Source organism: Salvelinus fontinalis, chromosome 9, assembly GCF_029448725.1.
Source record: "Salvelinus fontinalis isolate EN_2023a chromosome 9, ASM2944872v1, whole genome shotgun sequence".
Taxonomy (NCBI): domain Eukaryota; kingdom Metazoa; phylum Chordata; class Actinopteri; order Salmoniformes; family Salmonidae; genus Salvelinus; species Salvelinus fontinalis.
In genome coordinates this window covers 50176071-50296581 of record NC_074673.1, presented here as the reverse complement: position 1 = coordinate 50296581, position 120511 = coordinate 50176071, and the positions used below count along the sequence as shown (strand labels likewise).

At 43.3% G+C, this 120511-nt stretch overlaps 5 protein-coding genes and 1 non-coding gene across 8 annotated transcripts; 4 read left to right on the top strand and 2 right to left on the bottom strand.

The window, feature by feature from the left end:
* Nucleotides 1-6184: 6184 nt before the first annotated feature.
* Nucleotides 6185-19669, bottom strand: LOC129862782 (tripartite motif-containing protein 16-like). Its single transcript, XM_055934744.1, has 6 exons — nucleotides 19033-19669; nucleotides 12048-12143; nucleotides 11632-11865; nucleotides 9640-9799; nucleotides 8427-8474; nucleotides 6185-7362 (listed from the first exon to the last, which is right to left on the bottom strand). Exons 1-6 carry the CDS (start codon nucleotides 19627-19629, stop codon nucleotides 6839-6841), a joined length of 1659 nt encoding a protein of 552 aa, XP_055790719.1. The 5' UTR covers nucleotides 19630-19669; the 3' UTR covers nucleotides 6185-6838.
* A 7068-nt stretch (nucleotides 19670-26737) lies between these two features.
* On the bottom strand, nucleotides 26738-38806 carry LOC129862783 (nucleobindin-2-like). Of its 3 annotated transcripts, none has more exons than XM_055934748.1 (13): nucleotides 38703-38806; nucleotides 34913-35050; nucleotides 34489-34596; nucleotides 34106-34238; nucleotides 33379-33476; nucleotides 32018-32203; nucleotides 29243-29333; nucleotides 29025-29083; nucleotides 28813-28905; nucleotides 28597-28686; nucleotides 28273-28443; nucleotides 27869-27929; nucleotides 26738-27660 (listed from the first exon to the last, which is right to left on the bottom strand). In XM_055934748.1, the coding sequence occupies exons 2-13, from the start codon at nucleotides 35048-35050 to the stop codon at nucleotides 27551-27553; spliced, it is 1338 nt and encodes a 445-aa protein (XP_055790723.1). In that variant the 5' UTR covers nucleotides 38703-38806; the 3' UTR covers nucleotides 26738-27550. The 3 variants fall into 3 exon arrangements, with proteins under 3 accessions (XP_055790723.1, XP_055790720.1, XP_055790722.1); XM_055934745.1 differs by lacking the exon at nucleotides 38703-38806 and adding an exon at nucleotides 38558-38692; XM_055934747.1 differs by lacking the exon at nucleotides 38703-38806 and adding an exon at nucleotides 36344-37464.
* Nucleotides 38807-42752: 3946 nt separating this feature from the next.
* Nucleotides 42753-105552, top strand: pik3c2a (phosphatidylinositol-4-phosphate 3-kinase, catalytic subunit type 2 alpha). Its single transcript, XM_055934743.1, has 34 exons — nucleotides 42753-42829; nucleotides 52139-52227; nucleotides 61747-63002; nucleotides 71079-71179; nucleotides 71881-72041; nucleotides 75761-75881; nucleotides 78929-79040; nucleotides 79633-79712; nucleotides 79851-79914; nucleotides 80206-80352; nucleotides 84717-84741; nucleotides 84908-85157; nucleotides 86406-86528; nucleotides 87063-87230; nucleotides 87423-87531; nucleotides 87939-88081; nucleotides 89310-89498; nucleotides 89848-89941; nucleotides 90051-90145; nucleotides 94872-95052; nucleotides 95527-95631; nucleotides 96567-96659; nucleotides 98731-98860; nucleotides 98988-99124; nucleotides 99571-99740; nucleotides 100188-100344; nucleotides 100891-101000; nucleotides 101535-101742; nucleotides 101960-102084; nucleotides 102420-102537; nucleotides 102881-102962; nucleotides 103322-103431; nucleotides 103660-103785; nucleotides 103969-105552. Exons 3-34 carry the CDS (start codon nucleotides 61836-61838, stop codon nucleotides 104149-104151), a joined length of 5184 nt encoding a protein of 1727 aa, XP_055790718.1. The 5' UTR covers nucleotides 42753-42829; nucleotides 52139-52227; nucleotides 61747-61835; the 3' UTR covers nucleotides 104152-105552.
* Nucleotides 105553-106734: 1182 nt separating this feature from the next.
* LOC129862779 (40S ribosomal protein S13) lies at nucleotides 106735-115071 on the top strand. Its single transcript, XM_055934742.1, has 6 exons — nucleotides 106735-106795; nucleotides 111062-111110; nucleotides 113380-113458; nucleotides 113718-113887; nucleotides 114365-114465; nucleotides 114995-115071. Exons 1-6 carry the CDS (start codon nucleotides 106773-106775, stop codon nucleotides 115026-115028), a joined length of 456 nt encoding a protein of 151 aa, XP_055790717.1. The 5' UTR covers nucleotides 106735-106772; the 3' UTR covers nucleotides 115029-115071.
* Nucleotides 114613-114740, top strand: LOC129863050 (small nucleolar RNA SNORA19). The gene has a single exon (XR_008760915.1). It is a non-coding gene; the product is annotated as a small nucleolar RNA SNORA19 (small nucleolar RNA).
* A 309-nt stretch (nucleotides 115072-115380) lies between the features above and the next one.
* Nucleotides 115381-119577, top strand: LOC129862778 (protein phosphatase 1 regulatory subunit 15B-like). The gene is made up of 3 exons (XM_055934741.1): nucleotides 115381-115799; nucleotides 116288-117492; nucleotides 118955-119577. Exons 1-3 carry the CDS (start codon nucleotides 115619-115621, stop codon nucleotides 119192-119194), a joined length of 1626 nt encoding a protein of 541 aa, XP_055790716.1. The 5' UTR covers nucleotides 115381-115618; the 3' UTR covers nucleotides 119195-119577.
* The last annotated feature ends 934 nt before the right edge of the window (nucleotides 119578-120511 follow it).

The window sequence follows — 120511 nt, the reverse complement described above, 5'->3', positions numbered from 1 at the left end:
GGTCGAAGGAATTGTCCATAGAGCTTCGAGACAGGATTGTGTCGAGGCACAGATCAGGTACTGGGGCATGTAAACATCTTATGCCGTTTACTGTTGTTTTTCACGGTCTGTGCAGGCTCAGTTTCCTATATCATCACTGTTGTGATGTTTTCATCTGATTGTCAAACAAATCACTTCAAGAAGCAGGCTACCTGTGCAGTTCAATACAGAATTTATTTAGCTGATATGCTGTATTAGACCGTATAGTTTACTGGCTTAGGCTACTTTTACCCCTAATTTAGAAACTCTTCTGAATAAAATTTTAAACATTTGGTTTGGCCATATTATAATTTCCGACATATGGCAGGGCATTTTTTTTTTGTCAACTATCGTTAGATGCCTGCATCTTCTCTTCTGTCATAACTTGTTGCTCCAGAAGACTAAATAAAGTAGTGCTAACCAGAATGTCTTACATTGATAGAATGAATGCATTAGTAATCTAGTTAACACCGGTAAAGTTGTCTGTTTAGTTTAGGGACCGGGGAGAAAATGCAATAATTTAAAAACAGTGGAAACCGTGTATAAGGAAATGAAAAGCTGAGAAATCTATGAAACACATTTCTGATAAGACTTCAGTTCGACTTGGGTGCATATTTTATGTGGTTAAAATACTGCCTGCTTTCATAACAGTGTCAAAGATAACAATTACAGTGGGGCAAAAAAGTTTAGTCAGCCACCAATTGTGCAAGTTCTCCCACTTAAAAAGATGAGAGAGGCCTGTAATTTTCATCATAGGTACACTTCAACTATGACAGACAAAATGAGAAGAAAAAAATCCAGAAAATCACATTGTAGGATTTTTAATGAATTTATTTGAAAATTATGGTGGAAAATACGTATTTGGTCAATAACAAAAGTTTATCTCAATACTTTGTTATATACCCTTTGTTGGCAATGACAGAGGTCAAACGTTTTCTGTAAGTCTTCACAAGGTTTTCACACACTGTTGCTGGTATTTTGGCCCATTCCTCCATGCAGATCTCCTCTAGAGCAGTGATGTTTTGGGGCTGTTGCTGGGCAACACGGACTTTCAACTCCCTCCAAAGATTTTCTATGGGGTTGAAATCTGGAGACTGGCTAGGCCACTCCAGGACCTTGAAATGCTTCTTACGAAGCCACTTCGTTGCCCGGGCGGTGTGTTTGGGATCATTGTCATGCTGAAAGACCCAGCCACGTTTCATCTTCAATGCCCTTGCTGATGGAAGGAGGTTTTCACTCAAAATTTCACGATACATGGCCCCATTCATTCTTTCCTTTACACGGATCAGTCGTCCTGGTCCCTTTGTAGAAAAACAGCCCCAAAGCATGATGTTTCCACCCCCATGCTTCACAGTAGGTATGGTGTTCTTTGGATGCAACTCAGCATTCTTTGTCCTCCAAACACGACGAGTTGAGTTTTTACCAAAAAGTTCTTTTTTGGTTTCATCTGACCATATGACATTCTCCCAATCTTCTTCTGGATCATCCAAATGCTCTCTAGCAAACTTCAGACGGGCCTGGACATGTACTGGCTTAAGCAGGGGGACACGTCTGGCACTGCAGGATTTGAGTCCCTGGCGGCGTAATGTGTTACTGATGGTAGGCTTTGTTACTTTGGTCCCAGCTCTCTGCAGGTCATTCACTAAGTCCCCCCGTGTGGTTCTGGGATTTTTGCTCACCGTTCTTGTGATCATTTTGACCCCACGGGGTGAGATCTTGCGTGGAGCCCCAGATCGAGGGAGATTATCAGTGGTCTTGTATGTCTTCCATTTCCTGATAATTGCTCCCACAGTTGATTTCTTCAAACCAAGCTGCTTACCTATTGCAGATTCAGTCTTCCCAGCCTGGTGCAGGTCTACAATTTTGTTTCTGGTGTCCTTTGACAGCTCTTTGGTCTTGGCCATAGTGGAGTTTGGAGTGTGACTGTTTGAGGTTGTGGACAGGTGTCTTTTATACTGATAATAAGTTCAAACAGGTGCCATTAATACAGGTAACGCGTGGAGGACAGAGGAGCCTCTTAAAGAAGAAGTTACAGGTCTGTGAGAGCCAGAAATCTTGCCTTTTTGTAGGTGACCAAATACTTATTTTCCACCATAATTTGCAAATAAATTCATTAAAAATCCTACAATGTGATTTTCTGGATTTTTTTATCTCATTTCGTCTGTCATAGTTGAAGTGTACCTATGATGAAAATTACAGGCCTCTCTCATCTTTTTAAGTGGGAGAACTTGCACAATTGGTGGCTGACTAAATACTTTTTTGCCCCACTGTACATGCACATTAGCTTTTTCTCAAGAGTTGCTGAAAGAAAGAAATCATATTTCTCCACTCCTGTTCCAGAGATAAAATTAACATTTGTTGTATAATTTTACTCCAAGAAATGCATAATTCTGCAGGAGTTAATATTATATTTGGCTACATGTGAGAGGTTATAGGCCTACAGTCAGTGTCCATATGTCAGTTACTATTCCATTTAACCCATATGAACTTAAATTAGGAATATTCTGTTTATTCATGAGTGGGATATCAAAGGTGCATGTAAACAGCGTATACCGAATAAGACCTTAAGCGGGATATGATCTACTATCCGGAATACTGTGTGCATGTAAACGTGGTCACTGAGTACCACTCTTCATATTTTCAAGCATGGTGGTGGCTGCATCATGTTATGGGTTTGCTTGTCATCGGCAAGGACTAGGGAGTTTTTTGGGGGATAAAAATAAACGGAATAGAGCTGAGCACAGTCAAAATCCTAGAGGAAAACCTGGCTCAGTCTGCTTTCCAACACTGGGAGACAAATTCACCTTTCAGCAGGACAATAACCTAAAACACAAGGCCAAATATACACTGGAGTTGCTTACCACGAATGTTCCTGAGTGGCAAAATCTATGGCAAGACTTGAAATGGCTGTCTAGGAATGATCAACAACCAACTTAACAGAGCTTGAAGAATTCTTTTAATAATAAATGGGAAAATATTGTACAATCCAGGTGTGGAAAGCTCTTAGAGACTTACCCAGAAAGACTCAACACTATAATCACTGCCAAAGGTGATTCTATGTATTGACTTAGTGTTTTATTTTCCATTATTAAAAATAAAGTTAGAATTTAGAGTGTCGTTGACAAAAAAATGAATCTATTTTAATCTCACTTTGTAACAACAAAATGTGTAAAAAGTCAAGGGGTGTGAAGGCACTGAAGGTGTCACTGACTCTTATTGTTATTAAGGAATTGTGCATGGATGCATGATATAGGCATGTGAAGTAACATCACTTTTCATGGGGGGCTGGCTGGAAAAAAAACTTTTCATAGGGCCCTCCCTGCACACTTCGGAAGCTTCAACACAGATCATTATTGGTTTACACAAGCCAGGTCCACACACAAGTGCACCACACCCATATTCAGTGCCTGGTGTAAGTATTCACTATCTTAAAGTAATTAGGTTGTGTTACACATTTCACAAATTTAAACAACCTTCGCCACACGTTTTGTCTTTTCTTTATTAACGCCATAATAGCATCAACTTAAACAGCTATTAAGAAATGTTTCACCAATGTGTCCAACAACTAGAAGTATCCCAAATAGTGTGTTTTCAAGATGAAGGATAGGGACTATAGCCTGGGACAGGTTGAAGATGTCCGAGAAGACGCCCGCCAGCTAGTCAGCACACACTCTGAGGACGAGGCCAGGTGTGCCATCTGAGCCGGGTGCTTTGTTAGTATTAACAATTTTGAGCGTTTTCGTCAGGTCAGCCTCGGAGAGGGAAAGCACCTGGTCTTCTGAAGCAGCGGCAGTCTTCCTGGATGGCTTTTGCTCAATTAAGGTGTTAACGAGCTAGCTAACTATTTATTTGCCTAAACACTTATATTTGTAGGTGAATACTTTGCTGTCTATTCATTAATACCAATATGTCAATACGCTAGTGTCAGTGTTCAGTAGCATGTTAGCTAGCACAACAGCTAAGGTAGCCACAATATAAGCTGACTTGACATTAAAGCAAAACTTCATTTTTTATATATATTTTTGTCTTCGAAAAAACAGTTTCTGCTTTGTCATTATAGTGTATTGTGTGTAGATTTAATCCATTTTAGAATAAGGCTGTAACGTAACAAAATGTGTAAAAAGTCAAGGGGTCTGAATACTTCCCGAAAGCCTGTATGCAGCCGTTTTCTTTAACGATTAGTTAAGTTAAAGTTAAGAGACAAAAGTAGTCTGTATAGCAATCCTGCTGGGCACAGACGTGAATTCAACGTCTATGCCACGTTGGTTCAACGTAATTTCATTGAAACAACTTTGAGTCAACCAGTGTGTGCCCAGTTGGATGATAGTCAGGTCAACCACCTCTTAATCTTCTACTAAAACCTGTGTATTGCCTCGTTCACGTCATGTCGGGGACTCGGAAATACGACATCCCTACTGGGAAAAAGGAGGAAACTCAGGTATGATCTCTGGAGCCCGATCTTTCCTACGTGCTAAACTCTGACGTCATGCACCACTGAAAATGGCAGCAAACGTGGCCGCGATTTCGTCAGTCAATGGTGAGAAGGGTTCTTGTGTTCCTCCGATCACTCCAACGTAACGTGAACGCGGCATAACATATCCCCAGTGAAGGCAGGGGCCTATCTCATATCTTCAATAACTCTATGGAAGGAAGTGAACATTTCCCATGTTAAGCATATGGAATGAATTGTACATTTTATGACTTTTAATACCGTTTTATACACTTTCTTGACATGTACTGTAATTATTTTGTGCACTACAATTCTGACAATGGAAAATACTAAGTGATTAATCAGAGAAGAAATAACTTAGTAAAACTGTTACATTAATCATTGTAATACACAAACAAGAGAAAGGAGAGTATAGAGGAGACTTTGTATTGTTGACATTTAGGATAAAGAAGTTGAAAGCAAGGGTTATTTGATGTCAGATAGGAAGATAACTGTTCAAAAATAATTGTCTCCATCACCTTTCTCCTGTTTCTCATCGTTCTATCGTCACCCCATGTGTAGTGGGGAAATGACTACACTAAAAGAATAGAGGCCAAAGAAACCATATTGAGGTTGTCTGCAGGGCCAGCCCTAGCCTTTTGGGGGCCCTACGCGAGATTTGGTTAAGGCCCCCTCCCCAACTTGCGGGCAAAACATTTTAGTGGAGAGAAAAATTGGTCAAAGACTCCAGCCACCGAAGTCATAGACTGATCTCTCTGCTACCGCACAGTGCACCAAGTCTGGAACCAACAGGACCCTGAACAGCTTCTACCCCCAAGCCATAAGACTGCTAAACAAGACTGCTAAATAGCTAATCAAATGGCTACTCGGACTACCTGCTTTGTCCCTTTTTTGCACTAACTCAATGCACACACACACTGGACTCTACTCACACATTCTTACACTGACACAAAGTATGTGTGGATAGCTGGGCTGGGTGGTCCAGAGGGTGATTAGACTTCCCGTGCGGAAGTTGGAGAATTTAGCATTTTTCAAACACCTGAAACATGCCTTTCCTTTGTTTCTAGAGCCATAGTCCTTATGCTTAATTCCATGTAAAAATATATATATATATATATGTCTGCATATCTAAACATACCTCGTCGGGGGCGACCTCTTATGCCTGGAGCTGGCCCTAGTGAGTAAGAGAGTGAGATCAGGTAAAGTTCTGGAGATGAAGAAATACAGGTACTGTATGTGGAACTTTAGTTAGACCCGTATGGCGTATCAATACCATTTAGAATCTGCCCGAGTTCAATGAGAGGATGTCTAAACACAAATGGGGAATGTCAGCCATGAAGTATTCCATTGACAGTAATCTGAAATATACACTGTATTCCCAATGTAGTGCACTACTATTGACCTGGTCAGAAGTGGGTGTCATTTGGGACAGAGCCATTAACTCTCCTGTGTATGTAAATCTTTCTCATCCTCATATGTCTTCTTTAACGTTATCTCCTCCCCTCCTCTCACCACACCACAAACCAGCTTCAACACAATCCATTTAAAAGTAAAATACATACCTCGGAATACTATTACTATAGTGTTTGTTAATGTCATCTGTTAATGTCAGACATAAACATCCAAACAACTGTAAAGTACCGGTGAAACGCAGTATTTAACGTTTTAGGAACTTGCTTATCCTATTCGAAAAGAAATTTGACATCCAAATCATGACCTTGTTTTTGTTGTATTTATTTCCCATCACCAGAAATATTTTTTAATCACTGAACAATAGAAGGCCTAACTTAATCTATTCCTAACTCGGGATAGTTGATTTAAAAGACGATACATCTACAACGATATTAGCGCAATATACTGAGTGGCAAGTCAAGATATTTGCAGTTCTTTTTATTGTTTGGTCAGTAGCACCACCTGTTGGACAGGTTTAATGTTGCGCCTGAGAATTATGGGTGCATAAAATATGCCAAATTTAGGGCTGGTTTCCCGGACAGCTCCATTGAACATGCTTTTAAGTCTAGTACTAGGCTTAATCTGTGTCCGAGAAACCATCCAAAATAGTTTAGTTAGCAAGTAAGCGAAACTACCTGTCCCATGCCACTGAGGAAAATTGCATAGAGAGTGATAACCAATAGAAAACATCAATGGTTCTCAATGCAAACCAATATACATCAAAAACATACACCATGGGGAAGGTACAAGATTAAAACATTGCATTTTATAGAATATAAATACATTACATTTTTATTAACTACATCTCTGAAGATCTAATCAGTCCGATGAAGTAACTGCAAAAAACAAAATAAGCCAAATGAAGCATCACCATCTGGGGACTGTCACCACCAGCATGACTAGTATCTATGTGAGCCCCTACCACAGTTTACACAGCTCAGCAGTATCATTAGCTCCATAGAGACGAAACCCAGGATAGAGGGGCTGAGGAAATGTGTTGTGGACTCTGTGGAGGAGGTTCATTGTGTCAGAGACGCTGTAGAAGGACAGAGTACCTGCCTTGTGATCCAGGTACACTCCCACTCTGGAGGACCAAGGGCCCGGTACATTAGTCACAACATTATTGTGTATGAAACGATAACCACCCGTAGAGCACCCTAAACTCCAGGACTTGTCATTGGATCCGAATGCATGACCTGCCCTCGTTCTGCTGATGTCTTTATATGAGACTGCTGTATGAACCCAGTGCCCACTCCACTCCACCTCCCAGTAACAGCATCCAGACAGACCCTCTCTACACAGAACCTGGTAGTAGTTGGTGAATCTGTCTGGATGGTTAGGATATGGTTGGGCTTGATCTGTAAAGATGACCTTTCTCTTCCCTTCAGTCAGAAAGAGTTCTTCACATGCTGTGTTTGGGTCCAGTGTGAGCTGACAGGAATCTGGGAGAAGAGCAGAGCAGCGACCAGCAGAGTTTAGAACAACAAGTTGTCAAATAATGTATCAACACTGTATTTTTTTTTGCTGGCAGCACAGTAGCCAGTAGGTTACTGTAGATTACAGGAAAATGATTTTTTGGTGCTACAAAAATACAGTATGGGTTGGTACTGCATTATAGTAAATGATTGGCTGCACAGTAGCCAGTAGGTTGCTGTATTCTGTGGCTGTACCATTTCCCACCATGCACCATAATTTACAGTATGCTGCAGTAAATGAACAGCAAAACAGGTAATACAGTACTTTATTGTAAAATTACAGCAATTGCTAACAGTGTAGCTGAATGTCATTGAGCCCTCATAATGCATTGCTTTTAAAGTACTGTAACAAAGAATTCCAGTAGCTAACTAAGCTTTTTAGCTGTACATTTTCACCAATTTGTTACAGTGTACCCTGTCTTTGATTATAGCAGAGTAGAGATCAAAGGAGCAAGACAATGAATCAGATAGCTGCAGTACCCAGTCTTTGACTATATCTACTATTGCTATAGTATGTATTCCTATCTCAGGGTTTGTGAGGAGAGTCCGTAAAAAGAGAATTAGTGATAGAGATAGCATCAGCTGAGATTACACCAATCGTATTAAAACAGTTCCTACATTAATATTGAGGTCTATTTAACTTGACCAGTTCTGCACACACACACACCCTCTTCTGCGCTAAACTATGCCATTGGCTTTTCTTTGCTGCTTAATATTGCTGCCGCGGTAACATCGCTTCTACCCGCTATACATTGTCTGTTTTCTGCTAGCCTCAACACCACCCCAGCCTCCACCTGTTTGGTTCTGCTATTTGTTCCTGTCAGGGGGATTGGTATATATCTCGCTCACTGCCTGTTGTTGATTGATAATGGTAATAACGGTACTCATTGATATGGCATTGAGGCATCCCCTGAAGTAGCATTGCCTAATGCCAAGACCAAATGTATTGTCATCTATTTTCTAATAAATGGTAAAACGAATATGTGGGTTTCCTGTCTAAACTGTTAGTTATTTTTAATAAAGATACTCACATTGTAAGAACTGTTCTCTGGTCTTGGGCTCTGTAGGCAAAACATCCACTACAGACAAACAAACACATTCACAGTGAGAGGGCATGTTATCGTCATACCATATTGCACATGTACAGTGCATTGTTATGTTACAGTGCATTATTACATTACAGCCTTAGTCTAAAGTGAATTTAATTGTTGTTTCACCCTCAATCTAAACACAATATCCCATAATGACAAAGCAAAAACAGATTTTAAAAAAATGTATAAATAAATCAAATATTATATTTATCTAAGTATTCAGACCATTTACTCAAGACTTTGTTAAAGCACATTTGGCAGCGATTACAACCTCGAGTCTTCTTAGGTATGACGCTACAAGCTTGGGACTTTCTCCCATTCTTCTCTGCAGATCCTCTCAACCTCTGTCAGGTTTAATGGGGAGCGTCGATACACAGCTATTTTCAGGTCTCTCCAGAGATGTTCGATCGGGTTCAAGTCCGGGTTCTGGCTAGGTCACTCAAGGACATTCAGAGACTTGTCCCGAAGCCACTCCTGCATTGTCTTGGCTGTGTGCTTAGGGTCGTTGTCCTGTTGGAAGGTGAACCTTAGACCTTCTCCTGAACGCTCTGGAGCAGGACCTTCAATGCTGCAGAATTTTCCCCAGATCTTTGCCTCGACGCTATCCTGTCTCGGAGCTCTATGGACAATTCCTTCGACCTCATGGCTTGGTTTTTGCTCTGACATGCACTGTCAACTGTGGGACCTTATATAGACAGGTGTGTGCCTTTCCAAATCATGTCCAATCAATTGAATTTATCAGAAGTGGACTCCAATCAAATCGCTTTGTCGTTATGTGGTATTGTGTGTAGATTGATGAGGATTTTTTTTATTTACCCATGTATCTCAAGGATGATTCATGGAAACAGTATGCACCTGAGGTCAATTTCCTGTCTCATAGCAAAGGGTCTGAATATTTATGTAAATAAGGTATTTCTGTTTTTTATAATAAATTAACAAAAATTTGTAAACACCTGTTTTCACTTTGTTGTTATGTGGTATTGTGTGTAGATTGATGAGGATTTTTTTTATTTAACCCATTTTAGAATAAGGCTGTAACGTAACAAAATGTGGAAAAAGTCGAGGGGTCTGAATACTTTCCGAATGCACTGTATATGAATTGTAGGGATCTTTCAGTGATCTAAAGTTGATGTTCTTATTATTTTCAACACACCTGTAGTCGAGATCTTTGTCCATTCTCCTTTAAGGAAGTATTCTAGTTTCTCTCTCAGCTCAGACACTGTCTTACTCACATATCCAAAGAACTGAAGAGGACGGACAGTGATGCTGGGAAAGTCTGAAGATACACTGGGACTGGAAAGAGACTGATAACTCTGGACGGACAGACAGACAAATAATAGAGAGTTTCATCCATTCAACACTGATGTGTCACATGTACAGTTGAAGTCGGAAGTTTACATACACTTAGGTTGGAGTCATAAAAAATAGTTTTTCAACCACTCCACAAAATTCTTGTTAACAAACTATACTTTTGGCAAGTCGGTTAGAACATCTACTTTGTGCATGACACAAGTAATTTTTCCAACAATTGTTTACAGACAGATTATTTCACTTATTATTCACTGTATCACAATTCCAGTGGGTCAGAAGTTTACATACACTAAGTTGACTGTGCCTTTAAACAGCTTGGAAAATTCCAGAAAATGATGTCATGGCTTTAGAAGCTTCTGAAATGCTAATTGACAACATTTGAGTAAATTGGAGGTGTACCTGTGGATGTATTTCAAGGACTCCCTTCAAACTCGGTGCGTCTTTGCTTGACATCATGGGAAAATCAAAAGAAATCAGACAAGACCTCAGAAAAACAATTGTAGACCTCCACAAGTCTGGTTCATCCTTGGGAGCAATTTCCAAATACCTGAAGGGACCACGTTCATCTGTACAAACAATAGTACGCAAGTATAAACACCATGGGACCACGCAGCCGTCATACCACTCAGGAAGGAGACGCTTTCTGTCTCTTAGAGATTAACGTACTTTGGTGCGAAAAGTCCAAATCAATCCCATAACAACAGCAAAGGACCTTGTGAAGATGCTGGAGGAAACAGGTACAAAAGTATCTATATCCACAGTAAAACGAGTCCTATATCAACATAACCTGAAAGGCCGCTCAGCAAGGAAGAAGCCCTGCTCCAAAACCGCCATAAAAAGCCTGACTATGGTTTGCAACTGCACATGGGGACAACGATCGTACTTTTTGGAGAAATGTCCTCTGGTCTGATGAAACAAAAATAGAACTGTTTGGCCATAATGACCATCGTTATGTTTGGAGGAAAAAGGGGGAGGCTTGCAAGCCGAAGAACACCATCCCAACCGTGGAGCACAGGGATGGCAGCATCATGTTGTGGGGGTGCTTTGCTGCAGGAGGGACTGGTGCACTTCACAAAATAGATGGCATCATGAGGATGGAAAATTGTGGATATATTGAAGAAACATCTCAAGACATCAGTCAGGAAGTTAAAGCTTGGTCGCAAGGGTCTTCCAAATGGACAATGACCCCAAGCATACTTCCAAAGTTGTGGCAAAATGGCTTCAGGACAAAAAGTCAAGGTATTGGAGTGGCCATCACAAAGCCCTGACCTCAATCCTATAGAAAATGTGTGGGCGAGCAAGGAGGCCTACAAACCTGACTCAGCTACACCAGCTATGTCAGGAGGAATGAGCCAAAATTCACCCAACTTATTGGTATTGGAGTGGCCATCACAAAGCCCTGACCTCAATCCTGTAGAAAATGTGTGGGCGAGCAAGGAGGCCTACAAACCGGACTCAGCTACACCAGCTATGTCAGGAGGAATGAGCCAAAATTCACCCAACTTATTGTGGGAAGCTCTTGGAAGGCTATCCAAGACATTTGAGCCAAGTTAAACAATTTAAAAGGCAATGCTACCAAATACTAATTGAATGTATGTAAACTTCTGACCCACTGGGAATATGATGAAAGAAATAAAAGCTGAAATAAATCATTCTCTCAACTATTATTCTGACATTTCACATTCTTAAAATAAAGTGGTGATCCTAACTGACCTAAGACAGGGAATTTTTACTCAGATTAAATGTCAGGAATTGTGAAAAACTGAATTTAAAGGTATTTGGCTAAGGTATATGTAAACTTCTGACTTCAACTGTATCAAGGCAATATAGTTACCTGCAGGAAATGGATGTGGTCCTCTGTGTGTGAGAGCTGGTCCAGCTCAGCATTTCTCTTCCTCAGTTCAGCTATCTCCTGCTTCAGTTGCTCCAGAAGTCCTTCAGCCTGACTCACTTGAGCCTTCTCTTGGGCTTTGATCAGCTCCTTCACTTCAGAGCACCTTCTCTCAATGGAGCGGATCAGCTGAGTAAAGATCTTCTCAGTGTCCTCCACTGCTGCCTGTGCAGAGTGCTTTTAGGACAGACAGAGAGACAGAGAGAGAAGAGAAGGCTTCATGTTAAACAGTCTATTCTCTCTTTAACTAGGAGCCCAGACAACCTGTTCCCCACAGTGGGGATCAGTGAGTTTGGAGAGGGGTCTCTCTCTCTCTCTGAGAGAAGTGAAAAGGTGCATCTCTGGTCAATAATAATCACCTTGAGAGACTCCACAGCCTGTTGGAGCTCCTTCAACTCCTTCTCTCTCTTCTGGACTCTCTGCTGGACCTTCTGCTGACTCATCCCCAGTTGCTTCTGTGGAAAGTCACTATTCAATGAGTTATCAAGCTTTAGGTGTCCAGTAGTTCCACTAACACAGTAATGAGACATAGGTCTATAGAGAGTAAGGTCTAAAATAATGAGGAAATACCTTTGCAATATGATAATTGATATGTTGCTATGTAAACCTACATGTATCAAGTAGTTTACACTGAACTTTGGAGTCATGAAAGGGCATATTCCGAATGATGATGGTGTTTGACTTGAGAAAATGGTGATACATTTGAAGCCTCTAGGTTAAAGTAATTGTGTGCCACATCATACATTTCATAGTATATGGTCATTTCCATATAAATGACCCATGAGCACCAGCATGTGAAGTTCATAGGAGCATATCAAATTGGGTGTCAAATGAAGAGTAAGAGTCTATATTTTTGGGAAATGAAGGCATAGATACATTTTTCAACCATTTTCCATCTTAAAAATTAGGCATATGTTTCCATCCACAGTTTTAATGCGAGTAAAGTCATGCTATATACAAAAATGTATCACAACAGCTTTGAAGGAAACAGGAAGTTTCCGTACAATTTAAAATAAATGCCGACAGATCATTTCTTTGTGAGACATGGTGGGAGGGATCTTTTTAAAATGTATTATGCTAGACATTGTGGAAATGCCTTTACGGCGCAAATATTGATATAACAACCATCCAATCGAAGTAAATGTGGGAGTCACGCGATGGCATGGTGTGTGGTCCTCCAACTACGACTCGGGAAACCATGAAGTTTATTAGGCTACAGATGAAATTAATTATTATGAATTTCACAGGGTGGTGAAAGTGCACAGTGACCTTTCCAATAAATATTGAGGGTCTTATTCTAGTGACATGATGATTAATGCTTGACCGCAGTTTAACAAATAAAAAAATTCTCGCTCTTATCCATAATAATCTCATCATGTAAACTAACCTACCCGCACAGCCTACCCACCTGCCAAGACCAGAGTAGGCACATTTGCTATTTAACGCAACAGGTTTTGTGACAAACCTTTAGATTTTTATTCGGTACATGAAAATGTAAGCAAAAAAATTATATTTTGTGTGCACTACGTCATCACACACTGATTCGTATGTCAACATGTCAGTTTGGTGGATGTGCATATTTTCTTTATGCATATTTTTTCATATTTGCATGAAAATCTGTCGCCAATTGGATCGAAACCTAGCAACTAATGGCTCTGATTTCTGGTCAAACAGGTGGAAAAGGAGGTTTAGACAACATCTACCAGAAAAAGTCTTAAAATGTATTTGTAACGGCGATCCTCCTCCTCTCCATCTTCGGAAAAGGAGGAGTATTGAGGGAACCAAGGCGCAGCGAAGTTTGAACACATAATGATTTATTAAATAAACAAAATAGACAAAGACGAAAACGAACTATACTGGATATAACTAACAAAATAACAAAACGATGTAGACAGACCTGAACAAACGAACTTACATATACACGAAGCACGCTGACACAGGAACAGACTACATAAACAGGAACAGACTACATAAACCGAAACAGTCCCGTGTGGTACGAAATAACATACAGACACGGAAGACAATCACCCACAAACAAACAGTGAGAACGCCCTACCTAAATATGACTCTTAATTAGAGGAAAACGCAAACCACCTGCCTCTAATCAAGAGCCATACCAGGCAACCCAAAACCAACATAGAAACAGATAACATAGACTGCCCACCCAAAACTAACGCCCTGACCAATTACACATACAAAAACAACATAAAACTGGTCAGGACCGTTACAGTATTAGAAATACATAAAAACTAAATAATGTTTAAGTACAGACCCCTGCCAATTAATATCAACACTTATATGTAGTTTTGGATAAAATATTTTCCTTCTGTAAGTTTAAGAAACATGTGACATCCCCAGGTGGTAAATTAAATAATAGACCAATAAGAAAGAGTTCCAAACATCTCTGCCAATAACAGCTAGTTTTCAGTTTTCCCCTCCCCACTCAGACCACTCCCAGACAGTCCAAACTAAATTCTTGCTTGAGAAATGTATCTTCGCTAAGAAGCTATTTGTTTCTTTTAGACCATTTTAATTGAAAACAATCATGATTTGGTATTGAAATAAAATAAAAATGTCTGCATTGAACCTTTAAGATATTTTCAAATTTCACTCATGAGGGAGGATAATGAAAGTTCACAGAAGTAACAAGTACAGGTAGACCTACTAATTATTTAGTGTTTTCATTGATAATTTAAAAAATTATCATTATTAAGTCATTAAAACTCGTAATTCTGTTACCAAATTAGGAACGTCCATATCTGAACCAATCATAGAAGTCTATGTTTTATACGTTTGTACAGCACAGTAAAGAAAAGTTTTTTTATAGTTCAGTACAGCACACTAGAGTACAGTATAATGTACTGCATTGTACTGAGCTCTACTGTGATGTACTGTGCTGTACTGTGATGTCCAAAATTGTGAAACAAAGACGTCTACAATAGGTTCAGATTGTGTCCAGCGTCATCCAGGTTAGGGGAGGGTTTGGCTGGGGGGACTTTACTTGGCTCATCGCACTCTAGCGACTCCTTGTGGTGGGCCGGGAACCTGCAGGCTGACCTCAGTCGTCAGGTGTGTTTCCTCAGACACATTGGTGCGGCTGGCTTCCGGGTTAAGCAGGCGGGTGTTAAGAAGCGGGGTTTGGCGGGTCATGTTTGGGAGGACGCATGACTCGAACCTTCGCCTCGCATGCGCGTTGGGGAGTTGCAAGATTAAAATTGGGTAGAAAAAGGGAGGTAAAAAAAAATCTAAATAAAAAGAATAATAGCCAGTGTGTAGAATAAAATCCATATATGTAAAGGATTATATTGCATATTTCTAACGTTCTGTACCTATTCAGGATACATCACCATGAAAAGAATGACTTTCATATCCATAATTATGCATTTCTGTGTAGTACAGATCAGGGACACATGATGTTATTCCGTCATAACTGACTCCCCCATTCTTTCTGCAGACATCTTTGAATCTTAATTCAGAGTAGATATTTAAGAGTTTTTGGAAAATGCGGTCGCATAAAAAACTGAGGGAGATTTGACCGTAATTCTGTTGCCAAACTTTGCATCTGCACAGTTCTTCCAGTAAATGGGATATTGTGAATTTTTCTGTGTAGATTGTTTACAAGTAGTCCTTGTGCATAGTCGTATGGTTTGCTAAGCTTTGAAATCAATGTTTTTTGTTTGGCATACATTTTAAAGTGAAAAATCAGGGTCTCATCTGAATTCCGTTGATATGAAATTGCCCATGTGCTCCAAACTGCAAAAAAAAAGCTATTCCAATTCCAAAGTGCTTAAAGAGCGACTGCCCCAAAAAGCTACTTCTTGTTTTGAAAAGGGCCTATATGGCATCGATACGACTAAGAAACATTTATTTCAGTATCAAAATTGACTACAAAGTGTAAATAGGATAATTTTGGTAGTAAAGTCTGGTATGACTATGTCATGATATGTCACAGAATGAAGGGTACTGTAACAGTTTTCTGTAGGTTGGGTTTATTTGAATCCTGCTCACAGCTGGCAGCATTCAAGTAATCATCAATTCAAAACACAGCTGCACAAGATTCACTCTTAATGCCCATGCCAAAGATTGCTAATTATATTGACAAGATATTAGAGTGACCGCTCTAACAATGGAAATACAAGTCCTCAAAGAAGGAAGGTAGGCAGGAGGAGGCGAGATCAGGTGGGACCATTCTAGCTGATGAGCGGGCCAACGAGCGAGTGGCGCAGTGGTCTAAGGCACTGCATCTCAGTGCAAGAGGTGTCACTACAGTCCCTGGTTCGAATCCAGGCTGTATCACATCCGGCCGTGATTGGGAGTCCCATAGGTCAGCGTATAATTGGCCCAGCGTATTCCGGGTTTGGTCGTCATTGTAAATAAGAATTTGTTCTTAACTGACTTGTCTAGTTAAATAAAGGTTAAAATACACGTGTGAACAGCACACCATAGAGATAGATAGAGGACTCATCTTTGTATCTGTGGCAATATAACGACTTTGACAGCATGGGCAGCACCATTAACCATCTTCATTTTAAAGTAGTCCATTTTCTGTTCATTGGCTGATTGCTCCCAACTCATAGGAATCCCCACCCAGTTGACTACTTTAAAATAGTAGAAGCCCTCAATGGCTTATATCCAATATCTATTTATCCCTATGACAATATAAAGTAGTTTTGGGTAATTTGTCAAAATGCCACATATCAGTGCATTCGTAACAACCTAGCCATTTTTGAAACTTCAATTCGATCAAATAAGCCTCACGTTGCCTAATATATTGATAAAAGTCACCTTGTCCGAGAGAGAGATTTACATGGTTATCAAAACGTCACACCAGGGTAAGCCTACACGAAACACAACCCTTATTTTAAGTGTTTTTAAAATACCCATATGGGAAAAATGAATGGTGGAAAAACGATTGGAACCATTTCGCTGTTTGACCCTTAGATTTTAGGAGTATGACACCTCTGTGGGGCTCTATTAGTGGAAACCAAGACTGTTCTCAGGGCAAGACCAGTGGTTTTGACTATGAGAAGTTACTTTTCATAGCAGGTTAGGAGAAATTACACAGCAAGTTAGGATAATTAACATGGCAGGTTAGGCTAATTAGGTTAGGGTTTGCTAAAATTATCCCTGAGTGTACAAAACATTAGGAACACCTTCAATGCTTCCCACGGTTGTGTCAAGTTGGCTGGTAGTGGATCTCTACTCTAAATAGCCACTGCAGTAAGCTGAAATCACTGTCATGTTCGTGGAACCATTCCTAGACAATCCTAGCCTTGTGACATGGGGCATTATCCTGCTGGAAAAAATCCATTCTCAGATTGATAAACTGCTGCCATGAAGGTATGCACCTGATTGTTAATGATATTTATATATCCTGTGGCATTCAATCAATTAATCAAATGTATTTATAAAGCCTTTTTTACATAATTTACATTACATTTAAGTCATTTAGCAGACGCTCTTATCCAGAGCGACTTACAAATTGGTGCATTCACCTTATGACACCTTACATCAGCGATGTCACAAAGTGCTATACAGGAACCCAGCCTAAAACCCCAAACAGCAAGCAATGCAGATGTAGAAGCATGGTGGCTTGGGAAAAACTTCCTAGAAAGGCAGGAACCTGGGAAGAAACCTAGAGAGGAACCGGGGTCCACTTTTAAAAAGGGGCCCAATCTGTGCCATGAAAACACACCCAGTCAAAGTAACCAGATGTGGTATGGTGTTGATATCGTGTGTATCAAAAAAGTGCAAAAGGAGAGTGCATTGCGGTTCGCAAAATGATCGATGCATGAAGTGGACAGCTTTGATTTTCGGAGCAGGGCACCGGTGAAAGGTGTTCTCTGGCATTAGTTGGACATTGATAATCAATATTTTAGGCAAAAAAAATTCTTGGAGTAGATTATGCACGCCGCTTGACCTGTATGGAGAATGGGGGAAAGGAGCAAAGTGTATCTGTATTATTGATGTTTGATGAGTATTTACCAACCTATGTAAAGTTGGGATATTTAAGATAGGCTGTAAGAGTGTTCGTGTAAAACCCGATGCAATGCAAGAAGTGTAAAAAGGTTGGCCATGTGTCAAGTGTTTGCAGAAGGAAAGAATATGTAATTGAATAGTCTGTAAATGTACATTGTTGCAACTGTGGTAGGGATCATATTTCCGAATTCCCCGAGTGCCCTGTTAGGGTGAAAGAGATTGAGGTGTCAAGGATCAGGGCTTTACAGCAAATCTCCTATGTGGAGGCGTTGAATGGGCAAGAGGCCACATTTCTGAAGAAGATATAGTGGCGGATGCACCCCAACCAAATGTTATATGTCAATTAAGTGATCTGGATACACTTATTGTGAAGGTGGATTTTGTAGCATTTTTAGACACAGTTATTAATTGTACTGCACAGGTATCCAAGAAATCCAAGAAGCTGGACATCATTATATCTGCAGCCGAGAAGCTTTTGGCTCTCCAAGACTTAATGGCAGAAGTACTGCAAGGACGACTGTCGCCAGGAAATGTCCCGCCATCAAAGGATCCTTCTGAGCGTAGTGCGACTAAAACAAAAAAGCAGGCTGATTTAGTTTAATTCACATTTCGTTATTATTTTTGTTTTTTACCCCGCATTTTTTCCTTTTTGGAACTTTATTATCCACCTGTACAGTAGGTGGCGGAATGCACATATAATTGTTGCGAACGCCATTATACCAAAGATGAGACGACTAGTTTTCATGCAATTTCTTTCACTTGAGAAATACTGCGGCAAACATCTTAGTGAGATGTAAAATTGCGCACCTAACACCTCCTCTGCAAAAAATGTCCAAATGAATTACGGATTTCTTGCGTTATCTTAGATGAATTCAGATATAATATTTTGAGAAAGTGCACTGGCTCTAGGGACAAACAGTAATATTGCGTTTTTCAAGCGAGCGCACACGTTCACTTCGCCTAGCTGAGTTCTACTATGAGCAACACGAACCTATGTATACGGAAAAGTGTGCAAAGCTGTCATAAAGGCAAAGGGCGGCTACTTTGAAGAATCTCAAATAAAAAAAATCTATTTTGATTTGTTTAACCTTTTTGGGTTACTACATGATTCCATATGTGTTATTTCATAGTTTTGTTCTCTTCACTATTATTCTACAATGTAGAGAATAGTGAAAATAAAGAAAAACCCTTGAATGAGTAGGTGTGTCCAAACTTTGACTGGTACTTTATATTCTCACAGTTTGTGTTACTTCTGCTGTGGGTCAATTATATTTTAAATATATATCATTCAAACAGACTTAGTTCCTACTGTATCTTTAAGTCTTTGTTCATCAGACAGTCACCAACAAGTTGAACAGGTCCTACCTGTTTCTCAGTTCTCTCTGCTGCAGCTGACACTGTATCATGGCCTTTATGTATATCCATCACACACAGCATACAGATACACTGCTGATGTGTACGACAGTAAAACTCCAGCAGTTTGTCATGATGAGAGCAGATCTTCTCCTGTAGTTGAGCTGTGGCTTTAATCAATTTGTGCTTCTTAAAGGCAGGAACTTCATAGTGAGGTTGGAGGTGAGTTTCACAGTAAGAGGCCAAACACGCCAGACAGGACATGAGGGCTTTCTGCTTTCTGGTCCCAGTGCAGAAATCACACGCCACATCTCCAGGTCCAGCATAGCACAGAGTAGGAGGGGTAGCAGCCTGGAGTACTGTCTTCTTCAGTTTCTCAACTACCTCAGCCAACATGTTATTTTTCCTCAGAGTAGGCCTTGGAGTGAAGGTCTGTCTGCACTGGGGACAGCTATAGACCCCTTTCAGAACATTCTTATCCCAGCAGTCCTCAATACACCTCCAACAGTAACTGTGTCCACAGGCAGTAGTGACTGGCTCCTTCAGTAGATCCAGACAGACAGAACAACAGAACTGGTCCTGATCCAGGAGAACTCCTTGCTGAGCCATTTGGACTGTTGTTCACTCTCACACAGACAGATACTCAGATCAGCTTTGTTTTCTCAGAAGAGAGTTTGTGGGAGGGAGAGGGACTTCCTGGTTCTGCCAGAGGGGTGGGGTTAGAAAGAGAGAGAGAAAACTGGGGCGGGTTCAGCAGGACGCAACGTTTTAGAACATTCGGATAGAAATATGTCATGTAGAATTAACATGCCACTCCGACATGTAGAATAAGGAATCACTTCGGCTCTATTTGTGTATTTCTATCTGCAATGTTCAAGAACATTTTGCAACTGAACGTGGCCCTGCAGGCAACTTCAAGAGAGAAACAAACCATTTTGTTCCTAGGTTAGGGCCTGAAGTTTAATATGGAATAAATCAAACAATTAAACATTCTCAAATGCGAGTTGTTAGAATATATGAAGTATGTTGTTCAAGGTTCCAGTTTATTTCTGTATAATTAGTTAGGTTGGACTTAGAAAAGACCAAAGTAGCTTTTCAGATAAGCAGTGAGTTGGGTTTGAGGGAGTTTAATTAGGCTGAACCAGGGTGCGCCGAGCTATGGCCCATGACATGACTGGGCAAAACCGGTGAGGGAGGAACGCTCTTCTCAAATTGAACAGTGGGTGAACTGGTTTTGCATCGCCCGGTGCCCCGGTTGGGCAAGGTTTGCCATCCGCTTTGAACTGGACACTCGGCTCATGCCCAGGAGGCAGCCGGTTACAAAATTAATGCAATTACTTTTCACCCAGTGCAAACTCCTCCTACCCGGTTAACCGTACCATTTGAACCCTATCAGTCCCGAGACCCCAGTATCACGTTTCATGTAAGACCCAAATGCAGACTGTGTTGAAGTAACAATGTTTATTACAGCAGCAGGGACAGACAAACGACAAGTCAAGGCAGGCAGAGGTCGGTAATACAGAGTAGGAGCAAAGGTACCGGACGGCAGGCAGGCTCAGGGTCAGGTCAGGCAGAGGTCGGTAATCCAGAGTAGGGGCAAAGGTACAGGACGGCAGGCAGGCTCAGGGTCAGGTCAGGCAGAGGTCGGTAATCCAGAGTAGGGGCAAAGGTACCGGACGGCAGGCAGGCTCAGGGTCAGGTCAGGCAGAGGTCGGTAATCCAGAGTAGGGGCAAAGGTACCGGACGGCAGGCAGGCTCAGGGTCAGGTCAGGCAGAGGTCGGTAATCCAGAGTAGGGGCAAAGGTACAGGACGGCAGGCAGGCTCAGGGGCAGGCAGAGTGGTCAGGCAGGTGGGCTCAGAGTCAGGACAGGCAAGGGTTAAAACCAGGAGGGCGAGAAAAAGAGAGACATGGGAAAATCAGGAGCTGAGACATAACGCTGGTTGACTTGACAAACAAGACAAACTGGCAACAGACAAACAGAGAACACAGGTATAAGTACCCATAGGATAATAGGGAAGATGGGCGACGCCTGGAATGGGGTGGAGAAAAGCACAAGGACAGGTGAAACAGATCAGGGTGTGACACCCAGCAAAAATGGTCTTTTCATTGATGACTTTCATTCATCTGCATGTCCAGCTCTTATACTGTATTTAGCCTCACAAGGAAGTGTCTTACCCGTTTCTTTTCAGGATAACCAGGGCTACAAGTGGAACACAAAACTATTTGACAAAATCCATTTTATTGACAAATGTAAAAAATAAAAAAAAGTCTGCCAAAGCAAAAACCTGATAAAAATGATTTTATATGAATGCTGTACAGAAATTGTTTGCTTACTGGGAAATTAATATCCAACTAGTCGATGACAAATGTTTGGAGTTTGTGATTTCAACTATGTGAGCTTGTTACAGTATTGTAGACACTATGTCCTAGGATTTCCTATGATCTTCTATGTAGAACCCCTTACCTTCTAACGACTCTATTGTAGTTTGTGAACATCAAAGAGCAACGCATGTTACATGTTCGTGAATCTCAGCGTTTCATAAATACCTTTTAATAGTTTGTAGCTCAAGCCGTTCGGAATCTACAGACGTTTTTGTTTAAAGTACCTGGCACCAGGCTCCTTCGGGATTCGCCCTTGTCTCACAAACACCGCTCTAGCTCAGCCCCCGTTAATTACACAAACTGGTTGGTATCTACAGATGAAGAAGAAATAGACAAATCCAAATGTTCCAACCCAGAAGTCTGTAGCTCAAACACATAATGATTCAAATGGGTTAGAAGTTCAAAACACGCCGGGGTTATGGTGGGACTCAATGGGTTAATTGAATCCCCTACCACACCCAATTCCGTTTTTAGGGGGCCCCCAATCAATTATTATAAAAAAATGTTGAGAAGTCAACTTACTGTTCGTATAGTAGTAGAATACACAACGTGGAATTTCGAATTTCGGTTGTGCATCAGCAGTTTTTCTCTTGTTATGTCAGTCACTGATAGTTACTCAATTAGTCCATGTCATTTAACATTTTATAGATTGCTAGGTAAATTAGTCTAGCCTGCTATCTGAACTTTGTAGTAATCATGGCCAAATTACTGACCGGGCACGCAAGATATGTGTCCAGGGGCCCTGACCTCTTGATTTTGTTAGTCACTCTCACTCAGATATCATATGAACGTGGCATAATGACGTGTTCACGTGTGTGTCAGAACTTCCTATTTCTTAAATGTGATGTCAGAAAAATTACTTATTGTCGTTGATGTACTTTCTGGTCGGAACACTTATACTACAAACCAATAAGATTTTAGCGAGCTTGATAAGTTAACTAATGTTGCTTGCTTAACATTGACAATTGTCACGTTCTGACCTTTATTTCCTTTGTTTTGTCTTTATTTAGTATGGTCAGGGCGTGAGTTGGGGTGGGCAGTCTATGTTTGTATTTCTATGTTTTGCTATTTCTGTGTTTGGCCTGATATGGTTCTCAATCAGAGGCAGCTGTCAATCGTTGTCCCTGATTGGGAACCATATTTAGATAGCATGTTTTGTGTTGGGTTTTGTGGGTGGTTGTTTTCAGTATTTGTGTGTCTGCACCAGATAGAACTGTTTTCGGTTGTCACTTTTGTTGTTTTGTATTTTGAGTGTTCACCTTTATTAAAACAAGATGAACAATTACCACGCTGCGCATTGGTCCTCCGATCCTTCTAACTTATCCTCCTCAGACGAGGAGGAAGACAACAGCCATACAACAATATTGTCAGACTAACTACATTATCTATATTGATAGGGTTGAGGTTGTCAAAAACGGATTTGTTGTCATCTTTTGGTTGAAAGGTAAAATGTCAGTGGGGAAACATCACAACTCGGCAACTCGGGCCACAACATTTTCTCTGAGCCTCCCACTTGAATGACCCTCCAAGTCGGAATTACAAGTGAAACGTCCCAGTCAGAACTAGAAATTTCCGATAACACTGATAGCAAGTGAACGTGGCATATGTCATGGCAAAATATGTAGAATTGCAGGAAATTTGCTTGAAAACTGCCCATTTTTCTCTCCACCCAATGCAAAAATGAGTAGAATCGCATTGAATTTGTTTTAAAACTGTAAACGTTTCTCTCTGCCCCATGGAAAAATGTGTATAATTGCAGGACATTAACTTTAAAGCTGCACTTTTTTCTCTCTGCTGCCAAGGGGGGCATTAAAATGTTTTGCAGGCCCAGGAAAATGCTAGACGGTGCCTGTGTAATATATCCCACCGTGAAGGCAGGGGCCCTCTCTTCGAAATCTTTATGGGAGGAAGTGAGTATTTCCCATGTTAACAATACAATATTGGGCTATGTACAATGCTTGCCTGTTTCATTGAGACAAAATGGTGCCAAAAATAAATTACAGTGCCTTTGGAAAGTATTGAGACCCTTTGACTTTTTCCACATTTTGTTATGTTACAGCCTTATTCTAAAATGGATTAAATAAAAAATATAAGATACTCAGCAATCTACACACAATACCCCATAATGACAACGCAAAAACACTTTTTTGCTATTTATTTACATAAGTATTCAGACCCATTGCTATGAGACTCGAAGTTTAGCTCAGGTGCATCCTGTTTCTATTGATCATCCTTGAGATGTTTCTACAATTTGATTAGAGTCCACCTGTGGTAAACTCAAATGATTGGACATGATTTGGAAAGGCACACACCTGTCTATATAATGTCCCACAGTTGACAGTGCATGACAGAGCAAAAACCGTCGGTAGAGCTCCAAGACATGATTGTGTCGATTCACAGATCTGGGGAAAGGTACCAAAACATTTCTGCAGCATTGAAGGTCCCCAAGAACACAGTGGCCTCCATCATTCTTCAATGGAAGAAGTTTATAATCACCAAGACTCTTCCTAGAGCTGGCCACCCGGCCAAACTGAGAAATTCGGGGGAGAAGGGCGTTGGTCAGGGAGGTGACCATGAACCCAATGGTCACTCTGACAGTGTTCTAGAGTTCCTCTGTGGAGATGGGAGAACCTTCCAGAAGGACAACCATCTCTGCAGCACTCCACCATTCAGGCCTTTATGGTAGTAAAAGGCACATGACAGCCCACCCAAGATTCTCTGGTCTGATGAAACCAAGATTGAACCCTTTGGCCTGAATGCCAAGCGTCACGTCTGGAGGAAACCTGGCACCATCCCTATGGTGAAGCATGCTGGTGGCAGCATCTTGCTTTGGGGATGTTTTTCAGCAGCAGGGACTGGGAGACTAGTCAGGATCGAGGGAAAGATGAACAGAGCAAAGTACAGAGAGATCCTTGATGCAAACCTGCTCCAGAGCGCTCAGGACCTCAGAATGGGGCGAAGATTCACCTTCAAACAGGACAACGACCCTAAATACACAGCCAAGACAACGCAGGAGTGGCTTCAGGACAAGTCTCTGAATGTCCTTGAGTGGCCTAGCCAGAGCCCGGACTTGAACATCTCTGAATATACCTGCATATAGCTGTGCAGCAAAGCTCCCCGTCCAACCTGACAGAGGTTGAGAGGATCTGCAGAGAAGAATGGGAGAAACTACCCAAATACATGTGTGCCAAGCTTGTAGCGTCATACCCAAGAAGACGCAAGGCTATAATCGCTGCCAAAGGTGCTTCAACCAAGTACTGAGTAAAGGGTCTGAATACTTAGGTAAATGTGTATTTCATAAAAATAGCAATCCTTCCTAAAAACCTGTTGTTGCTTTGTCATATTTGGGTATTGTGTGTAGATTGATGAGAAAAAACAACAATTCAATCAATTTTAGAATATGGCTGTAACGTAACAAAATGTGGAAAAAGTCAAGGGGTCTCAGTAGTTTCCGAAGGCACTATATATACCCGTTTTTGCAACACGATGATGCAAGCAAAAATACATTTGGGACTGATTTGTTCGTAAAAAAATGTGTGGGGCAGAAACAGGCCAGTTATCTCAAAATATATAGGTCAATTATCATTTCTACAAAACTGGTGGTTTGAAAAAAAATCCTAAAGAATAATTCATATCATATATACGCTGAGTATACAAAGCATTAGACAGAGTGACCAGGTGAATCTAGGTGAAACCTATGATCCCTTATTGATGTCAATTGTTAAATCCACTAGCACCGGATCAGATCCCCCTTTGCCTCCAAAACAGACAGAATTATTTGGGGTCTGGATATGTTCAGATACGCTGTGGCGTTCAAACGTTGCTCAATTGGTATCAATTGGAAAACATTCCCCACACCATTACACCACCGCCACCAGTCTGAACTGTTGACACCAGGCAGGATGGGGCCATGGACTCATGCTGTTTACACCAAATCCTGACTTTGCCATCAGCATGAAGCAACATCAACCGGGATTCGTTGGACCAGGCAATGTTTTTCCACTCCTCAATCGTTCAGTGTTGGTGATCGCGTGCCCACTGGAGCCACTTCTTGTTTTTAGCTGATCGGATTGAAACCTGGTATGGTCGTCTGCTGCAATAGCCCACCTGTGACAAGGACCGAAGAGTTGTACGTTCCAAAATGTTGTTCTGCACACCACTGCTGTAATGTGCCCGTTATTTGTCTATTTGTGGCTCACCTGTTGGCTTGCACCATTCTTGCCTTTTTCCTTCCACCTCTTTCATCAACGAGCTGTTTTCGCCCACAGGACAACCGCTGACTGGATGTTTTTTGTTTGTCGCACCATTCTCAGTAAACCCTAGACACTGTCGTGAGTGAAAAGCCCAGGAGGCCGGACAGTTCTGAGATACTGGAACCAGCGCAACAGGCACCAAGAATCATACCATGCTCAAAGTCGCTTAGGTCACTCGTTTTGCCCATTCTAACGTTCAATCTAACAGTAACTGAATGCCTTGATGCCCGTCTGCCTGCTTTACAGATCAAGCCACGGCCACGTGACTCATTGTCTGTAGGAGCAAACTATTTTCATGAAACTGGCCACTGAGTGCATTTCTGTATGGGTCTGTGTGTAATGATGGGTACTGTGTGTGTTTCAGTGTGTAAAAGATTGGGTGGACAAGAGAATGGCTACTGTAGTCAGAAATGCAACCAGGTGATTGACCTTTGATGCAAATATATAACATATCTAAGAAATATCCCCCTTGTCAAACCATCGCTCTCCCAGGCAGACGCAGGTAAACTCGTCCACGCCTTCATCCTCTCCCCGCTTGACTATGGCAACGCTCCGTTCAGCAAGCCTTCCAGCCGAATCACAACAGAGGCTACAATTTCTCCAAGATAGTGCTGATAGAGTCTTGACCAGAACCAGGAAGTCAGCCCACATCACCCCCATTCTTGCTGAACTCCACTGGCTAACACTACAGCAACTCACCACTGCTTCAAGTCCCGAAGACAATTCTCCGTACTATGGAGGACCAGGCCTTCTGCTTCATTGCCCCTCACCTATGGAATTCTCTCCCTGACTGAGAGCCGCGCCAGCAATCAGAATTTTAAACAGGCCTTTCTTAGTGCTAATCTGGAAAGTCCTTTTATTCTAAATGTGTTTTTATAGTAATTTTTTTGATAATTATTTTTGCCTATGTAGAGCTTTGAGATAACACTGCAATGAAAAGCGCTATACAAATGAAATGTATTATTGTTATTATTCCCACAATAGACTTTGGTCCTAAACTGTGATCATAATATGTACTCTCACAAATAAAGACAAGGTCCAACACAGAAATACAGACACTGGAAATGAAGATAAATGACATACATTCAAGACTCCTTTTTATCACTATTGTCCCTATCAACCACAATGAAACAATTTACAACATTCAACATCAATGGGGCATTTTTGTTACACGAAAACAACTGGCAGTTTGTGGCATTTAAACATTCTTTCGGCCAATATTAAATTACTACAGTACCTTCTTAATGTATCTGTATGGGCAATTATTAATATCAGGAACGAATCAGCAAGGCTATCACAGTAAACCATCTCCAGGTAAGTTATACATTTTATCATGACAGCATACTATCCAGCAGCATATCAAAATTGACATTCATTTGACCCACCTCCGTAAACTATTTAACCAAAATGTCTTTTGTATTTTAAACAAATCTTTCCCCACAGAAATAATCCCACTGGGTAGCATGCCTAACTTGGTAGAAAACAAAACCTCTTCTCAATCATCCCAAATGACTTCCCATATCAAACCATGACCTGGTTGTGTCAGGGAAAATAACTAATAACAAAGAGTGGATTGTCCACAAAATGCCTGGTTCAGCAATTATTTCAAGTCTCGTTGGTTGTGCTGGCTGTTCCTGCCAGCTTCGGAATGCCACGTCTGGAAGTGGGTCAAAATCCAAGGCTTCATTCTGATTGGTTTAGCTGGTCTCGGGAAATTGTTGGACTGTATGTGTGCGTCCGGGTATATTGTGGGACCGTAGAGCGCCGACAACACATTAAAACTAACTCAAACGGATTCGTTGCAAGATTAATTTACACACAGATGCACACGAAAACACACATGAGCGCACACACACATGTACAAACACACACAGAAAAAGTTTGCCGGGCCTGCTAAGAGTGTGCAGGTAAGTCTTGCTGGTGACTAGGGGGTAGAGGTTGGCTGTCTCCTGGTAGTACTGGCAATGCTTGACCTCCAGGGGGCACTGCTACTGTAGCTCCATCTAAAGCACATCATCGCGTTTGAAACAGATAAGAGGAAGTTAGGATTTCCAGAGTCAAATTTTCACTTTGTCTTCCATTGACATCAATGCTTGATTATGTGAAAATTTGACTTGAGAGGAAGTTAGGATTCGACCGATGGTCATTATTCATGTTAGCAATACTAGTCTATAATAGAGGATGTTATTACTAAAGGCAACTTGTACTGACCTTTGACCTCAATGGCCGCATTAGCTTTTTCAAATTTTATTATCTGCATTTGTTCCACCGCCTGAGGACAAGACAGACAAGAGATGGAGATGTTATTTGACCCCAAAAAACAGAGAGCGATGACCCAGTTCAAAAGTGTTACAATAGACAAATTGTAGCTTAAAATGTGCTCTCTTTTGTTTAGGGTGAGCTAATGTCACAGAATAAAAAAGTCAAATCACGAGTCACTTATTTATTAAGTTAGTTACCCCTCTAATACCGAGCACTTAATGCTACTGTGCCAAAGCTTGTCTGCTATGGGACTGCAGACGCATTGTGTCAAAAGGGTACGTTAGCTGTTAATAGACGTTTATTCTGACATTTTATAAATGCTAACATTGATATGAGGTACTGTATTAGGTTACCTGCTGCAGCTCAGCTTTCTGGGCGTTGAGTTGCTCCTGCTGCCGTTCCAGCTCCTCTTTCTGTTTCTGCAGCTCCACGTTCTTCTGGTTGAGGTTGCTCTCCTCCTGGGCCAGCTGCTCCTCAAACAACTTCATCTCCTCGTCCGTGTAGGCTGGGGCCTGCTCCAGAGTCTGGAGAGGAGAAGACGTGGAGAGAGGAGTGGAGGGGAGAAAAAGAGAGGGTAGAAGCACCATTATTAGGGTCAATAGCATTCAGTTCCTCTTGATCACTTGAAGCTTCAGCAGGAAACCACACTGAGGTGGCAGTAGTTGCCTGTCCCTTACTTCCCAGCTGTCTGGCTCTTGGAACTCTTTCTTGTTTGTGGACATCAGGAACTCATCCAGGGAGACCAGTCTATCCTTGTTGGTGTCCACCTGAGTACAGATGAAAGGAATGAAACATCAGCAAATAGGTTGACTGAAGAAGCAGTGTTGATTTTGTGTGTGTGTGTCTGTATGACTCAGTGACTCCACCATACCCCATCCCTCCTGCTAGCTCACCTCATTCATGACGTGTTCCCTCATGCGCAGTCTCTCCTCCTCCATCTCTGTCATGTCATCCTCTTCAAGATTAGGGCTGTACATCTTCTCTAGCTACAAAAACATACACATTTTTCAACTCTGGGCCTGCTCGAGTTACACCACACACACACACACACACACACACACACACACACACACACACACACACACACACACACACACACACACACCTCTTTAGTGAACAGGGCTTCAAGCTCCTGTTGATCAATGTAGCCATCTCCGTTGGTGTCTGCAAAAAAGAGGAAAAAAGACAATGGCTTCAATAAAAAAAGTGCTTAATTTGATGATTTCTTAGTAAGGTCCATTGTGATTGGTGTGTAATTTGAGAACGTGACACAATATTTTATTAGGCTTTTGAACCTGTGAATGGCTACTTGTGTGAGCTTACCATGGAGCTTGAAGAAGGTCTTGGGGTCAAAGTCATCTGGGTCCAAACCGTCAGACTCCTTCCAGACCTCTTTCAGCTGGTCCTGACTGCCCTACACACACACACACACACTTCACTAGTACAGTTTATAGAAATACCAATATACAGTGTAAACTAGGGAACCAGTGAGGATTTCCTACGCCGGACAACTTATTGATAATAATCAGCATTTTATACAGTACCGGTAAAAAGTTTGGACACACCTACTCACTCCAGGGTTTTTCTTTATTTTTACTATTTTCTACATTGTAGAATAATAGTAAAGCCATCAAAACAACACACATGGAATCATGGACTTCAACTGTATACATATGCTCAAGCACACGAAACACACATACATATTGACACCACACACACACACGCTGCTGCTACTCTGTTTATTATATATCCTGATTGCCTAGTCACTTTTACCCCTACCCACATGTACATACTGTATTACCTCAACCATCTCATACTACTGCACATTGACTCGGTACTGGTTCTCCTTGTATATAGCCTTCTGAGTTTTTAAAAATTGTGTTACTATTTGGGGCGGCAGGTAGCCTTGTGGTTAGAGCGCTGGACTAGTAATTGAAAGGTTGCAAGATCGAATCCCCGAGCTGACAAGCTAAAAAAAATCTGTCGTTCTGCCCCTGAACAAGGCAGTTAACCCACTGTTCCTAGGCCGTCATTGAAAAAAATGGTTTGTTCTTAACTGACTTGCCTAGTTAAATGAAGGTAAAATAAATGTTTTATTTAGCAAACATTTGTCACTTTTTAACTCTGCACTGTTGGGAATGGGCTCATATGTAAGCATTTGACTAAAGTCTACACCGATTGTATTATATGATGTGATATATGACCAATAACTTTTTATTTGATCCTCAGTTTTCTCCTATCACAGCCATTCAACTCTGTAACTCTTTTAAAGTCACCATTGGCCTCATGGTGAAATCCCTGAGCTGTTTCCTTCCTCTCCAGCAACTGTGTTAGGTAGGACACCTGTATCTTTGTAGTGACTGGGTGTATTGATACACCATCCAAAGTGTAATTTATACATTCACCATGCTCAAAGGGATATTCAATGTCTGCTTTTTTTTACCCATCAAATAGGTGCCCTTCTTTGTCAGGCATTAGAAAACCTCTGGTCTTTGTGATTGGATCTGTGTTTGAAATTCACTGCTCGACCGAGGGACCTTACAGATAATTGTATGTGTGGGGTACAGAGATGATGAAGTCATTCAAAAATCATGTTAAACAATATTATTTGCACAGAGTAATTCCATGCAACTTATTATGTGACTTGTTAAGCAAATGTTTACTCCTGGACGTATTTAGGCTTGCCATAAGAAAGGGTTATTGACTCAAGACATTTCAGCTTTTCATTTTTGATAGTAATTTGTAAATATTCCACTTTGACATTATATGATATTGTGTGTAGGCCAGTGACAAAAAAATCTAAATGTAATCAATTTTAAATTCAGGCTGTAGCACAACAATATGTGGAAAAAGTCAAGGAGTGTGAATACTTTCTGAAGGCACTGTATAGTCCTTGGCCTATGTTGTTGTATAGGTGGAGTTATGATTTCATTTATTTTTTGTTTCAAACCACTTTAAAAATGTTTATCCCAATGTCACACATTGGCCCCATTATCTATAGAAAGACCCATATACAGTAACGGAGTCTTTGTTAGATTAGTATCACTGTAAATTCCTACAGGGTGGTTAAGTTGGAGCCTTATCCTAGATCTGTTTGTGCATTATAGCCGACTCATATGATTGGCTATAGGTCTACAGCACAAAAAGATTGAAGATCAGGCTAGTTCATTTGGGGTTCAGTAATTTGGGGTTTAATATAATTGAAATATCTTAGAGGGTGGTTGATTGTCAAGGTAAATGTCTTACATGGTGATTGACTTTGGGTTTAGTTATAGTATCATTGTAATCTCAGGCTCCAGTATTTATGCTGCAATAGTTTGTGTCGGGGGGCTAGGGTCAGTCTGTTATATCTGGATTACTTTTCCTGTCTTATCAGGTGTCCTGTGTGAATTTAAGTATGCTCTCTCTCCCTCTTCCCTCCCGGAAGACCTGAGGCCTGAGACCATGCCTCATGACTACCTGGCCTGATGACTTCTTGCTGTCCCCAGTCCACCTGGTCGTGCTGCTGCTCCAGTTTCAACTGTTCTGCCTGCGGCTATGGAACCCTGACCTGTTCACCGGACGTGCTACCTTGTCCGGGACTTGCTTTTTTCGACTCTCTCTCTCTACCGCACCTGCTGTCTCTAACTCTGAATGATCGGCTATGAAAAGCCAACTGACATTTACTCCTGAGGTGCTGACCTGTTGCACCCTCTACAACCACTGTGATTATTATTATTTGACCATGGTGGTCATCTATGAACGTTTGAACATCTTGGTCATGTACTGTTATAATCTCCACCCGGCATAGCCAAATTGTCTGTAAACTTCCCTAAATATCGACAAAACAAAATGATGCTCGATGGGTGGATAATTTTTGGGCCGGTGAAACGGTTCATGCAACAAATTGGCAGTGGGAACTATTTTATTGGCGCAATTGTTGATGGAATAGGTCTAACCATCATGTTGGGGTAAATGTGCAGTCATGCAATAGAGGGTTTAATTATGGTATCATTGTAAAAGTCTTACAGGGTGGTTGAATTTGGGTTAAGTCAAGGTAAATGTCTCGCATGCTATTTAGCTTTGGGTTTAGTTATAGTAGCAGGGTAAATGTCTTACAGGGTGGTTGATTTTGGGATGGTTTGCGTGTTTCTTCCTCAGCTCTTCGTAGTGCTGTTCCTCGTCCTTGCGTTGCTCCTCGTCGAGGTTCATCAGGTGCTCCTTCCTCTTGTGCTCCTTCATCATCTCGTACCTCTTAAACTCCTCGTGACGATCCTTGTCATAGTTTTCCAGGTCACTGGTAGCCTATATATATCAACCAGGAAAAGGAGAGAATGAGAACTGAACAAATGAACACAAAAGCACAATTTCAATTCAACACCTAGCCTTAGATACTTCTGAAAAGGCTTTATATCTTGGTAGGTATGGAACTGAGCAAAATAAATACTATTTAAGCCCACAGTTCTGTGTCAGAGACTAGTTACCCATAGACCTGGAGGGATTTCAAGCCAATAAAAAAAATGTGGATAGAGACTATTATAGAAGAGACTGAGAACGGATGTGACATGCTCTTGGTGATTAGTTTGAAGTGCAAATGATATTAGTTCACATAGGAACATCACGGATTTCAGACTCATCACTTAGAAGTAGCACGCTACCAGAGGATTCACATTAGGCGCTGAAAAGGTCAGAGTTCAAACTGAAATCACTTTTAGTTGAGTGTAAATGTGCAAAATAGTCTTAATTCAGATATTAAGAAAAACAGGAAGTAGGTTTGCGTCCTTCTTTACCAAGGAGAAATCTTGAATTTAAGTTTAGTTCACACACAACCCCAGGCTCTCTCTCAACTGTCAAAGCTGATTTGGGCATTTACCTCTGGCAAGCCAGCTCTCACCAACAAAGGACAAATAGCTCAGAATGCTTCAGTGCCTCTGTGTAATTAAATCTACAAGTGAAAGCTCAGGATTGTTAATAGCAACAAAAACGTTAATTTGTTCACAATGGATAAAGAGGAGCATTAAAAAGGTAATTCAAAGACCTCCATAGGTCAAATCGACCATATAAATGTCCTGGGGACACTGTTGTCCTCTAAACATTTTCCCATTGTCTAACATCACCAGACAGAGCACATGTGCATGGTCAGGATGAACTTTCCAATACATTTGCTATTCAAACAATAAGTTAGCTCCAAGGCTATAACCCCTTTGGGCTGTTGGCTCAAAATGGATGTCCTAGCTCACAAGATAGTTTAAAAGTTATTTTATGCTTATTCATTCAAGAGACATCAAGTGCAGAGCAAACATTTCAGCTGTCAGGCCATTGTCAGCGTGTGAACTTTTAAACTCTCTTTTCGAGTATGGACCCTGGTATCATTTTGGTCCATGCACCATATGTTCTGAGCAGGTTGGTTTCAAGAACCATTGTGTGGCCATTTTAAACATTGCATCATGTTGTAGTGTGTGTATAAACAACATTCCTACCGATTTAATAAGCTTATCCAGGTCCTCCACTTCAAAGGTGTGTGGGTTCATGTGGTTCATGTACTCAAACTGCATGAGCAGGGCCTTGTGGTTCATTTCTGGGGGGGGGGGGGGGGGGGGGAGAGAAGTTTCCTATTAGGAGGGAAACTAATACTGTACAATTTAAGTGGTTACAAGTTGCTTGCTGACAACTGCTGCCAAAAAGTAGGTGCATACTTTATATGATGAGGTAATTGTATAGTTACAGCTCAAATGTATCCACAATTCAATCATTGTAATTAACTGTGTTTGTAATAAATTATAGTGACCTTTACTCTAGAATATTGTACATTAAAATCCTCCCTTAACAATAATAAACTAGTCACTCACACCTCTTTTGAATGATAACACCAAGCAGTTATTAACATTGTGGATATTGGACAATGGTAGTGCGATGCTAAAAGACTGTGCTAAAAATTCACAGGCAGTTGAGAGATTGTTTTGATGACTGACTCTTGCTTTGGCGGTGACCGCAGCCAGGTATTTCTGGCAGTCCCAATATAAGCATGGTCTTGTTTGAGTGCAAGACCATGCTTGTTAGTAGTACCCCAAGCCCTCTTCCAAAATGTGTCAACATGGACATTTTGGTGGTGCATTGCATCATATGTCCTGTCAATTGGACAAATGTTCCTGCTGATAGGATGGCTGCCAGTTGGACAGGACATATTTGAACAACAGACCAGCGTACCATGCCCTCCCTCAACGTCTTGTTTAGCTTTGATGAGTGTCCGTAGCCTGTTCACCTCCTGCCTCTTCAACTCGTCAAGTTTGGTCCTCACGTGATGGCCGACAAAGTCCAGCTCTTTGGCCAGCTTGCCTTGCTGCTCAGAAACAAAAGCAAACAGAGATTTCCGAGTGACCAATAACAATAAATTGAAGCCGACCAGGAGGCCAGCTGGGTCATGTTCATTAGGGCATGCAACGAACAGTTGAAAACATTTTGAGGCAGAAAAATAAAATGAGCATTTCTTATTGGACAAGTCTGGGTAGTCCCTCCCTGTTTTTTTTGTTTTTTTGTCCGTTTGGTGCCTAATGAACACAACCCTGCAAATGCTGTAGCTGCTGGGGTACCTTAATGTCCTCCATGTCTGTGTTGTGGAGCTTCTCTCTGAAATGCTGGTCCTTCTCCAGGAAATCAATGACTTCCCTGAGGTAGCGGTCATAGTGAAGCCCTGTGTCCTGAAACCAAAAAAACGGTCAAAATCCACATTGTAGTGCGTAAGTGGGACAGAGATGAAAGGGGAGAGGTTTACATTGGTTTCATATGGCTTAGGTCTAAACCTCCTTCCGTTTCTTGCAGCCCTTCCTCTTTCTTACACATTATTGATGCTCAGAGTGCCTTTCTTCTTTCTTATGCGTTCAAATAGCCTAGCCTTAGCCAGTCTTAAAATATTATTTGTCAAGTATTAAAAGACCATCTGCTTCCTACACAGTCGTTATCACTTCTTCATCAAATTGCACATGATAAGTACTGCAACACACATACTCCACTCACCACACTCTGTGGCGCCTCTAGTTTCTGCTCTGGGGTTTCCACTTTAGTCTTGTCCACAGCGATGGGCACTGCTTCCAGACAGAACCACAGGCTCAGGACGAACACAGGGTAGCGGCAGAAGGCTTTACTCCACAACATCTGTGTACACAGGAGAACATCACCAGGCTAAGGTTAATAAGTGGCTACATCAACAGCTGCTTCAAGGGAAAGTACACAGGAGAGCATCACCAGCCTAAGGTTTATTGGCTACACAACAGCTGCTTCAAGGGAAACTATGAGAAATTGCTGATGGTAAAACAGACAAATGTCATATTTCACAGTTGGTCAAATGAAATAACACTAATCCATTTTTTACAGACATAGAATGGCAAGATGTACAGCATCTGTTTGAGCCTATAGGTATGTAATTGATATTGCCAGTTGCCAATTGAGCTCTTTATGTATAGAGTGTATATTACAATCCTAAATGTTTCATAGTGATAAGAACAAATAGGTTTATACTGTAAACATCACCTTCTTTCAGTAAGCTCACTGGCCTGGGAAATGGGCCATTGATTTTGCAACCAGTGAACCCACACCCACAACTCCCTATTGACCAATGTGTTGACAAGTAAAATGTTAAACTAGTTTAATCTCAATCTCCACAGTAACCTCCCCACCAAAAGAAAACAGTGGTGATTGTGCCACTCACGTGTCTGTGGGATAAACAAGGGAGTGTGTTCAGCAAGACATAACGTTTTGGAACGTTCAGATAGAAATATCTTATGTAGAACAAAAATGCCTCTCCAACATGTAGAACAAGGCATCGTGTCCCAAGTGATGCCACTGCATCTCAGTGCAAGTGGCGTCACTACAGTCCCTGGTTCGAATCACATCTGGCCGTGATTGGGAGTTCCATTGTCCCAGCGTCGTCCGGGTTTGGCCGCGGTAGGCCGTCATTGTAAATACGAATTTGTTCATAACTGACTTGCCTAGTTATATAAAGGTTAAATAAAAACATTTAAAATGTCGACTCTGTTCAAGGCATTTCTATCGACAACGTTTGGCAACTGAACTTGGCCCAGTTCTCTTGGGCTTTGACACCTGAAAGAGAACCTTATCAACCTGTTTAGGTATTACTTCACGACACGACCACATCAGCAGCATCCAGTAGTTTTGAACCTGTTGTTACATCTGTGATCTGGCTGTCTAATTTTATCAGGTCCATATTGTGGGTCTTTGATAATAATATTCTTGATAATAATGAGTTCTGGCTAAATGTGTAAGAAATACTGGAAACATCACAATAACTACTCAAGTGTCCAACAAGTAGGTTGTGGATGATTTCCCTTCAACTGGTCCAACATGTCCAACTAACGTTACTGAACTGTCATTTGCCCATAATAGCATGATAATAAATGTCATTTAAATCTAAGAGAAACAGAAACTTACTTTGACAGCTGCCCCTTCAAGTAATTGTCTGTCCCGTTGCGCCTTTGAAACGTTAATTTATCCAAACGTTAAAAAGACTGGAGTCTGTTAACAGCTGTCATGCACTTTACACCGGCCAGAGTCTCTTCCTAACCCTAGTGGTCATCACTAGTTATCACAGCCACAAAGTCATAATTGTGCTAAACCCCGCCTATTTAAAAAAATATATATAATCCTTCTTCGTAATATCTGAATTTAAAGCTATCCAGGACCCTAACCTTAACCACACTGCTAACCTTATGTCTAACCATAACCTTAAATTAAGACCAAAAGGCAACAAAACATTTTTTTACGATGCCAATTTTGACTTTATGGCTGGGGTAACTAGTGACAACCCTTCCTAGTAGTAAGATCAACCTACCGGCTAATTGCCATGGTAACGCCCCCACGTGGCCTCAACTATCCTCATTGGGTAGACATATATCTCGTCGCTTTGTGAAATAGTCGCATTGGCAGCCAGTTGGGCAGAAGATGTGTCAGTCAAACTGTTCCTCAAACTTGTTGGTCAAGGTGCTATGAAGCTAAATGTACGTGGCGTTTGCAAATCTGTGTGAACCAAGAACATGTATGGTTTAGTATGAATATATTAAACCCACGTTCACGTTTGTAGGCGATGGGCGTATTCAAGTGGATCACTTTTGTCAAGTCAGAGACCCCCGCCTTTCAAAGTGTGTTGCATTAAATCAAATCAAAGTTTATTGGTTGCATACACATATTTGAAGATGTTAACATAGGTGCATCAAATGCTTATGTTTCTAGCTCCAATGGTGCAGTAATAACTAACAATACATTAACAATACACACATAATCCAACATTTAAAAAAGAAAGAAATTAAGACAGATCAGAAGAGCAATATCAGAGACCGGAATATAAATATATATTTACATTTTACATGTTAGTCATCTAGCAGATGCTCTTATGCAGAGCTACTTACGGTTTGTGCATTCATCTTAAAAGATGGTGGGAAACCACATCACAGTCATAGTAAGTACATTTTCTAGTCAGAGCTAGTAAAGTGTGAAAAAAAAGTCAAGTGTGAGTGTTAGTTTACAAAAGGCATTCTGAATTGAATTTTTTCAGGGTGGGAGTTAGGGGGGTAGAGGAGGGGGTGTGAGGGGGGGGGGGTGCTGTGGAGTTATTTAAGATACTCTTCGAAGAGGTTAGTTTTAAGATGTTTTTGGAAGATAGACAAGGACTCTGCTGTCCTAGCTTCAGGGGGAAGCTGGTTCCACCATTGGGGTGCCAGGATAGAGAAGAGCTTGGACTGGTCTGCACACTCCCGTAGGGGTGGGAGGGCCAAGAGAACAGAGTACTCTGGGAATATCAATCAATCAATCAAGTTTATTTTATATAGCCCTTCGTACATCAGTTAATATCTCGAAGTGCTGTACAGAAACCCAGCCTAAAACCCCAAACAGCAAGCAATGCAGGTGTAGAAGCACGGTGGCTAGGAAAAACTCCCTAGAAAGGCCAAAACCTAGGAAGAAACCTAGAGAGGAACCAGGCTATGAGGGGTGGCCAGTCCTCTTCTGGCTGTCCCGGGTGGAGATTATAACAGAACATGGCCAAGATGTTCAAAATGTTCATAAATGACAAGCATGGTCAAATAATAATCAGGAATAAATGTCAGTTGGCTTTTCATAGCCGATAATTAAGAGTTGAAAACAGCAGGTCTGGGACAGGTAGGGGTTCCATAACCACATGCAGGAATATGGTGTGTATTGACAGTATGGACAGTATATTAATAAAAAAGGTATGTACAGCAGTATTTATAAAGAATGAGTTTAGACTAGAATACAGTATGTACATATAAAGTGGGTAAAACGTTATGTAAACATTAGTAGAGTGAATGGTGTTCGATGTAATATTCATATGTGTAAACATACTGAATTATAATTGGATGTATTTTACCGCCATATCATACTGTGCTATGATTGGTTAAGACCACCCAAATGGTTAGGTCATGGTCAGTTTGATCCTGGTTGGCGATACGTGAACATGCCAGTTATAGCTAGCTAATAAAGAGCTACGTTAAGAAATATCCTGTAGTACTGCATTTTATTATTTTGTACAAAGTGTGCAAAACAAGACTTGGTGTCAGAGTAAAAGGTCTTAAAAGATGGATTTATCTGGAGTTCCTTCACCTCGAATGGACTGGGAGTCTACAAACTTACCCGATGCATGGCGTAAGTACAAACAGCATGTGGAGCTAATGTTCACGGCTCCTCTGAAGGAAAGAGGAGAAGAGGAAAAGTGTAGCTACCTGCTCCTCTGGATCGGTGAAAAAGGGAGAGATATTTACAACACATGGACACTTACTGAGGCTGAATCAAAGGTACTGAAAACATACTACGATCGTTTTGAAGCATATGTTGTGCCAAAGACCAATACGATATTCGCTAGGTAAAAATTCCATGAGAAAGTACAGGGAGCTAGCGAGTCTTTTGAACAGTTTGTGACAGAGCTGCGTCTGCTTGTGAAAGACTGTGATTATGCAAACAAGGATGAGATGGTCAGTGGATATTGTGGATGCAAAGTGCATGGCGAACAAGGAAATTGCCCAGCTAAAGGCAAACAGTGTACCAAATGTGGTAAATGGAATCACTTTGCAAAAGTGTGCAGAGCTTACCGTGGATAAACAGTACACACAGTGAGTGAAGATGAAATGTCAATCAAAGAGTCAAACGCTGATTAACTGTTTATTGATTCAGTGACACAGAAAGTCAAATATCAGAGACAGAGCAAGCCTTTGCTGACATTGAGATAGGAACACAAGGCACAGAGCTAAAGTTCAAACTAGACACTGGTGCACAAGTAAACATTATTCCTCTGAATAAGTACCACAGCTTGACATCTGAATGCGAGCTACAGCCCACCACGTGCAGACTGACTGGTTATGGTGGTGAACAGCTCTCAGTAAAAGGCACATACACTTTCAAATGCAAATACAAGGAAAGTGACATGATGTTGGACTTTTATGTTGTTGACACTAGAGCACCTGCAGTGCTAGGTCTTAAAGCATGTTTAGACATGGACCTCATCAAGCTAGTTTTATCAGTGACAGCACCAGTAGAGACAGACAATGTACTGGAGGAGTTTGCTGATGTTTTTACAGGAATAGGATTATTCCCAGGAGAATGTACCATTCACCTTGACCCAGACGCAACCGCTGTGGTCTACCCACCGAGAAAGATTCCCCTTGCTCTCCGTGCCCGTCTGAAGAAAGAGTTGGAGAGCATGGAGCAATCTGACATAGTCACCAAGGTTACAGAACCGACTGACTGAGTAAACGCCTTAGTGGTGGTGGAGAAACCACGCACAGGCAAGCTCAGAGTATGTCTCGACCCAAGAGACTTGAACAAGGCTATCAAACGCTCCCATTATCCTTTACCGACGCTAGATGGCATCACACACAAGCTAGCGGGAGGACACTACTTCAGTGTCATGGACGCTAGATCAGGCTACTGGGCTATCAAGCTCACAGAAGAGTCATCTAAGCTCACAACATTCAACACACCGTTTGGACGCTACCGGTTCCATCGACTGCCTTTTGGGATTATCTCAGCCCAAGACGAGTTTCAGCGGAAAATCGACGAAGTGTACGAAGGCCTCGACGGAGTTGTGGCAATTGTGGACGACATCCTTGTCTATGGCCGAACCAAAGAGGAGCACGACCGAAACCTCCGCGCGATGCCGCAAAGGTCCCGCGAGAGAGGAGTCCGGCTCAACCCCGAGAAGAGCACAGTCGGCGCTACAGAGGTCAGCTACTTCGAACATCTTCTTACAGCGACTGGAATCAAGCCAGATCCACAGAAGATCTTAGACATAAAAGAAATGGAGCCACCAAAGAACCGTGCAGAGCTGGAAACAGTGCTTGGCATGGTCAACTACTTAGCCAAGTTCGCACCCAGCCTCTCCAATGCTAATGCACCCCTGCGTCAACTGCTAAAGCAGTCCAGTGAGTTTGTCAGGGACAAGCAACACGACATTGCTTTCCAGAATGTGAAAAACTTGATCACGAGAGAACCAGGACCAATCCTTGCCTACTACGACCCTGAAAGAGCTCAGACTCCAAGTGGACGCATCGAAGTATGGACTAGGTGCAGTGCTACTGCAAGAAGGAAAGCCCATCGGCTACGCTTCCAAATCTCTCACAGACTGTGAAATCAACTACGCTCAAACCGAAAAGGAGCTCTACGCCATTCTGTTCGGATTTAAACGTTTCCATCAGTACATATATGGACGACAAGTCATTGTGGAATCCGACCACAAGCCCCTTGAGTCAATTATGAGGAAACCACTAGCCGCAGCCCCGCCAAGGCTACAGAGAATGATCCTTCAACTACAAAAATACGACTTCACAATCACTCACCGTCCAGGCAAAGACATCTCTGTCGCAGACACACTCTCCAGGAAGTTTCTTACCTGTAAGGACAGCAGCCTCAGTGAAGGTATGGACATGTAAGTGCACACGGTGTACAGCAACTTACCAGTTAGTGACACAAAACTGAAGGAGGTCCAAGCAGAAACAGAAAAGGACTCGCAACTCGCACAGCTGAGGAAAGTCATACAGGATGGATGGCCTGAGGAGAGGAGAAAATGCCCTCAGAGCGTCTTAGAATTCTGGAACCATCGTGATGAACTATCACAGATCAACGGAATAATTTTCAAAGGAGAGAAAATCATTATTCCTACCAGTCTCAGAGAAGAGATTTTGACAAAGATCCATGCTGGACACATGGGCATGGAAAAGTGCAAACAGAGAACACGGGACATTTTGTTTTGGCCCAGAATGTGCAAACAAATAGAGGACATTGTTGGTAAATGCGCCATATGTCTTGAACGACGCCCCTCAAACACCAAAGAGCCAATGTTACCTCACTGTATCCCAGACCGATCCTGGCAGGTCGTGGCAACCGATCTGTTTACCTGGAACAACGAGGACTACATCGTAACAGTGGACTCCTACAGCAGATACTTCGAACTCGACAAGCTTCACAGCAACACATCTGCAGCTGTGATACACAAGCTGAAAGCAGCCTTTGCCAGGCATGGCATTGTAGAGACTTTAATATCTGACAATGGGCCCTGTTACAAATCAAATGAGTTTGAATCCTTCACAAAAGCATGGGAGTTCACACATGTCACCACAAGCCCGCATTACCCTCAAAGTAATGGCCTTGCTGAAAAATCTGTGCAGATTGCTAAATCACTCATGGATAAAGCAAAAGCAGACAAGAGAGACCCCTACCTCAGTCTCCTTGAATACCGCAACACTCCAGTTGACAACATCAAATCACCAGCCCAGCTGTTGATGAGCCGCAGACTTCGCTCAATCCTTCCCAGCACCAACCAGCAGCTGCAACCTGAGGTCGTCAGCTACAAGGAAATGCATGGAAAACGTGCACAGAGACAACAACAACAAAAGCGATACTACGACAGGTCAGCTAGACCACTGCCACCACTGATCGACGGAGTCAGTTAGAATCCAAGAGCATGGCCTCTGGAAGCCAGCAGTAGTCTTCCAGCCAGCTGACACTGAACGGTCATATCACGTCCGCACCGCAGAAGGAGCGGTGTACCGCCGCAATCATCGTCACCTACTGAACACAAAAGAACAACACACTGATGAGATGAACTGTTCCCCTGAAAGAGAACGTGATGGACTAAACACACACACAGCACAACATACATCATACTTACCTGCAACACCACAAGAGATGTTGACTGACACAGAAGCATGCTCAGCATCATATCGCACAAGGTCAGGAAGAGAGGTCAAGCCCAGAGCTGTCCTAGACCTGTGAAATGTCAAAGGGTGTAGGCGGATCGCTGCCCTAAAAGAGTTCCAGACTGTAAACTTGTTATTGAAAGTTCACTTGAAATGCTTTGGTATTGTATTTGTTTGAAATGTTAAGATGTATTTCTACTGTGAAAGCTGAGTTGCTGAGAATCCCTTGTTCGAAAAGTAACAGTATGTTGGATCATTGTTTCAGAGTCTATGTTGATTCAGTTGGTGTAGTATGCAATATAAATGGTTACTTACCTTGAGTTCAAACTGCAGAGCATATTTTCAAAAGAAACGCTTAGAATATGTAAACATTTTTCTTTTGTTTTAAAAGAAGGGGGATGTAATATTCATATGTGTAAACATACTGAATTATAATTGGATGCATTTTACCGCCGATGACTCTATGTACAGTACATAGGGCAGCAGTCTCTGAGGTGCAGGGTAGATTACTGGGTGGTAGCCGTCTAGTGATGACTGTTTAACAGTCTGATGGCCTAGAGATAGAAGCTGTCTCTCGGTCCCAGCTTTGATGCACCCTGTCTCCGCCTTCTAGATGGTAGCGGGGTGAACAGGCCGTGGCTCGGGTGGCTAAAGGTCCTTGATGATCTTCTTAGCCTTCCTGTAACACCGGTGCTGTAGATGTCCTGAAGAGCAGGTAGGTTAAGGGCGGGCGGTGCAGTTCCCGTACCAGGCGGTGATACAGCCCGACAGAATACTCTTGATGGTGAATCTGTAGAAGGGTTTATCATAGTCCAAAACATGTATGCGTATGCACAGTAGTGTTCTAAAATATTGGACTGTTGGCTTTCATACTTTTCTCATTCTCAGTGCAGCTCAAGCAATTTCTCCAACTGGCAACACATTCAAATTAATAGAGAAAGCTTACTGGAGCAACACTGATTGGAAATATGCTTCTGTGCATCTCTGCTAAAATCTAGGTAAAAGATTGAAAGGAATGTGAGTCTTATTTAGTACATTTTAGTAATTGCTTGCTTTTCTAAAGTCTACCAACCTTGCCAGCAGGCATGACAGCTAAAATAGTTATACAAGCTAGCTACTCTAACTTGATTGTTAGCCTGAAATGGCTTCTTGGTAGATAGGTTCCCAATCTCTTAACCTCATAACTATCTGGGCTAGCTAGAGCCTACTTAATAAAATTGCTAGGTGGCTACTAGTAGTATTTATTACAGAGAAACAACAACAAAAGTTTTTTTTTAAATTTAACAGGACAAATCTGACAAGGTACATGCCCTTGTGCCCTCTATTGGCATGACGCCACTGTATCCAGGTGTTGTAAGGCCTGGGCAGAGGAACCCGCCCGAAGGCCTGGGCAGAGGAACAGGCACTCCTTCCATATAAAGTTGTTTTTGTCACGATTGTCATTATGAATGGACCAAGGTGCAGCGTGGTAGGCGTACATATTCTTTTAATAAATGAACACCGAACAAAAACAACAAACTACCAAACGAAACGTGAAGCTAATAATAGTGCTGACATGCAACTATCCATAGACAAGATCCCACAAAGCACAAAGGGGAAATGGTTGCCTAAATATGATCCCCAATCAGAGACAACGATAAACAGCTTCCTCTGATTGGGAACCAAAACAGGCCAACATAGACACACAAACACCTAGATGACCCACCCTAGTCACACCCCGACCCAACCAACATAGAGAATAAAAAGCTCTCTATGGTCAGGGCGTGACAGTACCCCCCCCCCCAAAGGTGCGGACTCCGACCGCAAAACCGACTCAATAGGGGAGGGTCCGGGTGGGCATCTACCATCGGGGGCGGCTCCGGTGCGAGGCGAAGTACCCACTCCGCTCGCAGATACGTCTTCCTCCATGGCGGCTCTGGTGCGGGGATCGTCGCCGGAAGCTCCGGACCATGGGTCGTCGCCGGAGGAACCGGACCGTGGGTCGTCGCCAGAGGAACCGGACCGTGGGTCGTCACCGTAAGAACTGGACCGTGGATCGTCGCCGGGGACTCCGGGCCGCGGATCGTCGCTGGGGACTCCGGGCCACGGTCCGGAGCCTCCCGTCGCAGGAGGTTCCGGACTGGGAACTGTCGCCGGAAGCTTTGGACTGGGACCTGTCGCCGGAAGCTCTGGACTGGGACCTGTCGCCAGAAGCTCTGGACTGGGAACTGTCGCCGTAAGCTCTGAACTGGGAACTGTCACCGTAAGCTCTGAACTGGGAACTGTCGCCGGAAGCTCTGGACTGGGAACTGTCGCCGGAATCTCTGGACTGTGGAGGCGCACTGGAGGCCTGATGCGTGGGACCGGTACAGGTGGCACCGGGCTGATGACACGCACCTCAGGGCGAGTACGGGATGGAGGCACAGGACGTACTGGACTGTGGAGGCGCACTGGAGGCCTGATGCGTGGGACCGGTACTGGTGGCACCGGGCTGATGACACGCACCTCAGGGCTAGTGCGGGGAGGAGGCACAGGACATACTGGACTGTGGAGGCGCACTGGAGGCCTGATGCGTGGGACTGGTACAGGTGGCACCGGGCTGATGACACACACCTCAGGGCGAGTGCGGGGAGGAGGCACAGGACGTACTGGACTGTGGAGGCCCACTGGGGATACAACGCGTAGAGCCGGCGCAGGATATCCTGGTCCGAGGAGGCGTACTGGAGACCAGGAGCGCTGAGCCGGCACAATCCGTCCTGGCTGGATGCTCATTTTTGCACGGCAAGTGCGGAGAGCTGACACCGAGCGCACAGGGCTGTGAATGCGCACTGGAGACACAGTGCGTATCACTGCATAACATGGTGCCTGAACGGTCACACGCTCCTTAAAGCGAGTGTGGGGAGTTGGCTCTGGTCTGAAACCTGGCTCTGCCAACCACCCCGTGTGCCTCCCCCCAAAAGTATTTTGGGGCTGCCTCTCGTGCTTGCGTCTTAGTTGCGAACCCCGGTGTCGTCGTTGTTCCTCCCTTGCTGCCTCCATCTGCTCCCATGGAAGGCGATCCTTTCCAGCCAGGATCTCCTCCCATGTCCAGGATGTCTGCTCCTCCTGGCCACGCTGCTTGGTCCATTTGTGGTGGGATCTTCTGTCACGATCGTCATTATGAATGGACCAAGGTGCAGCGTGGTAGGCGTACATATTCCTTTAATAAATGAACACCGAACAAAAACAACAAACTACCAAACGAAACGTGAAGCTAATAATAGTGCTGACATGCAACTATCCATAGACAAGATCCCACAAAGCACAAAGGGGAAATGGCTGCCTAAATATGATCCCCAATCAGAGACAACGATAAACAGCTGCCTCTGATTGGGAACCATAACAGGCCAACATAGACACACAAACATCTAGATGACCCACTCTAGTCACACCCCGACCCAACCAACATAGAGAATAAAAAGCTCTCTATGGTCAGGGCGTGACAGTTTTTGACTAAAATGAAAACGTATCAGTTTGTCACTTTCACGAGGTGTGAGTAATAACATGTTCAGCTACTTAAGACATTGGCTCGAATCTAGGTTGTGCCTTTAGTGGCCTGCTGGAGGTCATTTTGCAGGGCGCTGGCAGTGCACCTCCTTGCACAAAGGCGGCGGTAGCGGTCCTGCTGCTGGGTTGTTGCCCTCCTACGGCCTCCTCCACGTCTCCTGATGTACTGGCCTGTCTCCTGGTAGCGCCTGCATGCTCTGGACACTACGCTGACAGACACAGCAAACCTTTTTGCCACAGTTCGCATTGATGTGCCATCCTGGATGAACTGCACTACCTGCGCCACTTGTGTGGGTTGTAGACTCCGTCTCATGCTACCACTAGAGTGAGAGCACCGCCAGCATTCAAACGTGACCAAAACATCAGCCAGGAAGCATAGGAACTGAGAAGTGGTCTGTGGTCACCACCTGCAGAATCACTCCTGTTTTGGGGGGTGTCTTGCTAATTGCCTATAATTTCCACCTTTTGTCTATTCCATTTGCACAACAGCATGTGAAATTTATTGTCAATCAGTGTTGCTTCCTAAGTGGACAGTTTGATTTCACAGAAGTGTGATTGACTTGGAGTTACATTGTGTTGTTTAAGTGTTCCCTTTATTTTTTTGAGCAGTGTATATGACTGAAACAGGAACCAAATTTGTTGCGATTCATGTATATAGTGAATATATATACAAATTAATGTGACATTTGAGGCTCTGTCTCTCATTTTTCCTTGAAATGCACAAATTCCTCTACTCTGACAATTAATCGACAGATAAAAGGGTAAACTGAGTTTGTTTATAGTAATCTCTCCTCATTCAGGCTTCTTCTTCTTCTTTGGACTTTATATGGCAGTTGGCAACCAACTTGAAGGTTCATTACCACAACCAACTGGACTGGAGTGTGGACCTCAGTTCATCTTTCAATCACCCACGTGGGTATATGCTCCTTAAAACCAATGAGGAGATGGGTGAGGCGGGACTTGCAGCTCGTCACAAATAGAACCAAGTTCTATGTTAGCGCCTGGCAACGCAGACGCTCGTTGACGCGCGTGAGCAGTGTGGGTGCAATGATTGAATAACGTATGTGTACATTTATTTTGCGACGCGAGCGGTGTGGTCAGCATGTTAGCCTTACCACTCAAACGTGCCCATATACTTCTCAAACCTTGATCTGGTCTACAGTCTGCTTCACAAGCGTTACCGGAAGTCTAGTGATGTTGGGCCTCGGTTTAGAACCGAAAGTCTAAACGGAATCCTTTGGAAGTCCGAACTTTGATGTCACTCCCACTGAAGTTGGCATTTAAACGGTTAGGGTTAAGTATGGAACACCGTTTGGACGTTCCAAGGATCTCGGATACCACTAACCGTTTAAAAACTCTTTGCCAAGATGGTGGAGTTACAGCAGAGCCAAAAGGCTTGTTTGATTGGTAAGGCGAAAGCAACCGACCGTAGACGCAATTCGATGAGTGTGGGAGGTGGATCTGCGATAGCCCGAAAGTCGGACACTGATCAGGTTTTCCAACAGCAAGGCTCAGTGCAAACTGCAGTGTTGCCATTGTTTATAAAAGTTGTTCTTTATCATGTTGAAATAACCATATCTTCAACCCGCATGTCATACACTCCCTCACAAACTTAAAATATATGTGTGTACATTGTACAGTCAATTGGTGAAAGAGAGACTCATATCATAATCATTTGGATCCAAGATAGCGTAGCAGCAGGACGTGTGTGTTTGTCTTTGTCTTATCCCGTGTAAATAGCCAGTCTTTTTTGTATATATCTTAATCTCACTTTCTATCTACGAACTAAATATACTTTCCTGCAACCCGCCTCACCCAATGTGGTACGGATCTGCTATTTTTATTCCTTATAACCGGAACTTCCACCAGAAGCTAGCCAGCTAACTAGCTACTAGTCTTTGTTAGCCACAGCTAGCGGTCTTCACCTTTTTCTCGGTCACCAGCCAGCCTTAGCTCGGACAAAACCTGCCAGTCTGCTCTTTTGCTGCTCTTTTGAGCCTATGATCACTCGGTTACACAGCTGATGCCCCTGGACTGTTTCAATAATACAGTACCTCATTTTGTTACCTGTCGGCCCCAGCCTCGAACTCAGGTCCTGTATGTACCTAACTGACCCGCTCTGCCCATTCATCGCCATTTACCAGTTGTTGTCTTGGCTCTCCTGATCAACACCTGTAATTGCTTTATGCTTCTCTCTAATGTCAATATGCCTTGTCTACTGCTGTCTTGGCTAGTTCATATTGTTTTATTTCACTGTAGAGCCCTCAGTCCTGCTCAAAATGCCTTAGATAGCTCTTTTATCCCACCCCACACACATGCGGAGACCTCACCTGGCTTAATTGGTGCCTCCAGAGACAAAACCTCTCTCATCATCACTCAACGCCTAGGTTTACCTCCACTGTCCTCACATCTTACCATACCATTGTCTGTACATTATGCACTGAATCTTTTCTACCATGCCCAGAAATCTGCTCCTTTTATTCTCTGTCCTCAACGCACTAGACGACCAGTTATTTTAGCCTTTAGCCGTACCCTTATCCTACTCCTCCTCTGTTCCTCTGGTGATGTAGAGGTTAACCCAGGCCCTGTAGCTCCCAGTTCCACTCCTATTCCCCAGGCGCAATCATTTGTTGACTTCTGTACCCGTAAAAGCCTTTGTTTCAAGCCTCCCCCCTAAGTTTGTTTTATTCACTGCTTCAGCACACTCCGATAACCCTGATGTCCTAGCCGTGTCTGAATCCTGTCTTAGGATTGCCACCAAAAATGTGTAAATTTCCATCCCAACTACAACATTTTCCGCCGAGATAGAACTGCCAAAAGAGGCGGAGTTGCAATCTACTGCAGAGATAGCCTGCAGAGTTCTGTCATGCTATCCAGGTCTGTGCCCAAACAGTTCGAGCTTCTACTTTTAAAAATCCACCGTTCCAGAAACAAGTCTCTCACCGTTGCCGCTTGTTATAGACCCCCTCAGCCCTCAGCTGTGCCCTGGACACCATATGTGAATTAATTTCCCCCCATTTATCTTCAGAGTTTGTACAGTTAGGTGACCTAAACTGGGATATGCTTAACACCCCGGCCGTCCTACAATCTAAGCTAGATGTCCTCAATCTCACACAAATGATCAAGGAACCTATCAGGTACAACCCTAAATCTGTAAACACGGGCACCCTCATAGATGTCATCCTGACCAACCTGCCCTCTAAATACACCTCTGCTGTCTTCAATCAGGATCTCAGCAATCACTGCCTCATTGCCTGCGTCCGTAATGGGTCTGCGGTCAAACGACCACCCCTCATTACTGTGAAACGCTCCCTAAAACACTTCAGCGAGCAGGCCTTTCTAATCGACCTGGCCCGGGTATCCTGGAAGGATATTGACCTCATTCCGTCAGTAGAGGATGCCTGGTTATTCTTTAAAAGTGTTTCCTCACCATCTTAAATAAGCATGCCCATTCAAAAAATGTAGAACTAAGAACAGATTTAGCCTTTGGTTCACTTCAGACTTGACTGCCCTTGACCAGCACAAAAACATCCTGTGGGGTACTGCATTAGCATCGAATAGCTCCCGCGATATGCAACTTTTCAGGGAAGTTAGCAACCAATATACACAGTCAGTTAGGAAAGCTAAGGCTAGCTTTTTCAAACAGAAATGTGCAACCTGTAGCACAAAAAGTTTTGGGACACTGTAAAGTCCATGGAGAATAAGAGCACCTCCTCCCAGCTGCGCACTGCACTGAGGCTTGGAAACACTGTCACCACCGATAAATCTACGAAAATCGATAATTTCAATAAGCAGCTGGCCATGCTTTCTCACCTGGCTACCCCTACCCCGGTCAACAGCTCTGCACCCCCCACAGTAACTTGCCAAAGCCTCCCCCATTTCTCCTTCACCCAAATCTAGATAGCTGATGTTCTGAAAGACCTGTAAAATCTGGACCCTTACAAATCAGCTGGGCTAGACAATCTGGACCCTCTCTTTCTAAAATGATCTGAGATCCCTAAAGATTGGAAAGCTGCCGCGGTCATCCCCCTCTTCAAAGGGGGAGACACTCTAGACCCAAACTGTTACAGACCTATATGTATCCTACCCTGCCTTTCTAAAATCTTCGAAAGCCAAGTTAATAACAAACAGATCACCGACCATTTCGAATCCCACCGTACCTTCTCTGCTATGCAATCTGGTTTCCGAGCTGGTCATGGGTGCACCTCAGCCACGCTCAAGGTCTTAAATGATATCATAACCGCCATCGATAAAAGACAAGACTGTGCAGCCGTCTTCATCGACCTGGCCAAGGCTTTCGACTCTGTCAATCAACGCATTCTTATCAGCAGAATCAATAGCCTTGGTTTCTCAAATGACTGCCTCGCCTGGTTCACCAACTACTTCTCAGATAGAGTTCAGTGTGTAAAATCGGAAGGCCTGTTGTCCGGACCTCTGGCAGTCTCTATTGGGGTGCCACAGGGTTCAATTCTTGGGCCAACTGTTTTCTCTGTATACATCAATGATGTCGCTCTTGCTGCTGGTGATTCTCTGATCCACCTCTACGCAGACGACACCATTCTGTATACTTCTGGCCCTTCTTTGGACACTGTTAACAAACCTCCAGACAAGCTTCAATGCCATACAACACTCCTTCCGTGGCCTCAAACTGCTCTTAAATGCAAGTGAAACTAAATAAATGCTCTTCAACCGATCGCTGCTCGCACCTGCCCGCCCATCTAGCATCACTACTCTGCACGGTTCTGACTTAGAATATGTGGACAACTACAAATACCTAGGTGTCTGGTTAGACTGTAAACTCTCCTTCCAGACTCACATTAAGCATCTCCAATCCAAAATTAAATCTAGAATCGGCTTTCTATTTCGCAACAAAGCCTCCTTCACTGATGCTGCCAAACATACCCTCGTAAAGCTGACTATCCTATCGATCCTTGACTTCGGCGATGTCATTTACAAAATAGCCTCCAACACTCTACTCAGCAAATTGAATGTAGTCTATCACAGTGCCATCCGTTTTGTCACCAAACCCCCATATACTACCCACCACTGCAACCTGTATGCTCTCGTTGGCTGGCCCTCACTTCATATTCGTTGCCAATGACTGCCGTTGGCTGGCCCTCGCTTCATACCATGTGCTCCAGCAGGTATATTTCACTGGTCATCCCCAAAGCCAACTCTTCCTTTGGCCGCCTTTCCTTCCAGTTCTCTGCTGTCAATGACTGGAACAAATTGCAAAAATCACTGAAGCTGGAGTCTTATATCTTTCTCACTAACTTTAAGCATCAGCTGTCAGAGCAGCTTACCGATCATTCCACATGTACACAGCCCATCTGTAAATAGCCCACCCAACCCATCCCCATATTGTTTTTTTCTCCTTTGCACCCCAGTATCTCTACTTCCACATTCATCTTCTGCACATCTATCACTTCAGTGTTTAATTTCTAAATTGGAATTATTTCACCACTATGGCCTATTTATTGCCTTACCTCCCTAATCTTACTACATTTGTACACACTGTAGATAGATTTTTCTATTGTGTTATTGACTGTACGTTTGTTTATCCCATGTGTAACTCTGTGTTGTTTGTGTCGCACGGCTTTGCTTTATCTTGGCCAGGTCGCAGTTGTAAATGAGAACTTGTTCTCAACTGGCCTACCTGGTTAAATAAAGGTGAAATAAAAAAATGTAAATACAATTTTGTACATATCCACTGCATACATGCCATGCGGCAAAGTTGGTTCCTGTTTCAGTCACATTTTTGGTCACGTTCGCGTAGGTCAAACAAAAACTCCATAATGATTGGTTGACAATAGATCCTCCCACACTGTAGGTAAATGGCTGCAGGATGCAGTTTGTTAAGAGCAACTGCAGAAACCTGCAGACGACTACAGTCAAAACTTCATGATCTTTGATCACAGACAATATCCCCATAATGCAACAAACTTTTAAAAGCGATGACCATCTTTACAAAAGTGATCCGCACGAACACGTCAAAAGAGATGCTGAATTGGGAAGTGGTCCAACCAACTGTATCATTCGTCTCAGCTGTAGCCTGTATTTGAGATCCCAACGATCTCGGGTAGCACTAACCGTTTAGAAACTGTGTGCCAAGATGGCAATGCACAGCCTGTGTGTGTGAGAGATAGAGAGATATATTTTATTGAGGTGACACAACTATTCCTAGTTATGTTATTTGAATAACCTACATGGCATTCTGTTTGTTATTTTCTCATAGCTCTCAAGCTATCAATAAAAAAAAAAGACTAAAAATGGATCATACAAAATAAAATTGCTATTCATATTGTTTGGGAACCTGACGACAGTGACACAAATATCATGCATCAATAAATACAAATATATGCAGAGATGTAGATAACTTCATTTACATTGTCCAGAGATTTTTCCTGCATTATTATTTTAGTGTATTTTATGCCACATGGTGACGCTGTTTCATCATTTTAAATTATTTTGGTGAAATGTGATCGAACTACTTCAACAGGAACTGACGTTTATCTGCGCGAGCGGGTGGATGGATGGAAAACAATTGCAGCTGCAGGAAAATGATTACAAACATCGTACCGCTCAAAGGTGAGAAATTATATTTATTTACCGAAAATATATGTATTTAAAAGTTAAAATACCGAGAGCTATTGGCAGATATCCGTAAGGTATTCGAGCCTTGCTCGTACTCAAAATCCTGCGTTTCTTCCTTCTTGTGTTTCACTTTGTTGGCAGGTCACTGAGTGCTTTAAATGATAGAACCAGTGATGCGCAAAGTTCTGTTCATCGAACATAAACATTTGACGCCTCGAGCACATTATTCCAATACAAATGGCACGTAGTTATGCCACGCGTGTCCACATTCATTCGACTTTGAAATATATAGATATATTTGAACTTATCCACTGAAGCCGAACTATGTTGACAACACTTTTATTCACTAATCAGTTCTAGCTAAGTTAGTTATTCAACTTTCCCAAAAATTATCTGACGAGTCTTCATTTTACATGTGTGTACAACAAAGTCAAAGCAGGGAAATTATTTGTGGTAGAGGAATTCAATTGAGAGCTAGTAGGCTTCAAAGTGAATTCAGCTCGAGTCCGGTGTGCCTTATTTTTTTAAACACTGGTGGTATACACTTACCCCAATGTAGGCCCCTATGTGGATAGTTGAGATAAATATGTGATCTGTAGCCCAGACTGTCGGAGAATGAATTTGTGCCAACGGAATGAAGTGTCGATGTTTGTCTCAATCAAGTCGCAAATCCAAAGCCCTTTCAACATCAAATTAGAAGTTGCTGAAGTTATTTTGCACATTCCCCAGTGAACATATAACTTAAACTTCTCACAGTCTGTAGTGTTGTTCTTTGCTATTGCCGACTGCCTGTTGCATCCTGCTTAGTTGTTATCATGGCTGCTGCTGATCAGGGGGTGAGCTTCCCAAAAACACGAAGATACTTTTTAGAATTACGATCATCGTTCCTCCATTGCCTATCAATTATTTTAGTGCCAAAGATTATCTTTGTTTTTGGGGAAACTTACTTCAGTATAGTTTGTAGTGTACTACAGAAAGACTCCTTTGAGTGGTCGATATCTATTTGCCCACTCCCAGAGGGAAAGGCTGGATCTGTGTCTGTGAGAGATTTTGCAACTGTTAACCATGAGCATGGAAGTGCATTTACCGGTATTGTATTGAGGTTATGACCTGACATTTGTAATGGGGAGTTAGCCTATCATCAATTGCCACTTTGTTTCCTATTTTTACTTCAAATTGCATTTACATGGACAAAGGTTGACATAGTTGTGTTTAGGTTATTGGGGCTCTACTGTCAAGCATGGACACTATGACGTCTTGCCAGTTTCTTTTTATAGGCTAGATGTTAATAATATAGCAGACACCTTTATCCAAAGTGTGTGGGTGGCCCCTGGAATCAAACCCACAATCCTGACATTTCAAGCACCATGGTCTACCGACTGAGCCATATGTTCTGTACAAGCTTTCTGTTCGACCCAAAGCAGCAGGAAGATCAGCATTTGAGATTTGTCCCAGTCATTGGCCATCATTGTACAAACTGAATCTATAAAAGCTATAAGCATGACTTGGTTACTTAGTCCTGTCTTAAAGATGTTATTTTGTACCTTGATCCGCTGCCCGGTATGTCTGCTTCAGATTGGTAGTGGCGGCCTGCTACTTGCATTTTTATTAGGCAATTTGTAAAGAGACCATTCTACTCAATCCAGTGAACAAATTATCTCTGAAAGTTCCAAACTGACCCCTGCATCCTTAAATTATTCCAGTCAAGCAGACATTTCCACTGGAGAAGAATGGTAGTAGCTAGCTCCCAGTATCGCCTGTCTTTTTAGCCCAAACTACTTTGAGGGGAAACTAACAATGTTCTCAGATCCGTTTAGAAGTCGTTAGGGGAATTTGTCCAAAAATTGTTTACAGCACCATGGAGAGATATATATATATATATATATATATATATATATATATATATATATATATATATATATATATATATATATATATTTTTACTTTGAGCTATTCCTATTCATTTTCTCCAACTTTTTAATCTTTTTACCAATTGCCTTTTAAGGGCTTCTAAAACATGATGGCATCTCAGGTCAGGACCCTTTGTTCTGGGGATTAGGTTTAGTGGCTTAAGGTTTAGCCTGTCTTCCTGTAGCCACTCATAGTAATATGTAGGCTAAATTTAAGAGACATTTGGGTACATTAAGTTTTGAACTCTATTGGTGAGTCATGTCCACACATTTCTATGGCATAGGCCTACATTCTCTCTTTCTTCTTCAATGACCCTTCATTTGAATGGGATGAGTAGTTCAAAGATTCAAGATGAAAAATGTATATAGGCCTGATTCCTCACTATATGTAGCCTAGCCTATAACATTTACAGATACCATTGTCCACTGCATCTACTCAGAGTAGGGTTTAAGCTACTGTTTGAAGGGAAGACTGAGGTCAAAACTTGACACGCTGCAAATTTGAGGCAGGGTTACATGATGATGAAGAATCCAAAAAATGAATCCAGTACCACCACAGTCTGCCTACCTGTTTCCTTTACCCAGATCAAACTCAGTTGACGTCTGTCTGGCAGAATGTGGCTTCACTAAGCTGCTAGACAAATGTTTGAGCGCTGCTGCCGTTGGTTTTCCACCACCGGAATCTCTGCCCAGGCTCTGATATTAGCACAGCTGATAAGACACCCTTGGGCCATAGAGTACACAATGCTACAGAGAGAGAGTGAGAGACCCGCCTGGCTGCCTTACATGCCAAATTCCTCACACACATTAGTGCTAGGCTAGCTAGAGAGAGCCCGGGCTCAGCTAGCCTTCACCACAATGGGAGGTGGGAGGGAAACTCAGGAGAGGCCTGTGTCGCCTGATAGAAAGTATCTGACTGAGGGACTGGGTAGTGATATGAGTTTGTTTATTTCGTTTTAGATCTGTCGTTTGAGGAACTCGATAAATGCACACACATGTTGCCGGTTTCTGACAACACATAGTCCTGAAGATGTTCTACACCCACCCACCTGCACCATATTGCTTGGGGCGGCAGGGTAGCCTAGTGGTTAGAGCGTTGGACTAGTAACCGAAAGGTTGCAAGTTCAAATCCCCGAGCTGACAAGGTACAAATCTGTCGTTCTGCCCCTGAACAGGCAGTTAACTGTTCCTAGCCCGTCATTGTAAATAAGAATTTGTTCTTAACTGACTTGCCTAGTTAAATAAAGGTAAAATAAAATAAAATTGCTGAGATCTTTTACAGAAGAGAGCAAACTGTATTTTAAAGAGCTTTTGTATATAAGAAATAGGCTATATCCAATATTTTAAGAAAGTCTTTAGAATTTTTTTTAAGGCACTGGTGTCATGGTAATACAATTTAGCCTGTGTCAGTGAAGTTTCTCATACGACATAATTTCATTAACTACATACCCATATCATTATGTTTGTTTGATCATAAACTGTGATGTCAGTTTTCACAAGAAACAATGCCACTAATGACAAGGCCATTCCTTGCTGCTGTATGAGACAGACAATAATTTTCAATGAAAATGGCATGCAGTTGATGTGTGTTGGCCTACAGTGTGAACTGATTCTCGACTCATAACACACAGGCAAAATAAGTAGGACAAACGCAATACGCATAACAGTCAACCAATACATAGATCTGTATTGTAGCTACAGCCAGTCAAATCAATAAGGAGGAGGTTCTTATTTCGAAACACATTGTTCTGTTTTGTACAACCCATGTTACAGTCCTTGTGCTAGCCAGGCACACTAAACTTTAACAGGCCTTTTATGGACTCCCCTTTACCCTGACTGTGCATAATTTTGTAAGTGGGGTTGTCATGGATTTCTGAGGCAGCATGACTCAAGTAGATTTAAATTATTTTCCCTTTCCTCCCTGCTGTCGCTGGTCATTTCCATGTACAAGGACCCATTAGCAGAAACATGTGATATTTATAGGAGCATATCAAATTTGGTGTCAAATGAATGCCAATAGTGTATATTTTTGAGAAATAAAGGCATGATATGTTTTTCAACCATTTCCCACCCTAAAAATGTGTAATAAGCAAAGGCTTTGATTTCTGGTCACACAGATAGTCTTAAGAAAAAAAAAGTCTTAAAAGGTATTAGAAATACACCAAAACACAATAATGTTGAAGTGAAGGCGCCTGCCAACTAATTTCAACAGCAAAGATACAGGTGTCCTTTCTACCTCATTTGCAGGAGAGAAAGGAAACCACTCATGGATTTCACCATGAGGACAATGGTGACTTTAAACCAGTTACAGAGTTTAATGACTGTGATAGGAGAAAACTGAGGATGGATCAACAACATTGTGGTTCCTCCACAATACTAACCTAATTGACAGAGTGAAAAGAAGGAAGCCTGAGAAGAAGAAAAAATATTCCAAAACATGCATCCTGTTTGCAGCAAGGCACCAAAAAAAATCCAACACATCACTGAGTACCACGCTTCATATTTTCAATCATGGTGGTGGCTGCATCATGTTATGGGTGCGCTTGTCATTGGCAAGGACTAGGTGTAAAAAATAACTTAAGGATAAAAAAATAAACGTCTGCTTTCCAACAGAGATTGGGAGACAGTCACTTTTCAGCAGGACAATAACCTAAAACACAAGGCCAAATATACACTGGAGCTGCTGACCAAGATGACATTGAATGTTCCTGAGTGGCCGAGTTAGACTTTCAAGATGATTTAAGTAAGAATTCTATGGCAAGACTTGAAAACGCAAAATGGTTAGGCCTATATCGGTTATCGCGATATTTAGAGTAGCATATCGTAGAAAAGGTCTCCCCATATATCACCCAACCCTATTAGTTATAGTATTTTTGCTGCTAACAATTTTGTTTATGATTAATGCAGCCCCCCGCACCTCTGATTCAGAGGGGTTGGGTTAAATGCAGAAGACGCATTTCAGTTGAATGCATTCAGTTGTACTGACTACGAGTCCCCCTTTCCCTTTTCTTTTCCAAAATCAGTAGCAGAATGGCCAAAATCAGTAACAGAATGACTGCAACTGAATTGGCCACAATGGGAAATCATAGTCACAAACCACAGTTGCAGTAAAGTACAGTAAAAGTAGAGTATCGTTCAGTACTGTACAACATATTGATTCTCCTTGACCTGAGTGCTGCTTTTGACACAGTGAGCCATCAGATCCTCCTCACCGGGCTTGAGGGTCTGGGTGTTGAGGGCACCACACTCTCTTGGCTACAATCATACCTCACCAACTGGACACATTACATCTCTCTTAATGGCCACACCTCAGCCTCAGTTGTACAGGTTGTCCCCCAAGGCTCTGTGCTGGGTCCCTTACTCTTCATCATCTACATCCTCCCCCTTGGTCAGATCCTCCGTCACTTCAACCTTGACTTCCACTGCAATGCCGATGACACCCAGATATACCGTGGCACCAAATCCCTCCTCAACCTACCTCTGACCCACATTGAATCCTGCCTCTCTGCAATAAAAACATGGATACAACCAAACTTACTCAAGCTCAGCAGTGATAAAACAGAACTCCTCCTCATAGGCACCAAATCTAGAAACTTCACCCTCACTGTCTCTCCCTCCCTCCATGCACACAACCTTAGAGTCATCCTGGACTCCACACTCTCTTTTGACCATCACATAAGACAGACTGTCAAATCCTCATAATTCCACCTCCGCAACATTGCCGAAGTCAGGTCTTCCCTCTCCTGTCCTGCCGATGAAACCCTCATACATGCGTTCATCTCCACCCGTCTTGACCACTGCAGTTCACTACTCTCCGGCATCAACTCAAGCTCCCTCCATAAGCTTCAAATGGTTCAAAACTCTACAGCCGGATCCTCACCCACACTAAGTCCTGGTAGCCCCCCCCCCCCTTCGTGAACTCCACTGGACCCCTGTCTCCCAAGCATTCATTACAAGATCCTCCTTCTGACCTACAAAGCCCTTCACCACTTTGTCCCCCTTACCTTTGATCACCTTCTCCCCTACAAACCCCCACACACGCACTCCATTCCACCACAGCAGGCCACCTTGCCCCCCCTTCATTATTATTAATAATAATCCAAAATTGTGTGTAGATCAGCTTTAATATTGCAGATAGATTGTGGCTTCTTTCAATGTAATTGTCTGCATTTCCAATCCCCCATATATTTTTTTGTGTATGTATTTTATATATATATATATATATATATATATATATATATATATATATATTACAGATTTTTGCCTTGTCAGCTCGGGGATTCAATCTTGCAACCTTTCGGTTACTAGTCCAACGCTCTAATCACTAGGCTACCTGCCGACCAGACCATGACGGACCCTCCACCTCCAAATCGATCCCGCTCCAGAGTACAGGCCTCGGTGTAAAGCTCATTCCTTCGATGATAAACGCGAATCCGACCATCACCCCTGGTGAGACAAAACCGCGACTCGTCAGTGAAGAGCACTTTTTGCCAGTCCTCTCTGGTCCAGCGACGGTGGGTTTGTTTCCTTAGGTGACGTTATTTCCGGTAATGTCTGGTGAGGACCTGCTTTCCTACAGGCCTACAAGCCCTCAGTCCAGCCTCTATCAGCCTCTTGTGGACAGTCTGAGCAATGATGGAGGGTTTGTGCGTTCCTGGTGTAACTCGGGCAATTGTTGTTGCCATCCTGTACCTGTCCCGCAGGTGTAATGCTCGGATGTACCGATCCTGTGCAGGTGTTGTTACAAGTGGTCTGCCACTGTGAGGAAGATCAGCTGTCCATCCTGTCTCCCTGTAGCGCTGTCTTAGGCATCTCACAGTACGGACATTGCAATTTATTGCCCTGGCCACATCTGCAGTCCTCATGCCTCCTTGCAGCATGCCTAAGGCATGCTCACGCAGATGAGCAGGGACCCTGGGCATCTTTGGTGTTTTTCAGAGTCAGTTGAAAGGCCTCTTTAGTGTCCTAAGTTTTCATAACTGTGACCTTAATTGCCTACCGTCTGTAAGCTGTTAGTGTCTTAACGGCCGTTCCACAGGTGCATGTTCATTAATTGTTGATGGTTCATTGAACAAGCATGGGAAACAGTGTTTTTAAAGCCTTTACAAGGAAGATCTGTTTAGTTATTTGGATTTTTACGAATTATCTTTGAAAGACAGGGTCCTATTTTTTTGTTGAGTTTATATAACGTAGGTACATGACGTAATAAAGCCGCGTAACATTTTGCGCTACACGTGCCTCACAGCATTAAGTGAAATAAATATTTTTTGATTATGTTTCACTGGTAATGGGGACATACGTAAATGCCAACAAAATAACTTTTTGATGTGTGTGTGTGTAACCTTTATTTAACTTGGCAAGTCAGTTAAGAACAAATTCTTATTTACAATGACGGCCTGGACGACGCTGGGACAATTGTGCGCCACCCTATGGGACTCCCAATCACAGCCGGATGTGATATAGCCTGGATTTGAACCAGTGACTGTAGTGACGCCTCTTGCACTGAGATGCAGTGCCTTAATCCGCTGCGTCCATGTGTGTGTGTTAACTATTTAACTGTACTAGAATGCTTACATTTTTAAATATCGGTTATCGGTATTGGCCAAGAATGTAATGTTGGTGCATCATACATACATACATACATACATACATACATACATACCGTTCAAAAGTTTGGGGTCACTTAGAAATGTCCTTGTTTTCCATGAAAACATACATGAAATGAGTTGTGAAATGAGTTGCAAAAGTAAAATGAAATATAGTCAAGACGTTGACAAGGTTATAAATAATGATTTTTAATTGAAATAATTGTGTCCTTCAAACTTAGCTTTTGTCAAAGAATCTTCCATTTGCAGCAATTACAGCCTTGCAGACTTTTGACATTCTAGTTGTCAGTTTGTTGAGGTAATCTGAAGAGATTTCACCCCATGCTTCCTGAAGCACCTCCCACAAGTTGGATTGGCTTGATGGGCACTTCTTACGTACCATATGGTCAAGGTGCTCCCACAATAGTTCAATGGGGTTGAGATCCGGTGACTGTGCTGGCCAATCCATAATTGACAGAATACCAGCTGACTCCTTCTTCCCTAAATAGTTATGGCATAGTTTGGAGCTGTGCTTTGAGTCATTGTCCTGTTGTAGGAGGAAATTGGCTCCAATTAAGCGCCGTCCACAGGGTATGGCATGGCGTTGCAAAATGGAGTGATAGCCTTCCTTCTTCAAGATCCCTTTTACCCTGTACAAATCTCCCACTTTACCACCACCAAAGCACCCCCAGACCATCATATTGCCTCCACCATGCTTGACAGATGGTGTCAAGCACTCCTCCAGCGTCTTTTCATTTTTTCTGCATCTCACGAATGTTCTTCTTTGTGATCCGAACACCTCAATCTTAGATTTGTCTGTCAAAAACACTTTTTTCCAATCTTCCTCTGTCCAGTGTCTGTGTTCTTTTGCCCATCTTAATCGTTTCTTTTTATTGGCCAGTCTGAGATATGGCTTTTTCTTTGCAACTCTGCCAAGAAGGCCAGCATCCCGGAGTCGCCTCTTCACTGTTGACGTTGTGACTGATGTTTTGCGTGTACTATTTAATGAATCTGCCAGTTGATGGGTCTGTTTCTCAAACTAGACTCTCTAATGTGCCTTTCCAAATCATGTCCAATCAATTGAATTTACCACAGGTGAACTCCAAGTTGTCTCAAGGATGATCAATAGAAACAGGATGTACCTGAGCTCAATTTCGAGTCTCATAGCAAAGGGTGTGAATACTTATGTAAATAAGGTATTTGTTTTTTATTTGTAATACATTTGCAAAAACTTTTAACTTTTATTATGGGTTATTGTGTGTAGATTGCTGAGGATTTTTTATTTTATTTAGTGTGTTTTAGAATAACGCTGTAACGTAACAAAATGTGGAAAAAGGGAAGGGGTCTGAATACTTTACAAATGCACTGTATACAATGTCGGTATCAAATGTCTTAGAGTGATGGACTGTGCCTTATCCGTGGCCTCTGCAATGGATTAGTCCAAAGAGACAGGCACGAATCAGACAATTGTATTGTGCACCATAAGAAGAAAATAAGGATTGCGACTGCTCGAATAAAGAAATCTCAATCTCGGTCGACCAACAGCTTATCGACCAAACAAACGACCAGTCGACTAAATGGTGTCAGCCCTAACGTGTATGGTTTGTTAAATGGTGTCATGTTTTTTTGCTTGGCATACATTTGAAAGTGAAAAAGTGAGTCTCGTCGTCACTCTGTTACTGTGGAATTTCCCCCCCCCGTGTTAAAGGACGGTGATACTTCAGGATGTCAGTTGGTCTTGGGCTTGGATATTTGTACAAGCCACAGTCAAAGGTCCACTGGTGTTTAAAACACAGATATATCTTGGTAATAGATTTGAAACAGCCAAGCTGTAATTATATAGGGAGCAATACAAATGCATTAGTATCAGCTAGTTTTTAGTCGTGCAGACTTTGCCATTAGCTATGGACATCGCTCACTAAATGCAGAACAAATGCCTGTCAGACCACTTCATGGTTGTGCAATGTTTCTGGTGTTGTCTGTATTGTGACTTGTGGTCGTTTCCCATCCTCTCCCAGGTGTTTGAAGAAGCAGAACTCCTGTCTGACCTGTTGACACCAGAGCTGAACTACAAACTCTGCGTACATGGCACCCTCAAGTTGACACCATGGCCCAGATATCCAGTGGTAATGGGTTCAAGCTGGATGTGGCCCAGCCAAAGGGGGTTGTGGGTAAGGAGGAGGCCCTTCGTATGGAGGCGGAGGCCTTAGCGAAACTACAAATGGAGAAGAGACAGACGCTCCCGGCAACCTCCTCTTCCACCTCCTCTTCTGCTTCCTCACAAAACAAACTTCATCCTGCCGCCGCTCCCAGGCCTACACCTTCCTCCAGCAACCGACCGGAGAAGGATCTCATCGTCTTCCCCGAGGCAAAGACGCAGGCAGAGAAGGACAAGTTCCGGGACATCGACGTCGACAAGCTGACCAACCAGGAGCTAGAGAAGCTCCTGCTGGACGACAGCTTTGGTGCCAACAGCAGCAAGGCTTCGCGGCCCTCCTTGCTGCTGGGTTTCAACCTCAGCGCTTCTTACCCGGGGGGCTACGCCACCTGCAGCCCCTCGCCCTTCCACAGGGGCCAGTGGACGCCCTCCATGCTCTCCACGCCCTCCAGTTCGGGCGTGTCCACACCCACCCACCAGCAGGCTCCCATGTTCCCTTCTGCTCCGTTCCCTAACCCTGAAAACTTCTCCTTCCACAATGGCTTTTCACCGGCCATGCCGCCCTACATAGGCCTGCCCGGCCCGCAGACCTCATTCATGGCCTTCACTCCCATCCAGCAGCCCGGGGCCATGGTGTTCCAGCAGCCCACCGTCACCCTGGAGATGGCCAAGCTCTTCGACAAGATCCACAGTACCTCGGAATACTTGAAGAATGGCAGGTCGGCCAGCACTGACCTGGATTCTTCGCCGACCAGCGTCGCGTCCCTGGCGCCCAACCCACCACAACCTGCCGTGGAATCCCCTGCTTTCAGCCGCTTCGAGTGGCTGGACCTGGACCCACTCAACAAGCGCAAAGCCGAGGGCGAGGAGGGGACCTCCCTGGCATCGCGCGGTACAGTAATGGTGGTGGGAGGGCCAGCTGGAGGGGACCCCTGGGATGCCGTGCTGCTCGACGAGACAGAGGGTGTGGCTGGTGGCAGCAGTCCACCCGTGGAGGTGGCGGGTCAACTCGCAGGTCGCTCTCAGCCCCGGAGGTCGTCGACGGGGGCAGCGATCACCAGGAACCACTCCCTTACCATCCCAGTGTCCTCATCACAGCAAAAGCCAAACAATCAGGTACGTCTAGTCATCTAACGGTAAAAGATATCGTACAATCTCTCTCCAAAGCAAATCTGTACACTACCACACCACAGCCTAAACAGGCAGTCATAACACAGCCAAAACAACCAAGTTCTACCATGGCTCATTCAAAATAACCCAACGTAATTAACGCCTAAACAACTGGGTACGATTGTAGCTGAACTAAAATATCAACGGGTTTATCAAAAGCCCAGCCAAAACCACCAGGTCAAGTCACACATCAATGACATCATACCGGCACTGCCAAAATATCAATTTTGGTTTCCAAAGCACATACCTTTAGCCAAGTAAACGTTCCACACCTCGCAATGCCCACACCTTGTGAGGGCGATTCTAAGCCAGCAGTAGCAGAAAATATTTTTGGTATTTCAAATTATTCTGGCAATTTTAACATATATAAAATGCTGTAGGAGGAAGGTGTAAAAATGTTCACATTCATTTATACATCTCAAAACTGTTATTTTATGGGGTTTTTTCATGACTGTCACAACCCTGTGTGTGTCCCCATGTGTGTCGCCCAAGCCTGTCTGCCTTGCTGCCAGGCAGCAGTACTTGGTGTTGGTATAGCCTAAGCAGGGACAAGATCATACAGCTCCCCAACATGCCCCACGGCGGACTCATCTGACAAGCCCCAGAGCGACCCAGTGTTGCCATGGCAGCAGGCGCTCTCATTTAGACCGAGTGTGAGACTGAGTGTGGCCGGGCGAAGCACTACTCTCAACCAGCGGGGCCAGCACAGAGTTACCTTCTACAGACCCAGTCACCTCTTATCGGTTTCCAGCCCCATAGTAATCTTTCATCAAACGTGTGTTTGTGGGCGGCTACAGTGCCTTCAGAAAGTATTCACACCCCTTGATTTTTTCCCCCACGCATGAGAGGAAGGAAACAGCTCAGGGATTTCACCATGAGGCCAATGGTGACTTTAAAACAGTTACAGAATTGAATGGCTGTGATAGGATGCAGCAACAACATTGTAGTGACTCCACAATACTAACCTATATGACAGAGTAAAAAGAAGGAAGCCTGTACAGAATAAAAATATTCAAAAACATGCATCCTGTTTGCAATAAGGCACAAAAGTAAAACTGCAAACAAATATGCCAAAAATGAACTTTGTCCTGAATACAAAGCGTTATGTTTGGGGCAAACACAGCACATCACTGAGTACCACTCTTCATATTTTCAATCTGTATCAGGTTATGGGTATGCTTGTAATGGGCAAGAAATCACAAGTTTTTTAGGATAAAAATAAACGGAATAGAGCTAAGCACAGGCAACATCCTAGAGGAAAACCTGGTTCAGTTTGCATTCCAACAGACACTGGGAGACAAATTCACCTTTCTGCAGGACAATAAGCTAAAACACAAGGCCAAGTATACACTGGAGTTGCTTACCAAGACAACATGTAATGTTCCTGAGTGGCCTAGTTACAGTTTTGACCTAAATCAGCTTGAAAATCTATGGCAACTTGAAATTGACTGTGATCCACAACCAAAAGAATAATGTGCAAGTATTGTACAATCCAGGTGTGCAAAGCCCTTGGAGACTTACCCAGAAAGACTCTCCGCTGTAATCGCTGCCAAAGGTGATTCTAACATGTATTGACTCAAAGTTTCACCATATTAAAACGAGAGTTCAGTTCACGCGACAGGGTTTCCGTTAAAATGTGTTATAATGAAAGCAACAAAATAACAAAGGCTTTACAATGATGGTGAACACTTGGATACATCTTGGGGTTAAGTGGGTTAAAATCTTCAAGGATCTTACAGGGAGTGCACAGAAGGATGTCAAAATGCTGAATTTTGGCGCTTTATCAAGTCATTTAATATTCAAAATATGTTCTTTCATACACTCTGTGGTGGTGGATAGATAGGCCTACAGAGTGACATATATGGCTAAAAGTAAACTCAGTGACTCAAGTCAATTATCTCGGTCTTCTCCACCCCTTATCTTTCACCCTGTTTAGCCACAACAAACAGGAAGTGCCTTGTGGGTGGAAATTGTAGTTGAGAGCCAGACACTAACGGAATCCTCTGAATCAGCTGATTTAAGTCCTAGATGATAACAACAACCGCAACCTTTGTTGAAAAAAGGACCTTTCTATAATGTCACAGGGATTCCTCTGTCCTAACCTCCAATAACTTTCTGATTGAAAGAGGAAGTCAAACTTTACTTGGTTTACTGGTTCTCCTGATGTAGCTTATGCTAGAAAGTGTAAACCAGGAAGAATTAAATTAAATTGTGTTTTTCATATGCGCCGAATACAACAGGTGTAGACTTCACCATAAAATGCTTACTTACCTTCCTTTTCCCAACAATGCGGAGTTAAAAAGTAAGGGAAGTTGCTAATAAAAATAGAGAAATAATAACAGTATAACTAACAACAGTGAGGCTATATAGGAGTACCAGTACCAAATCAATGTGCAGGGGTACGAGGTAGTTGAGGTAATATGTACATGTAGGTAGGGGTAAAAGTGACTAGGCAATGAGTATAGATAACAAACAGAGTAGCAACAGCGTACAGTGCTTTCGGGAAGTAGTCAGACCTCTTGGCTTTTTCCACATTTTGTTACGTTACTGCCTTATTCTAAATTGGATTAAATCGTTTTTTCCCCGTCATCAATCTACATACAATTCCCAATAATGACAAAGTAAAAACAGGTTTGTAAAATAAAAAAACATACCTTATTTACTTAAGGCGGCAGGTAGCCTAGTGGCTAGAGCATTCCCCAAGCGGACAAGGTAAAAATCTGTTGTTCTGCCCCTGACAAAGGCAGTTATCACGCTGTTCCTAGGCCATCATTGTAAATATGAATTTGTTCTTAACTGACTTGCATAGTTAAATAAAATATATATATATATATATTTTTTTTAATGTAAAAGTATTCAGTATTGAGATGTTTCTACAACTTGATTGGAGTCCACTTGTGGTAAATTCAATTGATTGGACATGATTTGGAAAGGCACACACCTGTCTATATAAAGTCCCACAGTTGACAGTGCATGTCAGAGCAAAAACCAAGACATGAGGTCGAAGGAATTGTCTGTAGAGCGCCGAGACAGGATTGTGTTGAGGAACAGATCTGGGGAAGGGTACCATCATTTTTGGGCAGTATTGAAGGTCCCCAAGAACACAGTGTTCTCTATTCATTCTTAAATGGAAAAAGTTTGGAACCACCAAGACTCTTCCTAGAGCTGACCACCCGGACAAACTGAGCAATCGGGGGAGATTGGCCTTGGTCATCTCTGCAGCAATCCACCAATCAGGCCTTTATGCTCGAGTGGCCAGACGGAAGCCACTCCTAAGTAAAAGGCACACGACAGCCCGCTTGGAGTTTGCCAAAAGGCACCTAAAGTACTCTGACCATTAGAAACAAGACTCTCTGGTCTGATGAAACCAAGATTGAACTATTTGGCCTGAATGAGAAGTGTCACATCTGTAGATAATCTTGCACCATCCCTATGGTGAAGAATGGTGGTGGCAGCATCATGCTGTGGTTTTCAGCGGCAGGGACTGGGAGACTAGTCAAGAACGGGGCAAAGATGAACGGAGAAAAGTACAGAGATCCTTCATGAAAACCTGCTCCAGAGCGCTCAGGACCTCAGACTGGGGCGAAGGTTCACCTTCAAACAGGACAACGACCCTAAGCACACAGCCAAGACAATGCAGGAGTGGCTTTGGCACAAGTCTCTGAATGTCCTTGACTGGCCCAGCCAGAGCCCGGACTGTGCAGCGACGCTCCCCTTGCAACCTGACAGAGCTTGAGAAGAATAGGAGAAACTCCCCAAATACAGGTGTGCCAAGCTTGTAGCTTCATACCCAAGAAGACTCAAGGCTGTAATCGCTGTAAAGTACTGAGTAAACGGTCTGAATACTTATGTAAATGTGATATTTTGTGATATTTTGTTTTTATTAAAAAAAAAAATGCTGAAATTTCTTTAAAGGTTTTTGCTTTGTCATTATGGGGTATTGTGTGTAGATTGAGGGGGGGGGGGATTATTTAATCAATTTTAGAATAAGGCTGTAATGTAACAAAATGTGGAAAAAGTCAAGGGGGGGGGTCTGAATACTTTCCGAATGCACTGTATGTGGAGAGAAGTTGTGAGTGAGCATGTGGACTTGTTTAAAACACACTTTTTAGCTTTGCTTTTCCTTAGGGTGTTTTTTAGCCGTTCAGTTTTTGTTTTTATTTTATTTTCATCCTCTTATGTAAGTTGTGTAGTAAATATTTCAGCTTTATTTAATAGTTTTTTTGTTTGTATTTTCCTGTAACGCACATTGTGGTATTCCATGTCTTAAATGTGCTGTATAAATAATGCTTGATTTGATTTCTACTACCGGGACATTTTGTTAGTCCCCACAAGGTCAAATGCTATTTCTAGGGGGTTTAGGGATAAGGTAGAATTAAGGTTAGGTTTTGGGGTTAGGGGGTTACCCAATAAGGTTACTTAAACGAGTGTGTGTGTTGGAGTGTGTGGGTAGAGTCCAGTGAGTGTGCATTGAGTCAGTGTAAGGTTGAGGAAAGTAGAATAGACTCATGTCAATGGAAGTCTACAGTATTAGCAAACCACTAAAAATCTGGGCCAGTGAAGTAGGTACCATTCTAGGACTGTATATACAGGCAGCAGACCGGCACAAGCCTTGGACCATGAAGTGGTGTACTGTACCAGTTTAAGACAGACCCAAGACAGAGGAGCTGTTAAGCAGACCGGACCTGACTCAGAACAGTAGGGTGACTAGACCAAAGCCAACCAGAACAGATGAATGACGTGAATGGTGTGAGTCACATGGGCCCTACCCATCCCCTCAGGCTCCAGTACCCCCCCCCCCCCCCCCCCCCCCCCCATTAAAAGCTGCTCAGAGGATGAAATGGAGAAAACAAAGACAGGCCTGTGTAACTGTACAGCCTGGTGTCTGTCCTGTGTGTGTGTGTGTGTGTGATCATCTCCGCCTCATTGGATTATCTCTGCGTGTTTGTTTTCGATGAAAGGATCTTGTCTCAAAACACGAACACAGCTAATGCCTCTCACTCTTTTCCTGCCAACTGGAGACCTGGCTAGCTGGGATGTACAAGTTTTCTCGGAGAGCGAGAGATTGCCATCTCAGCCGTGTCAGAGCTACAAACACACTGATTTGTAGATATGTATCAGTTTTGTGATATTTTATGTCAAAACAAGAATGTGTTCGTCTCTGTAAGGGTTCTCCGTAAAATGGGTCTTGTTGATTAGGCAACGCAATGGAAAACGTTTTAAAACGCTTTGCGATGGAAAACAACAAAAAATTAGCATTTTCTTATTGGACAAGTCCAGGTAGTCCCTCCCTAGTTAAGTCCGTTTTCTTCCTTTTGGTGCCTAATGAACACAACCCTGATGCCTTTGCTTGTGGAGTGAAGTTTTTATAGGAACCGCTAAGCTGAGCAAAGTAGCTCATAAAATAATGCTAAATCTCCCGTCGTCGTTGTCTCTCTCTTTTTGTTCTGGCCACCGAAAATGACAAAACATAAAGAAGGCAAACTGATATGTTGCGATATATCATTAACGTTGTATTTCTCATGAAAGCAATTACAAATAGACACAGTCATGACATCCTATTAACATAAAACATCTGTAAAGATGTGACTTTTTCTGAAAACAAAACTAACATTACATTTTCCCCCATGAAGTGTGTGTGTGTAGGCTGTGTCGATCAGTGGGTGTTAAAATGAGGTTGTGTTTTTTTTATTTTTAATATAAGCGTAGTTCCACGAAATGAGTCCCTTTAGGGTAGTGTAGCTTGTTGAACAAAAATGACCTGTGTTATTTCACAAAATGTTTACATTCTGTCATGATGAGCATATGTTCAACTTAATAAAAAAAACATGTTTTCCTATCGCAAGAGGTTAAATAAATCAGTGTCTGTAGTAAGTGCCAAGTAAAGTAAGTGATCATCACAATATTGACGATTTCATCTTAAATCAGCCATGAGTCTCTTTGTGACAGTGGGAATGTAAGCTCATTGTGTGCAATAGGGAGGACAATTAAATGCCAGCTTCACCAAAACATGTACATTGTTAAAATATTTCTAGCCTGTCTATTTATGGCTAATAGGGTTGACGTGATATGCTCGACCCATTCAGTTTTTCACCACGAAACACCAGAAGTTTGGGGAAAAGAGTAGAACACATGAAGTGTGTGTAGATAATGTTTAGATGGCTGTATTTTGCATAAACCTCAGCGTACGAGTCACTGAAGTGTAGAATGGGTCAAGAAGTGCAGTTACTTTGACAGTGGTAGCTATCCTGTGCAGTATGCCCCGAAAAGCTGTGCTATGTTGGTGAAAAATATATATATTTTTTTCACTTTTCATAAGTGCATTAAAAATCACACATTTGTTTCATGCGTTTTTGTTTTCAAATGTCTGCAACAAGTAACAACACACGAAAGTTACTCTACATATCAGGCATTTTTGTAACCCTTCCCTGTTCCCTCAGAGCAGAATCAAAGTCTTCCTCTGTGTGCATCGTGATGTCATTGAATTCCAACGCCTGTGTGTGCTTTTCTGCTGACTCACAGCAGACCAGGGAGAAGAGGCGGGATTTTAACTAGTAATTTCCTGTTGCACAGGAAACACATTCTTAGCCCCAACTAGTTAGTCAAATTATGGGGCGTTCCTCCTGCCAGTTCCCGGCAGCTTTTTCACTGCATCCAGGAATCTCTGAACTCAATTCCTAGAGGGGCCCATTTAGTGTGTGTGTGTGAATGTGTGTGTGTTTACCTTTTCCCCAATAGGAAAAATTCACTTGATGGGATTCATTGCTTTCATATATCAAAATGTGTTTGTTATTTTAGCTGCCTGCATACACCTCACTTACTTATATCAAAATGTGTCTGCTATTTTAGCTGCCTGCATACACCTCACTTACTTAGCACAATGCACAGGACTAAATTAATCGAGCCTCCGTCAGTTTGTATAATGTACAAATGTACACTCACCGGACAGTTTTTATTAGGTGCACCCTTCTAATACCGGGTCGGACCCCTCCTTAGCCTCCAGAACAGCCTCAATTATTCGGGGCATGGATTCTTCAAGTCGAAAACATTCCACAGGTTAGTTGGTCCATGCTGATGCGATGGCATCACGCAGTTGATGCAGATTGGATGGCGGTACACCACTGCCACCAGCCTATACCGTTGACAGCAGGCAGGATGGGTCCATGGACTCATGATGCTTATGCCAAATCCTGACTCTGCCATCAGCATGACACAGCAGGAACCGGGATTCGTTGAACCAGTCTATGTTTTTCCACTCCTCAATTGTCCAGTGTTGGTGATCTTGTTTTTAACTGATGGGAGTGGAACCCGGTGTGGTGGTCTCCTGCATCCGTGACAAGGATCGACGAGTTGTGCGTTCCGAGATGCCGATCTGCACTCCACTGTTGTACTGCGCTGTTATTTGTCTGTTTGTTGCCAGCCTATTTGCTTGCACGATTCTTGCCGTTCTCCTTCGATCTCTCTCACTAACGAGCTGTTTTCGCCCCCAGGACTGCCGCTGACTGGATGTGTTTTGTTTGTCGCACCATTCTCTGTCAACCCTAGACACTGTCGTGCGTGAAAAGCCCAGTAGGCCGGCCTTTTCTGGGATATTGGAACCAGCGCAACAGGCACCGGCGATCATACCACACTCAGTCACTTGTTTTTCCCCATTCTAACGTTCAATCGAACAGTAACTGAATGCCTCGATGCCTGTCTACCTGCTTTATACAGCAAGCCACGGCCTCGCGACTCACTTGTCTGTAGGAGCGATCCATTTATGTGAATGGGGGGGGGGGGGGGGGGGGGGGGGCGGTGAGTGTATACGTGCGTAGGTCCAATTAGGTGTTAAGGTCTTACTGCAATTGTACTTTTTGTATTTAATGTGTACCTTCCTAAACGAATACCAATTTAATTCCAGTTCCATATTAATTTAACACCAGTAAACCTATACACTTCCTCAATTGAGGTTGGCTCATACAGCTGCTTCTTCTTGTTTTGCTCACCATTTTGTCCCCTATGCTTTGTCTCATTGTCTCGCAGCACGACAAGGGAAGTGGGAAAGCACTGGCAAAGTACACTGCCCTGGAGGAAAAGGAAGCCCAGAACCTAGAAGTTGTAGCCTTCTGTGAAGACGTAGCAATGTAAGCTGTGTGTGTGTGTTCAGTATGTGTGTGTGTTCTGAGCACACACTTTAGTACTGTGTGAGTGTACGCAAACGAGTGTGTGCACGCACAGTACTGTGTGTGTGCTGTAATTGCATGTTTGTGTGACTGGGTGTGTAGCCTCACTCCAGTCCTCTGGGTGGAGTGGTGATGTAGCTTTGCTCTGGAAATTGCTCTCCAGCATGGTGACATAACATCACCAACAAAGCAGTACACCATACACGCACACACAGTGTAAAAGCTGCCCCATCTACCCCCATCCCTAATGCGAAAGCCATCGTTATAGATCACGAAGAGTCTTCACATGTAAATGAGAAGTATAGAGGCAATTGAGAGTAATCTCGATGACAGTTCAGTAAGCATCAATACATTAGTTCCTGAGTAATTATTCAATTCCATTCAGTAATGCTTTATTGGCAGAAAACACAGTACATGTGCAGCAAATATCACCAAAGCAGAAGAGTTTTAGAAGAACTTTAGATCCCGTACGGGAGGGGGAAGTTAAGTAGGAGAACTAATCACAGGAATTGAGTCAGTCCGTTATCTATTAGTTTATGCATGTGTAATAGGCCAGCTAACTTCGAGATTTACAAACTAAGGCAATAAAAAGTAGAGAATCAATTCTATGTAAAGGTGACGTACTGGATTTCAATTGGCTGATTATTATTTATTTTTTTCAGACTGAGGTCAAAGTTTGCCCACGATGACCTCCACACCAACCCGGGGTACGTGCTGAGCGCGGTGATCCCCCAGAGGGACGGGGGAGGGGACAACGGCTGCAGCGTCAAGGTGTCCATCGAGATCTCTGAGTCCCAGGAGCCTGTCACCTTCACCTGCGATGGTAAGGACATATCACAACACCCTTACTAGGCTTGCTAAATTCTGATACCTCGGTTGGAGAATTCCAGGATTCAGGACCGAACACGTGGAGACACAATCCTCCAAATGGGATTTCTGGATAACCGAGGGATTTTGGGAAAGTTTCTAAACTGTTGCAACCCTAACCCATACAGAGGTGCTCAGTGTCCTCGACCCTGGGTGTGCAGGCTGGTTGCTAAGATGCCTTTATAACCATAAAAGTAGGTTATTACTACATGCAATGACATCAAGGGGCCTCTTTAGAATGGAGCTCTCCCAAGTCTAATTAACCCAACTGCAAAAAAAAAGACAGAGCTCTTCAGATGTCAGATAAGAATACTGGTCCAGAGGTCCAAAGGAGGAAGCAGCATTTGGGACAGAGTTTTTTTTTTTTTTTTCTTTTTTTTTGTGGTAACACGCCACATTCCCTCTCCTCACAAATAAAAGGTTGTGCCACTGCCCTGTAGCAGCTATGTCGGCCAAAGGGCTTCTCTATATTATGTTCACTCATTCGCCCACTGGGCTTTTGGTTTGATCTCTGGGGGTGCGTTGTCATTGGCTGACCCCAGGTTCGTAGCGCCGCCCCTGGATCCACCCCTCCAATGCCAGTCACTGATCTCTCTTGGCCTGGCCCCCTGTGACCAAGTTCTCTAATGGATTCTGCTCTGAACTCCCTGGGTCCTGGCAGCGAATCAACACCAGCCTTTTGTGTGTGGATTCTATCTATCCTTAATTGCTTTTTTATTTTAAAACCAAACTGGTATTGCTTGCTCGTTCCTCTGTGTGTGTGGCCAGTCCCACTAACCCAGTCTCTCTGTAACCACACCAACTGGTCATGCTGCCTCTTCTTTCTCATGTACTGTACAGCCAGGCCTGATTCGCTGTACAGTACAGATTCCCCCGATTGGCCACAATGGGAAAAGCCAGGGTTGTATGTCGGCACACAGGAACAATGGCCTTCTCTCCCTTTTAGGAGGGGGGGAGTGTACGGGGAGGTACAAGAGCAGGCTGAAAATATTTTCTTTCCCTCTTTCTTGTGTAATCTGTCGCGTTTCTCTCTCGGTCCTCAGGCAGGCCCCTCTGTTCCACTTCCACCCACATTCCACCAGCTTCCTAAATTTGGCGTGTGGAAAAATCTACCGGGGGTGAACAAAAACGCATTCCCAGATGACTCTTTCCCCAACTGCTACTGTTACAGCTTCTCTGCTCTGCTCTGACACTCTTACTGTATTTAACAGCCAGACAGAGCCGAGCTAGCTTCTGTTACCGGGGAGAAAAAAAACAATTAGTTCTTTCTTAGGCTAGAATCTTCAACTGCACGATTTAGGTTAGAGATTCCTTGCATACCTTGGCGTGGGGAGAGAGGAAACCCAGGGAACTGGCTGAGGTGGATGTCTGGTGGCTTTGAGTGTGTTGGATGTCACCTTAGTCAAACCCCTCGTTTTTAGCTCTGTCTGCTGCAGTTCTCTGATCTGAAATGCCCCGCTCTCTTTGTCTTTTGATCTCTCTTGCCATCATACTCTCGCTCTCACTGTCTTGCTTTCCCTTATGTTCTCTCTCTTGCTATGTTGCTCTCTTCTTTTCTCTTTAAGTGCCTTTTTAAATCTGATGAAGAAGTAGACAGTAAAATGCAGAAATGGAGTTGTTTAAATTCCCTGTATTGATGATGAGAAATCAATCAATCAAGTTTATTTTATATAGCCCTTCGTACATCAGCTAATATCTCGAAGTGCTGTACAGAGACCCAGCCTAAAACCCCAAACAGCTAGAATGCAGTTGTTCCTGTCCCCGTTGGTGCTGAGGTAATATGTCTGGGTTCTGCTTTGCCCTGGCAGGATCGCCCAGGACCTGGCCCCTTCCTGGCGGCTGATTGGATGTGAGCCCTCAATTGACGTCACTCATTGGCTGGGTATTCAAGTGCAAGCTAACGAGTTGCTAGAATCCTGCTGTGTTTCGAGACTAGTATTGTAATCATCGACACCAGTCCTGTCATAGACTGTTCTCCTTGCTACCGCAAGGCAAGCGGTACTGGAGCGCCAAGTCTAGGTCCAAGAGGCTTCAAAACAACTTCTACCCCCAAGCCATAAGACTACTGAACATCTAATCAAATGGCATCCCAGACTATTTGCATTGCCCCCCCTCCCTCTTTTATACTGCTCCTACTTCTACTATTATCTGTCCATAAGTAACTTTAATAACTCTACCCACGTGTTTATATTACCCCAGTTACCTCGACTAACCGGTGCCCCTGCACGTTCTCTGTACCGCTGTATATAGTCTCGCTATTGTTATTTTACTGCTGCTCTTTAATTATTTGTTACTTTATTTCTTATTTTTTTAGGTATTCTTCTTAAAACTGCATTGTTGGTTAGGGGCTTGTAAGTAAGCATTTCACTGTAAGGTCTACACCTGCTGTATTCTGAGCGTGACTAATAACGTTTGATTCGATTCTCCCGCTTTAGACCAGACCCAGCCCCTAAGCACCTACGTTCGTGTGCGTGTGTGACCACGCAAGTCGCAAACATTCCAGCACCATGTGTGAGTTCGTAGCGACACGCAAGAGGGCTTTTTTTCAGCACACACTCTCTGGAATCCCAGCCTGGTCCCAGATCTGTTTCTGCTGTCTTGCATCCTCCAATGACCATAAGAGGCAAGACAGCACAAACAGCTCTGGCAACATGCTCCCAAAATGCCCTCTCTTCAGTTGTTGACCAGTTAGCCTGACAGGGATCCTTAGAAAGCCACCTCACAGCACCCACCCACTACCAAGATGTGACCAATCATAACGCTCTCTAAATTCACCAATAGGCCTTCTAGTATTGTTTCCTTAATACTAAGTCCAGTCCATTCCTCTGTAGGGTGTGGGGTTGTTATTGCTGGAGAGCCCAGGGTGGTCTGTGTGTGTGTGCTGGCATCAAACGGAGGAGAAACCAAGAACCCCCCCCCTTCTAGAAGTGGCAGAACAATCTGTTTTGTGTCAGGTTACACATGCGTGCACACAGTCACATACACACGTTTCATTCTCCGCCAAATATTTCCCAGGAAACATGCCCATGTATACGAACATAAGGCTTTTCCAATAACACAGTATCGTAATGCAGCCTGAGATCATTCACTGAACCGTTTTAATTCGATTAAGATAGGGGAGATCAAATTAGCCTGGTCTCAGATCTGTTTGTGCCATCTTGCCAACTCATATACGCTCATTGTCAAGCCAGTGACTAGGAGTGGGCGAGACGGCACATACAGATCTCGGACCAGGTTAGGTATGAATATAGTTTGACTTGAACCACCCACACTGTAATCCTATCTGAGAGGATCTTTGCGATATTGTTTTATGAAACTGCTATCTGGCCAATTATTGACTCCTCCTTTTCCATCAGCGATAGTTTCTGACCGTTCCGTCGGGCCTCTTGGACTTGAAATCATCACTTTATTGGGTGGATCAGAAGCTCTTGATTCCTTGTTTATTGAGAATCTGGCTGCTTCTTCTTCTCCTACCTGTGGCCTAGAGGTGGACAAACGGCACCTTGCTTTATTAGTGTGGTGGTGTCCTTGTGTTCACCTGTCTAATCAATGATTCCTTCAAGGAATGGAGGAAGGAAGGATGAACTTTTAAAGAAATTGAACAGGAGACTTTGTATGCCATTGTGCTTGCTGTAACTCTCACTCACTCTCCCCACCTTTCTCCTCCTCCCTTAGTGAGTTCTCATGTAGAGCTCCTCATCATGCAAGCCCTGTGTTGGGTCCACGACGACCTCAACCAGGTGGACATCGGCAGCTACGTCCTCAAGGTCTGCGGCCAAGAGGAGGTGCTGCAAAAGTGAGCACACACACACACACACACAAATGTAAAACCCTGGCCTCCACATTTCCCACAATCCTACACCCACACACACAACCACACACACACTGGCACACAACCCCACGCTGACACCTGCGTTTCCCACAATCCTGCCTTTAAGTGTCCTCTTGCCCTCGCAGAGAGAGGAGAAGAGGAGCGAGATTAAACAAGAATATCAACAAGCTCACTGCCAACATTCCTCAAGCAGGGAGCCATTTGTCTTTAATTGTGTTAGGAAAATGTTTCCTTTTGGCCGTTTTGCCAGTTCTGTTGCAAAAGCAACAGTCAAGAGGGCAGGGGCTGCTTTTACTAATTAAGTACAGAGGGGTTGTGCAAAAGCAGGTTTTGTTTTAAAGACTTCTTTGGCATAAATACTCTTAGGTCAAGTGTGTGTGTTGGTGATGTGTCGGGTTGACTCATAACCCGCAGTTATATCCACTGGGCCGGACAGGTTTAGGGTGGTGAAATATTGTGCGGCTGATGGGGTGCGTGGGTGACGTGCAGGTTGAATAAAGCTAACTCTGTATTATAAATGTTTCATTCTTGTGCAATTCATACCTAGGCTACATTGAGGTTTTTATTCCATTATTTATCTCTAGCGTTAGTGCGTAAGCCTAAACTTCAGGGACTAACTGTATGCGTGCCAAATACATTGCCAAGTGCTTTTGGGAACTTAGGTAGAAAATGTTGACTTCGATCCACTGAGGGGGAAAAAAGGACAATGTTGGAGTTGAATTCAATTTAAAAAAAAAAAAATACAAAAAAACTGGAAAATAGCGAGGTTGAAAATAAAGAGAAGGGAGGGCCAGAACAGTAGGCTAATGTTTGGGAAATATGTTGTGTGAATTGTGAGGTGCTATACAAATTCGACAGTCACAAGACGGGGACTTCAAGTATGGTACGTCAAGGGAACTGTACTGTTCAGATGGGTTAAATGGAATAGTAACTAAAGTCCGGACGCTGACTGTAGGTCTATAACCTCTCACATAGCCTAATCTATTAACTTCGGCAGCATTAAGCAGTTTTTTTTCAGTAAAATGATACACCAAATGTACATTTTCACTCGGGAACAGGAGTGGAGAAATATTTATTTATTTCAGCATCTTGAGAGAATGAATGTGTGGTTAGGGACCGTCTGTAAAGTTGCTATCTTTATCAGCATTATAAAAGCTGATTTAGTATTACAACCACATAAAATATGCATCCAAGCCAAACTGAAATCTTATCAGAAACATGTTGGGTCATTTTCACAGCTTTTAATTCCCTTAAAAACCTGTCAAACGGATGTTTGGATGGAAACTCATTCCCATTTTTTTGTTTTGTTATTGCATTTTCTCCACGGTCCTTCAACATCTTTGCTGCAGGAGAGAAGAAGAGATGAATGAGAAATTGACCAATGTCAACTAGATTGAAGCATGCGTTCTATCGATGTATGACATATTTTCTGGTGAGCAAGGGTTTATTTAGTATTCTAGGCCAACAAGTAATGATAGAAGAGAAGATGCATGTATCTAATTATAGACAAGTTAACTAACAAATAGTCTACCAAAGTGTTGAAAATTATAAGCAGAAAAATAGGCATATTTAAATTGAGCTTTAAAAAAATCCTGCACCCCCGACAACAAAATAGTTTTTTATTTTACCCCCTTTTCTCCCCAATTTTCGTGGTATCCAATCGCTAGTAATTACTACCTTGTCTCATCGCTACAACTCCCGTACGGGCTCGGGAGAGACGAAGGTCGAAAGCCATGCGTCCTCCGAAACACAACCCAACCAAGCCACACTGCTTCTTAACACAGCGCGCCTCCAACCCGGAAGCCAGCCGCACCAATGTGTCGGAGGAAACACCGTGCACCTGGCTCCCTTGGTTAGCGCGCACTGCGCCCGGCCCGCCACAGGAGTAGCTGGTGCGCGATGAGACAAGGATATCCCTACCGGCCAAACCCTCCCTAACCCAGACGACGTTAGGCCAATTGTGCGTTGCCCCACCGACCTCCCGGTCGCGGCCGACTGCGACAGAGCCTGGGCGCGAACCCAGAGACTCTGGTGGCGCAGCTAGCGCTGCGATGCAGTGCCCTAGACCACTGCGCCACCCGGGAGGCCCTAGACAACAAAATAGTTTGGGTGCGGGCCTCAGGTTTTCACTTTATCACATATAGTCAGGCGGTTACGAATGGGTTATTAACAATTGCGGGAGGCTGCAGGTGATCAAATAGTTGACCCACGTAGCATGTGTGTGTCTTTCTGTGTGTGTTGCTTGCATGCACTACATTTTTAGAGACTTGGGTCAGTTTCGCTTTGTGTCAAGCTACAAATTCCCCAGTGTGTTTATCTGTACTCTCCCGGCCTTGTCTGGTCTTGGCAAGCCCTCAGAAGGTCCTGGAATGTTTCCACTGCTCCCAGCCCCTGCTAAGCATAGCATCTCTCTCAGGTCAGGTCCCCCTCTGGCCCTTTAGATTCATTGGAACTCTTTAACTTTTAAGTGGGTTTTAAGTGTTTAGTTCTAAGTTACTCTTGGGTTTAATGTCCTTGTGTACACCAACGGCCTTAACCGATAAATCTGAATTACTATGGCCTAGTTCCATTTGGCCTACTTCCTCACCATTCAACACCATTGATTTGAAAGGTTAGATTAGGTGGAAACCAGATGACGAACTTTCCATCATAACCTATTGGAAGGCTAGTTGGAGCCACTACCATATTGCTGATTCGTCCCTTTTCCCATAATTTTACATCTATGAACACCAAAAGGAAAGGTGGTAAGGGCTTGGGGCTAAGTGCTGAAACGGAACTGGGCTCATTCCTCACAATGTTCCGAGCATAATGCTATAACTGCTAGGTGTTGTTCATTTGGGCACGCAACGGGAAACCTTTGTAAACTTCTTGAAATAAAAACAAACTTGTGCATTTCTTATTGGACCAAATCCAGGTTGTCCCTTTGTTTCCTTCTATTTGGTACCTAATGGACAAGACCCTGATATCAAATTTGACCTTAGACCACCTGTGGCCCTGTGTCCTCTCCATAGTAAGCACAGCCTGGGCAGCCACGAGTACGTACAGAACTGCAGGAAGTGGGAGGCAGAGATCAAGCTCCAGCTGCTCTCTCAGAGCACCATGAGAAGGGATCTGGCACGAACGGTAAGACCCAAACCAACCTACCAATCAGTGATGTAGCACTTTGATGTGTGTTTAAAGCTCAAAAGTAGAATAAGACCAGCTAAAGGTCAAAGGCCTGGAGGAAAGTTAATGAAATAGACAGACAGATGTCCAGAAAAGAAAACTTCAAACTTGCAGGGAGACGGGCAGACTTGCAGGGAGACGGGCAGACTTGCAGGGAGACGGGCAGACTTGCAGGGAGACGGGCAGACTTGCAGGGAGACGGGCAGACTTGCAGGGAGACGGGCAGACTTGCAGGGAGACGGGCAGACAGGCTGGCTATCATAAATACCTTGTTAAAGCAAACATTCAAGAAATACTGACCTTATTGGTAAGACCGACACACGCCATTTGAAACCTAGCAGTGTCAGGCCTGTAAGTTCAAGGTTCTTCCTATATACTTCAAAAGCGTGTTCACTTCAACAGTGACGTCGTTCACGGTAAGATGCAATCATATTAAGACCTTTCATCAAAAGCTTGTCGAACTGCACTCCAGAAATGAGCCGACTTTGAAACCCTAGTGTGATTCGAGGGAGGCCGCAGTGAAATGTCATGGTTTGTTGTGTGCACGCAGGCGGAAGACGACACCTCTCAGGTGGACTTGGAGAGGCACTTGGGCCAAGTGGAGAGGCCGTTCAAGGAGAACGTCACCAGGTAGGAACATACCTTTCTTTCTGCTCCTTATCGCGTCATCTTAGCCATTGTCTGAGGCCAAACATGGCCATCTAGAATTCCCGATAACGGCTGAGATTTCTGTGATTGGATAATTCTCTCTCTCTCTCTCTCTCTCAGACAAGGCCTGGCTGACTATCTGGAAGGCTATCACAATCAAGTCAATATCTGCCTGCAGAATGAGGTAGCTTATGAAGTTAATTCACATCTTTGACACTGCACTGAAGACCCTAAATGTTTCTGTGATAGCGGATGTCTGTGATGGTTGTGGTGTAAAATTGCTATCAGGCGTTGAGTAGTGGTTGTTCATCATGTGTATAGTTCACACATGCTTGCGACAGGCCTATAAATTCCTGGATGACATGTGCTCTAGAAATGGCACATCTGTTTCAAGAATCACTTTTGAATTGTTGACTAACTGAACAGAGATTGTGTACGCACACACACACTTGACAATGACTTTGTTCCACCACAGAGCACCCAATATAAGACGGTGGATCGGGTGGTGCAGACAGTGAAGAACCTTTGCTGTGCCCTGGACGAGGTGGAGACGCAGGCCATCACCGAAGCAGTGAGAAGGGTTAAGCATTCTGTCAACCTCCCCAGGACACGCTCGCCAGAGGTGGGTCCAATGATGTCTAACCATCATATGAATATATAAAGGCACAGTACCAGTCAAACGTTTGGACACATCTACTCATTCCAGGGTTTTTCTTTATTTTTGCTTTTTTCTACATTGTAGAATAATAGTGAAGACATCAACACTATGAAATAACACAAATGGAATCATGTAGTAACCAAAAAAGTGTTAACTTCTCTAGGGTAGGGGGCAGCATTCGGAATTTTGGATGAAAAGCATGCCCAAATTAAACGGCCTGCTTCTCGGGCCCAGAAGATATGATATGCATATAACTGGTAGATTTGGATAGTAAACACTCTAAAGTTTCCAAAACTGTTAAAATAGTTTCTGTGTCTCTAAAATAGTGTCTAGTGTCTGTATAACAGAACTGATTTGGCAGGCGAAAACCTGAGAAAAATCCATTCAGGAAGTATTTTTTGTTGGGGGGGGGGGGGGTTGTAGTTTTCTATTCAATGCCATTACAGTATCCATTGACTTAGGACTCAAATTGCAGTTCCTATGCCTTCCACTAGATGTCAACAGTCTTTAGAAATTGTTTCAGGCTTGTATTCTGAAAAATGAGGAAGTATGAGCAGTCTGAATGAGTGGACCCTAAAGTGTCACAGAGCTTTTTCATGCGCGCGACCGAGAGAGTGCCTTTCTTGTTTACCTTTTATATTGACGACGTTATTGTCCGGTTGAAATATTATCAATTATTAGGTTAAAAACAACCTGAGGATTGAATATAAACATCGTTTGACATGTTTCTATGAACTTTACGGATACAATTTGGATTTTGTCTGCCTGTTTTGAATGCGTTTGAGCCTGTGGATTACTGAAGAAAACTGAGTTTTTTTGGATATAAAGAGACTTTATCGAACAAAAGGAATTTATTGAGTAAATGAATGTCTGCTGAGTGCAACCATATGAAGATCATCAAAGGTAAGGGATTCATTTTATCTCTATTTCTGACTTGTGTAACTCTTCTACTTGGCTGGTTACTGTTTGTAATGATTTGTCTTCTGGGCTATGTTCTCAAATAATCGTAAGGTATGCTTTCGCCGTAAAGCATTTTTAAAATCTGACACTGTGGTTGGATTCACAAGAAGTTAGTCTTTAAACCTATGTAAATATGTTTTGTTTTCTGAATTTTTATAATGAGTATTTCTGTATTTTAATTTGGCGCCCAGCAGTTTCACTGGCTGTTGAAGAGGTGGGACGCTAACGTCTCACGTACCCAAGAGAGGTTAAAAAAATCTAAATGTATTTTATATTTGAGTTACTTCAATTAGCCACCCTTTGCCTTTATTACAGCTTTGCACACTCTTGGCATTCTCTCAACCAGCTTCATGATGTAGTCACCTGGAATGCATTTCAATTAAAAGGTGTGCCATGTTGAAGTTAATTTGTGGAATTTCCTTCTTAATGCATTTGAGCCATTTAGTTGTGTTGTGACAAGGTAGGGGTTGTATACAGAAGATAGCCCTATTTAGTTAACTTCTCTGGGATATGTGGGACGTTAGTGTCCCACTTGGCCAAAAGCCAGAAAAAATGTAGCACGCCAAATTCAAATATGTTACTATAAAAATCAATCTTTCATGAAATCACACATGAAAGATACCAAATTAAAGCTACACATGTTGTGAATCCAGCCAACATGTCTGATTTCAAAAAGGATTTACGAGGAAAGGACACCAAACAATTATGTTAGCTCAGTACATAGCCACAGAAAAACACAGCCATTTTCCCAGCAAAAGATAGTAGTCACAAAAAGCAGAAATAGAGATAAAATTAATCACTAACCTTTGATCTTCATCAAATGACACTCATAGGACATCATGTTACACAATACATTTATGTTTTGTTCGATAATGTGCATATTTATATCCACAAATCTCGGTTTACATTGGCGCCATGTTCAGAAATGCCTCCAAAATATCCAGAGAAATTGCAGAGAGCCACGTCAAATAACAGAAATACTCATCATAAACTTTGATGAAAGATAAATGTTTTACACAGAATTAAAGATACACTTGTTCTTAATGCAGCTGCTGTGTCAGATCTTAAAAAAAACTTTACGTAAAAAGCACACCATGCAATAATCTGAGACGGCGCTCAGATTTAACAACATTTCTCCGCCATGTTGGAGTCAACAGAAATACGAAATTACATCATAAATATTCCCTTACCTATGATTATCTTCATCAGAATGCACTGTCAGGAATCCTAGCTCCACAATAAATCGTTGTTTTGTTTGATAATGTCCATTACTTATGTCCAAGTAGCTACTTTTGCTAGCATGTGTAGTACACGTGTCCAAACGCTCGCGCAGATGCAGGCAAACGTCGGAGGAAAACTTCATAAAGTTATATTACAAGTCGAATAAACTGGTCAAAGTAAGTAGAGAATCAATCTTCAGGATGTTGTTATCATATATATCCAATAACGTTCCAACCGGAGCATTCCTTCATGTGTGTAGAAGTTATGGAACGCAAGGCGATATCATGAGGAAAGCGCATGACCAGGAACTGGCAATCTGCCAGACCACTGACTCATTCCTCTCTCATCCGGCCCCACAACACAGTATAAACTTCATTCAACGTTCTACCGACTGTTGACATCTAGTGGAAGGCATAGGAAGTGCAAACAGATCCATATATTACAGGGAATTGAATAGGCGATGAGTTTAACATGGACCAGCCTCAGAATTCTCTTTTCTTGTTTGGATTTTCTCTCAGGTTTTTGCCTGCCATATGAGTTCTGTTATACTCACAGACATCATTCAAACAGTTTTAGAAACTTCAGAGTGTTTTCTATCCAATATTAATAATAATATGCATATATTAGCATCTGGGACAGAGTAGGAGGCTGTTCAATCTGGGCACGTTATTCATCCAAAAGTGAAAATGCTGCCCCCTATCATAAAGAAGTTAAAGACCAAGTCCATATTATGGCAAGAACAGCTCACATAAGCAAAGCGAAACGACTGTCCACCATTACTTTAAGACATGAAGGTCAGTCAATGTGGAAAATTTCAAGAACTTTGAACGCTTCTTCAAGTGCAGTTGCAAAAAACCATCAAGCACTATGATGAAACTGGCTCTCATGAGGGCAGCCACAGGAAAGGAAGACCCAGAGTTACCTCTGCTGCAGAGGATAAGTTCATTAGAGTTACCAGACTCAGAAATTGCAGCCCAGAGTTCAAGTAACAGACATATCTCAACATCAACTGTTCAGAGGAGGCTGCGTGAATCAGGCCTTCATGGTCGAATTGCTGCAAAGAAACCACTATTAAAGGACACCAATAAGAAGAGACTTGCTTGGGCCAAGAAACACGAGCAATGGACATTAGACCAGTGGAAATCTGTCCTTTGGTCTAATGAGTCCAAATTTGAGATTTTTGGTTCCAACCGCCATGTCTTTGTGAGACGAAGAGTAGGTGAACGGATGATCTCTGCATGTGTGGTTTCCACCGTGAAGCATGGAGGAGGAGGTGTGATTGTGTGTGGGTGCTTTTGCTTGTGACACTATCTGTGCTTTATTTAGAATTCAAGGCACACTTAACCAGCATGACGACCACAGCATTCTGCAGCGATACTCCATACCATCTGGTTTGCACTTAGTGGGATCATTTGTTTTTCCACAGCACAATGACCCAACTCACCTCCAGGCTGTGTAAGTGCTATTTGACCAAGTAGGAGAGTAATTGAGTGCTACATCAGACGACCTGGCCTCCACAATCACCCGACCCCAACCCAATTGAGATGGTTTGGGAAGAGTTGGACCGCAGAGTGAAGGAAAAGCAGCCAACAAGTGCTCAGCATATGTGGGAACTCCTTCAAGACTGTTGGAAAAGCATTCCTCATGAAGCTGGTTGAGAGAATGCCAAGAGTGTGCAAAGCTGTCATCAAGGCCAATGGTGGATACTTTGAGGGATCTTAAATATAAAATATTTATTTGGTTACTACATGATTCCATATGTGTTATTTCATAGTTTTGACATCTTCATAGTTTTATAGTTTTGACATCTTATTCTACAATGTAGAAAATAGTAAAAATTAAGAGGAACCCTGGAATGAGTAGGTGTGTCTGAACTTTTGACTGGTACTGTATGTCTATTGGTTGGTCACGTCACTTCTACCGATCACTCACTCACTCACTCACTCACTCACTCACTCACTCACTCACTCACTCACTCACTCACTCACTCACTCACTCACTCACTCACTCACTCACTCACAGACAGACATATTGATATATAGCTGTCAGACATACACATCTGTCTCACTGCAGCGAAAGGGCGTAGGATAGTTTAACAGGAGATGGAATTCTAGCAGTTATCATATCTGTGTACTTTTCTATCTCAGGTGGGCTCCAAATCCTCAGCAAATGGTGAGTGCTACAACAAGTCACTTTTCACACACATCAAAAGTTTGACTCCGCAATATGACTTTGATCAGTCCATAATCACACACAGTGGGGCAATTCCTGCTTCCAGAAATCAACAACAAAAACAGTTCAAATCCTTTGCGCTAACGTAACCCTCTGACCCATCCAGGTCACCTCAGCCCTGTGGAGGAATGCATGGGCTTCCTGACGGAAGCCGTCTACGACCTGGCCAAGCTTTACTTGCGCTCCTTCTGCCCCGCCGCCTCCTCTACCTCTTCCCCCGACCCCTCCAACTCCCAGCATGTCGAGGGGGAGTCTGCTGCGGAGGGGCGTGGCAGCAAGGAGGCCTCGGGCACCACGGACCATCTGCAGTTCACCCTGTTCGCCATGCACGGCATCCCCGCCGTCTGGGTCAGCAGGTGTGTGTAACCCCAATCCAATATACCATTTTACGTTTTCTGGATTGCAGTGAGGAAGATACCTGAGACTATAGTTTCCACCTTTTTAAGAAGGACTTGGCCTCAGAATTGATACTCTTGTTGTCTTCTCCTCCGTTGTTTCTCTCCGTGTCTTATTTCCTCCGTCACGGTATCCAATTCCACCAAGGCTTTAATCTATTTATGGTGTCTTTCTGTCTGGAATAGACTTGAGCCAACCTTTCCATTCAGTGAGCATAATCTTACACGACTTGGGGACTTGGGGAGTGGCACATTTTGTGACTCTCACTCCAGGGTTGTGTTCAATATGGTTCACAACAGAAAGCGTTTTAAAATGTTTTGCAACGGAAAACAACAATGTGCGTTTCTTATTGGACAAGGCTAGGTAGTTCCTCCCCGTTTCAGTCATTTTTTTCCGTTTGGTGCCGAATGAAAAAAGATCCAGGCTTGATCCAGGTCCAAAATGCCACTGTAAAACGCCGTCCAGGACTCAAGTATTTTTATGTTAGGCAGACGACCGCTTCAAAAAGAGAGGATCTGGTTAATAACAGGCTGTTTCTTTCTGCCCGTCATCCATATGGCCTCGTCCAAGAGCTATTTTTAGGAGATATGGAAAACATTTTTGAGCACCATACCAAAGGAGGTCTGAAAATATTTATCCCATAACACAAGGCCAGAAGTGTTCCCCTGAAAATGTTTAGTCCCGAACTAACAGCTACTCTGTGTTCCAAAATGATTGCATGGCTGGACTCGTCCCTCGTCATCATGGCTTGAGTGCTTTGCTCTTTTGTGGCTAGCGTCCTATGACAAACACACATGCAAACACACACACACCATCTGTAGGCACAGTGATGCATCATGTCACCAGCGACAGTGGAGGCATGCATACCATGCTGTGTCGAAGCACAAGACTCATGGCATTGAAATAAGAAATATTTTGGAATCCCAAATGGTTCACTGCCTGGTATTGTGCTCATAAAATGCAATGTCTTTCATAATGTGAAAGACATGGAACTGTTTAAATAAGAGGAGCCAATTTAACAAAATCTGCATTTGATAAATGGTTCTGAGAGCTCTGTTAGTAGTGTATTAAAGAATGCACTAGTGTGGCTTTATTAGGTACAGAGGACGACTGTTTTATGGACAAGAGTCTATTCTCTCTGTGTACATGGATGGGAGTTTAACTTGTTCATTCATAATTTGTTCATTTCTTCCTCCCTTCTTTTGCAGCTATGAGAAGTACTATCTGATGTGTGCTTTGACTCACAACGGCAGGAACCTGTTCAAGCCCATCCAGTCCAAGAAAGTGGCCACCTACAAGAGCTTCTTCTACCACATTAAATGGGACGAAATGTACGTGAAATACAATGGCTAGTTATAGTAGTGTTTATGTTGAATGATGTGCCTCTTTAGGATCAAAATGTAGACTAGGGTCAAATGTTCTTCGCTTCTGTCATGCAGGCTCCAACACAATGTACATAGCATGACAATAATACAAACTGATAGCCATGACATGATAACATTAAAGGCGAGGTCTGTTGTTACCCATAATCAGTGTGTTGTTCAGCCTATCACTGGATACAATTACTAGTAATAGATAGCAGATTCCACTTGCAGACACTTTGATCCAAAGCATCTTGCAGGACAGTGAGGGATACTGTACTTGTTTTGTATGTGATCCTTACGGGAATTGAGTCCTCATACCAACTGAGCCGCAAACAGTATGATGATGATCTAAGAATATAGTCACAGGCTAGTGGGAATACAGACTCACAAGCTATGCACATTCATACTTATTCACTATTCTCACTCCAATCCCTCTCCATTTTCCACCACTATTCCCACTCCATTTTCCCCTCTTATTCTCACTCTGTTCCCTCTTTCCAGGATCAACTTTCCAATGGCGGTGGCCCTGCTTCCATTGGAGTCAATGCTGACTCTCTCCCTCTTTGGGGTCCTGAACCAGAACGCCAGCGGCTCCCCGGACTCCAATAAACAGCGCAAGGGACCAGAAGTGCTGGGCAAAGTCTCCCTGCCCCTATTTGACTTCCGACGGTGATGCGCAACACATTTAGTAGTGTGGTTGACTGTGCAATTGCTGTTTGTGTGTTTTGTTGTGTTGCATGGCATTTGAATGAGTGTATTTCAAGAGTTGATTGTGTAAATAGCTGTCTATTGGGGATTCAGAATGTTGGGGTGCTTTGTGTGTTGCTATGCATGTTAATGCTTACGCGTGTGTTTTTCCAGGGTGCTGGCGAGGGGAACCAAGCTGCTGTGTCTGTGGACCTCTTCTCAGGCTGCCTCTGCTGCAGCCGGGATCCGGAGGAAGAACCTGGCCGAGAGGATCATACTGCAGGTGACTCCACGACTCTAAACAGCAATAATGTACCCATAGAAAATTACTAGAGCGTGCTTTCCCGTCCAAGTCGATGTTCCGCGATTTTCTTATGTGTAGGTCCTGTTCAAATGCAAATCTTCCCTCCTTTTTCAAAGCAATCAGTGATTCAACACAATTGGACAGGTGAAGCCAAGCACCTGTTCAATCATGTTAGATCAGTTTTAACCTCAAGGAAATTGAAGAAAAAGCTTGTTTTCTTTTAAAAGTACTTCAAACAGGACCCAAAGTCTCTCTTACACTCCCCTATCTCAAACACATTTCCCATTTTGTGGTGTCCTAATGTGTGTGTCCCCATGCACGTTTGTGTGTCTGCCTAACCATTCCATGACCCCCCCCCCCCCCCCCCCCCCCCCTCCCCCCTCCAGGTCGACTTCCCCAGCCCAGTGGTGGACGTGCTCTACGTGGGGCCCCAGGAGAGCCCCTGCCCTGACCCCAACACCCTGGAGGAGCTGGACCCTGACCTGCGCCGCCGGGTGGAGAAACTTTGCAGCCGAGCCTCTACCTTCGGGTACTGTGTCTGTCGTCATGATATAATACATGAGTTATGATGACACAAACTGTTATGAACCTTCCTTCATAAGGCCCTACATATCACGATCATAATTATGACACAGCAGTTGTCATAAACCGTCATGGCCGCTAGTCTCTCACGGTTTATGACATCTGCTATGTCATTGTGATCGTGATATGTAGGGCCTTATGAAGGAAGGTTCATAACAGTTTGTGTCATAACTTTGTCATAAGCTGACACCAGCTGCCATTATGACAACTGTTATGTCATTATTATAATGGTGTTATGTAGGGCCTTACGAAGGCTTTATCCCCAAATGACTCTGCAGTCCTCCCAGACCATAGATGGCTGTCTGTCCTCATTCCAGTGTCTGTTTCCCCAGACGTTTAACTGTGGGCATATAAATGCCCACTTAAACCCACCCCAGGCTGCCAGCCAGATTCATTACCCTTTTCCCAGCCTCCACAGAGAGCAATTTCTTCTAAAGCGCTAATCCCTTTTACTTTCTCTGAGCTTTCTCTCATTTACTCCGATTATAACCACATGGTTTTGCCTTCTGTTTTGTTAGGCTGTATTTCCGAGTCCTAAAGGTTATCTCAGAACAAGAGTGTAGCTAACCTGAAAGGCTGTCCACGGCATAGTCTGTAGATCAGGGGTTTCTCAAACTCGGTCCTGCCCCCCCCCGGGTGCACGTTTAGTTTTGCCCTAGCACTACACAGCTGATTTAAATAACCAAGTCATCATCACGCTTTGATTCTTTGAATCAGCTGTGTAGTGCTAGGGCAAAAACCATAACGTGGGACCTAGAGGTGTCCCCATGACCTATGCAGTAATATGCCATCAGAGGGGATGAGCATTATATGAGCTGTTGGTAGGATTTGTGGCAAGAGAGTGCTGCACTGCCGTCTATCGTATAGCGTTCATTTATAGTGTTCGTTACCACACCGTAGCAAAATGTTTTGCAACGGAAAACAAACACAAGCGCTTCTTACTTGTCATGTATGGATAGTTCCAACCCATTTGACTTTGCTTCAGACCCTTTTTTTGGTTTTCGTGCCTAACTGAACATGACCCAGATGGTGATGACCATAAATTACGTATAGAATCTGAAGAAAGTGATTTCTAGTAGGGTCTTTGTTGTGAGAACCCTGTCAGCGGTAGCAGTGGTCTATGTTCTGACTCACCGTATCACCCCCCTCTCTCTCCTCCTCCCTCCCACCCCCAGGTTGACGCGGGCTGACCGCCAGCTGCTGTGGGACCAGCGGCACCACTGCCGGGCTCACACCCACAGCCTGCCCAAGGTGCTGGCCAGCGCCCCCAGCTGGGACTGGGGCAGCATAGCTGAGATTCACGCCCTACTCCACAACTGGCCCTCACTCCAACCCGTCTGTGCTCTGGAGCTGCTCGACTCTAAGTACGTGTGGTGTACACACACACAGACACACACACACAGACACACACACACACACACACACACACACACACACACACACACACACACACACACACAGACAGAGAGGCAGACACACACACACACACACACACACACACACACACACACACACACAGAGAAGCAGACACACACACACACTCCTTAAGTTTGAGTGTGCAAAGCTAGAGTTTAAGCAGTGGTCAATAGAAACCTGCGGTAGATAAGTCGTATGTGTAAAGTGGGGGGTGTGCGAGTTGACGTTTACGTGAGTATGTAGGTTAAAGGTCACACTCAAGTTTGACCTGCCTGTCTTGGTCTCTCTGTCCTGCAGGTTTGCTGACACAGAGGTGAGGAGTGTGGCTGTCAGCTGGATCGAATCCAGCAGTGATGACGAGTTGGCCGACTACCTGCCTCAGCTAGTGCAGGTGAACAGTCTGTAGTACACACACACATACACAGGTAAACAATTTGTTAGTGACCCTGAATGCTTTTCTCAACCACTTATCCTTTTCCGTGTCCTTGTCGCTCTCTCAGGCCCTGAAGTTTGAGTGTCACCTGAATAACGCCCTGGTGATATTCCTGCTGTCCAGAGCACAGGGCAACGTCAACATCACCCTTTACCTGTACTGGTGAGTCTCCACCGGGCCCTAAAATTAACACTGGCCACCAGCCAAATGCGGATAAATTTTTGGCATTGGCGGGTAAGAATGTAGAATTCACCAGCCTTGTTGGCAGGTGGTCACGCTCAGGGATATACAGTGCGAGCAGCTCATAAAAATAGTCAAGTATGGGCACAAGTGCAAGTTCTGATTTATAGCTAAATAAATGCTGCAGTAGCTGTTTTCAAAGTATTTCTGCCGTTTTGTTTCATATCTGGTAATGTACAAAGAAATCTGAATCCTGACGTTATAGCTATCCCACCATGCAAAGCAACACTGCCTGTCTGAGGGGCTGTGAGCACTGTGAGTGAAGTGCTGAAAAATGTGTTTTTGGAAGCAATGCGCACAGGCATATTAGTTGGTTTAATTTACCCGAAAGTGAGTCTTTGTGTTTCTTGGCTATTTACATTATGTTCACAAGCTATGGTTGCTTGTCAATGTTTGAGTTTGCTTCCACTGCTAGCAAAAAGTGACTGTAGGCCTCTACTAGTGAGATTCTTACAGACACATTGACAACCGGAGTGGGTGGCCCTGTTACCAAGGTAACCTTAAAGGTTTTTTTGTATGATATTTTGGTTTAAAGACTCAGGTCACAGAGTATTTAAGTATTAAATCAAACAATATCACTTCTTACTAGTAATACATTTCTTGTTTTAGAACCATGCTAATCCATATATTTTTTAATATACCTGTCACAGTGGTTGATAGACTAAAAAGTTAGTTTTAAGCCCTGGTCTACACATACTGAGGAAACTAGTGGTATAGCATAGGATAAAGCAGGGACCTACTGAGGAAACTAGTGGTATAGCATAGTATAAAGCAGGGACCTACTGAGGAAACTAGTGGTATAGTATAAAGCAGGGACCTACTGAGGAAACTAGTGGTATAGTATAAAGCAAGGACCTACTGAGGAAACTAGGGGTATAGTATAAAGCAAGGACCTACTGAGGAAACTAGTGGTATAGCATAGTATAAAGCAGGGACCTACTGAGGAAACTAGTGGTATAGTATAAAGCAGGGACCTACTGAGGAAACTAGTGGTATAGCATAGTATAAAGCAGGGACCTACTGAGGAAACTAGGGGTATAGTATAAAGCAAGGACCTACTGAGGAAACTAGTGGTATAGCATAGTATAAAGCAGGGACCTACTGAGGAAACTAGTGGTATAGCATAGTATAAAGCAGGGACCTACTGAGGAAACTAGTGGTATAGTATAAAGCAGGGACCTACTGAGGAAACTAGTGGTATAGTATAAAGCAAGGACCTACTGAGGAAACTAGGGGTATAGTATAAAGCAGGGACCTACTGCTACTCCTACTGCTACTGCTATGAGCCGATGGTCAGGGGGCCAGAACATAATTACAAATCATTTGTAGACTGCAAATTGGCCGCAAGAAGCCCAAACAGATTTAACATTTGACTAAAACATAAAACACATAATTTCAAACTTTATATCTATGATGTGTGGGAATAATTTGGAACAGATTTCCAAAATGAAAGTAACTTGGAGCTGTTTTCTTGGTGTTTTTACAGTCTTTTATGTACCAAGAAAATACAAATAAATAATTATTCAGAAAACTTGGTGGGGGGTAAATAAAATTACCACCAGTTGGAGATCTCTGGTATTTGATTTTAATTATTTATTAGTAGCCCCATTCGGCGACGGGTAATCTTACTGGGGTCCGACACATAACGAAAAATACATTACAGACACACTTTACAATTTACATACACTGCTGTTCAAAAGTTTGGGGTCACTTAGAAATGTCCTTCTTTTTGAAAGAAAGACAAATTTTTTCCCCCATAACATTAACATCAAATTGATCAGAAATAGTGTTAATGTGGTAAATGACTATTGTAGCTGGAAACGGCTGATTTGTTTAATGAAATATCTACATATGCGTACGGAGGCCCATTATCAGCAACCATCACTCCTGTGTTCCAATGGCACGTTGTGTTAGCTAATCGAAGTTTATTATTTTGAAAGGCTAATTGATCATTAGAAAACCCTTTTGCAATTATGTTAAAACACAGCTGAAAACAGTTGTACTGATTAAAGAAGCAATAAAACTGGCCTTCTTTAGACTAGTTAAGTATCTGGAGCATCAGCAATTGTGGGTTCGATTACAGGCTCAAAATGGCCAGAAAACAAATACCTTTCTTCTGAAACTCATCAGTCTATTCTCGTTCTGAGAAATTAAGGCTATTCCATTCGAGAAATTGCCAAGAAACTGAAGATCTCGTACAACGCTGTGCACTACTCCCTTCCCAGAACAGCGCAAACTGGCTCTAACCAGAGTAGAAAGAGGAGTGGGAGGCCCCGGTGCACAACCTAGCAAGAGAGCAAGTATATTAGTGTCTAGTTTGAGAAACAGGCCTCACAAGTCCTCAACTGGCAGCTTCATTAAATAGTACCCGCAAAACACCAGTTTCAATGTCAACAGTGAAGAGACGACCCCGGGATGCAGACCTTCTAGGTAGAGTTGCAAAGAAAAAGCCATATCTCAGACTGGCCAATAAAAGATTAAGATGGGCAAAAGAACACAGACACTGGACAGAGAAACTCTGTCTAGAAGGCCAGCATCCTGGAGTCGCCGCTTCACTGTTGACATTGAGACTGTTTTGCAGGTGTGCCTCGAATTCTAAATAAAGCACAGACAGTGTCACCAGGAAAGCACCCACACACCATCACACCTCCTTCATGCTTCACGGTGGGAACCACACATGCAGAGATCATCCGTTCACCTACTCTGCGTCTCATAAAGACATAGGGTTGGAACCAAAAATCGCAAATTTGGTTTCATCAGACTAAGGACAGATTTTCACCGGTCTAATGTCCATTGCTATTGTTTCTTGGCCCAAGCAAGTCTCTTCTTGTTGTTGGTGTCCTTTAGTAGTGGTTTCTTTGCAGCAATTCGACCATGAAGGCCTGATTCACGCAGTCTCCTCTGAGCAGTTGTTGAGATGTCTTGTACTTGAACTCTGTGACGCATTTATTTGGGCTGCGATATCTGATGCTGGTAACTCTAATGAACTTATCCTCTGCAACAGAGGTCACTCTGGGTCTTCCTTCCCTGTGGCAGACCTTGTGAGAGCCAGTTTCATCATAGCGTAACACTTTTTTTGGTTACTACATGATTTCATATGTGTTATTTCGTAGTTTTGATGTCGTCACTATTATTCTACAATGTGGAAAATAGTAAAAATAAAGAAAAACCCTGGAATGAGTAGGTGTCCAAATTTTTGACTGGTACTGTACATGTAATTTACAAGTCCAAAAATGGATGTAGCAACTACAGATAGTCCCTTTTTAAGTCTATCAGAAAAAGTGTGCGAGTTTGAGTATGTCCATTATTTATTTATCAGCATGAATTAGATTGAGCAATAGCCACTTTTATTCCATAGGCTGGGATCCGCACTATGCAGCTGTTGCCAGAGCGCATTTTTCACTGGCTGTCAACTGGTTTCCAAAAATAATGATTGATTGGCAGCTTAAACTTCTTGAATTCAAACATTTATTGGGTTCAAATACACATTTAGATTTGTGATCATTCATCCACAACAACCACAATCCGTAAGGCGCAAATAGCTAAATGAGCAGTGTGATTCACATCAATAATAAGTGATATCCGTATCGCCGTAGTCTACAACACTGCTGTCATCCTTACCTCCAAGCGTTTATTCAAGGTGGATAATCTTTGGATGCCGGCAGCAGTCGCACCATTGGAAGACAGCTTGGACTGTAGCCTATAAAAGCCTATTCCTGCTCTTTTCCCGCGATCCATCAAACACATTTGGTGTGTCATCATAGTAGTCTCTGATTTGTGGTCAGACTTGCTCAGGTGGAAGAAACTTAAACTTGCGCCTTTTTTCAATGCTGATTTGAATGTCATTGAGAAAACAATCATCTCAGTGGTTCGATTCCAGGCTGTATCACAACCGGCCGTGATAGGGAGTCCCGTAGGGCGGCACACAATTGGTCCAGCGCCATCCGGGTTAGGGTTTGGCCGGGGTAGGCCGCCAGTGTAAATAAGAATTTGTTCTTAACTGATTTGCCTAGTTAAATAAAATAAACCCTGATGTCAGTATATACACACGACAAGTAGGTCACATGGGGGAGTGTCGTTGTGCCGTGAGGTGTTGCTTTGTTTTTTTAAAACCACATTTGCTGTTCACTTGCGTTTTATAAGAGGGAAGGGAGTTCCATGCACTCATGGCTCTGTATAATACTGTACGTTTCCTTGAATTTCTTCTAGACCTGGGGACTGTGAAAGTAGTGTTCTAGTAGTGTGTGTGTGTTTTATAAAGCATAGTATATAGAATAGCATAGTTTGTGCATAGATATACTACGGCCTCTGCTAAGTGGTATAATGTAGACTTTTATGGAACAGGAGGTAGCCGAAACTGATTTTTAAATGGGTGTCTAGGCTGGGAAACTTCATCCTTGTACTCCATAAACGCAAGGTCGCTGGTTCCCTCAAATGCCGCAATAGGTTGTCAGAAATATGAACTGAGTCTTGTTCATTAGGGCACGGAATGGAAAACATTTGAAAGCATTTTGAAAAAGGGTTGTGTTCTTTCTTACAAGTCCAGGTAGTCCCTCCTGGTTTAAGTCCATTTTCTTCAGTTTTGTGCGTAATGAACACAACCCTGGTTTGTCCGATCCCATTATACTCCCCTCACTCTCCCCACCAGGCTACTGAGGGATGCGGTGCAGGACCCAGCGTTTGGCCGGAGGTACGACCAGGTGCTGGGGGCCCTGCTTTGTCTGTGTGGGGCCGGCCTCCGGGCCGAGCTGGACAAACAGACCCGCTTGGTCACTCTGCTGGGGGCGCTGGCCGAGAAGGTCCGGCAGGCCGGGGGCTACGCACGACAGGTGAGAGGGCCAGGAGGCATTCGAGCACACACCGACAGACACACACACACACTACTAGAATACTATCTACTATATCTCACAAGCCTCTAAAAGGGCTTGATAACACTTTATTTTACAGTCTGCTATTGGGGCGGCAGGTAGCCTAGTGGTTAGAGCGTTAGACTAGTAACCGAAAGGTTGTGAGATCGCATCCCCCAAGCTGACAAGGTAAAAATCAGTCGTTCTGCAGTTAACCCACTGTCCCTAGGCCGTCATCGAAAATAAGAATTTGTTCTTAACTGACTGCGCCTAGTTAAATAAAGGTAAAATACAAATAAAATCTTGTTTTTAGTTATGGTCCGGAGGCCTTGTTTAACTACTTATGTTCAATTTGGTACCAGTTATTTACCAGTTATGTTTAAGTGCCCATTTTTTACGTCATAATTTCAACCGTGAAGGCTTGACATTAATTCAACTATTTGTGTGTATGTGTAGGTGGTGCTCCAGGAAGGTCTGGAGAGGGTGCAGTCTTTCTTCCAGAGGAACAGCTGCAGACTGCCCCTCAGCCCCAGCCTGGAGGCCAAACAACTCAACATCAAGGTACGTCCATTGTCCAACAATGGAAACAGTGACCCAAAGCACGACCAGCCTGGTCCCACGTCTGTTTCCTATGGTCATTGTCATACAAGACGGCACAAACGGATCTGTTACCAGCTCAAAGTTTGACCATACACTCAGCAAATTCCCATTTGACCATGGGTTTACTTGTTTGGTCCATCACTTACTGGAGGCTGACATGTCAACTGATCAGCATCATTTCCTCAATTTCAACAACAAATGGCCATTTCACTATGACCCATACTTAGTTGTCCAAGTGGCTGATCAAGCTGTCATAACCTCCACCATCCAAATGCTAACTGGCACTTAACCTACAGGTCACTTTAGTTACTTCCTAGTTACCCCTCCACCACCTCTTGTAAGAGGCCATTGACTAGAATACACGATCTAGGCCTGTACATCTACTGTAAGTGTGTAAGAATGCAGGCATGCTCTTCCCTGTCCTCGACGACTCCCCTTTTCCTTTCTGACTGAGCGTTGTGCTCCGTCAGCACACCCCCGCCATGTTTCTCACAGCTGGCCAAGTGTGTGTGGATGCGTGTGTGTGTTTTGTGTCCCGTGTGCATTTTGTATATGCGATGATCTGTATGTGTTGTTAGTGTGTGTTGTGCTCACCTTTGTATCTGACCCCAATCTCGTACCAGACAATCCAAGGCGATGCCCCCTCACTGAATAAAATCCCCCCCCCCCCCCCCCCCTTTGTCTCCCAAAAGCAGGCCAGTGCTCCCATGGCCAAGGCAGGCTTGTATAACTAACCACAGGCACTCTCTCTTCTCTCTCCCCTTTCTATCCTCTCTTTCTTTTTCTTTTTCTCTCTTTCTCTTTTTCTCTCTCTCCCTCTCTCCCTACTTTCTTTCTCCCCCCTCTCTCTACTCTTTCTCCCCTCTCTCGTTCCGTCTCTCTGTGTCTGTGTACAGTCGTGCTCCTTCTTCAACTCCAATGCGGTGCCCCTGAAGCTGGCCCTGGTGAACGCTGACCCTCTGGGAGAGGAGATCAATGTCATGTTCAAGGTGGGAGGCTGGGCTGGGAGTGCAATTTGGCCTTTTAAATCATAATAAGTAAGAAGGGGGACTTGATCCTAGATCAGCACTCCTAGACAGATTAGACTACTAGATTATTTTTCTGTGACGCCAGACTCAATGAAATAGGCACATCCAAGTTCCATGAACAAGCAATTTATGAGAGGTGTAATACTTAGTTGTACTTGACATGTCACTGGAAATACCTCGACACATTTTCGAGCCGTTCTCTGCATGAATTAATGAACAGTTAGTCATTGCTTTGGGAGTGTTTGAAGCATGGAGGAATGCAGGAATACATTCTAAAGAGTTCCCTTGGTTTTGATTTGCTGCTTTAAGTGTCATTTTTTCCAACATAGGAAAGAGATCAGTTACTACACTCGTTTGCATCGCGTCTTTGGTTTCGTAGTTAAAACAGCACCACCTGGTGGCATGACAATAACACAACATAGGGCTCTGTCAATAGAATGTGTAGGGAAGCCTTTGCTTGACCAGACATTGACACACAGATGGAAAGAAACTCTGAATAAGAATAAAATATGTCTCTGTGGATGATAACTTAGGGGTGGCAGGTAGCTTAACGGTTAGAGCGCTAACCAAAAAGTCGCTAGTTCGAATCTCCGAGCTGACAAGGTTAAAATCTGTTGATGTGCCCTTGAGCAAGTCACTTAACCCTAATTGTTCCAGGCTCGCGTTGAGAATGGCAGACCCTGGCTGCAACAAACACATTTCCATGTCACACATGCATATTAATACACATGAATACACGCTTGTACATCTGGGAAATAGGACAAATATAAGCACCCACCTAATTATAAATATTCTAACTAACGTGAGTCTTGGTCTGTGTGGGCCTCCTGTGTGTGTGTGTGTGTCTGCCTGTGTGTGTGTGTGTCTGCCTGTGTGTGTGCGTGTCTGCCTGTGTGTGTGCGTGTCTGCCTGTGTGTGTGCGTGTCTGCCTGTGTGTGTGCGTGTCTGCCTGTGTGTGTGCGTGTCTGCCTGTGTGTGTGCGTGTCTGCCTGTGTGTGTGCGTGTCTGCCTGTGTGTGTGCGTGTCTGCCTGTGTGCGTGTCTGCCTGTGTGCGTGTCTGCCTGTGTGCGTGTCTGCCTGTGTGCGTGTCTGCCTGTGTGCGTGTCTGCCTGCCTGTGTGCGTGTCTGCCTGCCTGTGTGCGTGTCTGCCTGCCTGTGTGCGTGTCTGCCTGCCTGTGTGCGTGTCTGCGTGTCTGCCTGCCTGTGTGCGTGTCTGCCTGCCTGTGTCTGCCTGCCTGTGTGCGTGTCTGCCTGCCTGTGTGCGTGTCTGCCTGCCTATGTGCGTGTCTGCCTGCCTATGTGCGTGCGTGTCTGCCTGCCTATGTGCGTGCGTGTCTGCCTGCCTATGTGCGTGCGTGTCTGCCTGCCTATGTGCGTGCGTGTCTGCCTGCCTATGTGCGTGCGTGTCTGCCTGCCTATGTGCGTGCGTGTCTGCCTGCCTATGTGCGTGCGTGTCTGCCTGCCTATGTGCGTGCGTGTCTGCCTGCCTATGTGCGTGCGTGTCTGCCTGCCTATGTGCGTGCGTGTCTGCCTGCCTATGTGCGTGCGTGTCTGCCTGCCTATGTGCGTGCGTGTCTGCCTGCCTATGTGCGTGCGTGTCTGCCTGCCTATGTGCGTGCGTGTCTGCCTGCCTATGTGCGTGCGTGTCTGCCTGCCTATGTGCGTGCGTGTCTGCCTGCCTATGTGCGTGCGTGTCTGCCTGCCTATGTGCGTGCGTGTCTGCCTGCCTATGTGCGTGCGTGTCTGCCTGCCTATGTGCGTGCGTGCGTGTCTGCCTGCCTGTGTGCGTGCGTGCGTGTCTGCCTGCCTGTGTGCGTGCGTGCGTGTCTGCCTGCCTGTGTGCGTGCGTGTCTGCCTGCCTGTGTGCGTGCGTGTCTGCCTGCCTGTGTGCGTGCGTGTCTGCCTGCCTGTGTGCGTGCGTGTCTGCCTGCCTGTGTGCGTGTCTGCCTGCCTGTGTGCGTGTCTGCCTGCCTGTGTGCGTGTCTACGTGCGTGTCTGCCTGCCTACGTGCGTGACTGTACATGTGTGTTAGGTGGGAGAGGACCTGCGGCAGGACATGCTGGCTCTGCAGATGATCCGGATTATGGACCGCATCTGGCTTCAGGAGGGACTGGACCTGCGCATAGTTAACTTCAAATGCATCTCCACTGGCAAAGACAAAGGCACTAATACACACTAGAATTCACAACACACACATCCGGTTTACTAATTGTAATTCGATGCATACTCATGCCGTGTCTGTAGTTGTGACGGAGTGTGTGTGTTGTGGTGCTGTGTGTGTATTGCCAGGTATGGTGGAGCTGGTGCCGTCCTCAGACACCCTGAGGAAGATCCAGGTGGAGTACGGCGTGACGGGCTCCTTCAAGGACAAGCCCCTGGCAGAGTGGCTCCGCAAGTACAACCCTGCTGAGGATGAGTACGAGAAGGTAACTGTCTGACCCTTAAACTTGACCCTTTAATCTTTGGACCCAGACTCCGACAGAGGATGAGGTTGAGAAGATGAAGAAGTGGCGATATTATGATCTGTTTATTTCTCGTCTGCATGCAATGTGCATGTTACACACAGGTTTTTCCTTTATCACTGCACTAATTGGCTGAGAAGTCCCAATTTCAGTATTCAGATCTCTAGTGATGATTCAGCTTATTAGAGGGAGAACCAAATACTGTAGGACTTTTTACACTGCGCTGACTCGAGCAATGTCAAACTGAGCTGTACTGAGCCGGCCCGGTTACACATCCACCAGAGTTGCTGGAACCTTGCTGAAGAGGACAATGTTAAAAGAAAATATCCATGCCCGCGCAGACTGGTTTGGGTCTGCACGATAGTGTGAAAATGGTATGTGTGTCTCACTCCTCCTCTCTGCCCCTTGAGGCGTCGGAGAACTTCATCTACTCGTGTGCGGGCTGCTGCGTGGCCACCTACGTGCTGGGTATCTGCGACCGCCACAACGACAACATCATGCTGCGCTCCACCGGTCACATGTTCCACATCGACTTCGGCAAGTTCCTGGGCCACGCCCAGATGTTCGGCAGCTTCAAAAGGTAAGCGCTGTGGCCTGGGGTGGTCTAGCAGTCTAAACATCTGCCTCCAATGCTAGCATGGGTTCAAATCTGACCCACTGCTCCTCCAGCGCACTCTCTCCCCTACCTTTTAACTGTTTCTCGCTAACCTATTCCCTCTCTTTAGAAAAAGTCTGTTTCCTCACTATTAGGAGTAAAGCTTTATTGACATGTAACGAGAAAATGTAAAGATAACATTTGTGCACTGTGCTTGCGCTCCAGTGTCTGCTGGTTTTGGTCAAGTCTTTCAAATCAGTGTTCTGATTCAGACCTGTGCCAGACAACGTGCCATGTCGCCTGGTTACGCCAGACCGAACGTGATTTTAACCAGGCTACATGACACGTGCGTTGTTGATTTTTTTAAGTTCTCCGTCTCCCATGTTTTAGTAAGCGTTTCTCTTTCTCTCTCTCCCCTGCCCCTTCTTCCAGGGACCGTGCTCCATTCGTGCTGACCTCTGACATGGCCTACGTGATCAACGGGGGGGAGAGGCCCACCAGTCGCTTCCAGCTGTTTGTGGACCTGTGCTCCCAGGCCTACAACCTCATCCGTAAACACTCAGGCCTCTTCCTCAACCTGCTCTCACTGGTAAGATAAGGCTCTGCAGTCAAGTCCTGGTTCCAGATCAGTTTGTGATATCGCTATGGTTGTTGTCATGGTAAACATTTTAACATGACCATAGGAGTGGGCAAGATGGCACAAACAGTTGATGTGGAATAACTGCATTGGCCTTTTCTAGGATTTCACCTGGCATTTAAGTTTGGCATCACAAATAATTCACAAAAATGGAACCCAAGGTGCACAGAACCACTTTCAGATAGATGGGGCACAAAGTGTGTTTGTAAATCGTTTTTTCCCCCTCAAAGTGTGACGTTACTTTGGTGTTGCCTGGGTAATGCCCTTTGTTAGGCCTTGGTGATGGCCCTCTTCTTGGTCTAAGGAATTTATTGAGTGTACCGTCGCGATTCAAATGCTCTATTCTAGCCTCGTGAATCAAAGCTCCCTTGTTACAGTATGACCTTCCCTAAGTCATCGGTTTCTAATAGTCTTTTGTTAGTAAGTCCTTTCGCTGTACATTAATGGATTGTAATTGTGTGTGTGTGTCTTTGTCTGTATGTGTGCGCGATTTGACAGATGACGTTGTCAGGCCTACCAGAGCTTACTGGAGCTCAGGACCTTAAGTACGTGTATGACGCGCTTCAGCCCCAGACCACCGACGCTGAGGCCACCATCTTCTTCACCAGGTACTGTCTGTAAAAGTGTGTTGTTCTCCCACCAAGTCTTTTATGAATAGCTTTGAACATGGTGCACCGCTCCTCTCTGAGCCCCTGCCACAGTCGTTATTCAGCCTCCCAATGCAAAAGGCACAAGAATACGTCCTCAAGCCTTACTATGTTTAGTAGCTTGAATGGCTTACGCTTGAACGACCGATGTGAAAAGGCGACCAGGAGCCACAAATGAAATATAACTTTTATTTTATTATTGCGTTTCAGCAGTGATAATGAATGCAGCGCTATACTTGATTTGCAACTAGCGACTGCCCCACAATGCCCAGCTGGTGGCGGAACAATGTCATCACCAACGCCATAGAACTCCCAGTTGCAATCCTAAAACATTCATGTGAAATGCTACTATTTATCAATTTCTTCTTCCATTTACCTCCAGTCTCTTTTCAGTCATTTTCACAGAGGCAAAGCAGGAAACACAGCTAATAGTGTATCATTCAAAAAACATACTCCCTTTGTCTTCACTCTCCCGCCCTACCTCCCTCCCTCCAGGTTGATTGAGACCAGCCTGGGCAGCGTGGCCACCAAGTTCAACTTCTTCATCCACAACCTGGCCCAGATGCGCTTCTCAGGCCTGCCGTCCAACGGCGAGCCCATCCTCTCCTTCTCCCCCAAGACCTACACGCTGAAGCAGGAGGGACGCATCCGCGACGCCTCCATCTTCTCCTTCCAGAAGAGATACAACCCCGACAAGCACTACGTGAGTCTCCAACCATAGATGTACATGTGTTCATTGGTCTCACTGCTACACTGACCGGGCAAAGCTGCCCTAAAGGGATACCAGAAGAACACATATCTGGCATATCAAGAGTTTGAATAAATCTACATATCGAGAAGTCATAACATGAATGTCATTCTAAACAAGATAAGCTAAAATCCTATTTTTTTCCCTCCCCCTCGTCTTCCTCCTCCTGTAGACGTATGTGGTGAGACTCCTGCGAGAGGGGCAGAGCGAGGCCCAGTTTCTCTTACGCACCTTCGACGAGTTCCAGGAGCTCCACAACAAACTGTGCATCCTCTTCCCTCTGTGGAAGCTGCCAGGGTACGCACACCCGTGCACACGCACATTTTCGGAGAACCCACATTTTGTAGGTGTTGCTCATAGTGTTTGGAAGTGGTATAGCAGCACCCTGTTCCCAAAAACACTTTGAAAGTATGCCATAAATGACCTTAGAAAGCCAAAGGTAACCTCAGATTTTACAACAACAGTAATAATATTGAGAACGATTAGCATTTTTCTTTTGTGCTTTAACTCGAAGACCCTTACATTGTATGTGGGTGAAGCTTCCCTTCCACCCCCAAAAGTGTATCCCACACTTCTACTACAAATGCACCTCTTCTTGTTAGTGCACTAAACTTTCCCCGTCCCCTCCCTAGCTTCCCTAATAGGATGGTGCTGGGCCGTACACACATCAAGGACGTGGCGGCCAAGAGGAAGATTGAGCTCAACAGCTATGTCCACAACCTGTTGAGGAGCTCCACAGAGGTCACCCAGGTGATTGACACACACACGCGCACGCACGCACGCACGCACGCACGCACGCACGCACACACACACACACACACACACACAGTTATAAAAGCCCAAAACACTCCATTTTCACTCATTATTTTGGTCACATTTTAGGGTAGTCCGGATAGTCCATCTGTATGTGCTCTACAGATGGTCCTACTATCCGTTTGATAAGAAATTGCTTCCTACGGTTAGGGTTAAGTTTAGGGTTAGGATAAGGGTTAAGGTGGGTTAGAGTTAGTAGAAAGGTTACTGATTAGTCTATTTGTGGATGCTCTACAGAGTATCCAAATAAAGGGTTCCCAATATTTTCTCTCTTTATCAGTGTGATCTTATCTATACATTCTTCCATCCGATCGCGAGAGACGACAAGACGGAAGGATTCGAGGCGATGTCCAAAGCGCCAGGTAAATCTGAGTCCTATTGTGTATACGTCAAATCACATCTTATTTGTCAAATGCGCCGAATGTAGTAGACCTTACTGTGAAATTCTTCCTTACAAGCCCTTAACCGACATTGCAGTTAAGAATATATTTACTAAATAAACGTGCGGGGTTACAGGTTAGTCAAAGTAATTGAGGTAATATGTACATGTAGGTAGAGGTAAAGTGACTATACATAGATAATAAACAGAGAGTTGCAGCAGCGTAAAAATAAATAAATGGGGGGAGGGGGTAAATACAAAAATAGTCCGGGTAGCCATTTGATTTGATATGTATAGCCATTGTAGCCAGCTACAGTTTTGAAAGAGTTAATTGTCCTGCAGATGCGCCACCATTGAGTCCCACCTCAGGCAGAGTGGAGGGGGAGGTGAAGCTGTCTGTTTCCTACAGGAACAGCACACTCTTCATCATGGTCATGCACATCCGAGACCTGGTGAGTAGGGTGGCTCACAGGGCCCAATCCTAACTAGCGCACAACTCACATTTTTGGAAGTATAATTAATTGATACCTGTATCCTTAGCCCTACATATCTCAAGGGCCATTTATTTGCCCCTGATGGGATAAATACAATTGTATGGATTGAATTACATATGTGAATCCTCAGTTTGGCCTTAGTTAATGCTCCACTAAGCATGCCCATGTCCATCTGCCTGCTTATAGGTATCTGAGGAGGGGACAGACCCTAACCCTTATGTGAAAACCTACCTGCTCCCAGACCCCCACAAAACCTCCAAGTGCAAAACAAAGATATCCAGGAAGACCAGGAACCCCACTTTCAACGAAATGGTGAGTGAAATCAGTGTGGCACATTTTCATTAGGCCACCGTAGAAAATTGTCATAGCTAACGGCTTTGTGTCCTCCCCGACTGTCACTTTGTAACTGTTCTCCTCATATGTCTTTGTGACGAATGCTAACTAATACAAATTGCTGCCAACTCGTGTTAACTGCTTTGACTACCTCCTCCTTAGCTGGTGTACAGTGGCTATAGCAAGGAGACCCTTGGGCTGCGGGAGCTGCAACTGAGCGTGCTTAGTGCCGAGTCGCTGAGAGAGAACTGCTACCTGGGCGGCGTCACGCTCAAACTCAAGGACTTCGACCTCAGCAAGGAGACGGTCAATTGGTACAAGCTGACCGCCGTGCCCTACTTCTAGACGACTCCACCTGGGAACAACTCCACTTCTCACCTCTTCAAAAACTCCAGAGATACACCCATATAAGGGCAACGGAACTGGCCACCCCCAGGGGGGGTGCTTCTAAACTCCACCCCCTTCCTCCTCAAGCTCACCTCATTCCCAACCTCTCTTTGACCCTGTCCAGAAACCCCTCCTACCCCCGAAGGCCGTTCATGTAGATCCTAAAGAATTATAAGCAATATGGTTGTAGCACCGACCTTTCAGATCTACACAAGTGCCTAAGGGATAGGGGCTAGGCTAGGGGTTGTTTCTGGGTGTGGGGCCTTTCTCTCACTCTCACTAATCATGGTTGTTTTCTCATCGTAGCAAACAATCTCCACTTATTTTGTTTGTTCCTAAACTATAACACGAGAGCTGTAATGTTTTGTACATTTTGACATTAGAGGACCAAAATGGCTTACTTTCAGAAGAGTATATAGATTGACACATTTATTTTTAAAAAGGGGTTCATTTTTACATTTAACTTTTTTCTACGTAGACAAATAGGAAGCGTCTGGTTTCCTGCTAAGCTAGTTGAGAATGTCTGGGGATGTGTCCGTCTCAAACCAGACTCCAGGAAAGAGAGTGATCTTGTGTTTCCCAATCACGTGCCAAAAGAACTGATGATGATGGCAAACCACTCTTCCAAAGGGGAACCGAACAGGGTGCCTTGTTTGTGTTCACAATCTCTACTACGCTCCACTTTAACCTTATCACAGTATATTTGATACAAATTGTGATACCCCAATTGAAAAAGAAATCTATTCTGTCAAATAATGTCAACAGTTCTTCCACTGTGAGCAGGGTTCAAGACTAGCATCAGAAGGTGTTGGAACGATCAGCTCCAACTTGTCTGCACACCACCATGTCTTTTTAATGGTAATTACTTGACTCCTTTTCGGGATTTGTATCACGAACACTCTTGTCGTGCATTTGATGGTGTAGGATATGGTTGCCTCTAAACACTGATCTAAGGTCAGATGTTATATTGCCACCTATTTGTTTAAGGGTAGAATTTGGGGTGGGGTAAGCTGATCCTAGATCTGTGCTATAGGGGTAACTTGACCTGGAGCCATATGGACAAAAAAAAGGGAAAGACATCCAGGGCAAGAGATACGCTGCTTCCTCTGAGCCAACTACAAAACTAAAGATGAAATAATGAATTTATCCTGGAGGGGTTTTAAAGAGAATATCAACAAAGACAAATAGTGACTTGATCCACTATTTTAATGACTGTAAAAATAAAATAAAAACATGCTGAGTTTGTATTATTAACATGGCCAGTTATTTATTCTTAATTGGTTACCTTAACCCGAATGAATCGGTGTGTACTGTAATCCCTTCTTTCCTAAAGCAAATTAAATGTTTTTTGAACAAAGACTGACGTTCATTGTGTTTTTTTGTTTATGTTGGCAAAGGGCCAATCGAATCAGTGATATTGACTGTCATTGATCATTGTATTTCTATGCACCTGATGGTCTCTTTTTCAAATCAAATGTCATTTGTCACTAAACCGGCGCTGAATACAACCGGTTTAGACCTAAAAGTGAAATGCTTACTAACCAGCAATGCAGTTGAGAAAAATACGTGTTAAAGTATTTACTAAAATAAATCTTCAGTAAAAAATAGAGGGGGAAAAAACCTAAGTAGCGTGGCTATATTACAGGGGGTACCGGTACAGAGTCAATGTGCGGGGGTACAGGTTAGTCGAGGTAAAGTGACTATTCATGGATAATAAACAGATAAGCAGCGTAAAAACGGGGGGAGAACAATGCAAATAGTGCGGGTAGCCATTTGATTAGATGTTCAGGAGTTTTATTTAGCTGGAAAAGTCAGTGAAAAGCATTCTTATGACAGCCCCCCCAAAAACAGTACCCCACATTTGACCGAAAATATAAGGATGTTTGAGAATGGTTGTTTCTCTAGCGCCATCGCTCACCTTTACAGCCAATCTAGTGGCGGGGCTGCAATTCAGTTGTCTGAAAACAGTGCGGGATTGTGGCTTTCTTCTACTCAAGCGCATTTGACGTAATTTCCCACGCAGGCGCAAAATTGTTATTTCAATCGCGTGGAGGCATTCATGTTCATTCCGAATATTTTCAAAGAGCCGGATTATTTTGCTCTGTTCACCTAAGAGTCGTTCATTTGGCTCCCAAACGGCTCTTCGTTCAGTAATGCTTAGAAATTGCCCTAAAACCATGAACAAATTCTAAATCTATAATTTAAAGCCTAAAACGTTGCTTACCGTTATATCAGATCGTGAAACGTGAGTTAAAATAAATGTTTACATGATCAAATTATTAGATTGCCCGTAAAAAAGAAAAAAAAAACACCTTCACCATATTGTTGCTGCACTGAGGAATTACCATCTTCAGACAATGTTTTTATAATTTATATCCAGATAATAGATATCTGGAGCTCAAAAATCAATATTAACAGCACAGAGTGAACAATGAGGTTTAGTTATAAAAATCTTTGATTAACAGTATGCAAATCAGTGAGCCAAATGAATGGCTCCCTCGGTTCCCAATGTTCACCAAAAGAGCTGTTGGTTCACGAACGACCCGCCATCCAAGGCTCTCTCTTTCTCTACTGCTATTATGGGTCGCATGCACGCTCCCGGGTAAGCTTTATTTTCACCGTACAAAACAGCTTTTTAAACATCAGTTATGAAATATATTTACAATTTATGCAATGAGAATATATTGTGTACACATGACATCCAAATTGAACCGTCTAAATTGCCCCAGTCCCAATAAATTAAGAGTTTGAACATTGCCCCATTTAGCAAGCTAACTTAGCCGGCAACAAGCTAGTTACAGCCAGTCGTATAACTCTGGTAACCGCTAGCTAACGTAAGTTAGCCAACACACTTCCTTGCATTTCTGTGGGATGATGTAAAGTCAGAAAGCTGAAGTATCCACCACACAAACACTTTATCACTAGCTTATAACGTTATTAGCTATCTAACTCCGTTTTTTCAATTTAGTCTTGTCTCAATGGTGCCATTTTAGCTAACGTTAGGGTGTTATAGTGGTAAAATAAACATTGCTTTTATGGCTGAACGGAGCATACCAAATGACACAACAGACTCAGAAGCACAGTGTGGTCAGATTTTTATTTATTTAACCAGGTAGGCCAGTTTAAAACAAGTTCTCATTTACAACTGCGACCTGGCCAAGATAAAGCAAAGCAGTGCGACAAACACAACAGTTACACAGAGTTACACATGGGATAGACAGACGTACAGTCAATAACACAATAACACAAATGTAAATACATTGTGTGCAAATAATAAGATTAGGGAGGTAAGGCAATAAATAAGCCATAGTGGCAAAATAATAACAATTTAGTATTAACACTGACTAGAGTGATAGATGTGCAAGCAGAGATACTGTGTTGCAAAAGAGCAAACAAAAAAATATGGGGACTAGGTAGTTGGGTGGACTATTTACAGATGGGCTGTGTACAGGTGCAGCGATTGGTAAACTGCTTTGACAGCTGATGCTTACAGTTAGTGAGGGAGATAAGTCTCCAGCTACAGCACAGGTGTCAAACTCATTCCACGGGGGGCCGAGTGTCTGCGGGTTTTCGCTCCTCCCTTATACTTGATTGATGAATTAACATCACTAATTAGTTAGGAACTCCCCACACCTGGTTGTCTAGGGCTTTATTGAAAGGAAAAACCAAAAACCTGCAGACACTAGGCCCTCCGTGGAATGAGTTTGACACCCCTGAGCTACAGTGACTTTTGCAGTTCGTTCCAGTCGTTGGCAGCGAGGAGTTGGCTTTGGGGATGACCAGTGAAATATACCTGCTGGAGTGTGTGCTACAGGGTGGGTGTTGCTATGGTGACTAGTAAACTGAGAAGGCGGGGCTTTACTTAGCAAAGACTTCTAGATGACCTGGAGCCAGTGGTTTGGCAACTGATATGTAGCAAGGGCCAGCCAATGAGAGCATACAGGTCGCAGTGGTGGGTAGTATATGGAGCTTTAGAGTGACAAAACGGATGGCACTGTTAGACTACGTCCAATTTGCTGAGTAGTGTTGGAGGCATAGGTTAATGGCAAAGCCTTTTCCAAAAATAGCACCAAAATGACCTGGGTGTTCCGAGCCCTAGCTGAATGCTGATTGGCTGAAAGAACAGACTTTAGCCGTGCATATTGGCCATAAACCACACCTCCTTCGGCCTTATAGCTTAATTATAATGGGTGGGTCTAATCCTGAATGCTGATAGGTTAAAAGTGCATTTCAGACAGTGTCTTTTCCACAAGTTATCACCGGCTAAATCTATGACGTTAAAATGCATATTTACTCTGTTCCATCTGACTGCGCAATCCACTGTCTCATCAGCCCAGGCAGGGAAGTTGATCTCCACTATTATAAAAAGCATGTAGACATTCTCACATTAATTTTAGACTCAATATTTCGTTTTTGACAGCGGAAATTTGTATAAACTGTCTGTTTCCATATTCAAATTTGGTCTCCAACAAGCCGGTGTTTGGAGGATATATTGGCATTGTTTGCTGGCCCTCCACGAACAACACCCGTTTTTCTTCCAAACACCGGCTTCTCGGACATTATCACTTAATTATACCATGGAGTTGTTAGCCAATGCTCTCTGATTGGCTTTAAGAGTGTTCTAAAGCGTGCATTATTTCCATATAACGCTTGGTATATTTGCACGGTAGAATTCAATGGCTATAGTAAAAAAAAAAAATAATAATATGTAAAGACTAAATTCGGTTAGCTAAACTAGCGCGTTTGTTTGGTTACCATGGCAACTACTATAGCTATCTAAACTTGCTAGCTACTTCAGTGGATGTTGAACCTATTTCTTCAAGCAAGTGAGTAAATTTCTAGTGGCAAATGTGTTAAATTACAGCCATGGTATAAAAGGGATAATCAACTCGGGGCTCTATGCGTTTTCTGGAAAATAATACAACTCCCCTGGGTGGAAGGTCAGTTCCACTCCGCTAGCGCGTTGTGGAACACACCTTCCACGTTGTTCATTATTTTCCATGGAATGCATCCCTTATGAAACATATCTCAAGAAAGGAATGTCCTATCAACATGACAGTTTCAGGGGTTATACAATAATATGAGCATGTTAAAATGGAATATAATGAAATAAACATATGCAAATTTGATGTTAATTTATGCACATATTTAATGTTTGTATGCAATAAAATCATTGACAATTGCTAGGTTTCCATCTAATTGGTGACAGATTTTCATACGAATATTGTAAAACCTGCATAATGAAAATATACGCATTTCCCCACCAGTGTTTCCACCAAATGGACAAAATGTAATTTTTCACTCAAATTTTCATTTCATTGCATTTTCAACGCCTCTGATAGTTTTGTCACAAAACTGTTGCATTAAATAGCAAATGTGCCTACTCTGGTCTTGGCACATGTTCTCTATCCAACAGCTCGCAGAACGTCTACATGATGAGAATATTATGGATAGGAGCAAGAATATCTTTATTTGTCAAATGGCAGTCAAGCATCGATCATCATGTCACCAGAATAAGACCCCCCTATTTATTGGAAAGGAGCATCAAGATCACCATGCCCTTTCACCACCCTGTGACGTTCATCCTAATTTATTTCATCTATAGCCTAATAAACTGCATGGTTTCTCGATTCATAGTTTCAATTGCTTCATATCAAATTAGTCCTGAGATTTAAATTGATTCAAGTGAATTTTTGTTTCACCAAATCGTGCGAGAGAGGGAGTCTTGAGAAAACGGCACACTCTCCCTCAGCTAATGTTAGCCAACTAGCTAAACGGCTTGTTAGCCACCTACTCGCGGTAAAGCTATGATCGTTTCAACAATTCAGAATGAAATCTTTATAGCAGCATATTAAAATGCTACCAAGAACCTGAGCTTTGTAGTGATAATACGTTTTTGTATATGGTCACAGTGTAGGTGAATGCTTGTTTGTTGCTTACATTCTCACTCAGCCGATTTTTGCAGAAGTCAGTCAACGTCTTCTTCGAGTTGATACTCTAATAGTTTGATTGAACACGATAACACCTACAGAAATTGACTAATGTGAAAGCAGTATTTTCAGGAGAGCCCGAAAAGTGGTTGTCAGAAGCGTCAAACCGCTCTGACCCCTCTGATTGAGTAGCTCCCCCGAATCAGATGCTCACAAATGGTTTATCAGACAACACTGACATTTACACAATTTTGTTATTCACAACATATTAAGGAAGATTTTTGTGAAAAAAAGATTTACATTTAATTCAGTTAATAAAATGGTATTGTCTGTAGATAGCCTTGAATTATATACAGTATGTATATTCTCTAACTCTATCTTGGTTCGTGCAGGTGACTGTGACCTCCTCCTCAGTCAGACCAATTAGCAGAACTGCTAGAATATGTTCTGGAAGTTAAGATGGGAGACATTGCTCAGTTTCTTGGTTAACCAGTCACCTGCAGGAACCAACCCTATGAACAATGCCTATTTAGCTTTTTTATATAGCAGTATATAAGAGGACTGAAGGGACCGCCCTGGCGGAGCTTGTGACAGACTTGTACATGTGTTTGTTGCAACCTCTACAATTAACTGATAATAAATAGTGAGTCATTGAATATTGACTCCAGGTGTCCCTGGTGTTGAATATCCACCACAATATCATGATTAATAAAGTGAGCACCAGAATCAAACCGTATTCTCGCTCAGCGTCCAGATTTTGTTACGTGAACTAACATCCTACTAACGTTAGTATTTGAGTCTTATCACCATCTCGGTCGGTTCATTGAATTTGTAGCCAACAATGAATTGCACCACACACACAAAAATTTCAACATGTTTGCTGCCATTTTAGCTACTTAGAAATTGCCCAACTAATGTGAATGCCATTTCTGTTGCAGAAAGGGCTTGTCCCAGTCGGCGCTGCCTTACAGGCGAAGTGTCCCCACTGTAAGTACAACGGTTCATCAGTATTGTTGGGTCAATATTGGTCTGCTGTATACTATACGAGTGGATGTAGGCAGCTAGTGTCTACATAAGACTGGTAAGTAAGCCTTCAGTAAGAAGGTGAGTGGACACCTACCTGATTGTAGGGAAGTCAAATGAATGGGCTGCTGTAGATATGGGTGTTCTTTCTAGTGCGCCCGGTTAAATTGTGCATAAGAGCATTTTTGTAATCTCAAAATGGTTCCACTAGTGAGAAATGTGTGATTATTGAAAAAATCTTGCTTCATTAACTATCATCCTAAATTAAGATATTGAATTATTACGCTAGTTTCCAGCATGTGGACAGTATGTGTTACTGCAAGCTGACGTTTTGACCACATTGAATTGGGGAGAATTGCACATCCTTTTTACTTCAGACTGGTGATGTTAGTAAAAGGTTGTAGTCAACACGACACAAGATCAATTGCATAATTCATATCTTTGGTTTTGTACTGTTAATTTTGTCATATGCGCTGGAGATAGCAGGTCTTAGAACGCAGCTATCCTTTTGTGTCTCAAATGGCACAGAGAATTCTGGGCGGTCTCTGTAAAAGTCGCTGACCGCACACCAATACACAAACTATCACTCAAACAGCTGACCCTTTTTATTGTAAATAAGAATATAATGTTTTTAAACACTTCTACATTCATGTGGATGCCACCATGATTGTGAATAATCCTGAATGAATCGTGAATAATGAGTGAGAAAGTTAGACTCACAAATATCACCCCCCCCCCAAATGATAACCTTCCTTGTTATTGTAATGGTGAGATGTTAGCATGTCTTGGGAGTTGTGATATTTGTGCGTCTGTAGCTTTTTACAGACGCACAACATTAATGTAGAAATGTTTAGAAACATTATATTCTTATTTACAATAAAGGGGTTAGCTGTTACTTTTGTGATAGTTTGTGTATTGGTGTGCGGTCAGCGACTTTTATTTAATTAATATTTATTTATTTAAATACATTTTACCCCCTTTTCTCCCCAATTTTCGTGGTATCCAATCGCTAGTAATTACTATCTTGTCTCATCGCTACAACTCCCATACGGGCTCGGGAGAGACGAAGGTCGAAAGCCATGCGTCCTCCGAAGCACAACCCAACCAAGCCGCACTGCTTCTTATTAACACAGCACGCCTCCAACCCGGAAGCCAGCCGCACCAATGTGTCGGAGGAAACACCGTGCACCTGGCCCCCTTGGTTAGCGCGCACTGCGCCCGGCCCGCCACAGGAGTCGCTGGAGCGCGATGAGACAAGGATATCCCTACCGGCCAAACCCTCCCTAACCCGGACGACGCTAGGCCAATTGTGCGTCGCCCCACGGACCTCCCGGTCGCGGCCGGCTGCGACAGAGCCTGGGCGCGAACCCAGAGACTCTGGTGGCGCAGTTAGCGATGCAGTGGCCTAGACCACTGCGCCACCCGGGAGGCACGGTCAGCGACTTTTATAGAGAGACCGCCCAGATAATATTCACATTTTTGGTGACTTCAGTATTTGCCTAGAAGAGTAAATCGTGCCTCATTAGCTCATTGTTATGGATGTATCCAAATAAATGTCACTAGAGGACAGAGTAAACAAATGCAAAAAAAAAAAATGTGGAAAAATATGCCGTTCTGCCCTTGAGCAAGGCAGTTAACCCCCAACTGTTCCCCGGGCAGAATGACACCCACCTGTCTTGATCAATGAGATGATTTGGGGGAAAATTATGACAGCATGTATATTATTTGATTTGTGCATATTGGGAAAAAATAAATTAAACAACTCTACATTTTCTGATTGCCTGGTTTCATGGGCAACTAGCCACAGGAGTTTATAAGCCACCGGAGCCTTCTGAAATTATTAAGGAAGTACTGCTAAATTTAGTTTGGTGGAAATTCTTCTGTAATTGGTGAGTATGGAGCCAATAATTACCTCCGTACGGGAGCTTCACACACCGAGTTACAGAATGTGGCTAGGCGTTACAATGGTTGGAGCTTAGATTGCTCATATCCTGGTCTGCTCGCTGAACCCAGACTCCAAGTGTATATGAAAAGGTTTGTCAATCCAGGCATGGATGATGTCAGTGTACTCCTTATAATCGGGAGTAGCTATCCTTCCGAGCCTGGATTAATGTACATTTTCATATCCGTTTGCGGTCTGGGTTCTGTGAGGTGATCATCGGATGAAAAGTCAGCCCTCCTCATCATGCTCCGGCCTTCAATGGCATAACACTCTTATGGTGTTCTCTTCCAGTGGCTGAAGCTGACATCTGATGATGTCAAGGAACAGATCTTCAAGCTGGCCAAGAAGGGATTGACCCCATCTCAGATTGGTAAGTGCAACAATAGCAAATACCAGCTGACGGTCCATGAATGAGATAGCTTTATCTATTCATTGTTGTTGAATTGTCATCTTTGGGTGAGTTCTGAATAAAGCTGGATTTAGGCTAACAGGGGTCCCTGTCTGTTTTCTCATGGGCAAACTGCTTTGGTGTCATGCCAAACAGACAGGTATCCAACCATGATTAAGGTAATTTCTCTTGACTGTCCAGTTGACTCTGTGTCCCTTCCTTCCTCCCCCTCTCTGTCCAGGTGTCATTCTGAGGGACTCCCATGGTGTGGCCCAGGTGCGATTTGTCACCGGCAACAAGATTCTGAGGATCCTCAAGACCAAAGGCCTGGCTCCAGATCTTCCCGAGGACCTGTACCACCTCATCAAGAAGGCTGTGGCTGTCAGGAAGCATCTGGAGAGGAACAGAAAGGTGAGCAGGCTCACATGACATGGGCCCTGATGGAACACTTTGAAAATACATCCTTCCTTTTTTAAGGTATCTGTGACCAGCAGATGCATGTCTGTATTCCCAGTCATGTGAAATTAATAGATTAGGGCCTAATGAATTCATTTCAATCGACTGATTTCCTCATATGAACTGTAACTCAATAAAATCAATGAAATTGTTGCATGTTGCGTTTTATATTTATGTTCAGTATATTTACATCTGATGGCCGAAGTGACCCCCATCGCACAATCGTCAAAAGTAGGCCGACCGATGTAAACACGTTTTTGTCTCTCACAAGATGTTAAGCTTTGAGCCATATCAGGGACAGCCCTCTCCTGTCTGGGTCTGGTTTTTTTGTACTGCATGTGGGGATGAGTCATGTGTGCACTCTTTAAGAATAGCTTGTTAAGATACTTTGTTTCTAGAGATGCTAATGTCTGTACCCCTGTTTTTTTGCAGGACAAAGATGCCAAGTTCCGCCTGATTCTCACCGAGAGCAGGATCCACAGACTGGCCCGTTACTACAAGACCAAGAGAGTACTTGCTCCCAACTGGAAGTAGTATGTACCAGTAAAGACAATTACTGCTCTTTTGTATGGCAAACATAGTCTGCCATACTTAATTAAGCTCAAATTGCTTCATAACATGTCCATTATATTACTGTACCAGACCTCTGTCTATGCCATTTAATTTGGTCGCTATGACTCCTGCACAATTCTATGTCCTGCTCTTTATCCTGTAAGAGCTGAGATATTTCTGTTGTGCCAGAGGAATGCTGGAGGTCAATTATCAGAGTGGCTGCACTGCCAACTCTGCCAGTCCCCTTCATATAGCACTGTATTATACACTCTAACCATGGTTTTTTTTCCGGGTTGTCTGATCTTGGGTCAAATATAACCAATTAGAATGTGAGTCATTATTTAAATAAATAAAATGTTGAAGTGAGGTGCCCTGATTTGTGTTGTAAATTGAAATGCAAAGCAGTTATTTGTATTCTCTTCATGCTTGGTTTGGTGGTACACTTTTGGTTTGTGAGAGTATTATTGCGTTTTCCTGTCTCTAATCATTTCTTTTATGTTTCTTCTACAGCGAGTCCTCGACAGCTTCTGCTTTGGTGGCATAATCATCATCACGCTTTGGATAAATAAATAATTGGGATTCAAATATTTATTTGTCTTGTATTTATTTAATGAGGACATTTTTGAGAATAATTTGTATGTCTTTATGTAGCCGTCTCAATTAATTACATGTCGGCATAATATGGACATGTAGTGGGAGCTTTTATTTGTGTTATTGTGACGTCATTTTAAACTGAACTAAAGACGAAACCAAGGGGAATTTACTGGAACTTTCCATGCACTTTCCATGCGTCACTGAAACACGTGAGTGGAGGGTGCGTTTACAATGAGGAGGAGGTACTTGGATGTGACTGACGCTTCCGTGTCCAATCACAGCATGATATGACGACGCGAACTTGATTATTTAAGGATAGTGTCGTCGCAATCGTTCCACATTCACTCTACTACAACATCACAACTGAAAATATGCCTGCACTACTAGTCAACATTTGAGATATTTTATATACGTAGAAGTAATACTTAAGGGGGAAATGAAGCCTTTTCATACAGTACGACAACTGACGAGGGAGATTAATCTAGTTGTTTTCGACGAGCGATATCAGAATACGTGAGGATAATTCTTCGAATCATAGACATGGCTCGAGTTAAAATGGCATCAAGTGGCATCAATTCTTCGACTAGTTCTCCTCGAACTGCGATGGAGAGGTTTGGCGACGGTGGTATGGCACTCCTACCGTGGATCATGCATATACTGACCGTACAGTGGGAACAACTACGGTTGTTGGTCCCTGTCATTTACTACAGTTTCTTGTCAGGTACAGTAACGTTCATTTCCATGTGTAACTCTGTTGTGTGTTGTATGTGTGGAACTGCTTTGCTTTATCTTGGCCAGGTCGCAGTTGCAAATGAGAACTTGTTTGTCAACTAGCCTACCTGGCGAAAAAAAAATAATTGATACAGAAAGCTCACTTCCTTTTGTATGTGTGGGGAAATGTGACCCTGGTCGCACGGATTGTAACTTGTTTTGACCTGGTACCGTAAAATAGGCGACAGTAACAATATAACAAGTTCATTAATGACCTTGTTTTATAAAAAATGGAGGGGAGAATGGGTTGGTAGGCTAGTTATTGTCCAAATAACAATACCGGACAAAGAACCACTTACCATATTTGGTATGACATGTCAACAATTTGTTTGTACATTGTTTAATCCATACAGTCTATTGGTTAATCAGGCAAAAAGAGGGACGTTTTGGCAAATTATATAGGTAGCCTAACCTATTTTTTTTTTTTTTCTTCAACAGGTTTCCATATGTTCAGGTTTGAAGTTCACCTAAGAATCAACTCTGTCTCTGGAAATTCCCACACAGGGGCCTTTCTGTCCAGCCTACAGGCTGAGGCGATGTACTGCAGTTTGGTGGACGACTTTGTGTCCCATGCCAGGATGGATAGCGATTATGGACTTTACCTTGGACACCACCCCAGCTGGAAACTGGGCTTTCCAGGTGACTGTAACCTGTTAGTGAGCAGCACTGATTGTAGCTCCAGCTTGGATGAAATGTCTCGCAACAACAAGGAGAAAGCGTTTGACTTCAAAACCAAACATGACACCACCGAAGATGATCTGAGTGTTTACTGGGGTAAAGAGGATGACCGAAACCGTGGAGCGTTTGACAGTGAGGACAGTAAAGCACTTTGCGAGTCCCTGGCCATCTCCAGCGACCCTTACAAGCCCTTCTCTTTCCCCCTCTGCAATTCAAGCTGCTCCAATATGGGGGAAACAAAAAGTGAAGATCAATTTGGCGGCGGCCTTGACTGTAACTTGTCCAGTCGGCCGGGTGAAGAACTTCAAGAGACCCTCGGTGGCTTGAACATCTGGACCAGTCGTTCAGATAGCGAAAGCAGCTGGGGGAGTTCTGATGGTTCGTGCGCAGACCTGGACGAAGAGGAGAGCGAGAGGCTCTGGGAGCTCTTCACCAGCCCCGTCGACCCATACAACCCCCTGTGTTTCACGGCATCTGTAGCCAGCTCAGTCCCTCACACAGACAAAACACTTACACACTCCCAGGAGGCTGAAAGGGCCTCAGTCCTGACCTCATGTTCTTCTGACATCGTTGACAGTGAGACCCCTGGCCCTTCCTCCTCTGATGACACAGAGGAGCAGCTATGGAGGTCCTGCTCCCAAAATGAAGACCATTACCACCCTCTGAACTTCCGTGCCTGCCTCCAGAGCTCCCCTACAACCACAGAGCCACCTGCCTTCAGCACTGGAGACCCACTCACCCCACAGACCTGTCCCACACAGACACCACCTGGCCAGGGTAAGCAGAGGGACGTTGTGGCCAAAAGCTTCCAAACAACCAGGCACACAAAGCCTTGTCTACCCAAGAGACAGTTAAATCAGCATGACCACCCAGCTACTACACTAGTGCCCTGGAGGAGACCTGAAGCTAAAGTAACAGGAGGACAAGGACAACCTCAGGAGAAGTTCAACCACCCTCTGAAAAAGGTTATTAGTTTTCCATGTTCTACATCCCTCAGTCTATAGTTCTAGTTTTACCACCTTAAAAATGATACATGGCCATGTCGCCCATATAAACATTTGCAACCAAACATTATGTACTATTAATAGCTCAAGTTTACATATTGGCTAAACACGAACAAACAAGACATGCAGTTCATAATACTTGAATATTAGAAACTTAATATTAGTAAGGGGGAACCACTTATTTACTCAGAAATACAAAACAAATATATAAAAAGGGTAATGGGTGATTCCACACTAGCGGGAGCGCAAATAGTTTTTCGATATTCTAGATTGTTTTGGCAATTTTCACAAACTTAATTGGGCGAGAAAGGATGTTTGATATGCTTCTTCCATTTGTATCACAAACTGTTTTTGAGAGAATCGTGAATGGCCATTTTAGGCCCTTTTTAGACTTATTACATGCCTCCTTTTAAGACCTGTGAACCGACAACATCTTGGTGTCATTTATACTCCTTATAGTGAGCTCTCGAATATGGATTATGTCTAGATTCTGAAAAGAAAAAAATCACATTAATTTATTTTACATTAAATATGAATATCTCAAAGCTACACTATTTTGATTTAGATAACTTTTGACATTGTTTAGAACAATATTCTCTTTAAACATGTCACATTTCCAGAGTGGGCTTTCTTGTACTTCTTAATGTTATAATCCATTTTATACATAGAAAGTGAAGTTATAGGTCATTAACCAATCACAGCCCTCCTTTAGGATTGTGAATTCAGCAAATCACCAGCAGATGTAGCTCACTTTGAATCCATTTACCACTCACTGTGTTTGTTGATGATGCTCATGAAATGTATCATAACTTCAGCATTAGCAGAGAGCCCCTTCTGGAAATGTGATGTACTTGTAGAGTATATTGTTCCAAAGGATGTCTTAAAATGAACAAAATAAAATGGGTAGTTTTGAGATTAATATTTTTAATGTTGAATAAATGTAAACAATTTCAGAATCCAGACATACTCCATGTTTTAGAGCACACTATAAGGAGTATAATGCCACCACGATGTCTGTATTATGTACAGATTGTTTGGGATACAAATGTAAAAAGCATATTAAACAGCCTTCCTCCCAATGAAGTTTTCATGTGAGAATTGCTAGAACAATCTGAGTTACCAAAAATATATTTCCTGCTCCCGTTAGTGTGGAATCGCCCTAATGTAACTTGTCGTATAGTTGCTGGTGAGGTCAGTCAATGACTTATCTACCTCGTACACATTGTAGGCTTACTTATGTGCTAACCCAAGCCCTTGTTTATTGTTGTTAAGCAACAGAAGTTGTAATGACTAAACCTGTCATGTGATGTGAGAGTCATGCGTCAGTGGAGAGTTCACTTCCAGTTAATGTTGCGTGACTGTCTCCCAACACTGCAGTCAAATGCTCTCATCTGACACGTGTGTACCTGTTTGTGTACTTTAGGTGCGGTTCTCACCACTTGTCCAGGTCCATGTGATGCATACTTGGCCCTTTGCCCAGCAGATGTCTCGCAAAGGACCCTGGGAGGAACTAGCCCGCGATAGAGACCGGTTCCGAAAGAGGATCCAGGAAACGGAGCAGGCCATTGGTTACTGCTTCAGTAAATCACACAGAGACACGATTCGGGCAAATTTGCTAAGCACTTCAACATCAGCCCATTCAATACCAGTCCATGAGCTCTAAATGTTTTACCATACCTTCCTAATGAGAACTTTTGATTGGTTGCGATGAAACATGGTTTTAGGTCAATTATAATGAAAAGATGGTGGTCCTAGGCCAATAGGATTTGGCATCAAATTCTACCTGCACTGTACCTCAACACTGTTGCACTGGTTTTTATATTGGATATAGTTATTAACCTCATCATGAATGTATGTAATGTTATTTTGTATGCCTTACAATGTAATTTATTAATGCCCTATTGTGCTTGTTTAAAGTGTTTGAATTTGTACCATTTTGAAATGTTCATCTTTATACAGATAAGTGGTGTATTTAGGACTAAAATAATTAACAGATGGTATTTGTGATCATACTGTAGTTAATAAACAACCTGTTTGACACCATAACTATAATGGTCTGTAATTCATCTTTGGATTTGGAATTTTCAAAAGCATACAAATGTGAGATTGGGACTTTGGAAAGCCCATAACTAAATGTCTACTTAAAATTGAAATAACTTGAATCAGAATTTAACTTCAGTTGGTGTGATTATTTTAGTGGGAGGTATACTTTGACCCTCCTGTGTGAGGTCAACCAAACCTACATCTCTGTCACTATAGCTACACAGAAGTCGGATCGTGTCAATAACTTGAATGAATGTGTCACATCTATATTTAATGCCTTTTGTGGGCACGGCCGTTCCATGTAAAGGCAAAAGGCTTTCGGTCTCAGATTGTAGTGACGTGCCTACAAAGCAGGGAGGGTGTGGTCACCTGGGGAGTGTTCAGTGGAGTGAAAGTTCACAACGCTGCAGATAGAAATGTAATGTATAGAGCTGACATGAGTCCATTAATCTCCACAATACCAGGCTGTCAGTTTTCTGTATAATCTTGCAGAAAAGTCCCTTCATTCACTTCAATATTCACCTATTCTCCACATAAATCTAGTTGCCTACCTATTTTCACACTATGACCCTTAGGCTGTGTTTACACAGGCAGTCCAATTCTGATCTTTTTTCTACTAATTGGTCATTTGATCATTTGCTCATCGAACATCTCATTCCAAAATCATGGGCATTCATTTGGAGTTGGTCCCCCCCTTTGCTCCTATAACAGCCTCCACTCTTCTGGGAAGGCTTTCCACTAGATGTTGGAACATTGCTGCGGGGACTTGCTTCTATTCAGCCACAAGAGCATTAGTGAAGTTGGGCACTGATGTTGGACGATTAGGCCTGGCTCGCAGTCGGCGTTCCAATTCCTCCCAAAGCTGTGCAATGGGGCTGAGGATTTGTGCAGGCCAGTCAAGTTCTTCCAAACCCGATCTTGACAAACCATTTCTGTA

What these genes read in the sequence shown, in the direction of transcription:
- pik3c2a (XM_055934743.1), top strand. Translation starts at nt 61,836, where the DNA reads ATGGCCCAGATATCCAGTGGTAATGGGTTCAAGCTGGATGTGGCCCAG. An exon ending in TGTCACCTTCACCTGCGATG is followed by an intron (nt 72,042 to 75,760) that starts GTAAGGACATAT and finishes CTCCTCCCTTAG; the next exon opens with TGAGTTCTCATGTAGAGCTC. An exon ending in TCATGCACATCCGAGACCTG is followed by an intron (nt 103,432 to 103,659) that starts GTGAGTAGGGTG and finishes GCCTGCTTATAG; the next exon opens with GTATCTGAGGAGGGGACAGA.
- LOC129862778 (XM_055934741.1), top strand. Translation starts at nt 115,619, where the DNA reads ATGGCTCGAGTTAAAATGGCATCAAGTGGCATCAATTCTTCGACTAGT. An exon ending in TTACTACAGTTTCTTGTCAG is followed by an intron (nt 115,800 to 116,287) that starts GTACAGTAACGT and finishes TTTCTTCAACAG; the next exon opens with GTTTCCATATGTTCAGGTTT. An exon ending in TCAACCACCCTCTGAAAAAG is followed by an intron (nt 117,493 to 118,954) that starts GTTATTAGTTTT and finishes TGTGTACTTTAG; the next exon opens with GTGCGGTTCTCACCACTTGT.
- LOC129862779 (XM_055934742.1), top strand. Translation starts at nt 106,773, where the DNA reads ATGGGTCGCATGCACGCTCCCGG. An exon ending in GGTCGCATGCACGCTCCCGG is followed by an intron (nt 106,796 to 111,061) that starts GTAAGCTTTATT and finishes TTTCTGTTGCAG; the next exon opens with AAAGGGCTTGTCCCAGTCGG. An exon ending in ACAGGCGAAGTGTCCCCACT is followed by an intron (nt 111,111 to 113,379) that starts GTAAGTACAACG and finishes GTTCTCTTCCAG; the next exon opens with TGGCTGAAGCTGACATCTGA.
- LOC129862783 (XM_055934745.1), bottom strand. An exon ending in CAGACATGGAGGACATTAAG is followed by an intron (nt 34,239 to 34,488) that starts GTACCCCAGCAG and finishes GTTTCTGAGCAG; the next exon opens with CAAGGCAAGCTGGCCAAAGA. An exon ending in AGAAAGCTGAGCTGCAGCAG is followed by an intron (nt 27,930 to 28,272) that starts GTAACCTAATAC and finishes TCTTGTCCTCAG; the next exon opens with GCGGTGGAACAAATGCAGAT.
- LOC129862782 (XM_055934744.1), bottom strand. Translation starts at nt 19,629, where the DNA reads ATGGCTCAGCAAGGAGTTCTCCTGGATCAGGACCAGTTCTGTTGTTCT. An exon ending in CAGAGAGAACTGAGAAACAG is followed by an intron (nt 12,144 to 19,032) that starts GTAGGACCTGTT and finishes GACTTTCCACAG; the next exon opens with AAGCAACTGGGGATGAGTCA. An exon ending in ACCACATCCATTTCCTGCAG is followed by an intron (nt 9,800 to 11,631) that starts GTAACTATATTG and finishes CTGTCCGTCCAG; the next exon opens with AGTTATCAGTCTCTTTCCAG.